The 144179-nt window shown below is 41.3% G+C and overlaps 1 protein-coding gene and 1 long non-coding RNA gene across 5 annotated transcripts in view; one reads left to right on the top strand and one right to left on the bottom strand.

The window, feature by feature from the left end:
- Window positions 1-44362: 44362 nt before the first annotated feature.
- SLC1A3 (solute carrier family 1 member 3) lies at window positions 44363-115847 on the top strand (the record flags this gene model as incomplete). 4 transcript variants are annotated; one of them, XM_082621735.1, is made up of 9 exons in its annotated part: window positions 44363-44543; window positions 63323-63460; window positions 100466-100670; window positions 103939-103981; window positions 106746-107038; window positions 109535-109768; window positions 110320-110514; window positions 113683-113817; window positions 115643-115847. In XM_082621735.1, 9 exons carry the CDS (start codon window positions 44363-44365, stop codon window positions 115845-115847), a joined length of 1629 nt encoding a protein of 542 aa, XP_082477861.1. The 4 variants fall into 4 exon arrangements, with proteins under 4 accessions (XP_082477861.1, XP_082477862.1, XP_082477863.1 ...); XM_082621736.1 differs by lacking the exon at window positions 63323-63460; XM_082621737.1 differs by lacking the exon at window positions 113683-113817.
- Window positions 115848-139203: 23356 nt separating this feature from the next.
- The window catches only part of LOC309805229, a 10807-nt gene continuing 5831 nt past the window's right edge, over window positions 139204-144179 (bottom strand). The window contains exon 2 of the long non-coding RNA XR_014294238.1: window positions 139204-139529. This is a non-coding gene — a long non-coding RNA (uncharacterized lncRNA). The remainder of the gene's footprint in view (window positions 139530-144179) is intronic.

The following is a 144179-nucleotide window of genomic DNA, read 5'->3' as shown; positions in this document are numbered from 1 at the left end:
TTTAGAAACCAATATATTTTCCAGACCCTTCACTGTCATGAATGCTCTCTTCGTGTTCTATTTACTAATTCCTATATGGTTGTATTTTGGCAGATATTACTTCTGTTGCTGCAACCACAGCAATTAGCTTTCATCGGCAGCCATGTTACAATTTGTTGGCTCATATGAAACTCAAACTAAAAAAAAAAAAAAAGTAAACCTAAGGGTATTCCACATAAACTGTTAGTAAGCCATGGTTTCTCCAATTCAGACTCAAATAGCTAGTTTTATGAAGGTACATTCAGAAATTTCCATCTCTCCCCATTTTATTTAATCATGTTAGTTTCAGTCCATAGCTCTCTTTCCTTTGAGATCTTTCTGATTATCCAAATTATTAGCTTTGAATTACCTGTCATTAAGAATAAGTTTGGATTCAAATAGTCCTAGGCTTAAATACAAGCTCTACAGTTTATTAACTGTGTGGACTTGGGCAACTTCAATCTATGTCTCACTTTTCTAACCTGTCAAATGGGATAACAAATATTTTGTAACACAGGATTCTTGGGATGATGAAATGACATAATAACTGGTATATCTTTCAATATCTTATTATAGAAATAAAACATTGTTATAAATATATTTATTAAAACAGCATACATTACATATTTTAATTATTTACCATGATAAAAATTATTACATAAAACTATTCACCAAGATAACATGAAATATTTATTATTTATTATAATGATTAATAAAATATTATTATGGAAAATGTTCCCCAGGATAAGAATGATCCTTGTGATAGTCCAACAGAGACTTCCTTCCAGGTAGGTATATGACAGCTTAACAGCTACAAGTTGACCTATTAACCAACTTTAAAACCCTACTGGTAAGAAATGAGATTACTACTTTGTTAAAACAGTCAGCACAAATTTGGGTTGACTTCTTATGCTCAGATGTTTCTTTTCTGATGCACTATTTTTTCGTGCCTTACTCCCATTTTATTCTCCAGTTCTTTGTGTATGTCTAAATCAGTGTGTCCACTGGGGAAAGTAACTTCCTGGGCAGAAAACATATACTCAATCCAACACCAAAAATAAGCATAGAGGGCTTCCCTGGTGGCGCAGTGGTTGAGAGTCGGCCTGCCGATGCAGGGGATACTGGTTCATGCCCCGGTCCGGGAAGATCCCACGTGCCACAGAGCAGCTGGGCCTGTGAGCCATGGCCGCTGGGCCTGTGCGTCCGGAGCCTGTGCTCCGCAACAGGAGAGGCCACAACAGTGAGAGGCCCGCGTATCGCAAAAAATAATAGTAATAATAAGCATAGAGCATAGCATCATGGACACGTGAGGGTTCAGGAAGCATTTGATATTTTGATCTTTCTGACAGCAGTTAACATTTATAGAATATCTTCTAAACACAGATATTTAATTACAACAACAATGAAAGCCAACACTGCAGAGCTCTTACCAGGTGCCAGGCAGTCTTCTCAGTGCTTCCCATGTATAAACCGATCTAAGAACAATCCTACAGTTGATACTACTATTATCCCATTTTACAAATGAGGAAACTGAGTCCCAGTGGCAGAGCCAGGTTACAAAACCAGAGAGTATGGTGCCAGAGTCCACATTTTGAACCTGTAGCTATGCTGCCTCTCTGCCGCCTACCCCAGTGACCTAACCAGGCATCCACACTACCCTGCAGGGAGCGGGCTGGGACGGAAATCTGCTACCGTGGAGAGCATGCACAGGAAGAACACTCCAAGATGACACGCCCCAAGATGCTGCAAATTTGTTTCTCTTCCTTTTAAAAAGGCGCCTATTTCAGCTCCACGCACAGAGTGGGGCTTCGCCACGCCGGGGTGGGTGGGTGGGTGGGGATAATATTCATTGCGCTGCTTTGTTTGCAGTATCCTCCTCCAGTCCTGGAGCCTCGCAAAGGTACCCGAGGATATAATCCTGACTTTTTCCTCTCTGAGCCCACTTTCTCACCTTCTGCGTTTTTTTTTTCAATGCACACTATACCCCTACACCCTCCTCTCTCCTCTCTGTCTGCGGGGACTTGGGGAGGCAGGGAGGAGGGCTGGCAGGGCGGGTCCCGCTGGATCTTGAGCATCCTGTTTGAACGCGAAACAAAGCGCAGCGCTTCTCAGGGCACTTCTCCCTCCTGCCCAGGCCGGACACTCAACCCAGCTGTCCGTTCACTAGTGTCCGGGCAACCCCTGCTTAGGTCATCTTTCCTCTGCCCTACTTTTCTTAAAGGCCTTTCATCACAGCTTTTCCCTTTAGAATAGAACGACGAGGGGCAGAGGTGGGACAGCGATGGCCGCTCCATGTCCTGTCTCCGTGGTGCTCGGTGGCCGGCCCTTCCTGAGCAGCCACCCATCCCCACCCCTGCCCTGACCTATCGACCTTTCCCTGCTGGCACTTGGGACAGTCAGACTGAGGTGTGGTCAGCTGCCCTGCCCTCCCTGCCCCCAGCTCCCCGTCCCCTTTGCTCCATTTCCGTTTCCTCTGAGTGCTTTCGCCACCACTACCGCTGCATCAGGCCCAGTTCCAGCAACTGCTGCTGCACGATGCCCTCTGCCAGAGAGCCACAGCTGCCAGGTGAATGCCAGAACCTTCTTGAAAAAGCCTACTGGAGACGTCCACTCTTTCAGATCCCAGCTCACATCCTCCTTCTTCCTGAACTATAGTAATGCTCTGGCATGTGCCAAATGCCTCCATACGCAGTACTTCATCTATACTCCTTCAGGGAAAAGTACCTTCACACCTTTAGGGTGTGTAAACTGGAGGAAGGGAGAAAGGGCTGTACTCCAGCTCTGCGTGCATTTATCTCCAAGTGAGTGTTCCTGGGGCTGTTTACTGATACGCACAGCTTTCAGGCAACCCATCCTAGACTCTGGAGCTGAACCTTCCCCTTCCAGGTCCAAACCCAGAGTTCTTTCCACCAAGCCAGAAAGAACACTTTCTCCAGATCTCTCAGGAGTTAAATCCCTCCCTTCCCAGCTCTCCCATAGAAGACTGCAGAAATCACTCCCACCTCCTACAGCCTCAGTTACTTCTAGGCTGCCCTTCCCCATCAGTGTCTGGGAGGATGAGGCCAACGTCTTGTTCATCCTTATGGTCAGCACCCTCTCTCCCATCTTGAAGTTCTCAACAATATTTGCTTTATGGAGATATTTTAAGACAGACAAGGGTCTCATGGAGAGACAGATTTCATTAATCCTCAGGATCAGTGGTTTGAGGAGAGCTAGCCTTGTCTCCTAGGTGACCTGCTTCTAATCTGTCCCACTCACCCAGCACCATAAAAAACTTAACAGGTATCTCCTTCTCCTGTCTTCCATGGGATTTAGTGATAGCCTCTATTATGGCACTTATCAGAGTGTATCAATATAATTTTTTCCTTGTTCTGTTTATCCACTAGACTGGGAGTTCTCAAGGACAGGGGACCATGTAATTCACCTCTGTGATAAATGACTGGTAGGTGCTGGAAAAATGCTTCTTGAATGAATGAATGAATTGGAGATTTCATGAACTAGAGTCTCCGCTTGAAATAGGAAGTGGGGTAGATTGATACTGGATATGAACTCGTCAGAGTCTTTGGTCTGTAGAATGCAAGCTTTGATGCGAAGCCCAACTCCTCATTTTACCTAAGGAGAAGTCCAGGAAAATGGAACAACTTGCCCAAACGCACAGTCAGCCATTTAGCTGGAATTAGACCTCAGGTCTTCCCAGTTCAGTGAGTCCCAACCCTTTGAGAATCTGAAACAAAAGGAGTGAAGACAGAAATCTCCCAAAGTGTCATCTTTTCTCCTTCAGCCTAAGCTCCCTTAGAAGCTGCTGTGCTTTCTCAAAGGCCTTGTATCAGAGACGGTCACAAGAGGTTATGAAGCATCTGGGCTGAGATGGACGAGGAAAACTCTCCCTCCACTGATGTTCTCCTTTCCCCCAGTGATTCCTTCCCCTTCCAGGAGTTTACCTTCTTATAAAGGTGGACAAAGTTATATCTTCAGGCATTTTTCATTACAAATTATTTATAACAGCAAAAATTTTACCCAATATAAATGTCCAAAATAGGGGAATAGTTAAATAAATTATGATACAGTTATACAATGCCAGCATATGCACTCATTGAAAAATCATATGTTGATGATATAATGATTTCATGCATAACTTGAAAAATATTCATATTACCAACAGTTAATGAGTGCTTACCACATGCCAGGCACTAGCTAAGAGTTTTTCATATATTATCTATTGAGTCCTGGCAGCAATCTTGTGAAGGAGGTACTGTTATTGATCTCCATTTTACAGATGAAGATACTGAGGTTTATAGAGGTTAAGTGACTCACCCAAGCTAACACAACAAGTAAAAGCAGAGCTAGAAGTTTCAGAAAAATGTTTTCATTATAACGCTATGTTTTAAAAAGCAGATGCACAACTTTATGGATTATTCCAACTACTTAACCTTTTTCTTAAAAGGAAATACCATCTAAGGTAGTTGTCCACAGCCAGTGGAAGCAGGCATAGCTTTTATTTCCTAAGGATGCTCAATATTTTTCAAGCGTTCCACAATGAATAACGATTTCTCTTATTTGTTTGTTTAGTTTATTTATTTAAAGATGCAATAAAAGCTCTCGTAGGGCTTCCCTGGTGGCGCAGTGGTTAAGAATCCACCTGCCAATGCAAGGGACACGGGTTCAAGTCCTGGTCCGGGAAGATCCACATGCCGCGGAGCAACTAAGCTCATGGGTCTCAACTACTGAAGCCTGTGCCTAGAGCCTGTGCTCCGCAACAAGAGAAGCCACCGTGATGAAAAGCCCACGCACCACAACGAAGAGTAGCCCCGGCTCACCGCAACTAGAGAGAGCCCGCACAGCAACGAAGACCCAACGCAGCCAAAAATAAAATAAATAAATTTATTTAAGAAAAAAAAAAAAGCTCTTGTAAAAGTATTGCTCCCAGGGAAATGGCAGCTACATCACCAGAATTTCCAAAGGAGGAAAAGAGAGGATACCTCAGAAAAAGCTCATGGGCAAATGAGAGGCTGAGCCATCCTGCTGCCTGCACCCCATTCCCAACTCCTCCAAGCCTCCTCCCCAAGATCTAGTTCAGGTCCTGCTTTCACCCATAAGAACTGTCCCAACTCAGGACCTGGAGTAGGGAGACAGGAGCTGCTTGCCTTGTAGTACCAACTACCCAAACTCCTACCTTGGCCATCGCCCAAAAACTTTCCCTCAGAAGGGAAGTCCCCTGCTCTGAGCTGTATTTTCCATTAGAAAGTAAAAACCCACCTCAGACTTCTTAACTCAGTGAAATCATCCAGTCCCTGTGCTCAGCATTTCATATGATAGCACAAGGGATATTATGGAGGAGGCCAGGAAGGCCAGAGGTGGACCCCAGAGTCCCTTGCCCATCTCCTTCTCTGGGTCAGCTCTGCCCAGTTTTCCAAGAATGATCTGGAGTTTGGGGAATGGCATAAAAAGGGCCAATTTGAAATGTACCTCTCTCTGACTTCCCCCAGTTTGCAGCTTGGACAGCCACACGGTTCTTTCTGAAGCACTAGAATTATGCTGCTCGCTTTCTTTCAGAACATGCACTTCTGCTGATGTCCACCCCTTGCAGGGACATGCTTGTGCACACCCAGACACACGGAGGTGCACTGGCAGAGCCACAGACACAATCACCAGCGCATATCCCCAGGGCAGGCCACTCCAGAGATACTCATAAAAGCCTGTACATGGAGGAAAGCAGGCAGATAGGCAAGCTTCTGAGAAGCATTGGTCCAAGTTGGCAGCTGGTGCTCCAGCCGTCAAGTGCACATTCCAGCCTGACATCAGAAGGAAGCAGGGCAAAGCTATGGGGCCACCTTCTCCTTCCTTTTAAAAATTTCAAAAAGTGTCCTACAGCCCTTCCATTTAGATTTCTTTAAACAAAACTTTATCACATAGCCAAACCAAGCCATAGGAAAGGCTGGAAACAGTCTATGTTCTAAGTGTCCAGTTCCCACCTAAAAATTATAGCTCCATTAATAAGAAGGGGAGAATAGATATTGGAAGGCAATCTGTAATCTGCCACCTAATTGTATTCAACTGAGGACTAAGAAAAATTTGACCTCCTATTTTAAAAGCCCCTAATCCAACACTTACCTCTCCTCCCACTCCCCGACCCCTACTCCTACCTTCAAAGCACCTACTGCGCATTTATCCATCAACTTTGGCACAATTTAGGAGAAGATGAAATTGCCTTAACTTCATTAAAGCTTAACACCATCTGGCTTCTTGTCAAATTTTACTTTTTAGCATATTTTGTGGCCACTGTGTAGCCTTTCTTATCCTTTCATAAAAGTGTTTGATATTATACTACACGTTATAGCCAAAACAAAAACAAAAACCCCATAATTATCAATCACCGCAACTAGAAAATAAGGCCTATGCAGCAGGACTGTGTTTGTGACAGGTAATGTTGTTTCCCATTCCCATCTATGACTTCAAATGCATAGCTGTGGACCACTGACCTGATAGCTCCTCTAAATCACTCTGCAGTCATCAGAAAACCTGAGTGTACTCCATTCCTTAGGGTATGCAGTGCTCGTGTACATGTGCTACCTGTGTATAAATGTGCCTAAGCTTACATGGTGCCCAGGTGGCCTCTGCTTCTGTGTATACTCAGGACTTGGTATGTGGTGTTCCCACTGAACCTGGTATTCTGGACCTGCCTAATTCTAAATGTATTATTACATAGGCTTTGTGTCTGCACACTTAACATTCCTCCACATAATTTGCCCACCTACATAGTATTCCTACCTAAAGAATATTTAGTTCTTGTTTTCTACTTAGGTTACGATGACCTCAGACAATCTGAATTGCAGCACTATTTACAATAGCCAGGACATGGAAACAACCTAAATGTCCATCGACAGATGAATGGATAAAGAAGATGTGGCATATATATACAATGGAATATTACTCAGCCATAAAAAGAAATGAAATTGGGTCATTTGTAGAGATGTGGGTGGACACAGAATCTGTCCTACAGAGTGAAGTAAGTCAGAAAGAGAAAAACAAATATTGTATATTAACGCATATATGTGGAATGTAGAAAAGTGGTACAGATGAACCTGTTTGCAGGGCAGGAATAGAAAGGCGGATGTACAGAACAGACATGTGGACACAGGGGGGAAAGGAGGGTGGGATGAACTGGGAGATTAGGTTTGGCATAAGTACACTACCAAGTGTAAAATACATAGCTAGTGGGAACCTGCTGTATAGCACAGGGAGCTCAGCCCAGTGCTCTGTGATGGCCTAGTTGGGTGGGATGGGGGGAGGGGAGGGAGGTCCAAGAGGGAGGGGATGTGTGTATGCGGATGGCTGATTCACTTCACTGTGCGACAGAAAGTAACACAATATGGTAAAGCAATTATACTCCAATAAAAAAATAATAATAATCTGAAAAATAAAGAATGAATTATAAAAGAAGAAATGCAGCAGTTCTAAGATGATTCCAGAGTTATACATTTATACCTAGGTGACATTTTTTATTTCCAATCTAACAAATTTTTCAGTCCATGACGATATTATATGCCACCATGAAAGGGAAGAAGTTCTGTGCTATCTTTGAATATCTAGGGCTGTTTATTTTCTCTGAGATCATTTAATCACCTAGAAACCTCAGAGTTATCTTCAACTCCTCTTTCCTATGCACATTTTACGACCTTGTTCAGGCTTTGTGTTCTACTTGGATTATTGCAGAATAAAGTGTCTAAAATGTCCAAAATGTCACTCTGCTCCAGTTTCATTCTCTTCTAATCCAACCCCCAGTAACACCACACAAGTCTGAATATGCCTTTGTCTCTATCAAATAACTTCCCATAGAATTTCTAGTTGACATAATAGAAGAAGCACAAGCCTAATTCTACCCCATCACATCAAAAGGAAATAATAGATAAATATTATTTAAACTATTTTTTAATGTGGTCATTCTACCACTGACAATGACAGATTAAGTAGTACCAGACCAGTGCTCAGGCCTCAAATAACCAAGAAAAGAAAACAATATGTGTGAAACAATTATTTTTTGATGTTGGACAATCAGCATTAGAGAACTGTAACCCCTGAGAGAAGAGAAACAAATGAAATGATTCTTATTATGACCCCATATTTCTCTCTCAAGATATTTGCCAGACTCCAGACCACAGAAGTAGAAAGTAAAGTAAGTACAGCACAGTTGTCTCACTGAGTGCAAGAGACATTAGATGAAGTTTAAGTGAGCTGAGGTGACTGAAATTTGCAGGGCAGAGAGGAGGGAAGCTATGCAGAGATGTAGCTTTAGGAACCTGCATAGATATCTCCTTGAGTCTTTGACTGGATATTGGTCTGTGCAGGCATAAGGTAATACAAAATGAGTCCAATCAAAGAAAAACAGAAACTCTACCAAATACTCTGGATATTTTTTTTCACTGAAGACCCCCATAGTTTTAAGGCCAAACTAACCCTAGAGTAAAATCTACTCCAGACTTACTTTAATAAAGCTTAAAAACAAGCCTCAAAATGATGAAGATAATTTGCCAGTAAATTAATTACATGACAGAACAAATCTATCCACTCTTCCGTTAAAGGAAGATGAAAAGATACATCCAGGATGAAATAGACCAACATTTTTTCAAGTTTAAAGGGTTAAAAAAAAATTCAACCTAGAATTCTATATTTAAAAAAAAACTTTCAAAAGTGAAGTTGAAATAAAGACATTTTCAGGCAAACAGAAGCTGAGAAAATTCATTGTCATTGTTAAAGAAGTGCTTCAGGCTAAAAGGCAATAGTTTCAGATGGGAATTTAAACCTCTGGAGATAAATATAAAAGATATTTATTTCTCATTTTTAAAGTCTTTTAAGTAATAATTGACTTTAAAAACAAACCCAAAAAAAGTGCTGTGAGATTTATAACATATGAAGAAGTAAAATCTATCACAATAATAGAACAAAGAAAGGGAAGGGGGAAAAGAAGTATATTGCTATAAAGTTTAAAATTCTATGGGAAGTAGCATAAAACCAACTTTTTACCTAACTCTCTTACACTTACACTTTCTTATTCCATCAAATTCTAAAGAACCCAATCTTTGTCCTCATTATGACTTTCAGTTCCTACTCTTCAATGCTACTAGAATCATTCCCTTACCTTCCAACTCAGCAGGACCCTGTGGCCACAACATAGAATCATAGATGCTACAGTGCTAAAGGTCAGCCATTATCCATTGCACCCTCACTTTATAGATAAAGAAAGAGAATTCAGACCTCCAGCTCCTTTCCCTTTAATGATGCTCTTACCATGATCCTTTTCTTCTATGACCAGTGCTCTGCTTGTCTTGCTAATTCCTGTGCTGTGCAAACGCCTCCATTTAATTTCTCCAACTTCATCTTTTTTTTTTTTTTTTTTTTGGTGGTGGTACATGGACCTCTCACTGTTGTCCAACTTCATCTTTTTATACTCACTGCTGCAGTTAATTGCTTAAGAAATCATTAATCGTATCAAGAGCTTCTATTGCTGTTTTCTGCATCTAATCTCAGCCAGGCTTTCAGTACTGGCCCACATTCTTTTTGTCCATCTCTATTTAGTTCCCTAGTAGAATTTATAATTTCAATTTTAGAAACTTACCTTCTTCCTTTTTTTTTGGCCACACCATGCAGCTTGTGGGGTCTTAGTTCACTGACCAGGAATCGAACCCAGGCCCTGGGTAGTAAGAGTGCAGAATCCTAACCACTGGACCGCCAGGGAATTCCCCTCAGATGCTTACCATTTAGTTTTCCTATGTCTGCATTTGTCTTCTTTCTTCCTGCAGTGGACATTGTAAGGTTTGGGGTTTCCCAACATTTGAATCACCCATACACCTACCTATATTTGGGGAATTTCCCATTGTGGGAGGCAGATTTCTAAAATAGCCTCCAAGATTGCTAGCCCCGGTGTACCTGCACCTTCTCCGTTATTCAGACACTACTGCTGTGAACTCCCAGTTATTCAAACATGATTTTCAGACGTAATCAAGTTCCCAGATCAACTGACCTTAAAATAGGGAGATTAGCCAAATGAGTCTGACCTAATCACAGTAGCCCTTTAAATCTGGGTCTGGTGGTCAGAGACAGAGAAAGTCAGAGAGATGTGAAGCATAAGAGAGGGATTCAATGAGGGAGAAACTCTCTGTTGCTGGCTTTGAAGATGGAGGGGCCACTTGACAAGGAATGTAGGCAGTCTCTAGCCTCTGAGAGTGGCCCCTGGACAGTCAGCAAGGAAACCACATTACATAGCCAGCATTATAACCACAAGGAACTGCACGTTCTACAACCACATGAGTTTGGAAGAGGACCCAGAGCTCTAACTGAGAATGCGGTCTGACCAACACCTTGATTTGAGTCTTGTAAGACCCTGAGCAGAGATCCCAAGATTTCTGACCTACATAACAATGAGCAAATGAGCTAAGGGTGTTGTTTTAAGCCACTAAATCTGTGGTAATTTGTTTCAAAGCAGAAAGAAACTACTACACCCTCCTTTTACCTTTGGGTAAAAGCAGAAATCAATCCCTTGCAGGATGAAGACATATGGTTTAGGATTACCTTTATTAAAAATAAGACAACAGGCCCAAAATGGAGTCACTTATGCTAAGCCCCATGTAACCAGACTAAGACTTAATTTTAATTATAGTCTCAGCTACCCCAGAAATGGAATCTTAAACCAGTCAATCAAGAATCATGATCTGCATTAGTAAGACAATCTGCCTCATAGACAACTGCCATCTCCTAAAGGAAAGTAACTTTGCAATAACCAACCTGCTTTTTTTGCTTCATACAACTTCCTTCTTCCTGCTCCCTTCTACCTATAAAGTCTTTCATTTTGTGCAACTCCTTGGAGCTCCTTTCTTCCTGCTAGATTGCATGCTGCCTGATTCAAATCCATTTTTGTTCCAATAATATCTTAAAATATTTAATATGCCTCAGTTTGTCTTTTAACCACTCTGGTATCAGAAGAGGGAATCAAAGGAGATCCCCCCATGAGGAGCCCCCAGGAACAAAGAGCAACCAGACATAGGTACCCATGGAACCCCTTGACCTTGCTGCTTTCTTGCAGCCCCTGGACGTGGTTGGCAAGTCCCTCTCAGGTCCTACCTCCCCAGCTTTTGAATTATGAATTTTCAGACTTTATTTAAGCTTTTTTTTTTTTTTTTTTTTTACTGACTGAGCCCAAAAGGTGACAGGAGTTCAACATAGAAACCTGTCTGGGTTGGACTAAGACTGACTTAGTAATGGGACTGCATTTAGGTTCAGACTGGGGTCCAGCCTAGAAACTGGACTGGGTCCAGTGTGAGGTCTCAGGTGAGTAAAATTTTGTTTTAAGGTTGAACAAGCAGGTTAAACTTACCATAGATAATCTTGAATTACATTGGCCAAAGTGGAGAACTTTTAATCTAGATAAGCTTAGCCATTCATGAGGTGCCCCTAGAGAGAAAGGGGTCTCAGCCAAACACTGACCACAAAGGGTAGAAGGAAAATTATTTTTCCTCCTCTATAGCTTCTGGTGACCAGGATGAGACCCACTGGGACAGCCCACTTGCTCCAGAACCTGCAGAGGGGGTAAACTAACAGAAGTCTTCAAAGGGGGAGAATTCTTACCCAAGTCAGCTCTCCCCTCTCCCAGATCTCTATCTGTGATGCCACGTCGAAAGAGAAAGTAAAATTTCACATTGTCCCTTCCTTTTAGATTGGCAGGCAAAAAAAAAAAAAAAAAAAAAAGTAAGAATTAGATCTTTAAATTGTGACTGGTGAATTTGCTTTCATGTACCCATTGGTTGTTGATGCTTTCCCAGAGACACTTACTGACTTCCTATTTGTATTGTTTTGTATCCTGAGAACTTGACTTGAAAACCTCAGGTTAGGGGTCTCAAAAATACGGCTGGACAGAAATGTGGGTTGCAATTCCTTTGGGGTTTTATGAACTGTTGCCAACTCTCAGGGGAGTTATCTGAGTCTCTTTTTTGATTATCTGGGAGTGGCTCTGTAAACAAGCAGGACCCCATGGGGTCTTCCCGGGACAGGCCTTCCCCCATATCCTACGCTTTAGCTCCTCTGAAGTACCTAGATAATAGTATATGATGCACATTTCCTGAGTTGTTTTGCAGATGTGAAACTCCCCCTCCCCAACAAATGGAAAATGCTAACTACTTGATGACCATAAGCACATGGCCCCAGGCCTCCTGGAGCCTAAGGACTAATAGTGTTAACCCCTGTGACACCACCCTGCTACCTCACCATCAGCCAATCAGAGAACTGTGCACAAGCTGATCACATACCCTGCGAGCCCCTGTCCCTCACCTGGCTTTTAAAAGTGCTTTGCCAAAACCCTCTGGGGAGTTCGGGGCTTTTAGGGCATAAGCCACCCATCTCCTTGCATGGCCTTGCAATAAACCTTTCTCTATTCCAAACTCCAACGTTTCAGTTTATTTGGCCTCACTGCGTCAGGCACATTGTTAACAATTTTGGCGAGCCAGCCAGGAGTCCATGCCAGTGGCAAGTCAACCCCAGCCTGGGGCAGCCCCTTGCCTGAGCTCCCAGCAGCTGCCGGAGTCCATTTCGCTCTGGGGATCTCGGAGGGACTGTCCCCATCAGGTGCTGGCCGTCCATGGCATGAGACTGTTTGGAGCCAATAAACACCTGGAGCTGTGGTCCACATATGGTGTTATTGGGTGAGTCGCTCCAGCTTGCGCAGCCTGGGAATTCCCTCCACTCCATATGGGCTGTTTCCCTTGTGGGAAGTGAGCCACTCTGTTTGCTTGAGGGTACGTCGCTCCAGTGTGTACAACTGGGAATAACTACCCCCCCTCAATTTGCGCTTTCCCTCTAAGGGAAATCTTGTTTGATTGGGGTACCCTGCTGGAGAGGGGAATTGTTGCTGGACTCTACCCGATTTGGGAACCGGTTCATTTTGAGAGCCAGGCCAATTTGTTTGGAGGCCTCCATTTGGGAGTAGAAGTGGAATTTTAGACTACACCTCCTCTGATTTTCTGCCTGTGTGACCATAGCTTAGTTGTTGTTTGTGTTTTTGTGTGTATCATTTTGGGGTGAGCCACTTATGGTCCATTCTTTTTTGGGAGCCAGAACCCTCTGGAGCCTCCATCTGGGAGGTGGAATTTCTGGGCTATGCCTCATCTGATTATTTGCTTTGGGGATTGTATGCGTATTAGTAGTTGCATTGGCCAATTGAGACGTCTTTGGTGAATAATGGGCCCCATGTGTGACAAATACAGGGTATTCTTCCCTATTGCACTGGTTTTGCCTGTGGCAGAGCATTGTTTGGTATTTTTTTCCTTTTTGGGACTAGGGAACTGTGACCCTGAAGGACCAATTTGAATTGCTGTTTGCTTGATATTTGATAATACCTGCTGTGAATAATTAAGTATGTATGATCAGAGTTCTGTTCCATCTTACTCAGTACTTTTGCAAAACTAAGAGATCTTTAGCTATGCTCCCTAAATTAAAGGAAATGCCTCAGTACTCCCTGAGATCTGGAGGGCAAAGGCCCTAATGGCTCGGCTGTTATATCAAAGTGGGTCTTTTGCAATTGCTTTTATATTGGGAGTATATGTGTATGTATGTGAATGAGTGTCTCAGTACCTGAGTCCAAATCCCTTTTTCTCTTCCTGGTTTTGCTGAAAAAGGGGCCTATGAATGTGAGCAGGTGATAAGTATTATTTATTGTATTTATTTATTACTGTCATTTGTTTATTTAAACTGCAGTGGATATTTGGGAACTAGAAAAAAGGAAGTTCCCTGAAAATAGCCTAAGATGGTTGGGTTTTGTATAAGTAGTTAGAGGAGGAATTCACATTTCTCTTCCTGTGCCTTTGAGATGTAAGTGATCTATCTGGCCTCTCTGGAGCTTATCTAATCAATCTGTGTTGCTTGGAACTGAAGAAAAAAAGGGATGCAGAAATAACATTTTTTAAAAACCTCAAAACTTCTGGGAATGCTCCCTCAGCCAAACTTTAATTCATAAGCTTCATAAGGGATATCAAGAGCAAATAGTAAAGGCTTAGTCATCTGAGCAAACAATTTTAACATATTCCAACTGTTCTTTGTAAGCTAGTAAGTTTATATTGTAATACCTGATTCATAACTGAGTTTTTTTTTAAGTGCAGCTATGAGATCTCTAGTACTGTTTGTTTATATGTCTGTGTACACATTATACATATGAGATATCTCTACCTCTGGAAAGTATTATCAAAATTGAATTTATAGGGACTTCCCTGGTGGTCCAGGGGTTAAGAATACACCTTCCAATGCAGGCAATGCAGGTTCTAAGATCTAACTAAGATGCCACATGCCACAGGGCAACTAAGCCTGTGCGCCACAACTAGAGACCCCACATGGAAAAACTAGAGAGAAGCCCACTCACTGTAATGAAAGATCCCATATGCCACAACTAAGAACTGATGCAGCCAAAGATAAATAAATAAATAAGTATTTTTTTTAAATTGACTTTATAAAGACCCCTGTTTAATTGACTTTAAGCATGTACTAATTAAATATAAAAGAAGCTAGACAAAATGAGTTTCAAGGGACTTCCCTGGTGGTCCATTGGCTAAGATTCCACACTCCCAATACAGAGGGTTCGATCCCTGGTCAGGGAACTAGATCCCACATGCCGCAGCTAAAGACCCCATGTGCCACAACCAAGACCCAGAGCAGCCAAATAAATAAATAAATAAATAAATAAATAAATAAATAAATAAATGTTAAAAAATGAGTTTTAAGTTCACGTGAAAGGGGAAATACTCTATTAAGTTAATACCTGGTATTAAGGTTAGTTTGTTTGTTGATCTAATTAACATAGATCTGTCTTTAGAGTCATCAGCGTTAAGTATAATACTTTCACTGCACCTAGGTTTAATAGAAGTTAAATGAAATCTTGTTATATCTGTTGAAAATTTGTCAGCAAGAAAAATAACTTGGTATGATGAAATTTTTATGAGTGAATTAAATGCAAATGAGATAAGAGCTTTTAGGTAAACTCTATAGGAATAATTACATTCTGAAAAATATCTAAAATAGTCTCTCCAGATTTTGGTAACTATTACTTACCTCTTGATTTTCACTAGAAATTGAGGTTTTTAAGAGTTGGGGATTCTAATTTAAATATGTAGTTAAACCTACTAAAAATAATAAAACATTTTACTATACAGTAGGAAAGTGGGATATACATTTTGAGTAAAAAAGGTGTTTTAGGGCTTCCCTGGTGGTGCAGTGGTTGAGAGTCCACCTGCCGATGCAGGGGACACGGGTTCGTGCCCTGGTCTGGGAAGATCCCACATGCCGCGGAGTGGCTGGGTCCGTGCGCCATGGCCGCTGAGCCTGCGCATCCGGAGCCTGTGCTCCGCAACGGGAGAGGCCACAGCAGTGAGAGGCCCGTGTACCACAAAAAAAAAAAAAGGCGTTTTATGCATGGTCAGGCTGAGATTAGATTAAACTTAATTGGGTAAATGAATTTTGTTGTTAAAAGTAGACAGGTGCAGGACTAGATCTGGTTCCTCTCTGCTAAGAGAACAAGTTTACTTAGAATGCTGCTCTTGATGACAGATTGTGTGAACTTCCTTGCCTTTCATTGATCTGTATTTGTTTTTAAATATTCACAGTGACCTATGATTCTATCTGACCAAATGTTTAAAAAAACACTTTTTGATAGTTTTGATGAACTTCCTGTCAAATTCTAATTAAAGTTCTTTTGACTTCAGCTAGCTTTGAGATGCTTCAGAGGGCCCCTGAGGCACCTCAGAATAATATATTAATATTAATTAATAATATATATATATATATATTAAACTGACTAGAATTAGTTGGTATGCTAAATTACACAGAAAGCATTGTCAAATGAGTGATTATACATTATGAATAAATATTATTAATATAGACATTCTAGAAATTATGCAAAATTTCTGAAATTTGTATACATCCTGGTATAATGTTATAATTTTGGTTGTTATTGTAAAATGTTGTATGTCACAACAACTTGGATAAGCTTCTTTGCCAAGAAGAATTGTAATCAGATCTTTAAGCTTGCCTTTTTAAGACCTTTATCATTCATAGACAGCTAAGCTGATGCTTTGCAAAATTGCCACATCTTCAAGAAGAGTCATAGAAAGGATGTTTTGATGAAAACAGATTTCTGATAACTTTTAAATCATACTGCTAAACTAGGTAAGATATTTTAAAAGTCTAATGGAAACTCTGATTCCATAAAACTGTTAGTAAAAAGGATTAAGTATATAGGACTGTGTAAACTGGTGAATATGGTTATAATTGTTTGGTTTTGCCTGAAATATTACTGGCTTTTAACCTGTGTTTTTCCAGATGTAAGGAAGTCTTTCCCCTTAAGTATAGTTATGACACAGTCAAAAAGTTAAATTTAATAGATAAGTATGGGAACTGGAACCAAAAGCCTAAGTCCAATTACAAGTTAGATAACAACAGGGCTAAGGGATTTCATCAGGTTCAAATAATTATAGATAAAGAAAGGAAGAGAATTATTCTATTTACTAAAGATTCTAAAGAATATTCCATGCCCAAGACTGGTCAATTCCATTCCACAATCACCCTTCATCACCCTGGTACAGCAGGAAGTAGCCAAGAGTGGTTGTTGCCCCTTTCCCCACAAGACTGTGGAATGGGCATTGACCATTGGGAATTGTAATAGGGAAGAACAAATCTGACTCCATATTACATCTGTTTCTTTTACTTTAACCTTTGTATTCTATTGCTCTTCTACAAGTTAATCACTAAAGGTGTGTTGCCTATAGCTTAAAGTACATGTAATGGCCCATCTCAGGAACCCTGCCCCCATGCTTGAATGTTAAACTAAAATACCTTTGTTCAGCTCACAAGGAACATCCTGACCCAACCCACCTGTGAATGGTTGCCAGAAAGAAGAAATTAACACATCCCCTCCTGAGTCTGGCCAAAACTAGGAGATATTTGCGACAACTTATAACCTATATTGTCTTTTTTTGTTGTTGTTTCTTGCATTAACAAATGTGTGACTGAGCCTCTGATAAAATGATAATATGTAGTTCCATATGAAATCAATTATTGTAATAATGTAATTCTAGATATGGGAAGAAGCAACAAGAGGGAATCTTTTCATGGACAGTAAGAGACTAATAAGATAGGTGGTCTGGAGATTTTTGTGCTGTTAATAAGGCCTAGTCCAGTGATAGCATATTGAGTGGCCTATCAATGAGATCTTCATCAGACCTGGGAATGAGCATTCCTAGCTCAAAATGGTCATGAAATGCCCCCCAAAACCATGGTCAAATTTATGACCATGAAGGGGCCCTGCTGGCTGAAAATTGGCATTTGCCATCTACCTATCCTCTGCAGCTGCTGACCTTCAACATCCCCTGAAAGGAGTTCAGGGTGGAGATCAGGAATGAGGCACTCTGTGCTCCGGGAAAAACGGGCAGAACAGGCCTTCATATAGTTAGATATTTTCCGAAGATTTTAGGAGCCCAAATTCTTGCATCTTCTCATATCTAGAAAAGCATTAAAATCACTAATGGTGACATCTGCTTTGGCCGTTGAGGAGAGAAATGCATTTGGAAGTAAAAATGGAGTAGCTGTGTCAGACTCAGACACCACCAACCATTCTCAAATCAGTGTCTGCCGGAATGTGGGTACCTCTGTCAAGTTTATGATTAACCTCCTTTCTGAACCTTTATTCCTTTTCTTGTTCAGAATTTGTTCTCCTCGAGATTGAGGAGTATCAAAGAAAAGGGGGCAAGTGTAACCCAGCAGGACCCCATGGGGCCTTCCTGGGACAGGCCTTCCCCCATATCCTCTGCTTTAGCTCCTCTGAAGTACCTAGATAATAGAATTTGATGCACATTTCCTGAGTTGTTTTGCAGATGTGAACACCCACCCCCAACAAATGGAAGATGTTAACTACTTGACCATGAGCACATGGCCCCAGGCTTCCTGGAGCCTAAGGGCTGATAATGTTAACTCCTGTGATACTGCCCTAATACCTCACCATCAGCCAATCAGAGAACTGTGCACAAGCTGATCACATACCCCGTGACCCCCCGTCCTTCACCTGGTTTTAAAAGTGCTTTGCCAAAACCCTTTGGGAAGTTCGGGGCTTTTAGGGCATGAGCCACCTGTCTCCTTGCATGACCTTGCAATAAACCTTTCTCTGTTCCAAACTCTGATGTTTCACTTTGTTTGGCCTCACTGTGTGTTGGGCACACGAACTTTCATTAACAGCTCTAGATCTTGGAAATGTAGTATCTTTTGCACCCTCTTCAGTAACTCCTCTGTATTCATGGAGTCATTTAATACAGCCAGGAATATTTGCTCTTTTTACCAGGTGAAACCTGACAAGATATTTGAAAGGATGTTTTTCTTTCTCTCTCTCTCTCTCTCTCTCTCTCTCGCTTTTTTTTTTTTTTTTTTTAATGATCTCTATGTTCAGAAGCTGGCCATGTTGGAAGCTGATATTGAGCGCCTGATAGGAACTTTTTCTGAGGCTTTCTCCCCTAAGGTAAAATCAAACTATGTACTCTGAGGGAAAGAAAAACTTTCTGAAGCCTTTGTGGAAGGATTTACTAAAACATTCCAAAAACACTAAATCTAGACACAGCTCTAAATTTGGAACATAGGAGTCTTTTGTTTTTCATCTTAGTTGAAGATCTTCTCCTTGATACAAAGAAGCAAATTGAAGATGACTAGTTGAATGGGTGGGGCAGCCTCCATATCATTCAGATTGCAACCCAATTCTTTAAGGAATTGAAAACAACAGCACTTATTTTACAAATTGAGTCTTTATAAGAACAGAAGTGTGACTCTAGAAACAATTCAAAGCCCATCTATCCTTTTTATCAATCCCCAAACCTCCCCTATTCATCTTAAAAGACTCGCAGATATTGTAAAAAATTTGAACTTAGGAAACAAAAGTCCCTCCTGGTGGAACTTGCATTCTTTCTCTGTGTCTTTTGATATGTAAGTATTCTACTGGTCTTCTCCAGGAACCAGGGTAATTCTTATCAGAAGGAGAAAAAAAGAGGAAAGGGTATTTTGCAAAGTAAGCCAATAAAAAACTAAAAATCTCTTTCACAGAAATTAGTAAAAAACAGATAATCTTAACTTATTCCATTTGCCAGAAACAGTTTAGATCTAATTGTTCTTTTTTAAACTAGTGAGTTTTGTATTATCATACCCATCTCATGCTTAAAATTTCAAAACAACAGCTATAAGATCTCTGAGTCTGTAAGTTTATGTATGTCTATGTATGTATTTATAGATGTGTGAAATTTTTCTACCAGGGGAAGGTATTGCCAAAATTAATTTGTAAAGAGCTCTATTTAATAGGCTTAAAGATAAGAAAGCATTTATATAAATCAAGTATACTCTCAGAAGTGTAGAAACTAATTCAAATGTTTTTCAAGTTCATGTGATCTAGGATAATCTTCAGTAAATAAAAGCAAGTTTAAGTTTGTTAGTTTAATTAAAACAGGCATGTTTTTAGAGTTATCAGCATTAAGTATAATACTTTTATTCTACCTAATCAAATGCAAGTTCTTGTGCCTGATGCACAGTGAGTCCAAACTAACCAAAATGTCAGAGTTTGGAGCTGAGAAAGGTTTATTGTAAGGCTAAGCAAGGAAAATGGGTGGCTCGTTCTCAAAAACCCCAAGCTCCTCCATGGTTCTGGGGGAGAAGTTTTTACAGGCAAAATTTGGGGTGAAGGCTGCAGGGTTTGTGACTTTCTTCTAATTATTTGGTGGTGTGGTAACAGGATGGTGCTCCAGGAATTTTGGGCTTAGCCTGAAGTTACCATCCTCAACCTGGGTGGGGTACCTTAGTTCTAGAAGAACTCAAAGGTATTGTTATGTATATCTATTGAGGAGGAACCTGGACCTTGCCCATCACTATAATTCTATTAATATTTTTTTCCTTTGGCTGAGCAGCTTGTGGGATTTTAGTTCCCCAACCTGGGATTGAACTCATACCCTTGGCAGTGAAAGCGCAGAGCCCTAACCACTGGACCGCCAGGGAATTTCCTGCAGTATTGTTTCTTGACTGCTCCTCCTTTGTTTCTGCATTCCCTTACTTCCCTGATTAACAACTGTTGAATCTGCTCTTTGGTATTCAGGAAGGTCTAGGAGGCGGAAGCCTTTTTCCTACAAATGAGAAATGGGGAACATGGAAAGGATTTGTGCCTGAGAGGCCCCCACAGGGTCCTGCTCTGTTTCATAAGTCTACTTGAAAATAGTTTCCAAAATCTTTTGGTAACTTGAAACCTTAAAGTTACAGTGAGATAAATTAAATGATGGGTATTCATTGACTATCTAGATCATTTCCAAAAAAGATAAAATACCGAAACATTAACTGCTGAACACAGGTTTACCCATGTCACCAAACTGAGACTTAATTATAGTCTCAGCTCTCCCAGAAGTGGAATCTTAAACCAGTCAACCAGGAATCACCTGATGTAGCACCAGTTGAGTAATCTGGCTCATAGACTCCTGTCATCCCCTAAAGGAAAGTAACTTTGCAATAACCAACCTGCTTTTTGCCTCATATAATTTCTTCCTACTGCCTTTTGCCTGTAAAAGTCTTTTGTTTTGTACAGCTAATTGAAGTTCCTTTCTATCTGCTAGATTGGATGCTGCCTGATTTGAATCAATTTTTGCTCAAATAAACTTTAAAATTTTTAAATAAGCTTCATTTTATTTTTAACACCTCTCAGATCCATTTGTGCCATACTCAAAAGCCAGTGGCCCAATAAAAAGGGATTGTGATGTTCTCACTCTCCCAGTTGTATTAGTGGCAGCTGCTAAAAAATTAAGTTCCCCGTGTAGAAGTTATGGCCACACAGGTGACTGGCTAGTAATAAACAGTAAGAACCAACATTCCCTCATCCTTACCCGGGATCATCTGTGGCACTGAAACATTAATTTTTCTCTTCATTTACTTGTTCAACAAACTTTCATTGACCACCCAATATGTGACTTTTTCCCTAAGCATGAACAATATAATGGTTTAAAAAAAGACAGGTCAGGTCCCTGTCCTCACAGAGTGTGATGGTCCAAAACATGTCCACAAATTCAACAGTCCTCCCATCAAGCCCTTAACATGAACTGGTCTTAGAAATTCACTTCTACTGAATTGAATGCAGAGACATGCCACTGTGTGACTCCGTCATTAGCAGAAATATTGTTCAGCTTCTCCTTAACTTTCTCTAGGATGTGTGTCCTTGGAACCCAGTCACCATGCTGTGAAGGACCCAGGCCACGTGGAGAGGTGACACTCACATGGAGGTGCTCTGGCCAATAGTCCCAGCTGAAGTCTCAGTGGATAGCCACCGTCAGCCATCAGACATGTGAGTTTTTGAGATGATTCCAACTCCAGCCCTTGTCTGGCTATAATTGATTGAGAGATCCTGAGTGATAATCACCTAGCTGAGCCCAGTCATCCTTGGGAACCATGAAGGACAATAATAATAAATAATTTTTTGTTTTATGCCACAAAGTTTGTGATGGTTTGTTATGCACCTACAAATGAGTTTATAGTCATATGCGTTAATGTCTAGAGCAGACATCAAACAATTATCCAAAAACATAAATTCAACTATAAGGGTACCACAAAGTTTGTTCCTTTCCTGGCTCACAAAACACTACCCCATCCTAGCTGTTATCTCCCTTCTTCCCAACTTCCCTGTCCTTGTTAATGGCATCATCATCCTGACTAAAACCAAGCATGAAAAATTTGAGTCATTCTTGACCCATTTTCCTCATACCCATGCTCAATCAGTTATGATATCCTGTTGATTCTATTTCCAAATGTGCCTCCCACCTGGCTCCATCTGACCAATCCCACCACCACCTTGGCCCAGTTCAGGCCCTCAAAATCTCATTGCTGGTTTATTGAAATGACTTCCCCAATTGGTCATTCACCTCTTTGCCTATTCACCCCTGTCAGATATATGTTCTTAAACTACATCCCCTATCTTCCCCTCCCCTGCTAAAAAAAAAACGCTGTACTATCTCTTCACTGCCTGAGAAGTACAGTCCAAATATCTCAGGCCCTTCATGGACTGCTGCTAACCTTTGCTCTGGCTTCGCTTCCCACAAGATGCTGCTATTACATGCTACACTCCAGATAATCTGAACTTCTCAATATGTTCTGATCATGCCCCCTCTTAAATACCTCCGAGCTCTCTCTCCCTCCATTGAAAATGTCTTTTTTTCTTACCCCATGTGTCCTGTGATCTTCTGAGGCTCCCACAGCATGATTGTCATTGGTCCTATGGCTAGGTAACAGTGATAGTTGTGGCTGAGATTGTTCGTGGCCAACCATTTTGCACAGCAGAAGCTATGAGTTTTCGCTGAGCAACGCTGCCAGCTAGACGCTACAATTCCCGCCTTTCTAATGTAGCTTGACACAGTCATATGACTAAGTTCTGGCACATGGGATGTAACCAGAAACAGAATGTGCCACTTCTAGGTTATTCCCTTAAAAGGAATAAGCATGTCCCCCCAACACCCACCTTGCTTTTTTCCTTTCTTGCTGGCGAGGATGTGATAAGGGCTGGAACAACCATCTTGGCCTTAGAGATGAAACTACATTTTGAAAATGGCAGAGATATTCTAGACCTCTTGGCTATGAACAGAGAAAATCAGTTTCTATTATGCTGTGCTACTGCATTTGGGGGTCTCCTGTTACAGTAGCTTAGTCCATATCCTATCTACTATGATAGCTAATCTTTATATTGAAAGTTTATCATGTAGCAGACACTGTGCATCACATCATTTAATCCTCACAATGATATCATGAGAAAAATAGTATTAGAGATGAGGAAACTGAAGCTCGGAAAGGGTTTGCAATGTGCCCAAGGCCACACGGCTAGTAGGTAATGGAGTTAGAACTCAAACCTACACCGGTTGCTTTCAGAAACTATACCTTTAATCGCTACTTATCCCTTTGCTCTGATTCACTGCCTTAAAGGCATAGACAGACCTCACCAAGGTTTGCCAAGTGTCCCCATGAGTACCTAGAAAAATGTTTCATATGTAGTAGACACTCGATAAATGTTTGTTGAATGAATGATCAATTGGTTTTAGGAAAACAGGCTTTTTTGGAAGTTCCTAACTACAATCATATGATACATTTAACTGTTTCTGGGGAGCCAGCAGCCCTGCATCCCTATTTTATATAGAACACTCTCCCAGTTGCTTAATACCAGACAATTTTCTCTCTGAAGAATACCATATAGTGGACATCCCTGGTGGCACAGTGGTTAAGAATCCGCCTGCCAATGCAGGGGACACGGGTTCGAGCCCTGCTCCGGGAAGATCCCACATGCCACGGAGCAACTAAGCCTGTGCGCCACAACTACTGAACCTGAGCTCTAGACCCCGAGAGCCACAACTACTGAGGCTGAGTGCCACAACTACTGAAGCCCGCATGCCTAGAGCCCTTGCTCTGCAACAAGAGAAGCCACTGCAATGAGAAGCCCGCACACTGCAAGGAAGAGTAGCTCCCACTCGCCGCAACTAGAGAAAGATCGTGCACAGCAACGAAGACCCAGTGCAGCAAAAAATTAATTAATTAATTAATTTAAAAAAAAAAAGAATACCATATAGTTCCACACTTTGGGTCCATGTCCTTATCTATCCTACACACAATCAACAGAGAGCCTATGGAAGTGTAGCAGGCAATTGGGGAAAGCATGCAGCCAGTTGTAGTCATCTGTATTTATTTACACAGCTGTTCTTCCCCTTGTTCAAGCAGAAGACTCTGGCCCAGAAATCAGAGACAGAAATAAAATTAGGGGCTTTTTGAAGACTGCTGTGCAGTATCCTGGATCCCGGGGTCTCAGCAGGGATGTGGGGTCCAGGGACGTTCAAAGTCTTCCTTTGTGCTGTGTTAAGGGTATAGTACAAAGTGAATAGTGCTCAGAGCTTGGGGCTGTGGAAGAGGTTATTATAAAGCACTGACATCCTGTTGTAAGGGCTGAATGTGTTCCCTTCTTCAGGGCTCTTATCTGGAGCCCTGCGATAGAAAAGGAATAGAAGAGAACGCCTGAACTGTTCTAAGGTTACTTTCAGCCCTCCCCTGGGAAGACTTTAAGCAATAAACACAAATCAAGAGGAAACTGAAGAATGATTTTCTGAAATAGGTCTTCAAACAACCAGGCTTTATTTTTTCAAGTGGAGGGACTAAAAGGAGAAATTAAAGTCAACTTTCTTTCTAATTAAGTTCCATGGACCTCCCAAAATACAGATGCCATGATGAACATTAACAACATGCTCTTCAGTGGAGTGTGCTTGAACTCAGTAGCACTAAGACAGAGAACGATGTTTAAAACTAAAAAAAAATAAAAACAAACCAAAAACTCACCAAACACAGAGAGAAACATCATAAAAACTTGTTGTAATCATGACTTGCATTAGCTGTTTAGCAGGTTATGCAATAAAGCTGAATTCTTTTTCATCAGCACATTCTTCTCTTTTGATTCCAATAATGATGTACATTTAAGATTATTCTTTCTCTTCCTATGGGGACCTACCATATTAACATATCTATTTAAAAGTAAACATTACTTTGTTTCAGAACATATGTTTGGGTATACTGTCCCTGCCCTGGAATTCCACAGAGTCATGTGTCTCAGTGGTGGGGTGCCGGCATTGGAGGGCTAAGATGGATCTACTACCCAGAGGAATATGTGGCTTAGGAAGACCTAAGTGATCATTGAAAAGGCATGTTTGATCCACCATGTTGGATCAGTTTTAGTGCAGCCAGATCCCAGGCGATAGGAGTAGAATGGATATAAGGTAGGTGATTCTAACTTCAACTTCAGAAAATCAGAGATGATCTGAGGGTATTTCTCCTTCAGTTTTAGGGTCCACAGCAATAATTCCATAGATAGCATCAAGGATATGAAAAACACACCTTGTAGAGGGAACTGGGCATGGAAGTTGACATCACTTCGGGATTAATTAATTTGAGATAAGAGTCAGACAGAAAGAAGCTATGTGGTAGATGCCAAGAAAGATAGATGATGCTATCCTGAAACTGAAAAAAATTGAACTCAATGTCAGAATTCCAAATGGAAGCAGTTCAAGGTTGGATTGAGGATTATTTGACTGTGAGACTGTATTAAATATTATTTGTAAACCATGTCAATGAAGAAAAAGATAATGGAGAAATTTATCTTTATGACTTCTGTCATGTTTACATTGGGCTGAGAGAAGATAACAATGTAATTAATGTAGGGGATTGTTGAGGGGATCTGTCGAAGGCCACGAAGGCTTTGCATAAGGAGTGAACTGAAGTAGAAGATGGAGGTTTCTGTGTCTCTTCTTAACATTTCTGTGTACTATGTATCTCACCTAAAAAAGTGGAATAATAATTTACTCCACCCAACATCAAATTGTTAGAAGGGAAGGGCTCAGTTTTCTTTCCTGCAGAGGATTTTTAAGGCCTCTTTTACACTTGTCACTCACTCCTCCTTCTCCTTCTCTAGCAAATTTGGGAAGAATAAAGTAGACTTTCTTGGCTTTATTCCTTCCTTTTTCTTGGAAGTGAGCAGGCCATAAGGATGATGGTTTCAAGAGCCTCACCTGGACAGCTCCCACCTCAAGAGGCCATCCCCAGACCAAGGTTGCCTGTGGCTCAGGAACATATCTGCCTAATCCTGAGATTCTATTTACAAGGCCATTTGGAAGTACACTTAGCTATCCAACTGAGCCGTGTCTCTAATAATGGTTATATTTGATTTCCCACATGCTTAATTCTTTACCTTTTTTCTCACTTTGTTTGTAACCTGGACAGAGGAAAAAAATGCTATATATTGGGCTCCCTGGGAAATCTGAACAAAATAATGAGATATTGCAATGTATAAGCTGATTCTAAAGTACATGTGGAAAAATAAGCAAGCAAGAATAGCTAAGACGGGCTTCCCTGGTAGCGCAGTGGTTAAGAATCTGCCTGCCAATGCAGGAGACACAGGTTCGAGTCCAGATCCAGGAAAATACCACATGCCACGGAGAAACTAAGCCTGTGTGCCACAACTACTGAAGACTGCGCACCTAGAGCCCGTGCTCCGCAACAAGAGAAGCCACCGCAATGACAAGCCCATGCACCACAACGAAAAGTAACCCCCTCTCGCCGCAACCAGAGAAAAGCCCGGGCGCAGCAACGAAGACCCAACACAGCCAAAAATAAATAAATAAAATAAAATAAAATAAATTTATTTTAAAAAAAGAAGAATAGCTAAGACAATTGTGAAAAGCAAAAGTAATGAAAGAACGTCTTTACAGTATAATGCTACAATAATTAAAACTGTGGTATTGGCACACTGAGTATGCAGACAGATCAATGGATCAGAGTAGAAAGGCAAGACATAGACATAAATATATGTGGAAATTTAGTAGTTATAAAGATGATATTTAATATCAATAGAGAAAAGAAAAAGTATTTAATAAATTGTGTTGGAGCTGTCATCTGGGAAAAAATTGAGTCCTTACTTTATGGCAACATAATTCCAAATAGATTAAATATTTAAATTAAAAAAATGAAATAGTATAAATTCAAGAAGAAATCACTGGAGTCTTTTTATAATCCTAAGTACCATGCAACTTCCCAGAAACCACAAAAGGAAAGATTGATCATTTCAATTACATAAAAATCAAAATTTATGTATAGCAAAACCCATCAAATATCAAAATAAATGACAAACTGGTCAAAATATTAGAAACTTAAATCACAGAAAAAAAGGCCAACATTTTCTAATATATACAATCTATACAGCAAGAAAAGGCTAACAACTCAATAGATAAACAGGCAAAGGATATGAAACAGAAATCGTTCTTAAAAATATGAAAAGACACCCAGTAACAGTCTTCAGAAGAAACATGTAAATAACTCTAAAATGACTTGTCATTTTTTGCCTATTAAATAGACAAAAAAAAAATACACCTGCATAGAACAATGCATGGAGGAACCAGCACTGTCAATACATTATCGTTGGGAGTATAAATTGATTCATCCTCTACCAAGAATAATTTGATCATATCGGTTACAAATGTATGCACTCTTTGACCCAGAAATTCCTCTTCTAGAATTGTATTCTACCAATATATTTGCATAAGTGCAAAATGACATACATAAGGTATTTATTAGAGCACTGTTTATAATAGCAAAAGATTGAAAATTAAATATCCATTATTGGGAAACTGGTTAAATAAACTATGATCAATCTCGTTAGAAAATAAGCTCTATGAGGGAAAAGATTTGTGTTTGTTTTGTTCACTGATACGTCAGAGCTTAGAAAAGTACTTCAGGGCTTCCCTGGTGGCACAGTGGTTAAGAATCCGCCTGCAGGGGACACGGGTTCGATCCCTGGTCTGAGACGATACCACATGCTGTGGAGCAACTGAGCCTGTGTGCCACAACTGCTGAGCCTGTGCTCTGGAGCCCGTGAACCACAACTACTGAAGCCCATGTGCCTAGAGCCCGTGCTCTGCAACAAGAGAAGCCACCTCAATGAGAAACCCACGCACTGCAACAAAGAGTAAGTCCCACTCGCCACAACTAGAGAAAGCTGGTGAGCAGCAATGAAGACACAACACAGCCAAAAATAAATAAATAAAATAAATAAATTTATTTTAAAAAAAGAAAAGTACTTCACACATAGTATGTTTTCAATACATATTTGTTGAGCATATCAACACAATAAAATTCTAAGTTGAAGTAAAAGAGAATGAAGAATATTTTTAAATACAGATATGGAATAATGTCCAAAATATATTGATAAGGAAAAACAATGCATATTATATATTATTGTGTGTGTACATGTATTTGCTTATATATGCATAAATATTTCTATTTTTGAAGAGTCAATCTTTTCCTCATTTCTCATATTTTTAGTACTTTTACTGAGGTATAATTGATATAAAATAATAAATATACACATAAGTAAATATCTCTGTAAGGATACAAAAGAAACTAATGATATTGATTGCCCCCCAGAGAGGGCAATGAACAATTGGGCCTGGGATTGGATATGGGTAATAAAAAAACTTTTTACAACCTAACACCTTGTGTCTCTCAATAAAGCTGCTAAAAATATATGGTAAGTGAAGAAAAGGTTGACTGTTCAATAAATGGTGTTGGAATAGTTGGCTACCATTTTAGGAGAACAAATTAAAAAGTTAGATTCTTACATCACAGAAGACATAAAAAGAAATTCCAATTAGATTAAAGTCCTAGACGAAAGACAAAATAAAAGCCCTATTAAAATGCTGGAAGAACACATTGAAGAGTACAGTACTTTTATAACTTTAGAGTGGGTAATGTCTTTTTAAGAAATACTCAAAACCAGAAGCCGTGAAGAAAAATGTAACAATAGCAGACTTCACTGCCTAAAATTTCAAACCTCAGATGAGAAAAGACACCATAAGTAATGATAATGTCATTAACCAAAGCCTCAAGATGTCCAGTAGAATATCATTACAGTGTCTTCAGGAGTGTTATGGTGCCAAGAAGTGGGAAGTACATGGCAAAAATTCAAGACACAAGTTGAGAGACACCTTTCTGCACCATTGTCCCCTTTGGCAATCTAATTAAGTCCCTTCTCACAATAAGATAAAAAACATGTAAGTATAAAGCAAAAGATTACAAAGGGAAACAATTATCTTGAAATACAGTTATATGTATATATGCTTCTTTACCAACACAATAAAAAAAATACAGTGTCAGGTCTAATAACTACTGCAGTTTGGAAGTACTGTTGAGATATCTGAAACAACTGTAAGGCAATATAATAACATCTATTCTTTCTATTGGTGACAAAGTCCAGATACTGCTAATATTAATATGGTTTGTTGCCTACACTTATAAGTGAAGGAATTGCTGAATTTCAATGAAAAGTTAATGAAAATAAAGTTGTAATATTTTTCACATCCAAGTTCACAGATGCCTGGGTTCTATCTGTAGAAGACCCTTTAGACAACTCCTCCAACACCAGGTTCAGAATTCCACGGAAAGATCTTGACACAACCTCAAAAAATAAAGAAGTGCAAAGTCCAATCAAGTGATGTGGCTCCCCTGTGGTTGATTAAAGACTCCAACCTCATCCTCTGGGAGTTGACTTATGTGACCCCCCCACTCTCTACCCTTCAAATTCATGACAGTGAGACTTAAAGAGCATCTCACAGCATGGCAGTCAGGAGTTGAGAAGCCATGCCCTGCTGTCTGCTGCTTCACATATCACACCCAGCCAAAATCTCTGGTCAATGTGCCACACTGATTAGCTGGGAAGGTACAGCTAGAAACATAATTTCAAAATATTCCTTTGGGTAAGCAACCCCCCAATCCTTTGGATAACATAATTATTTTCTAAGCAGGCAAGTATGTATAATCCTGGGGAGATTTAGAATTAAGTACAGAGGCCATGTAATTAACACCTAAGGTATTCTATGCTTGCATTAAATTTCAAAAGAGTCTCTGACTCTTTGATATTTTAAGTACCTGTAATGTTTAAAATAATGTGGCATATTAGACAACACTTCTGCTTTTTCCTTGCTTACCACGTGGTCTCCGTTCCAATTCCTCCATAGTTTTTCCATGTCTAGGAATTGGAGCGCCTCGGGCCCATTCCTTGATGATCAATTCTTGATTATATATCTCTAGCTACACTAACACCCTGTGGAGATGAAATCGTGTTGATAATATTAAACTGTGCCCTAGCTTTAAACACTGTCTAGAGGTTGATAACACCAAATCTAATCTCCAACCAGACCTCTCCCTTGAATTCCTTCTTTTATGTCTAACAGCCTATTCAACATCTCCACTTGATTATCTTTTGATTTCCCGCCCTGCCCACACCCCACACAAGTCTGTTCCCACTCTTCCCCAAATCAGTAAATGACAACCACAGTCTTCCAGTTTCTCAGGCCAAAAACCTTGGTGTCATCCTTGTTGAGCCAATACATGCTTATAAAAAATTTGGCTGACAACATGAGGCAGAATAATAGAGATTCCATTAGATATAATTTCAGCCTTTGTACTAGTGTTTGAGCATGTATGATATTAAGCAAAATAAACTGAACTCTTTAATTTTTAGTTATTCCATTCCGTTTCAGTTATCAACCTTCTGCTCTGTCTCTGTGCACACTTGTGCACTCTCTTGGCATGCCCTTGCAGCTGGAGCTTTTGTGTGGCAAGTCCCAACTATTCCAGCTTTCCGTCTCTCTTGAATGCCCTTGCCACCTGACCATCTCCATTTGGAGATGTGAGAGGATCCAAAAGCTCTTCACTCACCTACACCTAACCTGAACCTTAGGCTTTCGACCCCATTTCAGTTAAACTCTACTTACCTAGTTCCTCAAGCCTAAAACTTTAGTGCCATCCTTCACTACTCTTTCTTTCACACCCTTTGTCCAAATAGCATCAAATCCTGACCGTTCTTCTTTCAAAAAGCATCCTCTCATAGGACTACTGCTCATCATCTCTCTGGTTAGTCACCTTAATCCAAGCCACCATCATCTCTCCTTGGGGCTTTTCCAGTAGCCTCCTAACTAGTCTCTCGCTCCTACTAACCATTCTCCATGCAGCAGCCAGAGGTCACTTTTTTATTTTTGTTTGTTTGTTTGTTTTTTGGCCACGCTGAGGCAAGAGATAGATGGGCCCTCAGGGCAAATGGTTTGAGTTCGTTCCCTGTGGACCGATACTCCGAGATAGAAATAACAGGACAATTGAGAGAGGAGGCTGGGTCCTGCCCAGATAGAAGAGACCACATATTCCTCATTCTCGAAGGCAGGAGACATCCCCGAATACACATGCACAGAAAGGCTCCTTGGAGGTCAAAAGGGGAGTGATGCTAACTGATGCCAGCTAACGCTCACTACCCACAGGCCTCTTGGGTAGAATCCATCTTGGCTAAGAAGTGCACGCACACACATGGGAAAATCCTGAGATACACCAAATACGGACTTTAAACCAGGCAAATCAAAATGATTGGCCCAAGGAAACCTGGAAGAAATGCCCCATAAAAGTGATTCAAACTGCCACGAGGGTATGACTCTCTCTATGAGCCTGCCCGTATGTCTATCCACACGTACTGTACTTCTTTTTTTCCTAATAAACACTTTACTTGTTTCACTACTTTCTGTCTTTGTGGGAACTCTTTTTCTGCAAAGGCATAGGGCCAGGGCCTTGTCACTGACCACTGATCTAGTGGCTAGGATTCAGTGCTCTCACCCCTGAGACCCGACCTCAATCACTGACCGGGAACTGAAATCCTGCTTCAAGCCTCTGCAGGCCGAGGCCACCGGAGATCAATGCCACACGGCATGCAGGACCCAACCAGGGATCGAACCCTTGCCCCCTACAGTGGAAGCGCAGAGTCTTAACCACTGGACCTCCAGGGAAGTCTTAGAGTTCACTCTTTAAAAAGGCCACTTTACCCCTCTGCACTAAGCTAAGCCCTACAGTGGCTTCCTATCCCAGTCAGTGAGATCCAGAGCCCTTTGCTGAAGCCATGCACATTTCTTTGTTTAGGGTCTGTCTCCCCCACTAGAATATAAGCTCCAGGAGAGTCCAGACCTCCTCTCCTTTCTTTACCACTCTACCCACAGTGCCTTAAACAGTGTCGTGCATGGAGTAGCGACTCAGAAATTTGTTGCATGAAGTGTAAATAGACTTGGAGTGGGAGTTTGGGGTTAGCAGATGCAAACTAATACATAAAGAATGGATAAACAACAAGGTCCTATGGTACAGCACAGAGAACTGTATTCAATGTCCTGTGGTAAATCATAATGGAAAAGAATATAAAAAAGAATGTGTACATATGTATAAATGAATCACCTTGCTGTACAGCAGAAATTAACACAACATTGTAAATCAACTATATGTCCATTTTTTTTAAAAAAAGGGTAAAAATACACTGCTGACTGTGGAGCAAAGGTTGTGGGTGTGAAGAAGTGTAGAAGGGAAACACATTTTACTTTATAATTTTTACTCTTTTGTAAAGAAAAAACATTTTGAAGACCTAAATCCTCAAAAATTTTAGGGTGGGAAAAATTTATGTAAACATGTTAACAAATCTAAGCTCTCCATAAGCACTGAAGGGGCACTAGAATAAGACGGAGAAATCTTCAGGGCCCACGCTGGTAGAGCTGAGGAAGCTGAACATGTCACATCAACCTTAAGAGAAAGGTCAGAGAGGAGCCTTCCTCTAGTCCACACTGACTTCCTAATAAGAATCAGAATCCCAGCTGCACCGTAGCTTCTTCCTCCCCTTTTGAGGATTATTTGTGCCCTTGCCCACTCCCTTTTCTTGTTTGTTCTTTTCATTCTTCTTAACCCTGATCACACCAGTTTTAATTCATACAGTCAAATGTGCATTTTTAAATCTCCAGGCAGCTCTCAGCAACTCAAGACTAGCCTGAAGGATGGACCTTCTTCCATAAAGCCCCAGTATCAAATAAAGATTGCAATCTCATCCAGCAGACCCAAGAGAAGAGTTCTAAAAGGCCAGCAAGGAAGCAATGAATTCTCTGTGATAAGAAGTTGAGAAGACCAGACATGCCATGTGGGTAAAAGGAATGCCAGAGGCGTAGCTCCAGGATTGACATATATATATATATATATATACTGACTGTATTCCCAGAGCAAGATTTGCTCATATATATATATATATATATATATATATATATATATATATATATATATATATATATATATATATATATACTGACTGTATTCCCAGAGCAAGATTTGCTCGGTCCTGGCTCTGGTACTGAATTTGTAGTAAAAGACTAGTGCAAAGGGTAGTTAACCAGGGGTAAATTTGCCCTTTGGCAAATCCTCCTTTCCCTAATTCCACCCCACACATTTTAACCTGGAGACAAACCCTGGGCTGAAATTAGATTAGGACTACATTTTAATCACCAAACTGTTCCATAACAATAGGCCTCACCTGATGGCTCCAATTTCCTGGAAGAGTTTGAAAGCTGGACCGGTAGTTCTGAGTCACATTGGATTTTGTGGGAAAAAATGTAAGCAGAGGAAGGCTACCTTGCCAAGGATGTGAGTAGTGAGTTCTGTCTTAAAAATTACATTTGAAAAACTTAACAGACATCAAAAGAGGGATCCCAATAGATTATCTAATAAAATTATTCCTGGTGAAAGCTGCTTCTTCTAGTCTTTTCTGTCTGCCTCATAAATGTTAGCAATTATTATCATTTTGTGGATCTACTGCCTCCGAGACATACCTTCCCATAATGGAATTGAAGAAAACGAGGATTTTGACCGAGTGTGGATTTGAGGTGGGGCTGAGGAAGGGGTGTGGATGAGAAGGCATTTCGTTTCTGCTGATAAAGATCCTGGAGTATGAGAGAACGTGGGCCACCAGGGGATCACTCCTGTGGCATCTTTGTTACATTTGGATACCCTGTTCCTTTTGGTTCATGAAGATTGGGTAGTTCTCTGAAAGTTTTAGGGGCTGATTTTGTGGTGGTAGTTGTGATTGCTTATTTGGCCAGATTCTAGAGAAAAGACTTGAGCATTTTACACACTGTGTTAATACAAAGCTATTTTTGATTCTGAAAGTCGCACCCAAAGACTTTTCTTCAACCCAAGAAATGCTTGTCAAGAAAGCAAAGGTGGGGGAGGGATAAATTAAGAGTTTAGGATTAACAGATATACACTACCATATATAAAACATATAAACTACAAGGATTTACTGTATAGCACAGGGAACTATAGTCAATATCTTGTAATAACCTACAATGGAAAAGAATCCAAAAAAAGAATACACACACATACGTATGTGTAGCCAAATCAGTTTGCTCTGGACCTGAAACCAACACAATATTGTAAATCAGCTATACTTCAATTTAAAAAAGAAGAAGAAAGCAAGGTATCCAAGCTGTTTCTACCTTCTTACTCTCTACTTGTCTAAAACACGGTGTGCCCAACCTTTTCGGTCTTTTCTTTTGGCTGCGCCATGTTTTAATAGCCGCTCTTGAGTCCGTGCTGTGTCTTTGCTCCTGGGTTCTTCCACCTGGAAGACTCTCCCTAGCTATTCCTAAGTGTGCAAAAAACTTCACCCGCAGAGCTCCTTCTGAAATGCTGCTTCTTCCGTGCAACCCTCCCTTTTCCCTGCAAACTGTCTGTCTAGAGAGTTTTATTTTTCAATTTCATCAGGTCTTATTTGGTCATCTATCTCACTGTGCATATGTTTTCCCTACAGCACTGGAAGATCCTTGAGGACGGCAACCATTTTGCCCTTCTCTGGGTATCCCACCTTCCCTCCACTGCCTTCAAACCTAGTGGGAATTTGTGCAATTTGGAGGACAGTAGTTTCCTGGGGAGTGTTCGTTCACAGAGCAGAACTGTGTGGCACTCAAGTGCCTGAGTTTGAAAGCAAGCGGCCTGTGGTGGAATCTCAGTCCAGCCACTTAACCAGCTTGTGACCTTGGCTGGTTGCTAATCCTCTCAGGACCTCAATTCCTTCACTGGTAAAGTGGGAATGATGAAATTTAGTAACAATAGGTTTGCTGTGACAAGTAAAGAAGGCAAATGTAAAGCACTTGGCACAGTGCCTGGCACATAGAAAAGCTTAATAAATAGTAGCTGTTTTATTATTATTACTATGACCATTAGCATTAAACCTCTAGCAGAGACCAAAATATTCTCACCACATGTTAATCTATTTAAATAAATTGGGAGAGAATGGACTGGGTCTTGCCAGCTCTACCAAGTCCAAGAACGCCTCTATAAAGAGTAATCACTTTATAACGGCGCTGTCTTTCCAATAGAAAGACAATGCTAGTCACATATGTGATTTTAAGTTTTCTATTAACCACGTTAAAAGAAGCAAAAAAGAAACAGGTGAAACTGTCTTTAACATAGTTTTAATATATTTTACTTAAGCCAATATCTAAAATATTATCATTACAAGCATGTAATCAATATGAATAATTATTAATGGGATACTTAACACTTTTTTGGATCAAGTTTTCAAAATCCAATATATACTTCACACTTACAGCCCAACTCAATTTGCAGTAGCCGCATTCAAGCACTCCAGTACATGTGGCTAATGGCTACCATATTGGACAACAATAGCTTTATAACATTGGAGCTGAAAATATCTGTCTCATAAGTGAATCACGTTTTACCAGGCTTTCACTGTATGTTTGTCTGAAAATGATCAGGGCTGGGAGTGTGAACACCGGGTTCTGGTGCTGACTTTGACATTCACTTAGTTGACTTTGGGCAAACCATTAATTTGGCTTTGTTGCATTTCCTGCATCTATCCTGGAGCTTAACTAGGTCACAAGGACATAAAAATTATGACCCATTGCTCAGTCCAGTCCGTCTCATCACCACCCACCATTCCCTCCGCCCATCCCAGGCCTAAGACCTGAAAAACATACTCCCATACATCTTACCTGTGGTTGAATTTACTAAAACAAACCATGCCTCTATAAGATTTATTCACTGAAACATCACTAGCACTGTGGGGTCCTTAAAGTTTACTTTAAACCTTTTGTCTTTTCCTCTGAGGTTATTCCAGATTATGAGAACATTGTTCTCAGAACCTGAGTACTTCGAGTTACCTGACCCAGTCATTTCCATATCTTGCCCTGGGAACCCATTCAGGGTCCAGATGCTGGTGGTGGGGAGAAGGGAGGGGACACCAGAGGAAGTATAAATCTATTGGCTCTGGGCATCCCACCCGGACATTAGGCTTATCCCTGATGTGCTGTATTACCGTTTGTTTCATCATGAGATTTTATTTGAACAAAGGGTTTATCTAACGACAAAAATAATGCAATTTTGAAATGAGTTTGATGTCCTTTATTCAGTGAAAACAACCCATGGACTGGGGAAGCACAGTCCCTCACAAGCAGTGGAGCACCCGTCCCGAGGGATTTGGAGCCAGAGTGACTTTGTAGAGCTTTAGAAGAGGCCATGCTGAAATGGGGCATGATTGGCTAGAGCTCCTTATAAGGCTGGCAGGTCCTATTTTCTAGGGTAAGGTAAGCTAGCTAAAGCAGAGTGGGAGGACTGGAGTTAATGTGTTAGGTTTCCTTGACAGTGCAGGCTGTCTGAGGTTTCGATTTGTGACATCGGCCCATATACGAATTCACTTTATCAGGTTAAAAAAGTTTGAAACTTAGTTCTTGCCTCACCTTTTGTTTGGAGTTGGGGGAGTCTCCCAATATTTACCCAAGCTTCCACCACCAGACCCCAGCCTCAGTGTATTTTTCTCCAAGGCTATATTATCTCCCCTAGTTTCATCTGTTGATATTAAGAGATTTTGGTACTGGACTCATGCAACTCTGATAGAAACACCCATTTACAACTGAGGTCTAGCGACAGGAGTGAACTTGTCACCCCAAGTGACTTTCATTTCTTCAGGTGTGATCCTGTGTGAGGAGGCAGCAAGTTACGGAAGGACGCTTGGCTTTGCCACTTCTGTGACCCAGAGGTGAGCCGCCTCACGAGGCCAGAGCCATTCCTCTGCCCAGCCAAGGAAAATGGGATTGGTAGCATTCCGGAGGTTTCTTCCTTGGTCTTTCAATTTAGAATCAAGCTATAGATGTGGCATTAGCAGAAGATGGACTTTGATTCCAGAGTACAGCCCAAATCTTGAATGTACATTTTAAAGCATAAAATAACTTTATTCTGACCTTACCCCAAATTACTCTCACAGCATCCGATGACCAAAAATTATTTCAGCCTCTAAGATTGATTTGTGTGCAAGACCCAGACAGTTTGCACCATTCACCCTGTTTTCTCAACTCAAAGCTGCATTTTCTCTTGCTTAAAAAATTTGCATATTTTCTCAGTGCCTGTTTCTGACTCACAATAAACAATGCCCAGAGCTCCTGCCAAAAAAATGTCCAAATGCGAAATAGTTGCTATAACAGTCGTTTTTGTGATGGCAACTTTGAGCTGTGCGCTTTTAAATTATAATTACTTTTTTCCTTACAAAAGAGGTGTATCTGTCTTGATTGCTGTAATTATGATTCTATACCCGCAAACACTTATAAAAGATTCATGTCATCGCTGTGCTTCATAAAATCCGTGCCCTTCAGTAAGCTTCCTCCGGTGACTGTTTATATGTTTGTGTTTAATTTGTGGCAGGGGAATCTAATGAGAAGCCATTAATCACTGAGTGCATATAAAAATTTGTGACACTAACTAAATATACCGAAGTGGATGGGGCAAGCCTATTATTGGCATGACATGATTTAGAATCATAGACTGTTGAAAGAGAAAGCGACTTGAGCAAAATAACGTAGCCTAACCTCATTTTACAGATGACATTCAAATTTGGGAAAGGAGGAACTTGTGGTCTAGTGATTGAAAACACGATGGGGGCAGGAATGGGGAGACCTAAGTTCTAAACCTGGACCTAGTACTAAGGAATCCTGGCACAAGCTGACATGACTTCCTCATTCATCCTTGTTCTGGGACTTCCCTGGTGGTCCAGTCGTTGAGATTCCACGCCTCCACTTCAGGGGGGCACAGGTTCAATCCCTGGTCGGGAAACTAAGATCCCACATGCCGCACAGCCAAAAAAACAAAACAAAACACATCTTTGTTCTCAAGGATGATGGGTGGAATCCATGGATTGATGAGGGGGCCCCCTGAGGGAGAGAAGAGGGGGACACTGAAATAGCTTCTGACCGCCACCTCCCACCCATTGCATTAGAGCAGCTCCACTTGGATCTCTTTTATATTGTAATGATTGAAAAAGGAATCCATTAGTTTTTCTCCCCTTTTTTAAGTTTGATGTTTACTGATGTCCTTTCTCCAAGTTTTAGGATTGGAGATGGACTGATACAATTTCTCATATTTGTGGCTGTGATGTGTCCATTTATTCATGCAGCAACTCTTACTTAACCAAGCAACCTTCTGTACTGGTGACTGGGTATGCAGTAGTTATAAAACTAGGCTCTGCTCTCAAAGGGCCCACAGTCTAGAAAGAGGGAGTTACAGAACAGGGTGGTAATCACTCTGGAAACTTAAACCCAGGGAATCTTGGGAGCACATAGGAAGGGCAATCAACCCTGTCAGGGATTGGAGGAGGAGAGAGAACAGGAGAAGTTTAGGGTTGACTTTCCAGAAGAAATAACAGATGGTAGGCCTTCCTTTTAATGTTCTTTACTCTCTTTTCTCTTTGTCTTAATAAAAGCTACTGGAGACTTCTTTTGGAAAAAGATGAGAAACCAAAGTTCCATGAACTGTTAGGAACTGTTGTCACTCACTGACTGTAGTGCTGGACAAATTGCTCAATACCTTGGAACTCCATGTCAACATCTGGATACACAGGGCTAGGGATAATAGCATGTTCCTCAAAGCACTGTCACAAAGATCAAATTAGTGTGTGTAAAAATGTTTCTGAAAGTATAAAGTCCTATAAAAATGTTGACCATCATTATTGCTCACGCTGTGCCAAAACCTTTCATTCCCACTAACCTACCCAATCTTTCCCAGCTACACTAAGATTCTGGTCCTGCGGAGGTTTGGCTCGTTTTGAAGAACTGGAAAAAGAGCCATTTCACAATATGAGTCATAATTAATAGCAATAACACTTGTGAAATATTCATTAAAAAGCAGACCCTCTTTAGTTTTAGTATGAAGAAAATGTGTTACATTGCTTTAAACCGCCATTAATGTCCAACTCTTAGCTAACTTAGGATAAAATGGTTGGTAGAATTTCTCACCACCTGCAGATCTATTGAGGGGGGTCCTGTTAGTCTTCTTACCTATTATGTTGGGGTACCCTAGGCCTCTACCCTTTACTCAGACCACTTCTTAAACCCATTCAGAGGTCACATTAGAATGTGCTAGAGGAACACGCTGGGAAGTAAAACAAGTGAAGTGGGTGGGTCAGGTGACCCCGAGAGGAAGCACCTCTAGCAGAGGTGGTCTCAACTCAACGCCAGCCTATCCCTTGGGCCTCACTACCATGAGGTTGTCTGTACTCTTCAATAGAATCTTTTTTTTTTTACTGTGAGCATGAACCACCCCAGTTTGTTAAGTGCCCCTCTGCCCCTTTGGCTTCCTAACTAAAGTCTTGTTCCCTCAAAGGGTTTGCATCAACCTAAAACTGAAATCACTCCAGTGCTTAAATCCTGTGGCTCCCTCTTGCCTAGGAAGAGAATTCAAGGTTTTTTCATTTGCTGTTTTGGATCCTCTGTACGTACAAGGCTGAGCCAGGAACAGGTTCTCCAAGGAACTCTGAGTCCTCATAGGGAGACCTGGTAAATAGGCTCCAGCACAGAGTTCCCATAACGTTCTGTGGGGCCTCCCTACTGCCCACTGTGTAATAATTACAGATGTGTCTGTGGACCCCTAGAGAAAAGGGGCTGGTATTTGGAGCTCAGGACTTGCTCAAGGTTTGTTGAACAAGTGAGTACGATAAAGGTTAATTACAGTTCACCTCTATAGTTGGGTTTTTCAGGCTTCACATAGGTTTAAGATAAACCCAAATCATTAAAAGCCTAACCAGAATTCACCATCAATTTTTTGTTGTTTTGCTTTTTACATTCAAACCTAAGAAGGAAAAAATTTAAGACAAAATGAAGGACCAACTACCACAAGTACTACCTCTACTCCTGCTACCTCTAGTGCTTCCCCTGGGGTTAAATCAAGTCCCCTTCACTGTCTTAACATTCTACAATGTCCAAATTGTAGAAGGAAAATTGACATTCCTTATGGTGATCCTAAAATGTTAACTATTTGGACAAGGAAGGACAAAATCTCCCATGAAATTACAAATAAAAGTGGAAAATATTCAATAAAGGTTAAAAGGATTTCTAATCATATTCTTCCTCAAATTCCAGAATTCCCTTATCTTGACTGCTGAAATGTGATTGTTCTGTACTATGTTACAACACTTACTTGTTAATCATGATCCCTCATACTTGAAACTAATGGAGTTCAAGGATAGGTTGGATTTGGTTGTTTCCTGTTACGGTGACATCCCCCAACCCCCCTAAATGAATTTACCTACAGCATACTTTATAATAGCATGTTCAGAGAAAATTCTTGGAAAAATTTTTAACAGGAGCAGCATTTGCCACATCTTTTTTTTTTTTTTAAACTCTGGAATACCAAAATTAATGTGATTTCCTAGCTCTGTGTCTCCTACCCAGTGTAGCTTTAAATGAAATACATATAGAGACATATAGAGACATGTTCATAATTTCTTGCTGTTTCACTTATTTAATATTTCTAAGAAGGAAAAAATGTTTGAATGCTCAAGGGTCTTATTTATAAAATAGAGGAAAAGGAAGAAATATGTGTTGAGTAAACCCAAGTTGTCCTGAGGGCATTATTGCTATAGCTTTCCAAAAGAGAAAGTGGTACTTAAAAGAAGTAGCTCCCAATATTTCCCCCAGACTAAAACCTTGTAATTCAGATGAACTCTGAACTGAAACTCTTTGCATCTCATTTTCTCATTGGGTTTTTATTACAGCCAACAAAACTTTCAGTGGTGAATTATTTCCCTTCTCCGGGGTTCACCAGACTCCCATAATGTCTGTGCAAACTAAAATAATGAAATGGTTTTTAACCAAGCTTTGGGGATTAGAAAAAAGGAAAAAAGAAGGGGCACTAGGGCCTTCTCATCTCTATGCTAACCAAAGTGTGGTTTTTCTAGTGCTTTTTCTTGCCTATACAAAAAACAGAATTAAAAAATGAAAATACCACTTGGCTTGAAACTCCATTGAAAATCATATAAAGATTTCTCTTTTAAGTTCTCTTGAAATACAGGTCACTTCCACAAGAAATACGAACAAATTAGTCTTAAACCCATGGCTCAGAGAGGACTTAGTGTAGTAAATAAATGCTTTAAAATGTAGTCATGGCATTGAGAAATGACATCTGCTCCATGTACCTAGGCCAGAAGTGCGAACATAAAAATAAGTGATTTTGTTTTAACACAGAAGGTTGCAAAGTGTTTTGTTTAATACTCTTATATTATGTCATTCATTCATAGGAGTTGAATTTAATGTTTACTATGTATCCGGTATAAGACCCATTCTTGCCCTCAAAGAACTTACAATTTAGTTGAGAAGCCAAAATTTAACAGGATTTTTTTAATGAAAGGAGCAGTAGGAGACAGTGGAACTATGTGTTAAACTATGTGATATGGATGCTAAGTGACTTAGGAGATAAGAGGAAGAGAAAGATTGCTGAGGGGTGGGACTGGCAGAGGTAGATATTCTGAATAATCTCTTAAAAAGATGCAAGTTTAAAACTTGTTATAATTGCTGCTAATTTATAATTTTAGCATTTACATGATTCACCGTTGCTTTCCAACCGGGAGCTGTTCAAAAGAGTGTATACATGCAACAGTTGAAGCTTGGCAGGAGACATACCTTTAGAATCTCCCTGGATTTGCTAATATGGGAAAAAGACATACTTTCTTGTTGGAAAACAGACACAAGAATTAAGCAGATTTTGCATGGGGAATATGAGATTTACTAAACAGGAATACAGAACTCTGGCTGTAATTTTTGGTATGAGTTTTGTTTCTGTTAAACATTTTTCTTCATACTAAACAAGTTCTAAGTTTTGGAGTTGAGTCAGGCTCAAAAAAATTTTTTTTTAATTTTTAAAAATCGATTTCACAATCTATTTCCTTCTTAAGAAAGGTGGACTACAAGTGCAAGTTATATTCTCAAGGCATTGAGAATTTTCTAGTTCCTAAAAATGATGGGGCAGGAGGGGGTGTGGGGGACATTTAATTTAGCCTCCTTTAAAATTGAGGCATCTGTCTGCACAGCAACTTATCTTTTGAAATTACCAAACTTCAAGTGTGCATTTATACTCTTGGTCTTAAAATGCTTTTTACTTTAGTAGTTTAGCAAAGATCCTGGCATCTTTGGGCTTCTTACCTTTTTGAATCTTTGCAACACAGACGGTGAGCTAAACTAGATTTGCTATAATAGAGTTTAAACTGCTAAAATAGAGGCATGTCTCAGCTTGTGTTTTGAGTCAGTTTAGGCAAGGTTAGAGAATTAGAGTAAGTATTTTTTTTTTCTCTATACTTGATTGCGTTCCGGGTCTTCCCAAGAAATGTCAGTTATTTCCCCAATTCTAACATAACAGTTGTACAACCAGGCAAAAGAGCACACTCTCGTGTTTCCTTAAGGGGAGGAATCCTGCCATTATGTGAGATAATTAACTTTAGCCTCAGAAAAGTCTTCTTTGAAACGTTCTAATCAAGACTTCAAGCTTTCTGAGTGTTGTGTGCGCTTTATTCTTCAATTCTTCCTGGTCCCGGTTTTGCATTTCTAATGAAAGTGAACTGACAAAGCTGGAAAAGTGGTCTAAGGAGCAAAACAAAGCCAGCAAGCATGCTTCTGGTGCGCCAAGATTAATCAATATTCCAGAAACCTCGGGTTTCCCCCTTCCTTCCCTGTGGTGTTTTCATTTTTCCCCACTCCCCCTTTCCCGGGCACAGACTCCGCCCCTTTTCTTAAGTTGCCCCGATAGTAATTTGCAGTTTCAGAGCACATGCACGCCTTGCTCGCTGCGTTGTGTTGCTCCGCTCTACCTGCTGGGAATTCACCTTGTCATTGCCTGGGGTATCTTCCACCCGTTACAAAATCAGAAAAGGTAAGTCTGACGTCCTGTATTCCTGCTGGGCTACATTTCTCGTTCCATTTCTCTGCCAGTGTATTTTGTTTCCCGAGCGAGGAGTAGCGACAGTAAAAGCTAGCCATTTTGGTAGATAAAGTCCATGTTAGTAATTTAATGCATTGAGCGTGTGGTGTCTATTTACACCGTGTCCTCTCTCAATCTGGAGTTGAGTCGTTCAGGGTGGATTGGGGGCAGACTGTGGTTCGAGCTCTAGAAAAGAATCAAGGCTGAGCTGGTCTGTTTTAAAGTGACTGGTAAAGGGAATCAGAGATTAGTAGGAGAGAAAAAAATTTGGTCTCTCGCGTCTCCTCTTCTTTACTTCTCCCTAAACTTTAATCTGCTGTGAAGTCTTGAACGAGTTGTACGTCTTATTTTCACGGACCCCAGCCTGCAATTTTATTTAAAAGTCAAAACTGTTAAGACTAGTCTTTTTTTCCGCACTTGGATTTACCAAAAGCTTCCGAGGAGTCTCTTGCTTTCTAATTACTCCTCCACGGACGCACACACTGGCTTTTCGCGTTGCCAGATACACACGTCCACAGGCACGACTTGATTTTTTACTTGGATTTATCATGGGAAAGGTTACAGATTAGAAATCTTGTAAAACAGCAGGAGGAGTCCCTTGATCTTTCAAAACAGCTGATTTCCACCAAGGAGAGATTTACTTAGATATACTTGAATAACCTAGGAGCACTTTAAAGAAACTAGAAATCACACGCTGTAACGTTTGGAATGAAAATTGAATTAATCTCCTCATCTATTCTAGAAATCCTAAATTTTAAAATACTGAGAAGTGGGTGATAGTTTCCTCAGAAGACGCCAGCATGTTTGCCACAAAGGCAAATGCTACTTTGTACTTCTACTTGGGACCAAAATGAAGATGAATTATGATTTCAGATAATTTATAAATGTGCCCAGTGCACTTAGCTTATTTTATGAAAAAAAAAAAAAGTTACCACGTGAAAGGGTCAAATGTATTTCCCAGAGCCTGTGGGTACTTGTGTTCTTTTCATAAGCATATTTACTAGTTGATATTATCGTGGTCTTTTTCTTAATGCAGAAAATAGTTACTTTATTATATATAACAGCAACCTCTGACTGTGAAATCTCAGTATCTTAATTCATTTCATTGACCTGGTTATGCCTTTGCCATGTATACAACATGAGCCATTAAGTATAATTACTGAGCGTTTCCTGTGCGTTTAATTCAATTGGACATTTATTGAGGGCGAACATTGTGCAAAGTACGTGGCTAAGTTCTGGGGGATCGGGTGGGGGTAAGGGTGCTCAGTCACACCCAGCTCTGATGAGCCCTTTTATAGCTTCACTGGAGAGGGAAGGACAAATATTTTAAAATGTAACACAAGTACCTGCTCATATATTCTGGATTTATGCACATGTCTCACACGTGGTCCAGTAAAATATGCACATTCTAGCCTTGAGATCTGGCATTGCCACTCTCCAGCCCTTGATTCCTACTGAGATTATGCAGTTTGCCAACAGCTTCCCCTGGTGTCGGGCAGCCCTGATTTCTCACCCCTGGAGGCTGTCATTCTTGTCTCTTTCTCTCTCGTCTAGTTGTGTTCTTGAACACCAAAGAGGACTGGCTTTCTGGGGCTGATTCCGTGACATTGAAGTTCAAAGAAGAGACACTCTGCAGAAGTAAAACATGACTAAAAGCAATGGAGAAGAGGCCAGGATGGGAGGCAGGATGGAGAGACTCCAGCAAGGGGTCCGTAAACGCACACTCTTGGCCAAGAAGAAAGTGCAGAACATCACAAAGGAAGATGTTAAAAGTTACCTGTTTCGCAATGCTTTTGTGCTGCTTACTGTCACTGCAGTCATTGTGGGTAAGTCATTTGATAACAAGCAAAAAAAAACCAAAACAGCTAGATCTTGTTTCTTGGGGGCATCTGACTGCCTGGGAATATTATCAGATGAACTGATTGTAGGTATTCAAAAGGATAGCCCAGGCTTTCCTCTGAATTTGAAGATTCTTCTTTTCCTTTAAATGACAGTCTGTTGGCACATTTGGAACAACATGTGGGAAAACACGTGGGAATCTGAAAGAATCTCATTAGGCATTATGCAAATCAATTGATTGTGTGGAGAAGGGAAATAAATCAAATGTTTCTCCATCTCAAGTAAGGATAAAAGAGGATAATTTAATCTTAAGACCTGAGCAGTTAAGTAACAATAGAAACAAGCAAGTACTCTAGATTTGGCCAAAATGTGATCATTATGCAATGTCACTTTCACTTAAAACTAATGTACACTATTGGTATGCTCAGAATGAGACACAGGTCCCTAATAGTAATTATATTCTAACTGGTGCTGACTTGCAGCTGAATATCAACACAGACATAGAGGCCGAATCTTTTCTGTTTGTACACTGTCTTGTCCAGTGACTGGGAAAAGTAAATTAGGGGAAATGTAAATACAGACCCCGCATTCATTGCCTCTAAGGGTCTGCCATAAATAGCTAAACCTTTTTTGAAACATTTCAGTCTCTTACTAATTTAGCATTGTTGACAGCAATCTGTACAAATAAAACATTATTGTTTTGTTTGATTTATTGGTATCTGAAATTATAGTTCATTATAATTAGCAATTATATCTGCTACTTGTAGGTAGCGTTAATCTTCCTTTAAAATATAGCTGAAAAATCTACTTACTCGGAATTTTTGAACCAATATGGAAATCCTTAGGCTGGTAAACAGATAAGCCAATGTCATGTTGTAAAAACTGCTATAACTTAAATTTCTACTAATCTGCCACCAAAAAAAGGCTTTAATCTCTACCTTGGAGTTTGCCAAGATCACCATCAAATATAAGAGTTAATGACAATAAAAACTAAGAAAATTCTGTAGCATGTAAATATAATTATAACTTTATCTCCAAAAATAGGATTCTTAGGTTGCAGACAAATAGGAATATAGCAGAAGAGCAGTTTGTCACAAGACTTTAGATATATTCCATTTCAACATCTTTGGCTCCTTTTAGTAATTGTTGGTGATTAATGACTGTTCAATTAATTCCAGAGATGTTCAAAAAGAAAGTTTCCTGCTTGACTCAGAGAAGTAATGGCTTTCTTTAGGTCTCCAGGTTTGAATATCTTCCCGGAAGAAGTATTTCAGTGCTGTATCATTGTCTTGGAAGTTGATGTAAAATACAGTATTCTCATCTCAGTTTTTTTCTTTGAATTACAGTCGTTGTCAAGCCAAGTAATAGCTGTGTAATAATAATTATGAGCAATTATACAGCACTATTCCAGCTACTTTCTAGGTGTTTTGCTTATATTAGCTCACTTAATCCTTAAACAAGCTTATGAAGGCAGTGGGTAGGTATGATTATTCTGATCCTCATTTCATAGTTAAGGAGACTGAGCACGGAAAGATCAAGCAACTTGCCCAAAGTCACGCAGCTAGTAAATGCTAGAGGTGAAAGTCAAACTCAGGCTGTCTAGTGCCAGAGGCCATTCTCTTAACCACTCCGCCATCCCGCCTCAGTGCTCTCCTGACTAGCTGACATCTTGTGAGAGTTGCCAGGAAGAAAAATGCTGCCATGTCTTGGTAGAGGCCAGTTACCAAGCAATGCTACATGCATTCACATAGCTTTGTCATTTTGCTGTATGATTTACTCTGTTAAACTCAGCAGAAAACGTATAATTCTCCTACAAATGATTAAGCTGCATTCCTCTCATTCATTTAACAAATACCCATTTATTTTGCAACCCTATACGTATAATAATAGAGCTCAGTGATACTGAAGTATGTTTGGAAAAGATGCAGAAACATTGATTCAAAATGGTGTTCTAAACACAAGAGTTCCATTTCTGGGACAGAAATGTTTCACATAAAGAACACAGAAATGGAAAGTGATAAAACCTGAACATGGAAAGCAGATCAATGGAGAAGGAAGTTCTTAAGTGATAACAAAGAAATAACATCTCTGACAGAAGGAAGATAGTGGCAGGATTTAAGAGTCCATTTTCTCTATGAGTTCTGGGATCATTTCCTAGCCCAAAGAGGACTTTCCCTACGATTTGTGAGAACTGTGATGAGTTGGCTGAGCTGGGGTAGATAACTTGGCAGGATGCCCTCAGGGTTGGCTTTACTAATGGAAACTGAGGAGGTAAAAGTAACAAGAAGAAGGCACTAACAAAGAAACAAATAAAGAGGTCTCATTGACAGTCAGACCACTGAGTCTACACCAAAGACTTGGAATCGCAACTTAGTAGCAAACAGATCTAGGAGAGAAGGAAGAAGCCTTCAGCTATCTCTTGGTGCCTCTTCCACTGAGGGCCCAGTGAAAACAAAGCCTCATTTAGCTTGCCACTGGGTACCATGTCTACATCAACCCTAAAAGAAAGAGTAGGAAAAGGACATGTCTAGGACATCAACTCTCAAATTTATTTGCTGCAGCACAAGGAAAAACGGGAAAGATGCTAGGAAGGAAGAAGAAAATTGTTATTTTCTCCAAAGGTGAAATGACAAGAAAGAACTATAGCTATTACTTGGTTTGCTTTTTTAAATTTTATTTATATTTATTTATTTTAAATTTTATTTATTTATTTAGGCTGCATCGGGTCTTAGTTGTGGCATGCATGATCTTCGTTGTGGTGCATGGGCTTCTTTTTAGTTGTGGCGTGTGGGCTCTAGAGCATGCAGGCTTAGTTGCCCTGTGGCATGTGGGATCTTAGTTCCCCGACCAGGGATCAAACCCATGTCCCCTGCACTGAAAGGTGAAGTCTTAACCACTGGACCGCCAAGGAAGTCCCAATTACTTAGTTTTCAAATTCTTAGGTTTTGATCACTTTTACTAAAAAAGACTGGGAAAATCTATGTAGTGGGGTGAATTTTTTGTTCAGTCTGTTTTCTTTCATCTTTTTGAAATAAAATAAATGTGCATTTAGTGTGTGGAAATAGAAGCTAGAAATACAGGGGAGGTGTAGAGACATGTTGAATCCATATATTCAAAAAAAGTAGGGAATTGTAGATATTTCACTACCAATTCCTCTACAAACACAGGCATAGAAGCACATGTGCAATGTGATGTCATTTCTATGCAATGACGTTTCTAATGTCATTTCTAAGCCATGTCAAAGTCTGAAAGTGCCAGGCTGCAAAGCCCATGTAACGGGAGCAGGCTAGCAACTTGAAAGAAGGCAGTGGCAAGTGCTAAGTCCTTTTAAGATAGTTCATCATTAAAGCATTAGATGAAGTGTCTTCCAGGGCTATAGCAGACAGCTGTCTGACAAAAAACACACTGAGAAGAGTGGTCACTGTCTTTCTTCCTCCGGGAAGCACATCCTACTTCATACTGTGGTCAGTTGTGTCAGAGGGACCTCAGACATCTCCCTGAAAGAAAGAAAAATCCTTTGTCATGTTCAAGTCACAGAATGTCACTCATCTATTATCTGCTAAATAAATACTTTTTTTAAAAAGATTCAATGCTATTCAGCAATTTAACAAATATTGGATGTTGTGTATCTGGCTCTATGTTATACAACGTGGCATCTCTGCCCTCAGGTCGTTTAGTAGGAAAGATGGATAAAAAATGAGATGACAAAGGAATATATGGGGTTCAGAGGTAGTAATAGAGAAATGCGTCACATTTTTTGAAATGAGATCATCTTGTATATACAGTTCTATATCAGATATGGTGTCTTTCTGTGTTGGTACTTTAGATGTTCTACTTTCTTAGTAACAACCACATGTGGAACCATAGATGTGCCATGTGGCAACATTTTTAAAGTGTGGCTTTTGGTGAAGGATAGATCTGGATTCATATGCCGGCCGTACTTAATCGCCGTGTGATCCTAAAGAAGGTGTTTGCCTGTTCGGAGTCTCCGTTTCCTCACCTATCGTGACGTGTGTCACATATATTGTGGACACTTATGTGGTGCCAAGCTGTGTGGTGAGTGTTGTTAGTATGTCAGCTTTATTTAATCCTCACAACAAGCCAGGGAGGGAGGTATTTTTATTCTCATTTCATAGATGAGGAAACCGAAGCTCAGATACGTATCCCACAGTTGATGCATTTTGACCGGGATTCAAATCCACCATTTTGGCTCCAAGTTCATACTTTTACCCACCACAGTGTTCTGGATGCTAGGTCCCTCCTCTCAGGAAATGTTCATTCTTGTTTTATTACACCAATTAGCTAAGGATGTGCACTGACACATCAACAGGAGGGGTGGAAAGGAGAGATTGAATTGAGAATTCAGAACAAGGGTCACTCCTGATTCCTGGTGGCTGTTTGCATGTGAGTTGACAGAGAAGGTGGATTGCAGGTCGATGGTCTGATTTCTGGCTTGGGTGACCGAGTGGCGTTGGTACCATCAGTCATGGTGGAACACAGGAAGAAGACGGGGGAAGTAATAATGTCGGTTTCGGACATGTTGAGTTTGAGATGCGGGCTGCCGCTGCAGTGGAGATACAGTGCAAGAGGCTGACCATAAATAAAGATTTGGAAGGTAGCCTTACCATCTCCAGACTGAACGAAGACAGGCTCTGTCTTTGAAGGTAAACGAATAACCATCAATGCATCGGGTTATCCTACTGCATTAGCTACTCTGTAAGTGAGTCTATTCTGAGAGCAGTATGAACTCTAGGGCCCTTCTTTATAACTAGAAGCAATAATCTCCCAGAAATGCTGTAATGGTATTCTGAGCCTTGGACATGTAATACAATATCCAGCCGAGTCAGTTAGTTTAGCCAAACAGGTTCATTAATGCGGTGAACTATCGGCTGCTGCCTGGACCAAACTAGCCAAACTGCTTGAGTTAGTGGCCCCCATGCTGACACCTTTCAGCTTACTAAGAGAAGGCCATCTCCACCCAGGTTGAACAACAAGAATCCAAAGAATGGTGAACAGATTTCTGGGTTCAGATTTCCAGTTTCTTCAACACTTCCTGGAAAAGAGAAGAAGAGAAGGAGCTTCCAGAAGCTCGGGGGAGGATGACTCCTGAGGCAGGCCCTCCCCTGGTGTTACCAGAGCCCAGCTACTCACTGTCACTCACAGAGACTCCCTGGGCAGAGGGCTGGGCTGGAGGGTAAGCTAGGAATCAGTGGATTCATAATGCCCTGCTCTGGAGAAGTGACATAGGGGTAGGGTGTAAGGACTAGAGTCTGATTTTTTTTTCTTTTTCTCTGCTTCATTGTCTTCCCCAGGGAGCAGAACTAGAGAAAAATTGTTGGGGACAGCAATAGCAAATAGCTGACTTGAATTGGATCCCAGCCCTCCCCCCCACCTTCTCCAAAATCATTCCAGAGAGCTGCCTCCTGTCCTGGGGATAGAGTCCAGGGCTGAATAGGGGAGTAGGTCAGAGCCACGGATTCTGGAGTCAGAAGCTTGGGTTTATGTCCCATTTCTGGAACTGATCCTCTGTTTCTTCATGTGTAAAATGGAATAATTATAACACCTCTCTGCCAAGATTCTATCCCAGTTCTGCCACTTACGACCATGTAATCTTAAATAATTTCCTTAAATGCTTAGCAGGCAAAGTATCCAAAGAAACTGTCAACCCTTCGTCTTTGACTTCCATCTGTGCTAGGGCGTCAAGTGAAAATACACGCGGGTTTGATGACGCTGCTCGGCCAGAGGCCTGAGAGCCAAGGATGAGGGAGGACCGGGCGTGGGAAGGGGAGAAGATAGTCACCTGCTTTAGGTCTGGAAGTGTCTTCTATTTCCTTGGCTAGAGGAGGGAGCCAAGAGAGTCGTAGGAAGAGACTTAATAGTTGTAAAGGGCTTTGAGAGGCTGAGATGAAAGCCTCAGTGTAAGTGACACCGTCATTATCTGTCCCTTACCTACCTGGCCTCTTGAGCCAAGCAGAAAGTAATCCCCAGGCAGCTGTTATCACAACACAGACTGCTCAGTGGAGGGAGTGATGTCTCAGGAAAATGGGAAGTTGCTGAGAAAATGGTTTCAATAAATGTTGTAACATACTCAACAGTGCATTTTTGTTCGTACCACTCAGGACCCATCAGAGTTCACCACCTCCCTGGTTTCTCCTTTTCTCCAGCATTTTGGTGTCTACTGTTCATTAATTGTCGCCCCCATCAGAGTGGAGCCAAGCAAGATGAGGGGTTCTGGAAACTTGGAGAAAATGTTGCTGGTTTCTAACAGAGTTGGTAAAGGTTATTTTGAAGTAGAGGGTAGAGGGCTTAATGTTGTTCTAAGTTTGTCTCTGGATTTTATTTTGCTCTATTTTCTTCCTGTTAATTCAGATGATGAGAAAACTGAGCAGGCAATTTCAAATTTGTTTCTTTTTCAAGTAAGTAATCAATAAATATGTGTGTTCAGGACAATTACCTGCAGTAATAATACCTTCCATTGTTGCTGTGTTACAGTTTACAGAGTGCTTTCCCATTGCCCTCTATAGCAATGTAAGTCCATGGCCAGTTCATCCCCCCTTCTGATTAGTATCTGTGAATGTCTGGCACACAGCTGAGAAAGCGCTGAGAGTCTAAAGGTCCTGCTTACAGACACAGCTCTGCCGTCAGCTCCCTTTATGATTTAAGACAAATCTCTGGACCTCATATTTCCTCATCAGCAAAATACATTTGGACTTATGTCTGCCTCCAACTCCAAAATTCTATCATTTAAAGTCTAATTTGTCTTCCTCTAAAGCTGAAAATACGGAATAAGATACATGAGGGTTTTCTTTTCAGCCCATGATGCTGTACCATTGCAAGGACCTTATTCATGAACTCATGATCTCCCAACTCATTCTAGCCAGTCTCTCAAATCTATGAAGCAGCTGCCTTCTCTTGCTTTGAATTCTTGACTGTCAAGTTCTTGACTCTGGGTGTAGTGGCCAATGTTTCCTAAGCAATGTTTGAGGACACAACTGAGGCATACCTCTGCAGAGCCACTCCTGCCCTTCCATCTTCTGTATAAGTCAGGGGACGAAAATTGCAGGCCTTTGTTTTCGCTATAGAGTAAACAAGGTTGTGAAGAGCCTACGCTATTTGGAAGAGGCAACTGGAATTTAAGCACCATCTTTTCCAAGCTATACATTCCAGGTGTTAAGAGTTCTTGATATTTATGGAACGCTGGGGTGCCATCATTCACCAAGTATTTGATCTGACAGCTAGGTGAGCTGTATCACTGCTGTGAGATGTGGAAACACACAGAGCACTTCAGGGCACACAGTTTAGCCATTGTGCTCACCGAGGATAAAAAGTATGAGTTTTATGTCAAGCTTCAGGGCTATCAAAATGGCCCAGAGCTTATTCCCTAGACCAAGAATATTCCCATCACTAGACCCAATCAAAAATGCACTCAAGGGCTTCCCTGGTGGCACAGTGGTTAAGAATCCACCTGCCAATGCAGGGGACACGGGTTCGAGCCCTGGTCCGGGAAGATCCCACATGCCGTGGAACAACTAAGCCCATGAGCCACAACTACTGAGCCTGCGCTCTAGAGACAGCGAGCCACAACTACTGAGCCCATGTGCCACAACTACTGAAGCCCGCGTGCCTAGAGCCCGTGCTCTGCAACAAGAGAAGCCACCACAATGAGAAGCCCGCGCACCGCAACAAAGAGTAGCCCCCGCTCCCCGCAACTAGAGAAAAGCTGGTGCACAGCAACGAAGACCCAACGCAGCCAAAAAAAAAAAAAAAAAAAAAAAAAAAACAGCACTCAAGTGGTTTTGAAACCAAAAAGAGAAGAATAAAACCCCCAAGGCTAGATAAAGGAAGATATACCCTGGCTGAATTAAGTCAATGTCGGAGAAAGGCACTCCTTTTTTTCCTCTGTGTATCTTATCAAAGAGTTGAAGGTAAATTTAGGAGCAGCGAGTTGAAAGGTACACTTAAGTTTTGAATTTCAAGACCGAGTCCCTGTCTCCTGAGAGGACAAATTCATTCTTCTTGTCCCCAGAGAGATTTCTCCAGTTCTCCAGCAATGATTCCAGGTCACAAACTGCTGTTGCTTCTCAGAGAGAAAACAGTGGGCTATTAGTGAGAGACTTTCTATTCAAAATCTTGTAAGATGAAGCTCATTTGTCCCTAATGAGAGTAGAGATGGACAATTACTGCCCTTCTCACCCTGAAAAGATGGCCTCTTCTTTTAGACACATTGCATCACTGGAAATTCCATTTTTAAAGCAAGGAAGGCAAAACCCCAGGGATCCATGTGCTTGCTGCTATCTTCAGCGTGTTGATGAATGTGAAGGTAAAGGCATCAAGAAGGAAATTATGAGTCTTTGAAGAGACTGCCTATGACCCAAGTTGTTTTCTTTTTTTTTTTCCTTATTTATTTACTTTTGTCTTAGATTTGCTTTTTTAAGGCAAATAAAGTAGTCCTGTGCATAAAGCTGCGACTCAGTAAACTTGCCAGGGCTTTTTAAGTTCTAGCATCGGGATGCTCTACACAACATGACAGATGAGGAAAGAGCATACCTTTGCTGAGTGGTTTACAATGTGAGTTTTCAGCCCTGGTATACTTGTAACTCTGGCTAATTGGGTGAAGCAGCACATGAGCCTATAACGACTGAGTTCAAAGTTTTTTCAGATTCACTTCCTTGTCTCCAGAAAAAAAGCCTTTTGGTCAGAAAGTGATCCACTCAACTATAAAACTGAGCACACTAGTGTCCCCCCTCTCCATGACCCAAATTAAGGAAACTCATTGTTAAAGCAAATTAAAGCAGATTGAGGACCAACCAACCCAGACCCAGAGTGAGTTTTTAGAAAGATTCAGGCATTTAGCAGAAAAGATGTAAAACAGAATTCAGTCAGATTTTGTTTTTAATTGTGGGCCATTTTTGTGTGTGCATTTATTTTGTTATTTTACTTATGAAATAAATAAATCTACATTGCCCCAAATCAAAAAGAACAAAAATGAAATGAAATGAAAGTGTCACACGCACCCAGATCCCCCAGGGTCCAATTTGCTTTGTTATCAGTTTCTTCTGTGACTTTAGAGTTATTTTATCAGCATAAAAATAAGTTCATATTTATTTATTTTTTTGCCTTTTACAAGTTGTACCATAGTATATATAGCTCACTTCATACTTTGCTTTTTTCACTTTACAGTATCCATTGGATGTCATTCCTTACTAGCACATAAAGAACCACCTCATTCTCTTGAGGCTGCATTGTATGGGTGAATCATACTTTATTTAAGCAATTCCCCATTGACGGGACACTTAGGTTGTTTCCAACCCTTTGATATCATTTTTCAAATGGTATAATGAATAATCTGGGATAAAAGTTATTTCACCCTGGTAAAGTATATCTGTGGGATACATCCTTAAAAGTGAAATTGCTGAGACTAAGGGTATACCCATTTGTGATTTTGTATAGCTAATTTATAGCCCATAGAGGTTGTAGTCATTTATTCTTCCAAATTGTGAGATTTAAAAGAATTTGCCCCAATGGGGCTGCTGCCACAGGTAGAGATGAGTGGACTTTGAAGTTTGTGTGAGCTGGCAAGCATATGACAGACAAGCAAAGGCACAGGGAGAACTTGGAAATTTAAAAATATATTTCATTTCCAGTTTCTACTCACAGCTATATATATTAACCAGAAAGGAAGGCAACAGATTCTGGTGATTTCAGTTAACTATTTCTAAAGTAGATTTTTTTAAATGACAGTGGATTGGACATTTAAAGACCCGTAGGATTATTTATAAATTATATTACTATTTCACATAGTCTATGTTAGTGCAGTTTTAAGAAGAAAGCACCAGGCTTTTCAGAACTCCAAGGTTCTTCCGATTCAGTTGTCTCTCAGTGCTGCACGCCATGCAGATTTGAGTCTGCATCTGTACGCTGCCTGGTCATCAGTCACCCACGGCTGGTTATCTGGGCACCACTGGTGGAACAAGGCTGGAACAGGTATTTCCCACCTCCAGCAACAGGAAATACCAAAGGACAAAAGAATGAGCCAAGCCAGGGCCTCTGAAGGATGTGGGAACAGAGGAGTGGGGGAGGGTTAAAAGGTTGACTCAAACACAGAGTAGCTTCTCACCAGGAAATGCCTGGAAGTTTGGGCTGAAACAAAAGGCCAGGGACCAGCAGACCTCTTGGGCAGGTAAATTCTCCATTTTGCCCTTGGCTTCTTTATAAAAATGAGTTAATGGAACCTTACATCCAGCAGCTTCATCAGGCTGGCCTGAGACAGGCTTTTAACTTCTCCAAATTGGGCCACAATCTAGCCAGGTTCTGAAATAGAAACTTTTATTTGATCTCTCAAATAATTATTGAGTACCTGCCATAATAACCGTAATGGCCAAATTGATAAAGCATTTTATGACTTACTACAAGCTTTCGTATGCATTATCAAGGACTTTAGAATTCATTAGAAGAAACAAGATGAATGCATATAAAGCAGCTAAGATAATGCTCAGAATATGTAGCAGACAATATTAAAGTTCAAGAAGATCATAGATACTGCCTTTCTGATCTATTTCTCCCATTATTCAGATTAAGAAGCAGGCAGGGAGGGCAAAGAGATTATGTGACTTGAAGATATTAGCTGTGGAAATAGGCAGATCTAAGTTTGAAACCCCATTTTGCCAACATCAGTTACTGGCCATGTAATCCTGGACAGATGCTTATTTTTTCTAGGGCTCAGTTTCTTCATCTATAAGATGGTGATATTAAGTCCTGTAGGTTTGCTATGAAGATTCAGTCATTTAAGTGAAGTATCTACTAGCGTAATTTACTGGCAGCATCAGGCCCAGAACCCTCATCTCTGACTCCCAGACTATGATCTTTCTACAGCATCACACCTGCTGTCTTTCATACTCAAAAAATCCTGTCTAGTGAGAGAATTAGGAATCGAGAGCTATCACTCCTGGTTTGTGAATCTAGAAAACTAAGCATATGAGAAATCACAGTTCAGTCAAGAACCAGTTTCCCAAATCATGAGAGAAATCAGTTTGGAGTGCAGTAGGGAATCGGATTCACCGTGCAACTAAGCAATTCCTCTGCTTGGGAAACTGTTCAACAGCAGCTGGGGGCCAGGCCTAGAGACTGTGCAGGTCAGACAAAGCCCTAATCATCCTGTGCAGCTCACTTGTTGGCGTGGTGGAAACTGTGACCTTGCTTTTAGCCAATAGAATATGGCAAAGGCAATGGATGCCACTCCTGTGGTTTTATTACATCATACGTTAGAGTGTTGTAAACTTGAGGCAAAGTAGTGCTAGTTTTTTTGTTTGTGTGTTTGTTGTTTACTACAAAAATGAAGAGACCCTAGCTGGGAAAGAATAGTATTTTGTCACATAAGACCAGTGGTGCGCTATCAACAAAAATATTTGATACTATTCTATCTTGGAGCCATCTTGCATTCAAGCAGACAGCATAGTCACCTTTCTGGCTGAAGATCTACAGGCCAAGCTTTTTCCCGGTAGGAGTTTGACTGGGCTTTGACTGGTTTGCAATGTAAATGCTAGAAGAGCTAGTTAGCTCACCTTGGGTGGGCCTTTGGTATTTTTCTTACAGCTGGCCTCAGAATGTGAGATCTTCCTCTCAAGATCAATGCCACTATCACTTTTAGATTCTCTTTTGACATCTGAGCTCTTTGGGGGTCATCGTCTGTTTTCCTGGAGAATTTTGCACTGTGAATAATAATTCTAGAAGGCTTTGGTCTGCCAATCTGTTCATGACAGAGTCTGGAGATAGGGCAGGAATGTTAGTAAAACTTTACTATTTCAAACGCCATTCACCAAAAGTTAAGTGGGTGATTTGGTCTAAAGTTTACTTCAGATTGTGCTTCATTCTTTTACTCTTAAATATTTTCTGGCTTCTTAATATTTTCAATAATTTTTTCAGATTAGATATGAACCAAATTCTTAAAACAGTTCTTTAGCTTTATCTTGTGAATGTCTGGCCTTCAAAATGAACCAGGTATGTGTTCTTTCTGAGGCTCCAGGGTGCACATTGTGTCTTAGTTTAGAAAGTGAAGTGATATTTAATCTTCCAAAGAAGTATTTGTTGTATAGACTCCCCAGGGAGAAACAGTGAACCCCTGAAGGACTCTTTTCTTGAGCTTTCCACATTAGGGGAGAAAAAGTATTTTTAAAAAATGCATCTTTGTTTGTAGCATTCAACAAGGACAGTTAACTTTGATCGCCGTAAACATTTTTGTTAAGATATTTCCTAGATTCTAGAAATCATGTTAAAATACCAAAATAAGAATACTATGAGATTGTTGGCTGAGAATGAGCAATTTTGATATTGCTCGTGACGTCTATGTATTACATAATGTCACCAAGATGCCAACTTTGCAAAGTTTGCTTCAGATCTAACAAATCCTGTTAGGAAGTTCTTCCGGTTTTTATGGTTATTTTTGCAGAGTAATCAATAATAAAGGATCTGTTCTTTTGCACTAAAGATCTGGTAGCCATAAAAGTTTTTATTAGTTCTGGGAATATCAATCAATGTGCTTTAATAAGTGCCCACTAATGGAACTCAGCTCTGCAGAGGCAGTGAGTTGCTTTACTGGAGGGAAGCAGGCTTCCCTCCACCCCTCTCCTTCTAACTGGTCGTAAGGGCAGAGTGGAGAGAGCTCTGAGAAGTCTATGTATCAGGCTGTGAGAACTTGTTTTCAGGGAAGACGCTTTTCGTTGCTGGGCTCTGTAACCAGAAACCTGAATTGCTTACCCAGAAAAGCCATCTTTGCATATGCAGAGCATCTCCCCTTGACTTGATGCTGAGAGCTGGCTGACCTCAGCACACTGGCTTCACCTCTAACGCTGCCTGTCCCAGCAGAAAGCTGAAGAAAAAAATGGCTTTTGTTTATTCATGTAACAAATGAACTGAAAAAAAGCTAGATGTGGACTTCATTAAGTAAAATCACCAAAATCTTTCCTCGACTTAAGCTCTATATTTAGTTAACCTAATTCAAAAGAGAATGAAAATGTAGATAAAATGTTGTGTGCTAACTTAGGCTCTTTAAATTCATACCATGTCTACTGAAAGGCCATGAGTACAGCATCGTGGGTGAGGGTCTGGGCCCTGGAGCTGGCTATGAAGCCCACCTCAGCCACTCAGCTGCCCTTGAGAAGAGCTTGACCCCTCTCTACGCTGACTATGGCTCCGACCTATACAGGTTTGTGGTTTTGGCAGTTTACCTACTTTGTCAGTGACTGGTTCTCCATCTGTGAGATATGGGTAGTCCTAGTCCTGGCCTCCATGGCGTCTGTGCTTGTGAGAACTTGGCATCTTGCATGTGCTGAAGACGGTTAGCTGTTGTCATTCAGCATGAGAACCTGAAGCATGTTTTCATTTAATGTCTTTCCCACCTTTGTTACTGATGGTTTCCAAGGATTAAAATGTGTGTGCTGGAGGGAAAAGGCAGGCTACTTTAATTAATAAATTCTATATACATTTAGTTAAATCATTCCATGAAAAGGGACTTGGTGTAACCATTTTAAACAGTGACTTGATACTAATAACCCTATTGTGGGAGCCTCAAAAAGTAAGAGGACCTGTGGAAGGTTCCGAAGGTGCCTCTGGGACATCTCTGGCAGATCCAAGGTTAGTACTCTAGTGCTTCTACAATTTTGGGGGTTAGAGATGCTGAAGACCCAGAGGCCAGGTGCATTTGAGAACTGTCTTCAAGAAAGCTAGTAGAAAGAGCACTGGCTTTTGTTTGGAAGCCCCCGGGTCAACCACTTACTAGCTCTGTAACCTTGAGCAAGTTAACTAACTTCTGAGCATCAGCATATTCATCTTTAAAATAGATATGATAATACCTATCTCATAAAGTTGTGATGAGGATCACACCACCATTAACACATAGTAAGAACTCAATAAAAATAGCCCTTCCCCACATAATCTTTCCTAAGAGGAGAAATGGCTCACTTAATAAACCCAGAGACAGTAAATAGACCAAAGCACAGTCAGGGACAAAACTGATTCAAAGTGTATTGACAATGTGCTATCACTCTAAACAACTCCTCTCTTCAAAGCACTTGACTTAAAACTATCTCTTATAAATAAATGATGTCATCTTTCTGCAGTTCCTACTATAAAGAAGAGCTTTTAGAAAATGTGGTTTCCGTATTGGAGATGGTAAAGAAACAGAGACATTCTAGGGTAGATGCCAGGACTACACTTCCAAGCAAGACCAGCTTGACTGGAAGGAGGCAGATGAAAAATTTCACCACCTCTTGAGACTTTGCCTCCTTGACTGTCTTTCTGTTGCTCTGTTAGACATCTTTTTGGCATATTGGAGAGTTAAGAGACTTTGTCATTCATGTATTGCCCAGAATTCATTCACTGAGCTGGCTTGCTTTCTCCTCCTAACATCTAGATGAAAATTGGTTGCACGAAGTAAATGTGGGGTTTGATGGGGGAAGGGAAGAGGAGGTGCTAGGAGCACTTAGGGAGAGAAAGAGGCTGCATAGAGCTGGTGTACTTGTAGACAGGGGCATAGAGTCAATGTTGGCAAAGGCTGGACTCTGGGAAAAGGGATCAAATGCACCTAGTATTTAGAAAGAATAGTCCCTTCTTTCATCTACACTGGCTTGTCTCTTGCCCCTAGAACCTGTATCATTAGTAGAGCAGCTATTTTACCAATTTTTTCTGAATTATAATTTAAATGGGTATTTCTGGACTACCCACCCTTGAAAATATTGTTGTACATGAGTAAATACATTTCTAAAAATGTATTTAGAAAGGGTCTTGTAAAACCAAGCTTGTTCTTAAATTGTTATTTGAAGGATATCTAAAATTCCTACTAGCTTGGTATGGTCAAATTCCAGAAGACCAAAATGAGTTTCTTGGGCTTACTGTGCATATTTTTTGTTATAATTGAATGACAAACGTTTAAATGCATGTAAATAAAAGTCGCAAAACACAACCAATACCAGTGAAAATACATTTGATTGGAAGTAAACTTTATAATATTTATTTTATTACTTGCATACTTATAATAAGATAAAGCACAGATTTTAGTAACTTGACCTTTATATGAACAAGTAGTAAAGAACCAGATATAACCAGAGCTTTTTATAATTCCTATGTGCTGTTAATACTGTTATATTGAATAATGCACACTGAAAATTGAAATTAAATACCTTACTCCAAAGAGAGTTCCAGGGAGATTAAAGATTTAAGATTTTAAAACCAAGCAAACTATCGGAAAAGGAAAAGTGTATTAAAGATTTCTCAAACTTGGGAGGGTGAGGGAAATTAAAGTTTATAACTCTTGAAGAAATCACTTAATAAAAAAGATGTGTAGACATTATTTGTAGAACACCTGTATATTTTAAGTAATAGTATATGGCAAGCAAATTAGAAAAAAACTATAGCAAATATTATTTTAAACATAGGCAAAGGGTAATTATCTCTATTATATAAAGAATCTGGGCTTCCCTGGTGGCGCAGTGGTTGAGAGTCCGCCTGCCGATGCAGGGGACGCGGGTTCGTGCCCTGGTCCAGGAGGATCCCACGTGCCACGGAGCAGCTGGGCCCATGAGCCATGGCCGCTGGGCCTGCGCGTCCGGAGCCTGTGCTCCATAACGGGAGGGGCCACAGCAGTGAGAGGCCCGCATACCGCAAAAAAAAAACAAACAGAATCTATACCAAATATACACACACATACATAAACTCTTAAACTATCAGGATTTAGTAAATGACTGGTGAAAATACAATTAGGAGGAATGGTCAACATCATTAGATATTAAGTAAATTCAAAAGAAAACAAATATACAGACTATTTACTCATTCAAAAATTCTGCTTCTTTTAACAAGTTTTTATGATAATATTCCATTCCTAGAGGTATGGGAAATAAAGCCTTCTCATTCAGTAATGAGGTATTAAACTGCTGGGCCAATCCATTGGGAAAGCAATTTGATAGCATGAATTGAGGTAGTCATATGCTTTATTTTTTTTTCTTCCAGTTTTATTGAGGTGTAATTGACATACAACACTGTATAAGTTTAAGATGTACGGCATGGGAATTCCCTGGCATCCCAGTGGTTAGGACTCTGAGCTTTCACTGCTGAGGGCCCGGGTTCAATCCCTGGTCTGGGAACAAAGATCCCGCAAGTCTTGCAGCTTGGCCAAAAAAACCACCAAGCAACACACACACACACACACACACACAAAGATGTACTGCATAATGATTTGACTTGCATACATCATGAAATGACTATCACAAAAAGTTTAGTGAAAGTCCATCGACCAGGGATTGAACCCATGCCCCCTGCAGTGGAAACACGGAGTCCTAACCACTGGACCACCAGGGAATTCCCAACAACTTTCATATACAACGTACAGCAGTGTTAATTTGTCATGTTGTCCATTACATCCCTAGTACTTATCTGTCTTATAACTGGAAGTTTATACCTTTTGACTGCCTTATCCAATTCCTTTCCCCACACCCCCCCCTCTTGTAACCACAATTCTGATCTCTATGAGTTTGTTTGTTTGTTTTTGAAGTATAATTGACCTACAACACTATGCTAGCTCCTGGTGTACAATATAGTGATTCCACGTTTCTATACATTTCCAAATGATCTTCATGATAAGTCTAGTTACCATTTGTCATTCTACAAAGATATTACATAATTATTGACTATATTCCCCACACTGTACATTTCATACCGATGACTCATTTATTCTGTAACTGCAAGTTTATACCTCTTAATCTCCCCCACCTATTTCTCTCCTCCCCCCAGCTGGTAACCAGATTCTCTAATGCACTGGCTCCCTTTCCCTGAACTACACTAAACAAATATTCCTAGGTAAAAACCAGCCTTCATATATTCATAATGGTGTTTTTCATAAAAGTAAAAACTGCGAAACAACCAAGTCTTCAACAACAAAAATAGTAGTAAGGAAATTTTGATACAATCACTGGATCTGCTATCATGAGGCTGAAAAGTGATATTTATGGTGACTATATATGGAAAAATATAGTCTGTGTGATCTCCATGTATTTAACTCTGTAAGAGAACATTCTGGAAAGAAGCTCAGGGAAGCTCTAACAGTAGTTGTCTTTGCTCTACTGAAGAGACAGGAAGTATGAAAAGTAGTCAAGAATGTGAGATCTGAGTCCAAACTGCCTGGGTTTAAATCCCAGCTCTGCCACTTGAATGGACGGCTATTTGACTTTGATATGGAAGAGCTGTTGAAATCGGGCATGTTTTAACTTCACTATGATTAGATTTCACCATCAGTAAATTGGTGACAAATTAGTACCTATGCCCTGGGAGTTTTGTGAGGATTAAATATATTGATACTAATACAGGTAAAGCACTAACAACAATGCCTGACAAATAGAAAGAGCTCAGTCAAATAGCAAATAGCTATTTGCTATTTAAATGGTAGAACCAATAAAGGCAGGCTTTTACTTCCTCTTTTCTACATTTTCCAAAGCAACTTCTCTCTCCCGAACATATCACTGTTACATTGGGAAAAAGCAATAAATATTTTTCTGAAGGTCTTGGAAACAGGGTCAGCTGGATTTTCTAGTCATGTAGATTCAACTCGTAATTGGGATATCACGGTATGTAATCAAAGAATGGATACTTCATGTTGTTGGAATCCAAGAATTGAAATTGGAGTTGCAGTAACAATTGAAATGAACTTTGTGTTTCATTTCATAAGAAGTTAGGATGGTTCAGTTTCCTTAAAGGACTGCTTGCTTCTTCCTTTGGAAAAACTTGTGTCTACATAGTATTCTCTCTCCTCCCCCAACCTCTAGCCTCTAGACTACTCAGTACTTCTCTATAACTCACATGGTTTAGTAAAATTTTTGAAAATATTTACAATAATGGAATAAGCAAATTTGGGGGTGGAGGCAAAGAAAGTTTATTAGGGAAAGGGGAGAAGGAGTAAATTATTCAGTACATTTGTTAATTTCTGAACATTTCCAAAGGTACCAAGCATAATTTGATTTACCTATAGAGTTATCATTTAAATATTTTTTAAAGTTCCAGGAGCAGAATCAAATTAAGGGGAAAAGTGCTTTCTCTTTCCCTTATTATCCCCTAAGTTTTCAGGGAACTTTTGGAAAAAGTCTCTGCTAATTTTGTAGTCTTTCTTTTGCAACTAGCAAGTCTGTACAATATAGTTGCCAAGGCAAAATCGGGACCATGTAGACAGAAAGTGTGGTGTGTAGACAGGGAGATGATGAAAATGGATTAACAGTGTGAACAAGAGGAGTTTTTTTTTAATTGTAAAAATTAAAATGACACTACCCTTTATAAGTGGTTATGCCAGCAGTTCTAACATCTGTTGTTACAAAAGAACTTCATTATAATAAGCCTTTTTTTTTCCCCTATATTGCCCTGTGTGTGGATACGTGATTTGTTTCCTAGATATGCCCCAATCTTTATGACTGTGTCCTGGGCCATGTCAAAATTGGTTCCCCTTCATGCAAGTTAGACAAAGAAATTTTTCATTTGCTAAGACCAGGAACATTTTTTCTCTGAGTTCTACTCGAAGCCCTGAATTCAGCCAGACCCTTCCAGACTATGATAGAAAAGATAGGCACACCCCTTGCTCCAAAGCGGCACAAATATTTGCTGCTTAAGTAAATCGAGTCTCGTTAGACAGGAGTGATAATCAGCCAAAAGCTTGCTTATTTTTCTACGATTGTTACAGTTTCGAAAAAGACTCAACTTTTCTTCTTTGTTTTGTTTTGTTTTTTTTCTCCTGCAGGTACAATCCTTGGATTTACCCTCCGACCGTACAAAATGAGCTACCGGGAAGTCAAATACTTCTCCTTTCCCGGGGAACTTCTGATGAGGATGTTACAGATGCTGGTGTTACCACTAATCATCTCCAGTCTTGTCACAGGTACCCTATGCAGTTTTGTTTTGTTTTGTTTTGTTTTTTTCATGTGTGCTTATTGCAAAAGATCGCTTAGAAAAACAAACGCTTTAGGTTTCTGCTGGATGCATGCTCTGTTCTAGAAAATAAAAGTCCCTTCAAAATGATGGAAAGGAGGCTTTAGTAATGCATGAATGATTATAACTCTCGTATTTTACCAATCACAAGAGGAAACGGATTTGAACCGCCACGTAATCTGGTCTGCCTCACTACAAAAGAGGCGCACTGCTAAACACTACACAACCAGCCTTCTCTGCCCACAGCGATGTAGTTGACAACAGCGTACAACAGGTCTGTTTTCTCACCCTCTTATCCCACCCAGATAACATCTGGTTGGACAGCCTATTAGCTATTGATGCAAGAATGCTTGTTCTCAGAGCCACCACGACTTGAGCGGGAGCCTTCTTGGAAGCCTCATCAAGAGGTAATGCCCACAACACACTCACCAACTGTGCTGCCACCAACACTGTATCTTTTCCTGGTGAACCCGCATGATTTCGTTCCCTTCTCCATTGTCCCCCACCCCCGTTGCCTTTTACGCTGGTGGGAGAATGGGGAGGGGGTGGGAGATTTTCCCCATCCAGATATTTTGTCAGTTGACGCTTGGATTTTCAAGGCACGGACGCTTTGCAGGATAGGATTCTTATTTTCTATGAACGCGAAATAACGATTTATGCCTGCATGGGAAATGGTTGAAGAGTCACTGGTACCTGTGATTGGAGAATACAAACAGAACCAAGACGTTTTAGAAAAATGTTGCTGTACATTCCTCCTTGCCCGCTCTTCTCTTTCCCCACAGCACATCTCTGACTTGGAGAAGGAATGTCCATAGACACTGCCCCAGCAGGATGGTTTCTGAGTTTGTAGCTAAAACCCAGAACTCAGGTATTACTGGCCCTGTTTTCTCTTCTGTCCTTGGCTTACTGCTCACCCTTAGGCAGATCATTCTGTGGCTCCGAGCATCTTTCCCCCCCACAGGGAGTTCTCAAGGATATTTATAATCGCCTTTCAAGATCTCTGTGTAATAAGAACAACATAGAACAACTCAAAAGTCTTGGGGCAAGATTCTGACTGCTCTGTGCCTTGGAGGGCTGGCCATTACTTGGACAGAAACTATGTCAGTTTGTTTTTTTTTCAGCGCCTTGCAGATCTCTGCTGGCTTCTACTTGTTCAGGTCTTCAAACAAGTGATTGCATGTACATAAAGCTTCCATTGGAGGATGAATTGCCCATAAAACAATCAAGTAGACAGGATGATTTGGGGCACTTGTTTTTGAAACTGGCCTGGCCCATTGCTGACCAGAGGTAATCATAGCGGTCACGATTCTTATCACAGAAGCTAAATTCATGCTGACGTGAGGGCACATCCTCATTATCCATGTGCTGCCATTTTCCTGGGAAACAAGTTCTTGCAGAGGCACTTAGGGGACAGAACTCACATCCACTATTTTGTTTAATGGTACAGGGAATCCCTTCCCACCATCCCTACTGGCTGGAGTCTGAATTGAGTACCTGCAGTTTTCCTGGATGCAAACTGTGGTGTTTTGGGTTCCTTTATACTGTCTCTTCAAGGGTAAGAACAGTGTTTAGAGGTTTCTGCTTTCTGGTAATTGTGCTAAAAGTCCCATTGTGCTACCGTGGGTTTTATAAGAGGAAAGCCCTCGTTTGGTACAACTAGAGAAAATATTAGCTCCCTTTAGTAGCAATCCTAGTTAACAGTTATTTGAAGTGGAATTTCCTGGTATTTTCTAATACTTAATACATCAACTTTGTTGAAGGAATAAGAGCTTTCGTTGAGTAATTTTTCTGGGGAAAAAAAAACCCCACTATGATGCAATCCCTCTGCATGGTTAAAAAAGAAAGTGTGCGTAAACCTTGGAGACATTATCAACATTTATAATATTGGTGTTAAAGAGAAAGGAATTATAAGCTGCAAACAACCAGTATAAAATGAACTTTTAAAATGTAACCTAATTGCAAGTTGGGAATGCTGCCACTAGGGACCATTACAAGAGTGTCAGCTCTTTTCCAGGACTGTTAAGAGAAGGGGCTTAATTTAGCTTGCCAAAGATCTTTTTAAGGTGTTGGTCTCAAAGGAATAATTTCCAAGCTACATGGTAATTTAGATATTCACGATCAACTGGAATGAATGACAGATTCAATAAGAATTTCTTTCATGGTTTTAAGTACAAGGATTCTAAACCAAAGCAGGGTGTGACTCAGTGTGAATGAGGAGGTGGGGGGACTTCTGCAAAGTACACACACCCCAGAGGATCCCTGTGTGTGTTGGGAAACACTATTGGAGAATGTGCTGGGAGAGAACAAAGTCAGGGTCCACTATTTTAGAATGGAAAAGCAAACTCAGATGCCTCCAGTGGCCAAGTGGGCGATGTATATATATGAAGCTGCCCTTTCAGGCTCCTTTTTGTTTTCCTACTTAATAGAGTCATGGATACAGAGAAGTATTTCTCTCTGACAGGAGAGGTAACAGGGATGAGTGTGACGATAAATGGAAAGTGACCCGCTGCAGAAGAGCGTAGACAAAGGGAGGCAAGATTGTGACCTGAAAACTATCAGCTCCAGCCTATTGTTGCCATGTGTCAACAAGGGCCAAATCTTCCAATTTTTCAGAAGAATACAGAAATCCAAAAATTGAGAAGAACCTAGATTTTCAAACATTGACATAATTAACAGAACAAAAACAGAGCCAGCCAAACAAAGCACATCTGCAGGCTCAACCCAACCCTTGGGCTACCAATATTGGAACTCAGGTTTCAGTGTCAGTGCTATTAATTATAAGAAATGCACTGATAGATTTGTGCACCCATCAGGCTATCTCTGGGTTTCATATGTTGCCTCATTCCACTGTTAGCAGTTCCATATCGAAGCTTAACTCAACATGGAATCAGCTACTGAACACCACATTTATTGTCTACTAAACAAATAACTGTGGAAAACTTCTCCTCCACCTTCTGGGTATTACCACGTTGAGTCCTAGCATGTAGACCTTTTCTGTGCCCGACATGAACACAAGAACTCAGCACTCTTAAGTTCAAAAGTCCCAGGGTCTGTGCAGACAGAAGCTGAAATGCATGAAACCCTTATTGCATTACTTCCATTTGGCATTTTGTTTTAGAAGGTTCTGTACATTTAATCACATTTAAACTCTGAGACATTTAAGTTAGGTTTTCATTGTTGGAACATCCCTGTTGGTGAATTGTGGCACTAGATCCCCTGTAAGCCATGTTCTCCTTTTTCTGAATTTGAAATTTCAATCCTTCCAAACATCCCTGATGTGTATTAGCATTCTAGAAGCTGCCAGAGAGAAGCTGGAGAAAGCCTAATGGCTAGATTTGTACTCAAGTACCTATTTTTTTGAACAAGAAGAATACTTGTATGCCAGCATACTGCACAATAACATAGGGGGTTGGCACCAATTTCTATTGATTTGGTCAAGATAAGCAGCCAGACTAGATATTTCATGCCGGAATTATGAGTTGGCTCAGCTGACTTAACCCTGATTAAATTCACCAGATAATAATTAAACTCCATTTCAGGTTGCTCTGTGTAGACGTAACTATCACCTCCTCCTTACTTTGGAATTTTTTCAGAAAACTAGTGCTTTCTTCTTTTCTCATTCTAAGTGTGCATTCCTTCTCAATCACTTACCTCGAAAGGAATCTTCCGTGTCTCCAGTTTTCTGGAAGGGGGATGCATCCCTTTTGACAAACATCTTCCAGTTCTATAGACCAATGAATTCAGTGGAATGTGGGACTTAACTGTAGTTGAACCCAACAAGCTACACTCAGCAAAAGGCTCTCTTACCTGAGAAAATAAAAGTACAGACAATAAATGGCGTACCTCAAAGTATGGCCCTTAGTGTCAGAGAAATGACAGTTACAATAAAAATAATCTAAAATTTTGCCATTTCCTTTAACACAAGAGGGCAAAAAATGAGCTAGGCAATTCTTAGTATTTGGACATGTGAAAGGTTTGTGAAGTCCTTGCAAAAATGAAAGCCAAAATCACACAAGAAAAATTTAATATTTTAAACTCTTCATTGTCATGGCTCAGGGATATAGCTGAGGCCTTTGTGAAATACCCCAGGCATTTATGTACAAGAAAAGGGACTGTAGATTTCTTTCCTTTCTTCCCCCACACATACATTTCATTGAAGGAGGGGAAAAAAGTATCCATCTCGGATGGGGAGGAGTTTCTTTGGGCTTCCTTTTCATTCTCTGTAAATGAAGGTGTTAATGGTGCCTATGCCGTGGGTCTGTTGTTCTGAGGATTTATGCCTGGCACACAGTATGTGCTCAATTAATGGTAGCTATTGGCAGTCAGAGTAGCAACAGTGAGAGCTGTCCTGGTCCACACTGTATAAGTGAAAATTATAGAAGAAGAGAGCTTCAGTTCAGGGGCATGTAACTAAGCCTCCAGATTCTCACGTCTCATATGTCTGTGATCCTTACAGCTATCAGTTTCCTTTTAAAGGTAAATTAAAGAAACCATGAGTAATGGAGTAACAACACGGGAAAATTTCTTCTTCTCCACTGGAAGGGATTGGTTTTTGCCCTGCAGTGAGGGATGGGATGACCTTATCACAGCTGCATAATTCTAAATATTATCATTGGTTATACAACTGCCCAGTCTTTCCTGAGAAACTTAGCCTCAGTGTGTGGCACCCTGGAATACACAGGGCAGCAAATTCCACGTGCCGCTTACATGCCGAAAGCGGAGCCTTCCCAGCTAATCAAAACTTAGACAAACAGAGTCTGTCTCAACATTCGAACACACTTCATGGCAGCCTGGAAACAAGGCACCGAGAAAGCAGCTTCAGCCCAGCTCATTTGAAGCCAACCGTTGGCCCCGCTTTATTTTCTATCTCCAACTGTTTACAAACATGGGAAGGGAGGCTAAATAACATCCATCTAGAGGGAGAGGTTGTAAGATCTAATGGGAAGACCCATCTGAGGGCTAAAGAGATCACCTGGCTTTTTTGCATCCTATAGAAAGGAAATCTGGGAAAATAAATGTTTTTTATTTATTTTTAGTGGATTGGGGTTTTGGTAAAGCATAGACTCATTTATTTAAGTCTAGCCGTCCCAGAAAATGTCTACCTTTCTGTCGCAGACAATTTCATTGACTAAGCACTTGTTGAGCTTTTTTACATACCAGCCACTTTTCTAGGACCTGAGGGTCCCAAATGAGGAAGACAAGGCTCCTGACCTCAAGGAGTTCAGAGTCTGGTTGGGAGATAGACTCACGATTGCAGCGTCACGGGAACAGTGACCCAGGGAAGAAGAGCCCAGTGGAGGACAAAGTAGGGACTGAGTATCAGGCCATCCCTCTTCCTGAGTCTCCCGTTTTCAGGCTCCCCAGTCAGCAGCTGTTGTTGCTTTCCTCACACCTGGCTCACCATTAAACGCGGTAAGAGCCAGAGGGGGGTGCCCCGTGACATTCCCAGCAAAAGTAACCCCGGGGAACATAGCCTCACAGATGGGAAGTCAGAGGGAAGAGGCACCTGACAGGGTTTCAGCCACAGAAACTTTCCCTTTCAGAGCAGAGCCACTCAGCTTTCAGGAGGAGAGACAGGAGACTGAGGCTGTCTAAAGTGGAAGGCAGAGAGAGGTGATGCTGTGCATCCCAATTCCCAGAACGGGAATCCCCTCTCCAGCACCCCGGAAGGTGGCCATCAGCTGCCTCCTGAAAGTTTCATGCTTAGGTGGTCTGAACTTGAGTTGCACTTGTCTCCTGTGAGGTCCACCTAGTGATGCTAATTGTGCCCCATGGAGCACAGTTCTTCAGCCAGTTTCAGGAGGGCATCTGAGCACAGCCTAGAATTTCTCTCCCAGTTCTTCTCATGTGCCCAGTCCTTCTAGGCCCCTTACCAACTGGGTTGCCCTCTCCTGAATCCCATTGTTTCCCCAGAATTGAACCCAGAGCTCCAGGTGTCATGTGACTGGGTAGAGAGCGTCACCAGGAACCAATCCTCTGCTAATACCAGCTGGGGTTGGGTCAGCTGTCCTATCAGCTGCAACAAACCACTGGCTCAGAGGGGTTCAGCCTGTGGTAACCTAACCCCTCAGAACTGAATGTTTATGGAAAAACGTTTGTGGTAAAAATGGAACAGTTCTCGGATTGAAAGGTCTGAAGCCCCAGGCTCAAGGCTTGTGTGAGATTTGACTTTCCAGAAGGCTTGAGGTTCTATGAGTTGGGATTTTTTTTTTTTTTTTGGCCACACGGCTTGTGGGATCTTAGTTACCCAACAAGGGATTGAACCCAGGCCCTCAGCAGTGAAAGCACAGAGACTTAACCACTGGACTGCCAGGGAATTCCTGGGAATTTTTATCTGTGAATTTCAGCAGCTTCAAGGTAGCCTGTGGTTTTGATCGGTTCTGGTTTGTAAGACATTTTTGAAAGTTTGTTTAATAAAATTAACAAGAAAGAAAAATTTTAAACTTTTTTTAAAATTAAATTATTCTCTAAGAAAAATAAGATTTTTTTCTCCCTATATTACCAATTTGGTGATTTCTTTCAAACTACTGTGGAACTACAGGTCTGTGGGCTGTGTTGGAAAGAGATGCTTTTCTTCTGCTGATATGATAATGATTTTCAGTAGAGCAATGATGAATCCTGATGAATTCTGACTGGAGATTTGTGCTTAAGGACACACACAGACACCCAGTCTATTGACTTTGATTTGAATGGACTTCTGCTAGGAGAACTGCTCACCTTGGGAATGACTAGGAACCTGCATTCCATTACAAAAGACTTCTGTGTGTCCCATAAAGCCAAGTAAAAAGATGCTGGAGTTCCTACCAGCAGAAAGAGTTCTGTAGCCAGACAAGGCTTTCTGTGGCAATGCCATGAGTTGTATGTCTGCAGGGGACAGTACACCATCTTCCCTCTGTTCCATGTTTAGTGGGTATTTCAAGACAAGCAGAAAGAGGGCTTTGGGGTGACGGTATTCTCTGCTGAAGGATTGATCTGCTGGAACGATCCAGCCGATTTTGAGTCTGGGTAGAATCTAGGTTCTCAAGCCTTATGTTTGTGCAGATTTACTTCTCTAGGCAAGATAATCTTCTTTTTAGCTTCTTCATGGATATCTTTATAATAACCCCAGATCCCCAGGCTGGAGGCCAGCGTACTACCCATAATTGCACTTGTTTTGCTAACCCAGCAATATCTACATTATCAGTTAGTACTGCTTTCAAATGTCCATTTCCTGGACTCCCTCATATGGGGAAATAGGTTTTGCTGTCTTTCTATTTAATTTTTTAAACAATTACTTGAGTTTCCATCTGAGTTTTCCTCAGAGGGAAGAAACTTCCCCTAAATTACCAAGGGGGTTTCCTCTCACAGGGCACTGGATGAAGGGAGGCCAGTGTCTGAGCTCTGTGGTGCTGGGGACAAGTAAACAAGTCAGAAGAAGCTCCTGGCTAATCATTTAGAAAGAGTTCTGTAAGAAGATCATGATGGCAAGATGATTGTAGGCCTCCTAGATCCAGCCTGTTGAGAAGACATTTATATTACCAGGACCTGTCACACACACACACACACACACACACACACACACACACACACACACACACACAATCTTGTCTCATCTATAATACCCCCGGACGCTCTCCCCCACCTATACTCCTTCCCACCACTGGATTATTTTGAAGCAAATACGAGATACTTCATTATGTTTCTAAAGGCAAAGAACACATAAGACGGGAATAATATTTTAAGATGATTTTAACTTGTTTCATGTTTCTTTAATGTTCTACACACACCCCACACACATACACACCAAGAGCTGTCAGTCACTTAAAGAAAGTGTTGCCAACCAAGCTCTTTACTTTCTTTCTGTTTGTGGTATAAACTTCTCTACCAGTGCTTTACATTAATTACCAATGCTTCCAGAGAGCATGATGCATCTCTATCTAGTAGGAAATAATGCAATAAAATGTTGATGCTATGAAATTTGGGAACACAATTTTTCATTATAGCACAATATGAGTATGTGTATGTGCACACATAGCTTTGCATGTTTGTTTTTTCCAAAGTTCTTCTGACTCTGAAAAGTACTACAGTCTGACTGTTGCCTCTACTTTTTTTAATTTGCAGCTTTTCCAGAATTTCTTTCTGTACTTTAAGGTTTCTCAACTAGATCATGTCTCCTTAACCTGTAATTTGAATGCACTGTTCTCAAAGGAGTTTGTGCTAAGAGCTGAAGTTTCATTATTTTAAAACTAACTTTCCTAAAGAATGTTGCAAAATTTTCCTAAATTGATACGTACCATAAAATCCTTAATATCAGCATACCCTACCTACACAGTAAGTATTTATTTTTTTAAAAAGATGGAAACATTAGTAGCTTCTATACTGGAATCTTGCTGTATTTTAAAATTTTAGTATGAGAACAAAACTCTTAGTATGAGAACAAAACTATAAGCATATTTCCATGAATAGTATAAGCTATTAAATCTAAGCATGATTGACAATTTCAAAATTCCTAATATCACTTAGACATTATATTTCATAATTTTTAGCACCTTTTTTTTGCCAGTATTCACATGAGTAGAGGCAAGAAACACTTATGAAAAATTTATAGGGAAAAATTTTAAAATTGAAAGAATTCGATCTATTGACTTTATTCATTTTTTCCCCTCTGAGTTGGACACGTGGCATCATTATTTGATTTTAGCAGAAAACAGATATTCTATGGAAAGATGGCTAATGTCAGTATATAATTTCCCATTAAATAAATACCTGAACACTAACTTAACACCTACCAAGTAAGGTCAAGGGCCTGAAAAGTGCTGTCTAAATCACATAAGCATGTTTGGATATATAGCAGAGTGTGTATCAGACTTTCAACTGCTAGAGACACCCTTGTTGCCAGACTTTGCCCTCTACCACTAACTTCCCCTTGTTCCTTGTTCCTTGGAATGATAGAAATCTATTTTACAATAGAAAGAGAGGGGCTTTTATTTATATGAAGTCCCTAAAATTATTTCTTGGTATTGGTAGACTTAGGTTTATCTTATTTTCAAGATGGTTTTTATTTTTTTAACAGTTTTATTGAAATATAATTCACGTGCATACAGTTTACCCATATTAAGTGTATCATTCAATGGCTTTTAATGTATTCACAGAGTCGTGCATCCATCATCACAATAAATTTTAGAACATTACTACTAACCCCCCAAAAACCCCACACTTCCTAGCCATCACCCCCAAATTACCCCATTCCTCTAGCCCTAGGCAAACATCAGTCTTCTTCCTTTCTTTATAGATCTGTCTATTCTGGACATTTCATATAAATGGAATCATACAATACATGGTCCTTTGTTACTGGTCTCTTTCAAGGTTCATGTTTTCAAGGTTCATCCCTGTTGTGGCATGTGTTAGTATTTCATTCCCTTTTATGGCCAAATAGTATTTCATTGTTTGGCCATCCCATATTTTATTTATCCATTCATCTGTTGGTGGACTTGGGGGATATTTTACATTGCAGGCAGGGCGCTCTTATGAATAATGCTGCTGTGGACTTTCATGGGCCTATGTTTTCATTTCTCTTGGGTATATACCTTGGAGTGGAATTTCTAGGTCATACAGTAACTCTACTTAACCTTTTGAACAACTGCCAGACTGTTTTGGAATTGCACTTGTAATTGTAATTTACATCCCCACCGGCAGCATATAACGGTTCTAATTTTTCCACATTCTCACCAACACTTATCATGTCTTTTTTTTTCCTTTGCTTTTACATGTAAAAGGTGTATGTTTTAGCTAAAATTTTCGAAGTCATAAGATATGTAGTCTGGGTATTACAACTGTGCATTTTATGTTTCAAAAAAGATAAAATTCAAATGTTACATCTTTGGTTATACTAAAATAATTGTTGAAATCCTTTGAACTGTATGTAGACTCATCAATTATAACTTTTTGTTATGTTAGAATATAATGTGTTACTTTCTTCAGCTATAGTGAATAAAAATCAGCTTAATTAAAAAATAAGACAGGTGACACAACAATGTGAATATACTTAACACCACTGAACTGTACCTTTAAAAATGGTTAAGTTGGTAAATTTTATGTTATATGATCTTTAACACAATTAGACATTTTCAAATATAAGGTAGATGTGATATTTTAATGTCAGTTCTTTTGAAAGGGGCATTCTAAATGCTTGTTTGCTTATTAATCTAACCTACCATAGCTAGAGTTTTTACACATAGCTTTCAAAGGACATCATACACTGGTTAAATCAGATAGCTTTCTCCCTGTGCCAGGAATTCACTTTTGGAAATGTATAGTATAGATGCTTGAGGTATCCAGAATGTTAAGTCTTGAGGGCAGTGATCAGATAATCTCTCCAAATCAAGACATTCCTCAGAGGCCCCTGTGGTTTCCCTGAGGAGGTAGTTGGGGGTCAGGGTAGGGGTGTGGGAAGAGACAGACCGAAGCAAGAGGACCTCTGGATTACATACTCGAGTTTCCTCCAAGGAATGTGGATGCTAAGACTGGAGTGCTGGTACAAATCTCACTGGTATGAAGTGGGCTTTATGAGCTGCTTCAGTGGCCTGGTACATCTTAATTTACAGAATGTCCCCCGTTGCTGAAAGTTCTGTTCAGATCTTTTACAATACTACTGAATTATATATTCTTTTTTTTTTTTTTTGTGGTACGCGGGCCTCTCACTGTTGTGGCCTCTCCCGTTGCGGACCACAGGCTCCGGATGCGCAGGCTCAGCGGCCATGGCTCACGGGCCCAGCCGCTCTGCGGCATGTGGGATCTTCCCACACCGGGGCACGAACCCGTGTCCCCTGCATCGGCAGGCGGACTCTCAACCACTGCGCCACCAGGGAAGCCCTATATATTCATTATAATTCTCTGCATTATGAGCTATAATTCCAGGTCAGTTATTTTCAACTCAGAAGGAAAGGGTTTGCTTCCTTAGGTGTCTGCACCTAGATAATTCCAGAAGAGCCCCTAAAGTTCCATTCTTTTAGAACCCTCCACTTTTTAAAGCACTTGTAAGACCTCCAATCCAAATTTTGGACTGTGTCTTTGTAGAATGGCTTCTACTGCCTTTTGACCATCAGTAAGCCAAAGCGAAGCTTGCCAACTGACCATTCTCAGTAATTTGGGGGTTGTTTCATTCAGCTTCCATCTCATTTCTTGAATTGCCAGCTGTGACTTGTACCTCTGCTCGGTGAGCTAGTTTATTGTGGTACTGATTATTGCTCATTTGTATGCCTGAAGAGGACTATAGCACAAGCAACCTCTTGCATTGATGGTGATAGCCTCTTACAAATGTATAAGTAATGTACAGGCTAATTATAAATCATTCATTTGTGTTTATTCAAGAAAATCCCAAAGACCCTTTGGTGTAAGCAAAATGTAAGCCACTGACCACTCTTTAAAGAAACAAAACTATATCACTAAGGGAAAACTAAAGGTAGTTGGGTCTTTTGAAGTTGATGTCATGCCGGGCAGCATTGGTGATGCTGCCAGAGACAGGGTGGATTATTGGTCTGACCAAGGGAAGTCTGGAACTTTAAAGGACACTGATAGACTATTACAAGCACTATTCTTGATAACAAGGGCTGGCTTTTTTTCACTAACAGTTGGTTTCCTCTGTTTATGCTGCTGTTTCACATTATCCTTCCTCTGTTGAAATCCACACAAGGGGCATGAGCTTAAAACCCTCAAAAAATAAACAAAATATCCCAAGCTTTTTGTAAGTCTAAATATTAGACATTGTTCAGTCATGTCTGCCCCCTCCATCATTGGACAAACCACACTGGTGGTATGTGGGTCGGCTTTATCCTCCAGCCCTGTGATCTGCTGTCAGTGGCTCTGGGCCAGTGTCCTCTCCAAGTGCAAGCTGCATGAAGGCAGACAGCGTGTCTCCGTTCTGATTAAGCTTTGCAGCCAAGCTCCCCCAAAGGCGCCACATTGGCACGGTGTTGTGCAACTGTGTGTACACGTTGACAATGACAATTTAACCTCCCGGCTGGGAAATGGGATTTTGATATTAGTAGGAAAACAATTTGTGGTCTCATATTTGTGGTCTCTTAAAGGAGAAAATTCTAAGTGGTTCCCAAGTCTTGGAAAACTTTCTATTTCAGTATTTCAAGAGTCCTCCCAAATAATGCTCAGAGGGGTATTTTTGAGAAAAAAAAAAAAAGATTTCTTGAAGCTTTGTAAACACAAAAGTTCCTGCCTCGGTGGAGTACAAATAGTACTATATGAAGGAAGCAGAGGCGTGGGCAGGAATTTAAAAGTACATTACATCCACCCGTGTTTATTGTGCTACAGTATTGGGAGGTAAGGGTCAGAGGTAGAATTGGTCCCTTGGGATGCTTCTTGTTGAAATCATTTCTGTTCACAGCCCTGGTGTTACTAGCCAAAATGCATCTATTTTAATAAAATATAGGTTCCATATGACACCATATCATTATAAAATACATATTTGTGAGAGTTGCAATGGAATTAGACTCTGCCCACCTCGTACACACAGGCGGTGCAGAGAAAGTTGCATGATTCTGCATAACTAAGTTTTAGGTTTTCATTAATTACCCTATTGGAAATACGTAGTTCTTCTTTTGTAGTTTCAGGTAAGAATCTGATCTGACCATTTTCCGCTTAAAATACTTTCTGAGTCCTGTGGTACTCAACTAACACTCACTGGTAACCGATTTCTATTCTCAGCCACATGCCACTCATAATGCAACTTATTACAAGGACTTGAATGAAATAATTTAATTATTTTCAATATACAAAAGGCAAAATTAGCTGCCATGAATTTCTCTGGAGCAAAGCATACTCCATCCTCCAAATAAGTGTTCATTTTTGACATTCAATCAAGATACACTCAAATTCAAATATATCTTTTGTTGAGTAGAGTATTTCCTTTGGCATTCAAAATGGTTCCAAACTTTGCTCAGAAAAGAGAAAGAGAAAGAAAGAGAAAGAGCAGATGTAATAAGGAAATTTAATTAATTTTACTTGGCACATTCCTGCCAATCTACTCATTGATTTACTTACACCAAAGAGTACATATAAAAGTTAAGACAGAATCCATGATTCTTTCATGGAAAGAGATTTTTGTCAACACTAGAAAAAGTCAGATTTTGGTGAAATTCTGACTGCAAGGCTGTTTCCTTAAATATCCAGACTCTGATCATCCATTTTATTTTATTTTTACAACTGAAATCATTTTTTGAGAAAAGGTAGCCATTCCAACAATTATTATTCTTTAAAAGAGATCAGTTTCTTTTATCGAAATTTATCAGAGTAACTTCATGGCTTTTTTATTCCTTGTTTTTAATTTATCCCAACCCTTATGTGGAGAAGGCTAAAATGGGCTCTGGGTGCTGTGAGTTTGTAGTGAGCATTCTCTGCATTTCTATGTGATCGCTTAGAATTTTCTTTTAATTAAAGCATTAATCAGCATTAAACTTACCATTTGGCTCTTTTTCTTTTTTTTTTTTCTCCTTTTTTTTTGAGGATCAACCACATAAGTGTGCAAGAAATTGTATTTTATTCTGCCAAATACCTTTCCATTATTAAATTTTTTAAAATGATTGCACTGTCTGAACATCAAAAGGAAATCTTTAAGGTTTTTATGTTCGATTATTTTATCTACAGCCAGGACTGTGCCACTCTGAACAACAAACTTAGGTTTCAAAATTCTAACTTGGGAACTTCTCAAGGAAATTTGAGATTTGTGTCAATAAACCTTTTCTTACTGATGACTAATATAAGTTGGAACACAGTTCTAAATTCAATCTACCATTTTTGCCCCCATAGTTTATCAGCTCTTTGGACAACCTCCAAATGCAGTCTGTACCACACTTCATGCTGTCTCCTCTGTGTAGATTGAGAGTTTGGCTCTTACAACCTTCGATTGCCCTTGGAAGGTATTTATGGCTTTGATGGGCTTTGTTCACAATCACAGTGTTCTTGTAGATAAAACCCCTTGGCTTTCTTGTGACACTGAGCTACTGATCCCAACTTCCCACATGTACAGTCAAAATCCACTTTCAAAAAGTGCAGCCTCACCAGGAGAGAGGCTTAGAAAGGACTTCTAAAGCATGAGCAGACCCCCTGTGTGACTGGTCTTTAGAGATAGTGAATCGCTCTGTTTTTCTTTCTAACCACAGACCTTGTGAAAAGACTCAGTGGAGAAAAGAGCAGGATTTGATCTCTCTTGACTCCAACTTCATTAATGACCTATGGTTCAAGAGTTGCTAAGATTTCAATAAAAGAAAAAAATAGGAAAACAAAAACTGTTTTAAGAAAACACCACAGATACACTTTTTGTGTGCTACATATCAGTATAATGAGCAGTCCTAATAGTACAGTACAGTTATTATATTCCTTATGTATGTTGAATTATGAGAGTCACAGTCCATCCTAGCTGAATACATTTATCTGATTGCCTCAGGGGTAAAAGGTTCTCTCAGGATTTCGTTTTCTCTATCATGAAGAATGGACAGTTGGTTTAAATTCCTATTTTTAGGCTTCCCAAACTAAAAACACAATCCTAACTTCTGTTGGTTGACAGGATCACGAGAGAAAAGTGGCATAAACAACAAGGCTCTGGCCTTTCTGCAGCTTGTCTGTTAAAAAGAAAGGTATTCCTATGTCTTTCAGGAACTTCATTCCAACAGATTTGTTCTAGAACAATTCCTGACTGTGTTGAAAGATCAAGGTAGACTTCACTTTGAGAAAATACCCAAAAGAGAAGTCCAGATCAACAGTTCTCAACATTTTTCCAGCCCCGACTTACTTGAGAGAGAAACATCACTCTTCCTAGTGATTAATAGTAACTAATTTAATCTCTCGTTTTTGTTTTTACTGGTATGGGGAGGAGCAGGAGGAGCCTTGTGTTGTTTAAAATGGCTCTAGGACTTCCCTGGTGGCGCAGTGGTTGAGAGTCCGCCTGCCGATGCAGGGGACGCGGGTTTGTGCCCCGGTCTGGGAAGATCCCACATGCTGCGGAGTGGCTGGGCCCGTGAGCCATGGCCGCTGAGCCTGCGCGTCCGGAGCCTGTGCTCCTTGAAGGGAGAGACCACCACAGTGAGAGGCCCGCGTACCGCAAAAAAAAAAAAAGGGCTCTAAACTCATTTTTCCCCACTCCCCAACCCTTGAGGGAGATGTGCCTTCTCTATTGAGAATAAGTGTGTGTTTTCCAAAAATAATAACTTATGAAATGACTCACCATGGATTATTTTACTATATTTAAAATCTGACTCAAGCTTTTAGGAACACTGATTTCACTTTCAGTTCACTTTCAGGATTAAATTGCTAGGCAGATGTGAAAGTAGAGTTTGGAAATGTCCGTCTACCTTACCGCTTTTATCTGGAGTATCCAACTCTTAGGAAGCAGGTGGGGAAAGTAGATTCACTGTTGGGGAAACTTGTCCACTGTTTCTACCCCGACCTCTAGCTCTGGGATGAAAGTGAAAATCATCTTTCCTGGATACAGGCTAGGGACTTTCTATAGTCTGAGGGAAAGTGTGGTTTCTGTAGGAGTCATTTATGTCTAAAAAGAGAAAAATTATTTTCCCTAAACATAACCATAATGTCCATTATCATTTGTTTAAAAATTAACAATGACCTCTTAATATCATCCAATTGGTTTCAAAACTCCCCATTTCTTTTCTCCCTCTCTTTTTACAGTGTGTCGGTTTGAATCAAGCCACGTTCATAAATTGTATTTGTTTTGCACATCCCTTAAATCTTGTAATCTATAGGTTCTTTCTCTGTCTCTCTGTCTCTGTCTCTATTTCTCTGTCTCTATGTCTCTCTTTCCCATCCTTTTCTTTTGCAGTTTATTGAAGAGACCAGATTGTTTGTCACGTAAAATTAGTTTTTCACGTTCTGGATTTTGCTAATTACATCTCCCTAGTGTTGCTTAACATCTTCCTCTGTCCCTCAGACCATGGTTTTTTAGTCAAGAGAGTCACAGATAGATACAAGCAGTAGAAGTCTGTATTGGAAAGAGGCCTTGAAGAGCCTTAGGATCCACAGCTTTCAGGAGCTGGTAAAACTCAGCTGGCCAAAGGCTCCTGAGTTAGGCCAGCTTTGACAATGTGATTGCTACTTCTTTAGATTCAAAAATTCTTCTTTTGTTTCAAGATGGGAGAGAGCTATTGGATGTGTTCCCAGGTGTATGCAAACTAGAATTATCTGCACAATAAACTTAAAGACACAGTAAAGCCATCATCATTCTGAGCCTGCTTCCCCGCCTGAAAAGGACCCACTTGGTCCCTTTCAAGTTACTAAGATTTTACAGAGCTGGTTCATTATTATGAAGATGGTGAGTGCATGTAGAATAAATGTATTCCTGGTGAAAGGACATAAACCTGGAGGAGAATTCAGCTATTTTAGATTTAGAAACAGTAGGAAACTATTGAAAATTTGTTGTTGTTTTTCAATCAAAGGAAATGTAGAAAGGAGGGGCTAAATCAGAAACTTCGACCCTTCTCCCACTCCTCCCCACCCCCAGGCTTGTTGATTCTTACCTCCTTAACTCTGACTTCTGACTGTGGCCACCCCTCCACCAAGTCCAGACCACACCGTCTCAAACCTAATCTGCAGTCTCAACACCATCGCTAGTCTCCCCGCCTTCCCCCCACTCCCCATGGGGACTTGCCATTTTCTGACCAGCTTTTTTACATGAAGACTGTATGATCTTGCTAAAATTCCCCACTTTGCTTTTTTTTTTTTTTTTTTTTTTTTTTTTGCGATACGCGGGCCTCTCACTGTTGTGGCCTCTCCCGCTGCGGAGTACAGGCGCCGGATGCGCAGGCTCAGCGGCCATGGCTCACGGGCCCAGCCGCTCCACGGCATGTGGGAGCTTCCCAGACCGGGGCACGAACCCGTGTCCCCTGCAACGGCAGACGGACTCTCAACCACTGCGCCACCAGGGAAGCCCCCCACTTTGCTTTTGAAATAAAGGTCAGAACTCTGAGCATGGCTCCTGCTTGTCTCTTTCCATCTCATTTCTCACTGTCTTCCCCCCACATCTGCCTTGACTCTTTACCTGAAACCCCTCCTTTCCCTTCCGTTCTTACTTTAATGTCACTTCCTCCAGGAAACCTTCCTACCCGTGCTGTGTCACCAGGTGGCCCCATTGTCATTTTCCACCTCCTCCAGCCAAGTGTACATTTCAGGAAAGTGAGGGACCATTTTGTTTGGCACTTCATCCCTGGGGGCTGTCAACAATCATTTTTTGAGATTCCCAGAGAGTCTTCAGTTATTTTAGAAAAAGTCATGAAAGTCTCCTTTTGGATGTAAAAAAGTGTTATACCCTGCATACCATTTTTCAGAGAGGTTAATACAAGAGGGAAGAAGCATCAAAGTTCCAAGGTGACCCAGCTCCTCCTGAAACTATTCTGCTGTGTCCTTGAGTAGCATCACACCAGAACAGCCAACATTTGGACTCCTGACTTAGAGAAATATTGCACCCTACTGCCAATTTATGCAGTTGGCGTGTTTGTTTTCTTTTTTTTTTTTAACAGGCAAAGAGAGCTTTAACATGCTTTTTCTGGAAAGATTCACTGATTCAATCTTTCGGTTAATATTTGGTGGAGTGCCTTCTAAAGCCGTGGCGTGCAATTCTGCCCTAGGACATGAGAGTGTGTGCCGTTTAAAACAGTGAGCATTACATGGGAGTTTCTGATTGCCAGCTAGTTTGCTTCCCTGATAGGCATTTCCGGATGTGAGGAAAGATTTATTTTGGCATCCCCAGCTCCAACTGGTATGCGCGCACATCTACAGACAAACACACACACACACACACACACACACACACACACACACCATACCTTCTCCCTCGGTGCTTAAGATCATCTGTCTTCAACGTTTGGAAATTGAATTTACACTACAGCAGAATAGCTGGCTCTCAGTAATTTTCAAGGGGAGAAAGGGCATCTTTCCTTCCCCAGGAACTGAGTACAACAGCTTAAAAATAGAACAATGTGTTTTGGGTGTTTTTCTTTTCATCCTTTGCATCAATAGCAGGTGTACAGTTACAGACACAAAGAGCTAGATTCACGTCTTCTGCGTGCCTGTGGAGGATTCCCAGAGTTATCCAGGGAGCAAGAACTGGCCTAAAATGTTTAGTAAAATGAAAGTAACCCAATACAGCTGTGTGTTACTAATGCTGCCGTATCACATGACTATTATTCTCCTCCCATAGTGACTCTAGGAGGTAAATGCCCAGTGGAAGAAAATTTCACCAAGAACAATTTTTAGGTACCAGTAAACCATATAAAGTCAAAACCTTGAAAAGTCAGATTAGAACAACTGACTCGGCTACTGTAAAATTGCAGGCTTTGAAATGGTTAGGGAGAGGGTGCTGAAAATTGAAATGCTTCCACTGGAGAGCATAGTTACAGCTTCACAAACCAAATGTGAGATGTGAGATTAATTTGCCAGTTTGCTTTTTAATGCATTTTCTAAGATGTACTTCCTAAGTTGTTTTATGATGTCTTAGGGGCATTGACCTCACATGTGCTCTGTGACTGAACTCCTCGTCCATTTTGCAGCATGTCTGTGGTCAGTAATGGCATTACCTAATGAACAAGTTCACACATAAATTTACAGCGTGGAAGCGGCATCCCCCGCTAGCACACTTCTCGGCAGCAACATGCAATTCTTTCACGTCTTCCCCGAGGAAATGGTTTATAATAGATTTGAACAGATGCTAGGTGGTTGGCAGCATGGGGAGGGGTACTAGTTTTCAAATTTTGGGTTATTTCATGTCTCCGAATTAGAATTTCAACAGCCTGTATGCCTTCGATGTGCTCCAGCGTTCACAGAAATACCTAACCTGACTCCGCACTTAGCCCTCATGTGCTCTCTTAACCTATTTTATTAGCTCTGACGACATCACTGCTAAATCCTTGGCTGTCAGAGTCCAATCTGGTAAACATGCACAGGCAGATCTGATTTGGCACTAAAATTGCTCCTTCTTTCTAAATGTGCTTTTCCAGTTGTCCTGACAGCAAAGTCAAGCGTTGCCAGGACCCCTTCTTACAGGTTATCACAGTTCCCCAGCCCCCCTTCCACAGGGCTCCTCTTTTCTTCTGCCAGAACGTGGCTCCCCCAGCACTGCTCTGCCTGCCAGCCTGTGAGCATGAAGACCAGCCCTGGGTTGTAGCTCTGTCTGTAGCTCTGGGCCTGGCATACAATGAGTGCTCAATAAATTTCTTTCAAATGAGCCAAGGATGGTTCGCCAAGAAAAAAGCAAAATGTTCCTGTTTCCTTCTTAATTGGCTTCAATGTCAGAATCTTCCTCGGAAGCGGTTCCTATGCCCCTCCAGGAGCGTAAAGAAAACTTTGTGCAGACAGAAAACCCTCAGTGCATTGGATAAGCCAGTGGAAATGTTCTCATGCTTCCAAACACTCGGTGGAGGATTAAGGAGCATGCTTGTGTATCCTGTGTGCTGATTCCCAGTGAATGGTTATTCTGTTCACCTTCTTTACACGTTTATCTCCCTACTTGAAATATTTTACGTCTCTCCTCATCTGGAAGTTATTCCACAAGCCCTCATGAGTCATTTTCATGTGCTGTGGCCTCAGCAAGACTGTCGATACACTTCTCAGGGAGCACGGGCTCTACGACTTGTTTTTTTTTCCTTGTCAAACCTCGTCTAACTCTGTGCTTTCACTGGATACTCGGTAAATAGGTCCTGACAGCATCTACCATACGTTTTTCTGCTTTATTCCCTTCCGTGTCCCACTGCTTTTGTGCTCTGAGTCATGCACTGTGGCTACTGTCTAGGTGAGGTTTTTAATTCATTCGGTATTGAGCTCCTCCAGGCAGCTGTGTTAGGTGCTGGAGAAGGAAGTGACAGAGCTGTTAAACAGGGACTCCGGGCTCTGGATGTCCTTGCTCTGTGGAGAGATGAGATGTTTAATTCTGAAAACTTGAAGAGGGCCCAACTGAGCCGTGCAGAGTATAGGATCCAAGAAGAGGAGGTTCCCTCCGGCTGCATGTATCCGAGGTAATCCCTGTTGGGTTCTTAAGAACACAAACTTTGGAACTCTCAGACTAGTTTTCATACCAGACTAGTTTTTCAGCACTGTTTAGCTAAGGGGGAAGTCTTTGCTTTGGCACTCAAGGCTTACCAATGGAGTGGAAATAACAGTAGTGATAGTAATAGAAATATTTGTTGTCCATGCCACGTGGGGGGACCCTGAGGTGAGCTCAGCTGAGATCGTGGCTGTGAGGGTGCTCTGTGTGAATTGCAGGCACGGGACTAATGTCAGTGATTACAGCCACTTTTGGCTTCTGCTTTGATACCGTAAACATCAAGTTGTTCAAAGGCCCTTTGGCCTCCTTGCTGGAGAGTATTCGGTGAAAGGCCCTTCCTTGCTTGTGCATCTTGCGTCTGCCCAGAGAGGATTGTTTCCTCAGCCTTGGCGCGGGTCTCATCAGTGACCATGCCTGGCCTGTCACTAATTGGAAGCCAGTTTCAGAGATCGTGTTGTGTGTTACTCCACCTCCTTTCAGCTGATTTGCTACTTCCTAAGACATGCTCACTGCAGCTTGTCAATGTTTCTGAGCAAGGAAACTGCTTGTAGATGACCCTGAGTAAACAATTCAAGTCACTTTACTTTCTACCTTAGAATAAAAGTCCCATTTGCCAAAAAAGCTCATGGCCTTCCAGGATTGGGAAAACGTTATTTGTTGTAAACTTAACCGGTTTCAGATTGGTGTGCTAACACAAAGCTTTAAAGTACTCTGCAAGGTTCATGGTGAAGCTTTTGTTTTGCCCTAGCCTCACCGCTAACTAGTGCTGTCACTTTGTACATTACTGAGCCTCTTGGTTCCTTGGACTCACTTTCCTTCGCCGTGACCTAGCCCCAGTTTTAAGCATTTAAGTTTGGCTTTTTGATAACAGACTTGGTTTCCAAGGGTGTTTGTAGATTCTCCCGTGGGATTATGTTCTCTACAATCAAGTTTCCATAGCATTAAGATGTATGCAGATTAGAGACAGTGCTACATGGTTTACTTAGTCTGGGACAGAGCCTGGCACATGGTAATTCCTCAAAGATCGGCTAAATAATGTGTGATTTACATCTGAAGCTGAAAATATATGAGAACACTGGTATTGCCATTCAGATCGTGTTTACCCTCTTCTACCTTAAAATGGTGAAGTGATGATCTTCACTGCAGATTTATTCTTTGATTGGTCAGTGACTTTTAAAACTTCACCTGCATATTAATTGCTAGCAGTTACTGAGTATAAAAGACATGCTGGGCATTGAACACACATACTTGTTATTCCTTCTGCAAGATCATTATTATTATCCCCATTTTCAGATGAGGAAACTTCCCAAGGTGTCCCTGGCAGCAAGTGGCCAAACCTGTGTTCAAACTCAGATCTATTTGTCACAAAAGCCCCCTCTCTGTAGTGTCATGCTGTGTGGCCACTAGATTTGTACTGGATCGATTTATAATGCTAAAGTGCATTTGTTGCCTTAATTTTACTGCCTATGATAAAGTCTTTTCTCCACATGAGCTAAATATTCTCCACAATTCTCCCATACTTGTGCACTTAACTTTTTATGTCACGTGTGGTTGATCATTTGATTATTTGGTGAGAGTACGACTTGTCTACTCAATGAAAGAACTCCTTGAGAATAGGAACTACTGTTTGGACATTTGCATCTCAGCCCTAGTTACAGTGACGAGTTATAGTAGATATTACATAAGTAACTCATTGATTTGTGGATTGAGTAGAGTTGCTTAGTTATTCCTACCTGCTGAATTTGCAGGCTTTGTCACTCATCATTCATTCAACAAAATATCTATAGGGTCCCTACTGTGATAGCCATTGGACATATAGCAATAAATACAGACCATCAGGTATGTTTAGAACCGAAGGTCTACAACCTGGAAAACCACAAACTGATATGTTACTAGTGGAAGGAGTAAAAGTAAAGATGAATTAAAGGCATACACTTAAATAATGGACTTTTAATGATCAATATAACACATTCAGAATTGTTTGCCAATGAGTTATCCAGTGAACTTTCCTGAAGCCTAAAATAATTATTATGCTATTTCTTTCTCATATGAATAACTTACTTTTTTTGTTTTATTTTTAAATTTTATTTATTTTTGGCTGCGTTGGGTATTCGTTGCTACACTAGGGCTTTCTCTCTAGTTGTGGCGAGTGGGCATTACTCTTCGTTGCGGTGTGCAGGTTTCTCATTGTGGTGGCTTCTTTTGTTGCAGATCACGGGCTCTAGGTGCATGGGCTTCAGTAGTTGCAGCACTCGGGCTCAGCAGTTTCAGCACATGGGCTCAGTAGTTGTGGCGCGTGGGCTCAGTTGCTCCACAGCATGTGGGATCCTCCTGGACCAGAGCTCGAACCCATGTCCCCTGCACTGGCATGCAGACTCTTAACCACTATACCACCAGGGAAGTCCTGAAAAACTTATGTTTGTATTAATCCTTGACGTATTTACGTATCTACCCAATGACATTATAGTCCCGTTTAATAGAGAAAAATATTTATCAGTGTATAATTTTCTAGATTGATACTACTGGTTCTTTTAGGAAAAGAGAGTTATTTCCTAAAGTTACAAAGTCAGGCTTACTGTATTCTCACAAAACATCTTGTGACAGTTCCCTGTACTACAAGGAATCTTTTTATGTTTTAAAAATACTCCCTTCCTATAATAACATTTGGCTGTGGAATTCCTCATACAATTTATTTTGGTTATTCTGAAATTTTAGAGTCTTCTATAATACCTCTGACAATAAAATAGAACCTAATGAAACGGTGGTGTGGACTTGAAACTGACTGAACATTTAGATCTAAAGAGTGTTTAAGGCTCCACGGCAACCTGGAAAGATACCTGGTAAAGTACCCTAGTGCACTTATTAAAAAAACCCTGTCCTGTTCCTTTTTTTTTTTCTTTTTTATCAACAACTTAAAGACCTAGAAGGCACCTACACTGTGTTTTGAGATGATATAAGCCCCCAAAGAATGGCTTCAACCACATATGCCTCTGAGCACGAGTCAAAATGACTTCAGTGGGCTGCAGTGCTGCATGGAAACCAACAAAATGAAGTTGAGCAGAGGATAAATGCACATTTCTGCTTTTAGATTCAAAAGATTCAATCACAGGGTGGAGAGTGACTGAGCTTGGCAGCCATTAATGTGACTAAAAGCTTGATGTGAACCAACAGTAGGATGTGGTGGCTAAAAATGAGTGAATATAGTCGTGTGCTTCCCCGGTAGAATTATGAATAGTTCACTGTATTCTGCAGTGGTCCCAGTGCCTTGGGAGTATTTGCTTAGTGCCGAGCACATTCGGGAGAACCTTTGACAAAGCAGCATATCTACTAAAAGGGTGTTGAATCCAATCCAAGACAAATTTACTGGACATCTATCTGGGGCAGGTGATGTGCTAACCGGTGCGAAGAATAAAGATGTGAAGAGACATTACCAGTCTCTAGCCTCAAGGAGTTGAAACTATTAATGGAGAGCCCAACAGGTACAGACATGACTGTAAAACAAAGCCAGCTCTGAAGCCAAGAAGCACAAAAAGAGTGCTCTGGGAATTCAGGAGCTGGACCGGCGGGAGGATTTCCACAGGAAATGAGGACAAGAGCAGAAGAAGCCTTAAAAGCAAAGATGCAGAGACAGGAAAACTCAAGTCGTGTCTAGGGAATACTGAGTAGTCTAGGTTGCCCAGAATACGGTAGAATCGGCCCTCGTAGGAAATGAAGCTGAGAAAAGAAGGTTTGGATCAGAGCATGAGGGCCCCGACTGGTAGGCAGTGGGAAGGATTACAGGTTGATGAACCTCTGAAAACAGTGATACATGAGGATCAGTTGGAGAAATGATGTGTATTTAGTCTGGAGAAAAGAAGACCGAGGTCTCTCTGATAAATGTGGACCGGACTTGCTCTGTGTTCCTCCAGAAGCAAAAATGTATCTCAGGGGCAACATAAAGAACCAGATTTCAGTTCTTTTTAAGCACCGTTTTTTAAAAATCAAAGCTGCCCAACAATGAAGGGTTAGCCTAGGAGGTGGTGAGTGCCATCATGGATGGGGTCAGAGGAAGTTTGATAACTGCCACTCTGAAAGGTATGGGGTGGAGGGAATACTGCAGCTTCACCAAGAGACCTGGGAGTTCCAGGAATTACCCGAAGGCCTTTGCAGTGTGCAGTTACCCATGGCTGAGGTTTCTTTTTTTCTCTTTGATTTAGGATATCTGTTAGTATTTCAACTTCTGAATAAAGCTGGCATGTTAGGACTCTCCAGTTCAACAAGGTATCGGACTAATTCTAGTGCAGGCTGCCCACTGTTTTGACAGTAGCCACTCATCATCACCGCTTTACTTTTCAGCATATGCACCAAGACTTTTTTACTATGATATAAGGCATCCTTTCAAATATGAATTTAACAGATTTTTGTCAGAATTCCCCATTAGACGAATCAAATGCAAATCAACAGTTGATACAAGTCCAGTGCAAAGAAGACTTTATTTTGCAAAGAATCTCCAGGGCAGTTCTGGGGGTAGAAAGATTTGAGTTGAAATGCCAACAATAGCCGCTTACTAGCTGTGTGATCTGTGCACGCGTGGTGTCACCTCCCCGTTTCCTAATCTGTAAATGGTTATTGACCACTGTTAAGTCCCAACCACGCAAGTCATTGAGAGGATTAAATCAGATAAAGCACTTAGCATGTGCCTAGAAATATAAGGTCTAATTTTACTTACTGAGATCTCACATTTTACAGTAGTGTTCCAAGGAGTCTTTCAGACCTAAAATATTTTTTAAAAACAAACAAAAAAAAAATGACCATCATCATGGCTAAGATATGTGCCAGATGTTGTTCTAAGGCATCACATGCTGAATTTATTTAATTCTCAGAACAATCCTATGAAGTAAATCTATTATTATCCCTCATTTACTGAGACACAGAGAGGTTGCATATCTTGACCAGTCACAAGCTAATAAGTAAGGGAGCCAGGATTCAAATCAAGCAAACGCTTCAGTTTATTACAATCATTTCCTTCCACTATATGCCAACAAATTTCACTATGTTCCTCCCAATTCCATCTCAAATCATTCTGCTGGATAATTTTATGCATTTCATTTGTTCAGGGCTGTTTCATAATAATATATTTTTAAGTCTTACTTCTTACTAAATACATGAGGGCCTTAATGATCATGTCTTTGGCCAGAGCATTGAGAAGGTCCTTAATGAAATGTGAGTGAACACATAAGTGAGAAATTTTTAATTATGAAAGCAATTAGTATAGCCACTTCCAAAAGGAGTAAGTTACCCTTAATATAACTTCACTTCCTTACTGCCACTTTCCATTATTTGTGATGGGGCAGTCATAGTCATTTGAATTAGTCATTTGAAATCAGTGTTTTGTACCTGCTTTTCTTTACCTTATTTATAAATCTTTTATCCCATATTCCTTGTTAAAGACAATGTCCCCAGTTCATATTCTGTCTCTCTCTCCCTCCCCCTCTCTCTTTGCCATTCTGTGTTTCCAAATTTTACTCCAATGTGCCCATCCACTAGTTGTGTTTTTTTCCAAGCACTGGTGACTGTATCGTTACCCACCCTCTCCCTAAATTCCAAGTAAAAGAATAATATTACCACTCCAACACATGCACCATCTGTCTCAAAATCAACCAAATGTCATTTCCACATCTTTTCTTTGACATCCTCCAGCTCCTTGAAGTCTACTCAGGATAAGCGAAATTCGATGTAAGGGGCTGCCTGTAGTTTTCTTTGGAGAATATTTTGGAATTCCTAAATACCCCATGGGAAAAAATATCAAAATATGAAACTGATGCTGCAAAACTAACTCCTTTGTGTAGAAGGAAAAAAGCTGTAAAGTGTTGCAGCACTTCTAGTGGAATATATCAGGAATAATTCAATTCCGTTGTCGCCCTTGGCCCTGGGGGCAAAAATGCAGCTTTTCCTGCTCCAAGGAGGGAATGTTCTCTGACTTATGTAAGGCAGAGATGAGGGAAGCCAACCAATTCTAGAGTTTACAGTCTTTTTCATTCTGTGAAGTGACACTGCTTTATTGTTAGGGTCAGGTAGTTAGGGGCATTATCTCCCACTCCCTGGGTGCAACTATTCCTTTATAGATTAGATAAGAACAATTGATGAACTTTTAAATGCTGAGAAAACTAATTAGAACTGAAAGGAGGTGTGTTGGCCATAGCCCAAGAAATATGCTGACTGAGATAAAAGCACCTTCTGAACTGTTTCCCCATCCCATACTTCTCTGCTTTAAGTCTCCCTTTCTTCTCTTTTCTCTCTCCCCTTTTTTTTTTTTTTTTTTTTTTTTTTTTTTTTTTTTTTTTTTTCTTTTTGCGGTAGGCGGGCCTCTCACTGTTGTGGCCTCTCCCGTTGCGGAGCACAGGCTCCGGACGCGCAGGCCCAGCGGCCATGGCTCACGGGCCCAGCCGCTCCGCGGCATATGGGATCCTCCCAGACCGGGGCACGAACCCGCATCCCCTGCATCGGCAGGCGGACTCTCAACCACTGCGCCACCAGGGAGGCCCTCTCTCCCCTTTTTTATCTGTCATTCCTCAACTCTCTTATCTCCACTAGCTTCCTCTTCTCAACCCCAACTCTATGCCCAAAGACTTAATTTTGTACACTCTCTTAACTGGTCAAAACATGGACTTGAATTTTTTTTTTTTCACTCACACACACTGTATATTATTTTTACAAGAGATAAATAGACTGACACCGAGCATTGTAAATGGATGACCACAACAAAAGCAACAATGATTGGAATTACCAAACACGAAACACACTCACACTATGTGGACTTGAATTTTTAAAAATTTATTCTTTTATCTAGTATATAAGATTCTATATTCTGGATTTAATTCAGAAAATAGCTGAGGTGAACATGTTTTACTCTCAACTATTTCTTTCTTTCTTTTTTTAATTTAAGAAATATACCTTTTAAAAATATCTTAATTTCAGTTTCAGGCAACAGAACTTGACCTCAGTTCATTTCAGAGTTTTCAGGTTGGGTTATGGTTCCAGAATCTTTTGATGGCAAGGATTTGGAGGGGTGGGGTGGACCTTGGGTCACACAGTTTGTATGACACTTTTGGCCCCAGGAATCTCTGCTGCTTCCCAGCCTCCTCAAGGCCTGGAGTCACGCTCCTGCTTCAACTGTTCTGGGAATCTGGGCCAGATGGATTTGGGTTTTAATGTCCATATGTCGCTTTCAGTTTCTATGAGGCTTTCAATTCTTTTTTTTCCTGTGAGGGACAGGCCTTCCATGGGAAGAAAGAGCACCCCTTGAGTCTGACATGTTCTGCAGTCAACTCGTGATGCCCTTTGATTAACTTGGGACAAGTCTGGCCCAGTGGTAGAACTCAGTCCCATTCAGCATCCTGCCAGCTAGAAATGTGCTTTTTTTTTTAAACATCTTTATTGGAGTATAATTGCATTACAATGGTGTGTTAGTTTTTGCTGTATAACAAAGTAAATCAGCCATATGCATACATATATCCCCATATCCCCTCCCTCTTGCGTCTCCCTCCCACCCTCCCTATCCCACCCCTCTAGGGTTGATCTCCCTGTGCTATGCGGCTGCTTCTCACTAGCTATTTTAGAAAATGTGCTGTTTTGATCACCACCTTCTTAAGAAAGTTGCACGAGGCCCAGAACATAAAGGTCTTTTCCGTGGCGAGTTAAACAACCCCAAGTAAAGAGGGCTGTTACGGAAATTGTGAACAACTCATCCGGTGGTTGGTTGTAAATCGTGATTCTTTTGCAAAGGCAGAGGGGGCTGGAGCTCTGGCCCTCAAAGAACTTCCTCTCATTAAACCAGAGCAATTTGCTGTTCTCTGCGTGCTCTTTCTGTTGTGAGTGAAATCACCTACTTTCCCCATTCACATCAGTGCTGCTGGCGGGGGCTGGTTGAAGGTCCACTGCCTGTGGGTGTGACTTTCCACATCACAGTGGTCTCTTTTCGAAGCCAGGCTTCACAGGTATAACAAAGAGTCGTCTAATCGGCCCTTGCCCTAACCACCCAACCCACACTTTTTCTTTTAGCTGCTATTTTCTGTGGTCCTGGGCTTCTAAGTCTTGGCGAGAAGACAGTCATTCCTTTGTGCTCAGCTGCTACACAATGAGGTAACCAAAGAAAGGGTCTCGGTCTGAGGCTGTCAGCTGTTACTAATCACTACTCCCCAGCTCATCGTGGGTCCCACTCGCCTCTCCCTCTTGCTCTGCTTAGCGCACATAAAGAAGATGAACGACTCCCTGGTTCCTCTTCAAAAAAAGCATATTGTGTGGCACATTCCAATACCGTGAGCGAAGGATGGGCTAGTGTGTGGGGTGAACGGTCACCTCTCTGTGGGGCTCGCGCCAGCAGCGACGGGCTGGGAGACGTGAAACTCAGAGCTGGCCCTTCTGAGAGTTTCCTGAGACCTTGCTGAGGGGGTGGGGGTGGGGTCTGTGTGGTAGGTTCCCGCGTTACTGGAACCATTCATGGCAGGGCTGTGTCAGGCTGTGATGAGGCTATTGGATGGTTAAGGCCAGTGTAAAGAAGAGCAAAGCTTGACCACTCAGAGGGCTTCACCAGCTGGTACCCTGGAGAAGCAGTCCCCCTCACTGCCCACCCCCCGCCAAAGGTTAAGGGGAAGGACCCAGAAGCTCTTGGACATGAGAGGTAGCAGCCGTTGAAGCTGGGCCTCTGCTTCCCCTCACTGCTTCCTTCTGTGAAAGTTCATTTTCAAGGATGTCTATGGCCCGGGAAAAGGGATCGTTTGCTCAGTCCTACCAGACTGAGAATAAAAGGTGATTTATGATAGGACTTTTTCTGCCAATGATACTAGTGTCTGCTCTGCTAGTTTTTCTATTTAACTCTTTTGAAAGAGAAAGTTTCCCTTTTACCTTTCCACACTGCGTTCTACTAATGCACACTAGAGCTCAAAAAAAGACTGGTTGACGAGTTGTAAGGGTCAAGTTAAAAAATCAGCTTGCCTGACAAATGCCATCACAAGTGGTAAATTTGTAAGGAAGCTTCCTTGTCATTCTCATGCAATATAACTTCATAAAACTAAGTGGTGTTATAGGTGAATGAAATGTCAAGTTCTGTGAGACTGAACAGCCATAACGGGAAGGAAAATTTGGCCAGGGTGAAAACCCATGTGAGAATACTTGTGATTTAATTGACTGTGAATTCCACAAAATCATTCTCAGCTTTTTGTGGAGATGGTTTAACTCTCTTCACTAAGAATCACTGATTGAAGTAAAAGAATCACGGATTAAAGTAAAAGAATTTTCTTTGCTCAATATTCCATGAAACAAACCTTTTCTAAAACGTTTTCCCTTGTTACAATATCTGTAGAATTTTTGTTCAAATGAGTTGACCAGATTCCAGAAATCAGCACCGTCCTCTCCTTGGTCTCTGCTAGCGAGATGGGATGAGGTCTTGGGTATGGTGGGTGGGCAGCCCGAAGGCATCAGAAGCAAGGTGAGAGGCAGGGAAGCCCACAGCTCGTGGCTCCTTGTTAAAGCCTCTACTATTAACTGAAAAGGGGTAGATACCAGTGTTTGCAAACCTTTTATTTCTTTTTTTTTTTTTACCAGAACCTACAAAGAGGATACAAATGTATTTTACACTGTGACCTGGCTACACTCGGACATACACACACAGAGCTGAAAAAAGTTTCACAAAACAATACCTTTACCCCATGTATGCACTCTCTTGTTTTCTATCCTCTTTCATTAATGGATAAAAATACTAGCCATGACCCACTTAAGCACGTGTTAGACCCCACCCCCTCTTCCATTCCCTTCTCTGCATGGAGGTGTGCCAGCCTCCTGCCCCTCCTGCCCTGCTCTGATGACCTCCCAGCTCTGGAGATAAAGCTCCAGGTGATACCGGGTCACTCCCCACAAGGTCTGTCTCTCCTTCTTCAAGATAGAAGGAACCTCACTATTTTGGATTAATTGGCAGGAAGAGCAATCAAAATTGGTGAGTCCAGGCTTCCCTGGTGGTGCAGTGGTTGAGAGTCCGCCTACCAATGCGGGGGACACGGGTTCGTGTCCCGGTCCGGGAGGATCCCACATGCCGCGGAGCGGCTGGGCCCATGAGCCATGGCCGCTGAGCCTGTGCGTCCGGAGCCTGTGCTCTGCAACGGGAGAGGCCACAGCAGTGAGAGGCCTGCATACCGACAAAAATAATAATAATAATAATAATAATAATTGGTGAGTCCGCATTTCAGAGTGCTTTAAAACAAGAGCAACTTTAGTGCTCGTCATTTGAACAGGAGCCTAATCTAAATGCCTTTTTAAAAAATGTGTGGCCTCCTTCGGGCATAACAGCCGCAGTGGTGGTAAGAATGACTATTCAACAAACATTTATTGGGCGCCTTCCTGTGCAGACACTGTTTTGGGCAAGGAGGCTACATCAATGAATAAGACATATGGTTCTGCTCTCTTAGCACTAAAATTCTAGTAGAGGGAGTCATATAATAATCATAACTAACATTTATCAAGGGTGTATTTTGTACAGATTCTTTATGTAAGTTTTCCCTACACTTGCAATGTAGGTATTATTATCTTCTTGTCTAGGTGAAATGGAGGCTCAGAGAGGTCAAATAACACTTAGAGAGTAGCTTATTATTTATCTGATTAATTAATAATAATAACAGCTAACATTTCTTGAATGCTTACTATGTGCCAAGCACTATGCTAAGTGCTTTCTGTACAGAAGTCCCTTTAATGCCATGAAAACCCTGTGAGAGAGCTTTCCTTATTCCCATTCTATAGATGAGGAAACTGAGGCTTACAGAGGTCACATGGTACCAGAGCTAGAAGTGGAATCCAGGTATTCTAACTTCAGGCCCAGAACTCTTAATCACTGTGCCACCATTTTTAAAGAAGAATGTGCTTCTATGGGGCTTCCCTGGTGGCTCAGTGGTTGAGAATCTGCCTGCTAATTCAGGGGACACGGGTTCGAGCCCTAGTCTGGGAAGATCCCACATGCCGCGGAGCAACTAGGCCCGTGAGCCACAACTACTGAGCCTGCACGTCTGGAGCCTGTGCTCCGCAACAAGAGAGGCCGCGATAGTGAGAGGCCCGTGCACCGCGATGAAGAGTGGCCCCTGCTTGCCGCAACTGGAGAAAGCCCTTGCACAGAAACTAAGACCCAACACAGCCAAAAATAAATAAATTAATTAATTAATTAAGGAGCCAGATTTTAAAAAAAAGAAGAATGTGCTTCTAAAAATGCCTGAGGTTGGCCTCAAGTAGTTTGAAATACTGTCTCTTCGATGAAATTCTGAGGCTATAACCAGCGTATTCATTGTGATGCAAAATTATGATGGTTTGTTTTTAAGAATTCTTTTTTTTTGGTGTTTTTTTAAAATTTATGTATTTAATTTATTTTATATTTGGGGTGCATTGGGTTTTCGTTGCTGCGCCTGGGCTTTCTCTAGTTGCGGTGAGCGGGGGCTATTCTTCGTTGTGGTGCACAGGCTTCTCATTGTGGTGGCCTCTCGTTGCGGAGCATGGGCTCTAGGCACACGGGCTTCAATAGTTGCAGCACACGGGCTCTAGAGCACAGGCTCAGTAGTTGTGGTGCACGGGATTAGTTGCTCCGTGGCATATGGGATCTTCCTGGACCAGGGCTCAAACTCATGTCCGCTGCATTGGCAGGCAGATTCTTAACCACTGCACCACCAGGGAAGCCCCTTATGACACAGTTTCTAACCTTACTTTTAAAGATTTGCCTTCTGTTCCAGAACCCCTAGAATCATAGAACTTTTTTTTTCCAATCTAGTCTATAAAGACGCCAGAAGACAATATTTCAGTGAAAAAAAACCTTCACATAGTTTTAGACAGAGATTTAAAGTGATTTGTTTCACACTCACTCCCTCCCCCTCACCGCCTTTCCTCGGAGCTTTGTGGCTCTCCTGTTCACTGTCCATTGCTGAAGGTTCCAGTGTGCCCTTGCTCCAGCAATGGGCAGCTGCTTTAGGACACAAGAGCTCATTTTTCAGTCTGTAAATATGAAGTATATTGTATTTCTAGAGCTTAACTTGCTTATTAAAAAATCATTACCTTTTATTCAAATGAATACGGTACATACTAGAGCTCATCCTTGATTTCCTTGTAAGTTTGCCCATCTTGAAATTCTAGGAGGGTTGAGAACAGGCGGCTTTCATTAGATGAGTGTTTGAGAAGCCCATGGTGGAGAAGGAGTATATGTAAAATAAAATAACTGAAACAGAACAATATTCTTGAATCAGCAGTTGCCATCCCCCCTTTTCCATCCTTTCTGGGCTGATCCAGTGGCCCTAGAAGAACAATGAAACACCACGAGGACGAGTAGAGAGACAATTCATAACAGACTGCTTCTTCTTTATATTTCACATTTCAAACCAGAAATAGGAGTTATTGGGGGAATAGACTGAGACACATTAATGTATAAGACAGATTTTTAGCTGATGGGAGAATAAAATCCATGCAAATAATAGAGCCTTGGGAACTTGACATTATTTATGTTACCCTTTAATACTTGACTGAATACATATTTCATTTATCTGAGAAGTCATACCAATATTATACCAGAAGAAATCTAATTTACAATAGACTTAGAGAGTTCCATACACATCTTTAGGAAACATTCCCTCCCCACCCCACCCCAAAAATGTGAATTTGGTGCATATCTGTTGTGCTGAACTGATTACCTAAAGACTGTCTTCATAAACAAAGAGGTAAATGCATATTGACCCATTTGTATCAAGAAACTCTCTTCTCTTCCTTTCCTCTCTCTTCAGAGTGACTGCTGCCTAAAATACCCAGGTATTTTGAAGAAAAGTCTAAGTCTTTTACATTCTAGGAAATGTCTTGTTCAATCTTTCTTAGATGCCATACTCATTGGTAAACATATAATAGGTTTGCAGGAATGAATGATTGATTAGTTTCTTGATGACCAGTTATTGACAGGTTGATTTTTAGAAAAGAAAATAAGACCCATGTGCCCACAGTCAGCAAATATCCATGACCCTCCACCCTCCATTAGAACATGCTCTGGGCTGTTTTTCTGGGAATAGAGAGGAATTTGAACTGATTGATCAGCTCTCTGGCTAGTCCTTCTGGTGACCAGTGTTACTCCTTCCCCTCAAGGTGGGGAATGTCAGAGTTTTTCCACAGTTACCTCCCTTCGTGAAATTTTCTTCCAGTCAGGTGGCTCATTTCAATATTGAACTCAAAAGCAAGAAAGTTAGCACGGATAACAAGCAAATGAAATGTGGGTGACTCCTAGCTTGTCCATTAGAATTGAGGTATAGTGGAAAGGGTACTCCCTTGAGATAATGGGTAAAAATCCTGCCACTGCTGTTTGCTAGCTGTGCAACACTGGGCAAGTTACTTAACATCTCTGGCCTCGTCTCTTTATCTTTAAAATGGTGTCAACAATATCTACAACATACAGTTGTCACGAAATTAGATGCATATGCGCCATTGATCAGAGGGCGAATTTGGTGAGTTAGTGAACCAGCACAAAAGTTAACTGAATATTTACAAAACATATAAACTTACAAACATGTCATTGTAATTGGAAGAACTCTCAGAATTTGTAGCAATCGACAATATAGTATTTCTCTGAGTTTCAAGAGGATCTCAATTCTGATGACTGATTGTTTTCATAATAAAGATGTCAGGACGTCTTTTTTTTTTAATTTTTTTTTTATTTTTATTTATTTATTTTTTTATTAGTTTCTGCTTTATAACAAAGTGAATCAGTCATAGGACGTCTTGAATGGGGCTGGTTTAGCCAAGCCCAGATCAAATGAAGCAAAAGGGACCAGTCAAGATCATTATCTTTACTACTTGCTCTGGAATGTGTTTCTCAAATACGTATTTAGATGAACACATAGTTGTCATAACATACTCCCTCAAGTACCTAGGGACCTCTTTCCCCCTCACCACAGTGCCCTTTTCTTCCATATATTTTAAAGTGACAAGGCTCAATGCAAACTTTTCCCTTCTCAAACATTTAGGGCACTTCCTACCAGAGTTCCCTTTTCTACAAAGTGATTTAGTACTTTGCCCTTGTGCCCAGACGCGTGTCATCTCTAGTGTAGAGCTTTATCTGGAATTTCAGGAGGCTGGGGAAAGAAGATGGTCACAGAGTCTGGGTAAGAGACAGGAAGAATGACAGCTTGCTTATGTGGGGCTTCGCCCTCCAGAGCTCTTCCTCCATTTTCTTGACTCCACCAGCATCAAGGCTATCCTCTTTCAGGCCCAGTGTTATGACCGACTGTCCACATCCATCCTGCCGTTGCCCTGATGACAGTGTGTGGCTTTGCTTCTAGTGGCCCCTTTAGTTTTACAAGCCTGCCTCAGAGAAAAGGGGAGTGGTTAGAATTGGAAGGAGGAGAGGGGATGCTGGGGTACCCTGAGCAGAAGTGGGCAGGCAGCCCCGCTGTGGGACACCAGACCCCTTTTAGGGGAAGGACCTACATGGAGAATCGGTTAATGAAGATACTCCCACACATTCCTTCTTCCGCTGAAACAATCTGGAGCTGCTGCTTTATTCTCTTTCAGAGGAACAAGGTCAATATGCAGAGGTGGGTGAGGCCTCTCATTTGACTGTTGATTCTCCTTCTGGGCTCATTGCTAAAAAATGCCTCAATGTTTGTCTTCATCTATTTCAGAATTAGAGCATATGGAGAAAATACTTTCTTATTGGTTTTCATTTTCTTAAAAAAAAAAAAACACCTATAAACTTTGTTTCCTAGAGCCGATGGCCCTGTAGCTGTGGATTCTGGTATAATTTTCCCCATCCCTCCCCCATGGTGGGAGGGAGGGAGATTTAAGCCTCCTCCTTTGTCTGCCACGTTGGTTTCCAGTGCTCTGCCTTGACCACTTAGCACTCTCTCTGAATAGCTATAGGTCGGGAATAGTGGGCAGGAGCAGCAGAGAAGAGTTGGCGAGAGAACGGAACAGCACCACAGAATAGAAGGCGAGAGGGAAAGAAAGCATCTCGGAGGAAGAAAATACTGCCGCCTGGTACCCCTAGCAGAGATATCCGGCCTTTTGTGCCCACACCACTCGCCCACCGAAGAATTGCAGGCTTCAGTGGTGACAAGCTCAGGCAATGGTGGGAAAGAGAGTGGGCCCCTTCTGGGAGAAATGATTTCAAGCACAGGAAAGCCAAGATGTTTTGAGATATGATGGAGACCTGAGAATGAACCTGGGGGGATGGGACCACTTGGACTGAGAACAGATTAGCCCATTTTTAATGATGGTGAAGTGTTGAAGTGGCGCCTCCCCCATAAGTGGGTATTAATCCTGGGTTTCAAGAAACCCAGGGCAAGGATAAAAGAAGCTAAGTTCATGCATTAAAGTCAAAATTGTCCTCCTTGTTTGTGGGAACTGTAGTTGGTTTTCTCAGGGGGATAAAGTACGTTAAATTCAGTTACACAAGATCTGGGTTCAAGTTCCCCCTTCACTTTACTTGGTGTTAACTAAGACCTTAGAAAGTTACTTATTTGTTTTTTAATCTGCCTTATAAATTGTTAAAAATAAGAACGTAGCAGGTACTAAGTGCTTATTATGAAAATTATGAATGATATGATTCAAATACTCATGAAATTATAAGTTGAAGGTCATGGCTTCAGTTCCCACAGAGCTCATTACCATTGTATCAAGATTTTGGGGCAAACCCAGTGAGGTATCTGGCAATCATGGACACTATTTTTTTCAATACTTTACCTTACTCTAAATATCAATACATTGGTATGAACAGGGTCACTACCTACATGTTGAACCACTATTAGAATCTGATACTGATCATTGAAATACAATATAAACTTTTAATACGTTTATAGAATCATGATTTTAAATAGTAAAGAAAATAGTTTGACTAACTATAATTGGATGATGCTATAATTGGATTTTAGTGTTTTAGCGGGTTTGGGGAGGAGAAAGAAGGAAGAGAAGTGAGGAAATGGTTAATGAAACAGAAGAGCCCATATTATTATTAAGATGACTTAATCTCTTGAGAGTTTTGGGTCATTTCCAATTTTTTTCCATCCCAAGAGGTATGGGATGTGTTCCATTGGCTAGAGCAGTTAGGGAAACCTTCAAAGTCATACCTCCTCTCTCACAGGGGATAATGCCTTGCCTGAGGTAGATTTTGAAGATGTCCTAAAAATGAGGGAAAGAATGTTTCACATGAGATAAGATACTCCAGGCCTATGGGACAAGGTGGAGGAAGGCAGAGTGCACAAATGAGAGGAACCCCAACAAAATGATTCTTTTTAAAAAATTGTGATGAGATGAGATAAAATGAAACAACAGAGAAGCTATTCGACAACTTTGGCCTACTTTAAATGTAAATTGAAGATAAGTCAGTAGGTGATTAGAATAATAGCTGAAATTTTACATAAATATATCCAAAAAAAAAGACTCCCAAGTACACACATAAAATAATAATTCTTATAAAACAACTTAATGGCAGTTAATCTGTGTGAGTCTGCACAGTGCTCAAAACTTGAGATATGCTTAGATTATTCTGCCGGAAATCTTTTAAGGTATCTCTTCACACACTCACACACACACTACTCACTAATTAACACTCATAGCTTCCCCAACTAGTAGCAACCTAGGAAAGAATTTGATTGCCCCTTCAAACCATCAGAGAGCCACATGATATCAATTCTTGGGGCAGAAAATAGGTGATGACGTGTTTGCTGACACAGCTGATGCCTAGCCATTCCATGGCTTTTTCCCTTCACCTTTTGTTGATGGCCTGATTAAATTTGGTGCCAAGTTCTCATAACATGTATAAAATCCCATTGCTGGGTGGGAGAGGGTAGGGGAGTGGTGAAGGAAATGCTCTTCCCGTGACCTTCCACTGGAAAATTCCCTGAACTGATTTGCTGAAAATCTCCTTCTGTTTGCCTTCCCCAGGAATGGCGGCCCTAGATAGGAAGGCGTCAGGGAAGATGGGGATGCGAGCTGTAGTCTATTACATGACTACGACCATCATTGCCGTGGTGATTGGCATAATCATTGTCATCATCATCCATCCTGGGAAGGGCACAAAGGAAAACATGCACAGAGAAGGCAAAATTGTACAAGTGACAGCTGCAGACGCCTTCCTGGACTTGATCAGGTACGTCCTTGCAAGCCCATCCTTTTGGGTATATTTTGACCACCCAACCCCTCTTCTTGGGGGAGCTGATCAAACCCTAGAAGAGGTATCTGACTGAACCAGTCCCACTGGGCTTGAAATGAAGGTCACATCTTTACCTCTTTCTAACAGAAATTGAAGTAAGTGTCCGTTTTCTGATCTCATGTGAAAGAGGTGAGAAGAGCAAGGAGAAGATAAGGATTTAAGAGCCCTGCTTTTAGGATTCAGAATCTGAGCACTCAGTCATCCTCTCAACTGTGCAGCTCGCCTTGCAATATTAATAGTTCTTTTGTGTGTGTGATTTTTTTACTGAAGTATATTGCTGTACAATTACATATGTTACAGGTGTACAATAGAGTGATTCACAAATTTTACAGGTTATCCTCCACTTATAGTTATTGTAAAATATTCTCTTTATCCCCTGCATTGTACAATATATCCTTGTGGCTTATTTTATACCTAATAGTTTGTACCTCTTACTCCCCTACCCCTGTGTTGCCCCCTCCTTCCCTCTCCCCACTGGTAACCACTAGTTTGTTCTCTATATCTGTGAGTCTGCTTCTTTTTTTGTTATAATCACTAATTAGTTGTATTTTTTAGATTCCACATATAAGTGATAATCATATAGTATTTGTCTCTCTCTGTCTGATTTATCTCACTTAGCATAATGTCTTTCAATAATTCTTGACCTACTTTTCTCAAGTCTTGCTCTTTAAGGCTACTTTTTTTTTTTTTTTCAAGTATAGCCTGTTCATTGGACTCTTTTAATTTGGAACTTGTGATCTGTATCATCATCCATTGTACACGACAATTTATTTCCAAAAGTGACTTTAGAGATCATCTGATCATACCTGTCCCAAGGTTTTCCTTTTGTACTATTTATGAAGAAAGGATTTGGCAGATCAATAATAAAAGACTAAAGGTTGGCTTCTTTACCATTGTTTTATACACAAACCGTACACTGATTACAAATTAGCTTATCTAATACTTGAAACAGACTTGAGGATAGAATATGTTGGACACAGAACTGAGAAGTAAGCCCAAGTTTGAGCCTGGCACCTCCCTGCCTGCTCTCTCTCCACACTTGCCTTTGCATCGGTCAGTTGCTGGCAGGAAGCGTATTGCAAGCCCAAAAGGATCACTGAACAGGGTTTGAAAAGGTGGGCAGGGTAAAGGGAACCTACAAGTGATGGTGAGACACTGGAGGGCTAACAGCAATAGGAAGCTGTTTTGTTACCACCTGTGGCTCTGAGGAAGAGAAGGGAGCCATTACTGGAAGTCAGAACGGGCTGTGTCCTGAGGGAAAGGGCCCTCAGGATAGGGGCTACAGCTCTAATTTGGAGGGAGGAAGCTGTTGCCCAACCTGCCAGAGAGAGAGCCGGAAGAATATATACATCCACTTCTCTCCTCCCACTGCCCTGTGATCTGCCAGCGCCTCACACTGGACAAACCCAACAGGAAGCCAGAAGGTGAGGGGTCAGCCTCCCAGGCACAGAGCACGATGGAGAGTGGATGGCGAAAGGCAAATGGAAGATATCCCAGCATGGACCTCTCAATGCCCCACCTGCTTAGCATTCCTCCAGCAAGTAGCCCACCCAGGCTGTCCTCCCCAAACCTAGCCCTTTTCTCCCTTCTCTACAACATACTTGCAGAGTGACTGGCTTACCAATCCTAGATGCCTACTCTAAAGGATTCTCCCCACTACCTGAGAGAACCTCCTCCTAGGGACTTGAGTTCACGTGCCATCTCAAGGAATGGGTCTGTGGCCGGTAGATTCAAGAGTGATTTGGGCAACAAAGGGTCTCTTCAGCCGCACCTATCAATTCTGACCATGAGTGACTTTGTATCATCTGTATGTAAGCACAAGGCAGCCCCACGGTGCCTCCCTGAAAGCCCTTTTCAGGGAGTTAATTGCAATTATCCAAAGGTAACAAGCCACTCTGTATTATTTCATACCAAGCTGGCACCCAATGATAAAGATTTTATTTAATTCGTATAATTAATTAAGGCTTTTCACCATTTTTTTTCAGGAACTTTACCCTCAGGGAGTTTGGATTAGGGGTATTTTATTATATTTTCTTTCTGTATAATTTCTACTCCTTATTTAAAGAATTGGGATCTTGTCATTCTCTGTCTGGTGTGTTTCTGCCCCTCCTTGCCCCAGTGACAAATGTAAGACTAACCTGTCCCCACCCAGACACCTGGTTCGAGCAATTTATCTTGGAATCTCCTAAACTCACTTTTCTCTCAGGGTTTGTAGAAACAGACCCATAGAGCATAGATGGGAAGGACAAAGAAACAGGATGGTCTAGGCCAGAGATCCCCAACTTTTTGGCACCAGGGACCAGTTTTGTGGAAGACAATTTTTCCACGGACGGGGGCTGGGGAGTGGGGATGGTCAGACGGTAATGCGAGCAATGGGGAGCAGCAGGTGAAGCTTTGCTGGCTGGCCCACTGCTCACCACCTGCTCCACAGCCCGGTGGCTGGGGACCCCTGGTCTAGGCAGTAGGAAGAAACCAGAGTTTATAACCTTAAAATCTGATTGGTGACATATACCTGCTGGAATCTCAGACTCTCCAGCTGCCTGGGTCATGTCTCCTTCTCCCGCAGTCTTTAGTCTTGGAGCCCTAGTGATAGTTTAATCCAATCTCCTCTTTAACAGGTGAGTCAGCTGAGACCTACATGGGTGCCATGAATTAGCCAAGGTCATACAGCTGGCTAGAGATTCCCCAGCATGACTGTTGCCTCTTCTTCCCCACCATGAACACAAACACTGCACTGAGCAGTAACAAACCCTGCCACATGGGCCTCAAGTTCAAATTCTGTGGGCCATCTCCCTGTTGGTCACCAAAGAGCCTCAGAAGCTCTAGCAATTCAGAGTCAATATCTCATCCCCCAGAGGGGCTTTGGGAGGACTCTGTGGAGAACAGTCTAACCACGACATTTGATTCGGAACACTTGGTCCTTCTCGCTTGGGTTTTTCCTAGGAGCAGGGTTTGATGTTGGAATAAAAAATCCCAGACAAAAGGACAGATGAGTTGAATTTGGGACTTCCTTGAAAAATATGAACTACATGGGCCACACTGAGGGATGACCTATGTCCCATTTCATAAGATCCACCAAAATCTTTCTCTTTTTCCATTTGCTGCTTATTTCAGTGCAATCTTTACCTTAGACACAATGAAAAAGTATTTAAGGAACTAATTTATTATTTAGGAATTTTTCAAGTGACCATTATTTTCTTTGCAGGAATATGTTCCCTCCAAATCTGGTGGAAGCTTGCTTTAAACAGGTAAACACAGCCACTAATTCTCCTTTAAAATTCCTCTTTGGTATACCAAACAGAGTAGGGTTCTCTTTTTAATTTAATTTAATTTTTTCCCATTTCTCTGTAGTAAGAAACACTTCTCTTGCCAAGCGGATGGAAAGCACTAGAGTTTTCTGGGGGAATTGGGAGAGGGGGGGCGGTGGTCTTCCCTGTACTGAAGGCTTTATTAGTTGCCAGACACTGTATGTCTTGCATACAAATGACTCATTAAGTCTCTGTTAATTATTAAGAAGGCTAATCAGGAGACTCTCTCTCCTCTCCCCCGCAGCCCATAAACAAAAGCTCACCAAGCAAGCAAACTCCAGTATAAGATATATTTACAGTTTGCTTTAAAGATTAGGGAGATTATTCAAGTTTCTGGGTTTGATTTTAAAAATCAATGGGTTGTTTTTTTAAAAGTCTACTAAGGGCCTTAGAGATTCTAAAGGAAGAACCACATCAGAAAGCACTGCCACCATCATGTATTGAATGTCCCCTCTGTACCAAGCACTAATGTTATATTTACTCTTCACATAAATATGATGGGTATCATTGCCTTCATTTCATTGATGAGAAAACTTATCTATGATAAGTCAGAGAGGTTATGTAGTAGGTGTGAGATTTCACAAGTAGTAAATGGCAGACCTGAATTCAAATTCATTGTGTTGATTTCAAATTCCATCCTCTTTCTGCTTCTGCATTCTGTTCTGCTTCCTGGGAAGGGGTATCCAGGCTGATGAGACACCTAGCAGGAAGCCATAGTGAAATCCAGTTCCCTTTAGCCCCAAATCCAAACAACTCTTGGCTCTCTGTGTTGAAGACACAAATACATTTTACTATTAGGGGATAAAATTAGTAAAGTTCATTCTAACATCACCTGAACAAAAAAGCTTTGTTGCCCAAGATATTAAAAGGGAAACAATTAGACATTCTAGTTGTTAAATAATAGCTCCCAAACATTTCTCCAGATGGTGTCACTTCACCCTTGTTATAATTCCCTAACCCTTGTGCTTGGGATCTATAAAACAAACAAAATCAAACTTCGAACTCATGGAGGACCAAGTTTTATACTCTTTGCTTTTTTCCCTTTTTAAAATTTGTATTGACCATTTTTAATAGGTAATGCATGTGCGCACTGCAAAATTCAAACAGAATTCCTTCTGTATTAAAAAAAAAAAAACCCACGAGGGCAAAATCTAGCTCTCTTTATTCAAAACAACTGTAATCATAAATAATAAACCCCTTTTAACCCAACCAGCCAACCCCAGCACCATGGAGCTGACTATTCCAGTTAGTCAGCTGGCACTGGTTGACATCAAAAATGCTGATTTCTAGCAATGCTGGGAAAAGTGCTGAGTCATGAAGATTTATTGTATTTGGTTTTGGATTGCATTTACAGGATTTTGAAAGGGAAGCAAATGTATCATCCCAGATCTATTTGTCTTAGATCAGAATGCAAATGAGGTTGCAATTTCTGTGTAGGCTGCAAACTGTGTCTAAGGGGAAAGAGTTGGAGGCGTAGGAAAGGCTAATTGGGATTGAAAAGTCACCCTAGACAATCCATAAAATGCATAAGCACCCCAGTAGAATAGAGATTTGAGAGCTGACTGACAGAAAGGTGTCAGTTTCTTTGTTAAAATTACAAGCAGTGCCACTGATTGCTTAGGGAATATGTCTACAGTATTGACAGCTGGCCATGTCCTTGTTTGGGAATAGTGCTTTCCCACTGGACAAAAAAGTCTCCTATTTACTCTTGGTAGAGAAATGGCCCAGCACTTCATGTACAGCTGTGCTTTCTTCACCTAGACTCTAGATCCAGTCAACATCCATAGATTATTACTCTCTCCAGTGCTTTACTCCCGTCAATGTGAAGGCCAGAAATTCTGCTCTCGTTAAACTCATAGAGAGATGGGCTTAATTGTTTCAAATGGCCACAGTAATACACTCAGCATTTTCTGTCTGGGGCATCTATGCAGAAGCTATGGGGAAAAGACCATCTCTTGAATAAGAGGAGACTCTTCTATAGACTTGAGAACTGGGTTGTCAACCTCAACTATTATTCACGCAAGTATTCTTAAGAACTAATACTATCAGGAATACTTTGAAGAATGCTGTTTGGGGAATTTTAAATTGTTTAATATTCACCGAAGTCTCCAACTAAGTCTAGTCCCTGAAGGGCTTTGTTATTGAGCACCACTAGCCAACATTAGTATAGTGCTTTAAAATGTACCAGATGTTCTCATATATTCTGTTTAATTTGACCATTACAACAACACTGTGAGGTAGACCAGCACAGTTATCCCTGTTTCACAGCTGTGGAACATGAGCAAGGGGGTGTTAGGTGATTTGTCCATGATCCCCTAACATGAACCCATAGAGGGTAAAGGGATTATTGTGAATATTTGAATTTATAGTCATTTTATTAGGGTTTCAGAAAAAAGCAGAAGCACACGTATCTGCTTACTCCATCTTCAACCTCTTTCCTATTATGGTTTGTTGTGTATTTGAGTGTGTGTGTGTGTTTGTCTGTGCCGAGGAAGTAGTAGAGGTTTGTCTCAGATTAGATAGATGATAAGTAAATAGATAGAAGATAAATAGATAGATAGACAGACAGGGTAGATAGATATTTTGTATAATGCTTTTCTCTGAATTTGGGGTAATGTATATCATTATAGAAAATCCGAGCAAAAAGTACAAAAGAAGAAAGCAAAAATTACCTTTAATCCCTGTTGTGCCTTTTCTTTTTAAGTTTAAAACCAACTATGAGAAGAGAAGCTTTAAAGTGCCCATCCAGTCCAATGAAACACTTGTGGGTGCCGTGATAAATAATGTGTCAGAGGCCATGGAGACTCTGACGAGGATCACAGAGGAGTTAGTCCCAGTGCCAGGGTCTGTGAATGGGGTCAATGCCCTGGGACTAGTTGTCTTCTCCATGTGCTTCGGATTTGTGATTGGAAACATGAAGGAGCAGGGCCAGGCCCTGAGAGAGTTCTTTGATTCTCTTAACGAAGCCATCATGAGATTGGTAGCGGTGATAATGTGGTATGTATTTCCATTTGCTATGTATGTTATCTAGAAGATGCTTATTGCCATCAACTTGTGTTCTGTACTGAGGAAGATGCCACCAGGCAGGATGGCCAATTGCAATGATCTCATTCGGGTAAGCACAAGAAAATCAGTAACTTTCTGGGCTGGTAGTGGCCTTGAACATATCTGCAAGCCTGTCTGCATAAGTTTGCTTCCTTGTTTTTGAAAGGTGTCAACTCTCTTACTCCAGCACTGATGGGATACCATTCCTCATGCCTCCATTTGATAACTAATTAGTTATTCATTCTCCTATTGATTGTCTCCTATTTATTGATTGTCTCCTGTATACTAAGCATTTAATGCCAGGTACTATGGATATAGCAATGAAGAAGACAGACAAGGATGTCTGGATCTTTCATTCTCTTTTTTAAAAATCTTTTCCATTACAGTTTATGACAAGATATTGAATATAGTTCCCTGTGCTATACAGTAGGACCTTGTGTGGACCTTACATTCTTCAACAAACAAACAAATCATCCATGTGCTTTAGTCACAAGTGCTATGGAAAAATAAAATAATAAAATAAAACATGAGGTTTTCTTTCACGTAATATGATGTGATGTGATAAAAAGTGACTGGGGCAGAGACTTAAAATTTGCCTTGGATGGGATGGAAAGGTGTCTGAGGAGGTGGGTGATCAGCTAGCCATACAAAGTACTGAGAGAAGAGCATTCCCAGGAGAGGGAAAAGCCCCTAGACCATCAGAAAAACCGAGCTCTCCTCTCCTCCATTTCAGTCCTAAGAAAGAAGTGTAAATGGCCACTCTGTGTCAAGCCTGAAGGACTCATGGGAAGTATTATAGAAGGACAAGCCACAATTTATAACACAACTTCCTTCAAAGAAAGTTGAGAGCAGGAGACAAAGGAAAAGAATAAATCCACAGAGGAACATTGACCTTGGAAAGTAAACTCTCCCCAGCAGGGAGAGAACCCTGTGATTGGTTTAAGCCTCCTGTGAGGGTTGCTTTCCCTTTTTCCTTTGTTTTAAATCCAGACTCCCTCTTGGCACCTGAGGCAGGAAAACATCCATTTCTAAGAAAAGCCCTCACCATCCTGATTAAAAATATTCTTTGTCTTTATTGCCCCCAAAGCCCAGAGAAATCCATTTTTCAGGAGTTTGTTCAAGATGGATATGAACTTGGGAGCACAAAGATGATCAGAATGTCATCTCCCCAGGAGTCCCCACTGAAATGCTGGGGCCCTCCTTGGAAATCTTGGCAGAGCTGAAAGTGGACATTTATCTTCATATTATTAAAATGCCTCCACCTTTCACCTCTTTTATGAAAGACGCCTATTCAAGGCTGCTGAATGAACCTCACATGTAGCTTTTCTAGCTGTACATTTGCCTGCACATTCAACATTGAGTTATTACATTTCTGAAAACAGGTACTCTTATAATTTCCTGGCCTGTATTTTTAAAGGACTTTTAAAAGAACCATTGTATTTTTCAATATGAAATAAGTCCTCCACAGTTCCCAGCAGACCCTTCTCCTGAAGGGTGATCAGCTTCTCTGTTTTGGGTAATGTGAGTTGGGTTGTAGTTTATAGCACACATCGGACAAAGAGAGTGGGGCCTTGATTCAGTGTGTACAAGACATTTCATGTCTCCGTTGTTCATTCTCTCGAGTCTACAGGCGAAAGATCACAAATGGCAGTAGCAGCCTGTGGGTAATAATTACTTAACTAGAACACCCATAACCTGATGGTGGTGGCACAAACATGCATGTTATTAAATTTGATAGCTCTGAATTTATTTTATGATTGCCTTCTACTTACGGCAAATGGTGCTAGTTTTTCATTTGCATTGTAACATACAATTTCCTCTTAGAGTACATTTACTTAAATAAAAAAAGATTAATACTAAGTAATATTGTAAGTAGTGTGTAATATGGGAAAAACTAATAAAAGTTGTCCTTGATTAAGAGAGCTGTCTGCAAATCTAAAACACTGAAATGCCACCGTGTGCATCTTGCTTTAGCTTGGGAGTCAGGCTCCGATGTGGGAAATGCTCCCAGAAGTCTGGATATTGGTTCGGTGGATTCTGACTGTTCAGAGTACTTAGCAAGGGAGCAGGAGACAGCAGGATGGGGCGGGGGGGGGCATCTGAGGACCCCCAAAGTGACCCAGGTGTGGTGAAATGACAGTTATTTAGGAAAAAAAGAGGTGAGTTGCAAAACCTCTGAACCTACCTTTTTTTCCTGGTTTAGGAGAAAAAAAGAATTGTGACCTAGAGAAATTCTGAGAGGAAAGCCTAATTATGCACTAGTTATATTTAAATTTATATTTTAAAAAAGAAAAGAAAGAAGTTCACAGTTTCTGCAAGTCCTCATAGTATTCTGCGCAGAAAAGTTTGGAAGTCAACTCTCTGACTTTTTCTTATCACTTGGTAATTTCTGTGGAATAGCTTGTTGGAAATCAGACTTCCAACTGTGCGTGTGTTGCTTCTACATAGGTACGCCCCTCTGGGCATCCTCTTCCTGATTGCAGGGAAAATTGTTGAGATGGAAGACATGGGAGTCATTGGCGGGCAGCTTGCCATGTACACAGTGACAGTCATCGTGGGCTTACTCATCCATGCGGTCATTGTCCTTCCCCTCCTCTACTTCTTGGTAACACGGAAAAACCCCTGGGTTTTCATCGGCGGGTTGCTGCAAGCACTCATCACGGCTCTGGGAACCTCCTCCAGGTACGCATATATTCGTGGCTTATTTCTATCAGAAAATGTATCTCAAACTTTACTTTGAACCAGAACCTTCAGACTGAGGGGCGGGGGTGTGTTTTTCCAGGTTTTAAATGTCCAGACATAGGAATTGGCTTTTTTACTCCAGTGCTAGTCAGACCTAGTTGGGATTCAAAGACTAGCTGGCTATATACCCTTTCAGGGGACAAAATGGAAATCAGCTATCCTTTCCTGCCCGTTCTCATCTTCCTCATCCAGTTGCCATTTGCCTAAGGGAGAGATGGCCGAGCATTGGCACAGGCTCTTGTTGGGGGGTGGGGAGTAATCACAAGTGATGCATCACAGAGGAACCCAGAAGCAGGGGAGCTGCCAAATGACCCAGTGAGGGAACCCTCTGTCCCTAGCCCTGTTCCCCTATTCATACTAGTGCTGACTTAGTTCCCTTTCACTTAGGATATGGGAAAGGAAGGAACTCTCTGTCCAAAATACCAAAACGGACAGGCACAGTCTGAACGGTCAGGATGGTCAGCTGACATGTCCTGTTTTACTGTGCTCAGCTCTGCCACCCTACCCATCACCTTCAAGTGCCTGGAAGAGAACAATGGCGTGGACAAACGTGTCACCAGATTCGTGCTCCCAGTAGGGGCCACCATTAACATGGATGGGACTGCCCTCTATGAGGCTTTGGCTGCCATTTTCATTGCTCAAGTTAACAACTTCGACCTGAACTTTGGACAGATTATTACAATCAGGTACAAGGAACATTCTATACGACCTTTTCTTAAGAACGACTTTAAGTGATGAGCCGGTGATCAGGGCTTGAGTGAAGAAACTGGGAGAGGGGACCCTTCATAGGAATAGTGTTATTTTTGATATTTAGAGATTTTTATTTTCTTTAACTACAGATGTGCATATTTATTAATAATGAATTTCTAATAATACAGAAATGTATAAAGTAAAAAGTGAAACTTGTCTGCCACCATGACTCCTCATCTTTCTATAGGTGACCAGGGTTACTGTTTGGTGTACAAAGACCTTTTCCAATGCACAGACATACCATACACACTTTTTTTTAAATTGATGGAATCATACCATACATACTGCTTGCCACTTGACTGATTTACTCATCCGTATACCATCTATAAACATATCCAGCTCTTTCTTTTTAAAATCTGTAGAATACATAGTATGGATATTTCTCTTTTTAAAAAATGTTAAACTTCAATAAAAGGCATTGAAATTTTACCTTTTATTATTTATTAGCTTTTATTGAAAAAATTAGAAAATAAAAATACATTTGAAAAACAGAATTAACATTTTCTCTTGGGTTAATTTTTAGGCAGTATATATGACAGAGCACACTGACAAATAGGTTGAGAATTTTCCTTTTGTGGACTATTTTTTAATTTTTTTTTTTTTTTTTTTTTTTTGCGGTACACGGGCCTCTCACTGTTGTGGCCTCTCCCGTTGCGGAGCACAGGCTCCAGACGCGCAGGCTCAGTGGCCATGGCTCACGGACCTAGCCACTCCGCGGCATGTGGGATCTTCCCGGACCGGGGCACGAACCCGTGTCCCCTGCATTGGCAGGCGGACCCTCAACCACTGCGCCACCAGGGAAGCCCTATTTTTTAACTATTATTTGAGCTGTCTAGTGAAAGGTAATTTTCCCTCTCCTACCTTCCGCTAATCTCTTAGTTTCCTTCTCCAGAGGCAACTACTGTTGCCTGCTAGTTTCTTTTGTATCCTTCTGGAGACAGTCCAGGCATATCCAGGTGCACATGTGAATATCGTCCCTTCTTTTTGCTTAATGAAAGTCATTGTGCACAACAGACCAATGAGTATAATGGAGACAAAATCTCACAATCCAGATCAGACCCTACTCTTTAGTGTGTGTGTGTGTGTGTGTGTGTGTGTGTGTTTTAATTATTATTAACAATTTAATTTGGAAATCAAAATAAATCTGTTTTTTCACATTTTTATTATAAATTGTCTTACACTGTCTTATACATAGGAAAGTTGAAAGAATATTACAACACACATCTTCTACCTAGAACCAACAATTGTTAACATTTTGCCATTTTTGCTTCTTTCCCACCTCCACCCCGCCTTCATGACACTTCATTGTACATAGTTCAGCATGCATCACCTAAGAATAAAGATAGTTTCCTACATAACCACAATAGTAAGATTCTTAAAAACACTTCTGGAATATCCATCCTATATTCACATTTCCCCAGTTGTTTCAAAATATCTTGTATAGCTTTTTCCCCAGACTAAGATCAAATCCAGGTTTATGGCTTGTATTTGGTTTTTGTGTCACTTTAGTCTTTTTAAATCTCTTTCAATTCCCTCACATTTGTGTGTGTATGTCTATATATGTTTATTTAGAAATAATTTATGTCAGACTCTGTATATATATTTTGTACTATTGGGAAGTGATAATAGTTGTAGAATGCATTGGGATAAAAAAGATGGGGCTGATCATGGCCAGAGGTGACGGACCTGGAGGTTCTGGGAGCCCTAGGCCCAGTCTAGCTAAACTGGGGCTGGGAGCTCAATATCTCAGTTCACTATAACCTATTCTCGGGCATACCTTGACATACTGGTTGAAAAGCCCTGAGTTATGAAAAAGTTTCAGTTGCGTGTGTCAGAGTTAAAAATAATAATAATTACAGTGACTTCAACAAGATAGAACTGTACTTCTCTCTCATGTGGAGCAGCTCCGCTCCACAAAGCCCTCCAGGCTGGTAGGTGTTCTACAGTGTAAGGGACCAAAACTTGTGGTTCTATCATCCCCGGGGTATCACCCTCATCCAGGTGGTCCAGGATGGCTCAACATCACCTCCAAATTTTAGCCAGTGGGAGGAGGAGGAATGGCACAACCTGCAATTTGCTTGATCACTTTCACCTATATGTCTTATTGGCCAGAACTTAGTTTAAGCTCCAAGGGAGGCTGGGAAATATAGTTTCAATGTGGGCGGCCATACACCAGCTAAACATTCTAGTACTATACAAGGGGAACAATGCGGGGGAACCATGAAGTCTCTTCCACAGACTTATTACTTTATGAATACCACTTTATATCTAGGTAATACTTTATTATTCAAAAAACATTTTCACATTCTCACATAAGCCTATCAAATAGATATTTAACAAACTGAGTCCCAGACGGGTTATGTGCCTTACAAATGAGGTTCATACTGCCTCCATAAAAAGTATTACTAGGGCTTCCCTGGTGGCGCAGTGGTTGAGAGTCTGCCTGCCGATGCAAGGGACACGGGTTTGTGCCCCAGTCTGGGAAGATCCCACATGCTGCGGAGCAGCTGGGCCTGTGAGCCATGGCCGCTGAGCCTGCGCGTCTGGAGCCTGTGCTCCACAACAGTGAGAGGCCCGCGTACCGCAAAAAATATATATATATATTGCTAATGCTAGAGAACCTTGTTCATAAATCATTTTGTTTTTGAATTAATAAATTTTCTGACCACAGTAACCATACAAGTTCAGTATCTTTACAATCCTCTGCTTGGATAGGGGAATTATTAGAAACAAATTGTAACTGTACAGTATTTTATACCTTACAAAATACTTCCAGGTACGTGAAAACGTATATAGGCACAAGTTTCCTCATTTAGAAACAGCTGTAAGAACAGGACCAACTTCCTAAGGGTTGTTGTGAGAAACAAATGAGGTAAGCCATGCTTAACAAATCAGGAGGCACATAATAGGCATTTGATAAATATTAGTTAATATGATTATTATCTCAATGGGTTTTATACCATCTCACTTACAGTTTTCTAAAGCACATCTTCTTATGTTAACTTGGCAAGTCAGACATCTCCCCTGTGCATGTTTTACAGGGTCTGCTCTCTATCTGGGCAGATTTAAACAAATGTTTTCTGTTTGGGGACTTCTTCTAACAGTATCACAGCCACGGCTGCCAGTATCGGGGCAGCTGGGATTCCTCAGGCGGGCCTGGTCACCATGGTCATCGTGCTGACATCTGTGGGCCTGCCCACCGACGACATCACGCTCATCATCGCAGTGGACTGGTTCCTGTGAGTACGCTCGGACTACATTCGGCTTGCTGTCGTGGGGCTCTCCTCTGTCATCCTAGGGCACCAGGCAGCCTGGTGCCCCTGCCAAAGGGCTCCATGAAGAGGGGAGGCTTGGCCTGTAATTAAATTGTCCTCCCTGCCTGATCCCTGCCGTTATCTGGCCACCAAGCCCCAGGCGCCACGCACACTCTCCCTTATCAGCCTGCGGGGCACATCTGGCTGCTACTCTTCTCACTCTATAAAACCATTCGGGGATTGGGAAATCCGTTGTCTACAAAGCCAACATAAATCAGCAAAGCCATTTCTGAATTGCACAACACATCCCCATGGTGGCTGGGACCGAAGAGCGGGCCTCCCAGGCTGGCACAGGCTTTCTTCTTGTGCTTCCCATTCCAATGGCGTAATACAGTGCAGATGTTCCCATCTGACCCCAACAGCGAGTGGGGCAGCTGTGCAGACAGTGGGAAGAGAGCTGGCGTCATTAAGTGGAATTGATTTTTGGCTCTGGGGAAAGTTTCAAGAAAAGCACCCTCAGACCCTAACCTCTAGGGCCCACCCCTCTGCCCTTTTCCCCTCACCCTTCCAGCTAACATTCTCTGCCTCTTTTCTTTTCCTTCCATTTACAATTGCTCCCCAGGATGCCCAAGGCGACAGCCTAGAAGGACACAGTAGGTGTTGGAGTCTACATAGACTCCATGAGGTAGATCTAATGACCACAAAAAGCTCAGTGTTCTCAAGGCAAAATAAGTGGGAGGGAGATAATTAATTGAGAGCATGAGTTCCACGGTCACTTGGATCTGGGTTTGTGTCCTGCCCCTGTGTGACACCGGCCAGGTTACCCAGCCACCCTACTTTCCTTCTCTGCAGAATGAAGATAATAATGTTGTCTACCTCCCGGTGGTGCTGTGAGGATTAAATGCATTGATACATGGAAAGTATTCAGCTCACTGTCTGGCCCACAGTCACTACTTGACTCATATGAAGACTTTTATAGTATAAAGCTGTGGTTCTCAAACTTTTTAGTCTCACAACCCCTTTACACTTAAAAATTGACGACCCCCAAAGCTTTTATCTGTGTGGGTCATATCTATCAATATTTATCATGTTAGAAAAACTTAGGCATTTTTTAAATGTTAAATTCATTTAAAGGTTACAATAATCCATTCATTACATGTTAACATATATAACATTTTTATGGAAAAATATTTTCCAAACCAAAAATTTAGGGAAAAGAATGATACCATTTTACATTTTTGCAAATCTCCTTAATGTCTAGCTTAATACAAGACTAACTGCTTCTGCATTCAGTCTGTCGTGTTATCTTTGGGGTTGTGTTGTTTGTTCGAAAAACTCCACTAGACAGACATTCATGAGAAGATGAGAGGGAAAAGGGCAAATAACATCTTAGCATTATTATGAAAATTGGCTTTGCCTCAGGGGCACCCAGTGGTCTCTAGATCACACTTCTGAGACCTTCTGGTAAAAGGAAAGTGAGTGGTAGGAAAGAGAACCAAAGAAAAATTTTAAATAAAAGGAGAAAGGGGAGGGTCATTCCTACTGTTGGTACTCTAATTTGTAACTGAAAATTAATACTAATATATATCCTTAGTTATAAGTTATATAAGTTATTAATTATAAGGATATATATGAGTAACTACGATTTTGAATGTTATGTGTCTGTTATGGAATGACGCAGTGGGTGGCTACACCAAGCAGAATTTTAAGAGATGCCCCCAGTGACTGAGCCAGCTGCTTCAAAACATGAGCTGAAATCCCGTGATGTTCACAGGAGCCTCGCTCTTCCTTCCACCCCTCCCTTCCCCAGGGACCGTCTTCGTACCACCACCAACGTGCTGGGAGACTCCCTGGGAGCCGGCATTGTTGAACACTTGTCACGACATGAACTGAAGAACCGGGACGTCGAAATGGGTAACTCAGTGATTGAAGAGAATGAAATGAAGAAACCATATCAGCTGATTGCCCAGGAAAGCGAAATTGAGAAATCCATTGATAGTGAGACCAAGATGTAGACTAACACAAAGAAATGCTTCCTTGAGCACCAGGTGTTTGAAAACCATTATACAATGTTTCCATCTCACTTCAACTCATTTTCTCCAGTCAGCCCTTTACCTCCCTTTTCCTCTCTGCCCTGATAGGATTGGGAAGTATTCATCCAAAAACAAGGGGGGATTTTGCAGTGGCCAAAATGTATAGTTTTCATCCCATGTTTGAAAATTTTAAGTCATTTCATGTTAGTCTTATCTAATAAGGTACTGAGATCACAAATAGTCTTGATCAGATCTTACAAGTTTATGTGGCACGCAATCCTGTAAATGTGATAGTTCTTACAAATTAAAGAGTCAAAACAAATACTAGGCTAAAAACATGGTTTTAAATCAACTTTCAGAATTTAAAAATCCTTCAGAATTCAATTCAGTTTTAGTATCAAAGCAAAACAACTTGATCAGCAGTGGGTTATCGGTTGGACATTACAAGGATTTTTTTTTCCTTTCTCTTATGATTTGTGTCCTTATTTTATTAGTAGCAGGACAATACAAATACACACCCAGCACAGCTGTGAGGAGGCGCAGAAAGTGAAATTTCCATGTGGCCATGGGCAAGTTACATCTCATCTCTAGACTTCAGTGTTCCCATCTGTAAAATGAGCGAGTTCCTTAGATGCCTTTATGGTCGATTCTCACCCAAACATCCTGTGGCACCATAAAAGAGCCTGCCCTCCATTTCCCCAAAGAACATCCTGTAGCAAGTATCATTCCATGGAGCATGGGACTTTCAGAATAGACATTTATTGGGAATGAACATTTCTAAGTGGGGGCAGGATGGCTGTGTGGTTTACCAGGTCCTGTGTCCAAAATGTCAGTTACACAAGTCACCTGGCTGGAGGCCCTTCCAGGAGTGGAATTGTTCACGAAACTCTGCTTAGTTCTTCCCAACAGGGGAAGTATTCCCTTCTTTCCTGCTCTTCACAAACTAAAGGGACTACTCTGGGAAGGATATTTCCCACCACTCCTCAACTGACCATAGACTTCTAGAAAATAAAACGTAAGACTAGCAACTTGGCAAGGGTGCTCACGGTCTTACTATGGAACACTAAAGATCGCCAGGAAAGAACGGAGCATGGTTGACATTATAAAGAGAGGATTTTAAAACACCAAGATTATAAGTCATCTTTAAGGAAGGTTTTTTTTAAAAGGAGAGTTTCTTTTTTTTTTTTTAACCTGAAACACTTTTTCTTTTCAGTTCAAAAATCATTCCTTAAAGAAGTCCGCAGATCAAAATATAAGGTCACTTCTTATATGTTTTAAAGAAGTCAAATGAATGAACTCTCTCTCCACTAGAGGTCCATGAACCGGGAGGGTGGTCTCTTATTTGAAAAGGTTTTTGACTATCATCAGAAGTTCTCAGAATGAGAAAAACAAGATATTTCTTTGTGTTGGAACTCCATTCACCAAATCATTTAAAACCTTCAGCTGAAGTGGGGTTTGGTTTGGTTTGGTTTGCGTCCCTGAGAGAAACCGTAGAAGATGAATCAGTATGAAGTCATGTCAGTGTGGTTCCAAGACAAAAGAAAAAAAAAAAAAAAAAACACTAGGGGTATTAGTTTCAGGCAAGGCAGCTACCAGGTTTAGAGGAGATTATTTTTTTACCCTCTAAGGAATATCCAGTCATTATGTGAAGTGGGAGCTGTCAGACAATACCAGCTGTGTTTGAGTTTCTGACTGAAAATGGTGAGGAATGGACTTAATTATGCTAACAGATTGAAAATCTAGACATACATCCTCTGATATACAATTAGAGATATTTTTATATAGATCGCGAGCATTACGTACATGTGTACAAAAGTTAACATTAGGCTGTGGTGGAGTAACCATTTAATGTCAAGGCTCTATTTGGGAAATACACTACAAAAGTTAATGTACATGGCTGTCATGACACCAATAGAGTAAAAATTAATCACGTCAAATTAACTCTGTTACACAATGTGATCTTTTTTATACTAACCATCTCTTAGGGAAAGCAGGTCCTCTGTGATGACCCTCTTGCCAGCCCATCACAGGCTCTGCATATCACATGCACCCAGTGTGGACTGAGAAGCATTGTAGATGTATTTTCAATAAAGAAAAAAAAAATTAGTTTTACATTATACTTTTGCATGTTGTTATTATTCTTCTCCCTGAAGGAAAATAAACATTTCATTCATGGAAGTATTGCAATGAGTTCAGGACAATGCTGGGAAGGATGCCATGCAGATTTTTTTTTTTTTTTTTTTTTTTTTTTTTAGATTTTACTAGGTAAAATTTTGGAAGGCCCAGCTGGGGAAGCCAACCACAGGAAAATAAATAAGGACACACTCTCCCTGCCCAACTCCTAGAACTGGAAACAGGAGGAGGTGAGGGAAGCACTTTGCTGTAACAGCATGCATTTACTTGTTCACCTCAGATTCAGATTTCTCCAATAAATTGAATCATTTCCATGTTGGGATTAATTAGAAAAGTGTAATGCCACCATTGATTCTTCCAAAAAAAGTAATTTCCTGTCTGACCTTCAAATTAGGTAGGTAGATTTATCTGTGATTACTGCTGCCATTTGTGAAAAGAGCTGAATAAGGTCTCAAGGAATATTTCAGAAACAGCCAATGTGCTAGTGAACTGTTCTATTCATAAAGCATGAGCTACGACAACTGCTTTTTTTTTTTTTTTCTGTCATGCTTTTTAACAGAGGACTGGAAGGCAATATCATGGAATGCCCAGACCGAAGTTGTGTCTAGAGATATTTTAATCTGACCCTCTACTAGCAGGTGACAGCCATCTAGAGGAGGGGCTCTTAAGTATGATCCACAAACCCCTAGATCATCCATGTGAAGACTTAAGTGAGTTCTAATAGCCCTTGAAAGTGTGGGGAGAGTTTTGTGCATTTGCCTTTTTCTGGGGGAGAAATCCTTAATTTCCATCAATCTCTCTAAAGGATCTTTTGACCAAAACATTTACCAATCACTGTTTGATTAATCTAACTTTTTACAAGGCATCTATGGTATTGGAATGGCTGATTGGGGACATGCTCACAGCCTGAGGGCATCAAACCAGTTCTCACCATCCTGAGAGAATCCCGATCTATGGGACTTTCTGGATACAGAAGCAATCAGGGAGGTGCCACCAAAAAATGAGTCCACCCCTAGGAAGTGCTTCTTCCTGCAATCACAAGTTTCCTTCCAGTCGCAGCCGAAGCTGCATTTTGCCTCCACCCAACCCTGCCCACAGTCACGCCTGCGAAGCTGGTCATCAGCCTGTGGAAGATCTGGTGATGCCATTAGGGCTGAGGGACGTGGCAGCCCTGTTAGGGTGTGACTAAGGTGATGGGGAAGCCCGCAGAGATCCCTCTGTGTAGTAGGTCATAGATCTGTTCACAAATGGAACTTTGGAAAATTTTCAGATTAACGCGCTTTTTTTTTTTTAACGTTTCTGATGAGTAAATACACTAACAATTTTTTTAAAATCCTACACTGTGAGAAGTTGGGGGTCTGTGTGCTTTCCATATTTATCCCTTCAGCAGCACTGTCTCACCCCAAGCAAGATTCCCTTTCCTGGTAAAATCCTTTTTTTTTTTTTTTTTTTTGGTAAGCCTTTATTCATATACAGAGTGTTGAAAATAGAGGTTCTGGTGCCGTTAATTGCGTGTGCCTGAAGGAAGGGCTCATTTCCCGCTGGAAGGGGCGGGGGGAGGGGGAGGGGAGCACACGCCCTCCTTCCGGGTGGCCCGCCGGGCACTTGACCTGAGGCTGCTGTCAGTCATCCGGCCTCCGCGGCGGCGCGCTGCCCGTTCTCCCGCTCGGGTGGTCCCAGAACTGGGGCAACAATGACCAGCTCTGTGTGGCCTGTTCCGGGGGCCAGAGCAGTTGGGAGGTGTCATGCCATGCCGAAAGCAGGCTCCGAATGAATAAGCCATCAGAAAAAGCAGGAAAGGAAGAGCGGAGGAAGCCGATGGGCCGAGTTCTAAGAGGGACAGTGAGAGATGAGAAATCCCCGGGGTAAATGAGGCAGGGTCTGGGGGAGCGATACCCACAATAGCCACCGGGGGGCGCCCGGAACTCTCCGCAGGAAGGAACTGAACTTCCTCTTAGAGAACTCGCTTGGATGAGCTCAGTATGAAATTCCAAGGTCGGCCGTGCAGAGGGAAGATCAGTATGCGAAAGCCATCAGGGCGTTTAAAATTCTTCCCCGCCCCATTTCTCCTTTCCCTCTGGTCATCCTGCTTCTCCAGTCCTCTCTCCCAGGAGCCCCTTCCTTTCTGGGTATTCTCTGTTTCCTCTCCCCTGTGCCCTGCATCTCTCCCCTCCTACCTCCTTTTTTGATGCCATCCTGTTCTAGATAATTATCTTTCCATTCCCATCACTTATGTTTCCCAAGCACAGAACAGGCTCTCCGTAAGTGGCTCGGTGACATTTTTTTAGCTGGTCTTCCCTCATCATGCCCACAAAACTGGTGGTGTCTCGGCCTTCAATTTGGAAACAGTCTCATTTCACCGCACATACACGAACAAGGAGGATTGTTAGATAAAATGCAAGACACCAGTTAAATATGAATAGTAACAAATAATGTTTTAGTGTATGTTCCAAAATACTCTATTTTTTTGGTTAATTTGGCAACCCTACGTACAAGCAAAATGAAGAATTCAAGACAATTTATGTTTGCTTCGATGAAGAGAATATTATAGGTGAAAGAGTTTGTGTGATTATTAAAAATAATCATCCTAATTTTTAATTCCTCTTTGTAGACAAAAACATGCTTTAAAAGGCAGTCCAGCTCTGGGACTCTTCTTACTATTTATTTGTTTGGGGGACGTTATCACTCACTATGTGCTTGTAAATCTTGTTGCTGCATTTAAAAAGCCTGATCAATCACCTTTAAGACTTCACAGAACGATCTTAAATAGATTAAACAATGTTTCAGTTATCCATGCTTGAAATATTTTAAGACTCACATCTGTTTTTCTTTTCTTCTTTTTTTTCCCCTTTCCTTCTCTCTCTCCTTCCTCCTGTTCTCCCCTCCCCACCCCCAACTCCAAACATAAAATATTTTCTGTAATCCGTTACAGGACTGAACATTTTGGCATTCACATATTGTTTTCCAATGTGAACATATTTTTTTCATTTGGGGTGCTCTTCCTAGAAACGCACCCATATTCTTTTCATATTGTGCTACTCAAAGACCATCATTTTCCAGTCATTGTAAAGTTCGGAAGGAGGCATTTTTCAAAGTCTTTTGAGGGAACTCTAGCCTCCGTGAATGGGCATCATTCCCACAAAAGCCCCTTCTTTCAGCTAAGGCTGAAGGATATAAAAAAGCGGGGCCCAATCGGTACTGCAGAAGGAGCACAAAATATGCCCCTTAAAATAATAAACTCTTTCCCAATAATCACATACGTGCAGCCAGGTTAAAGACAGCAGTGTGTCTCACAGAAGACGGGTGTCAGATGACAACTTTTGGATTTCCTTTCCAAGTCTGTAGGTCCAGGGGATCATTAAAGAAAAAAAAAAAAAAAAAGTTGAAGGCAGCCAGCCGGGAACTTGAAGACATAGCAGGAGAAAATAAAGACCATCCAAGGGTCATCTCAGCCCCAAAAGGAAATGATGATCCGTCTGCCCGGAGGAGAACTTAGCATTCAAATTCTGTCAGCCACACAAGTCTGAAAACTGTCACCAAATCATGGCCTTGGCACTACAGGGCCTCAGTGAGGTATTGTTTCATGTAAGCTGATGATGAGCCGTTAACCAAAGAAGCAGAATGTCTACATGTGTGTTAGAAAACTAATACAGCGGACTTCCCTGGTGGTGCAGTGGTTAAGAATCCGCCTGCCAATGCACGGGACATGGGTTCGAGCCCTGCTCCGGGAAGATCCCACACGCCGCAGAGCAACTGGGCCCGTGCACCACAACAACTGAAGCCCGCACGCCTGGAGCCCGTGCTCTGCAACGAGGGAGGCCACTGCGGTGGGAGGCCCGCACACCGCAACAAAGAGTGGCCCCTGCTCGCCACAACTAGAGAAAGCCCATGCTCAGCAATGAAGACCCAACATAGCCAAAAATAAAATAAAAAATAAAAAATAAAACAGAAATAATGCAGGAGAGAAAAAAAAAAAGAAAAAGAAAACTAATACAGCTAGACTAAAAGCACCTTCATGCTTCCTAAAACTTAAAGGCCTTCAGCTTCAGAGTGGTGGTTGAATCCAAACCTATTAACCCTAAATTCTTGAGCAGTTTCATCAAGGTCCCTGGACTGTCTTGGTTAACTCTGGAACATAATCTATTGGATTTGTGGTGATGGTAGTTACCTGGATGAGGAAATGTGAGTTCAAGTCCCTGACTTGCTTTTAACCGACTGTGGTACCTTGACCTAATCCTTCTGTCTCCCTGTATGTCCTCATCTGCACATGTGAAAGTTGGCTGAAACCTGAAGTCTCCAAACCAGTTTTCGTATCAGGTTTCCATATATTGGAGGAGGTTGAATGGGGCTCTGTGGTCAACTAAGCTTGGCACGTGATGGATCAGACTTCAACTCCCTCATCATCAACAGGTATAATAAGACCATGAGGTGTAATGAGAATTAAATAAATGATAATATAAAATTCTCAGCACAGCTCCTGGCACTTAGGAAGATTCTTAAGATGTTTAGAACAAAACCGTCTCAATGAGAAAAGCAGAGGCCTAGGGATGATGCTGGAGGAGGGGAGAGTGGTTCCCAGCTCCATCTGGGCCCACCAGAGCAGGAAGGAACTCACCGAGGAGGCCACAGACCAACCTCTCCTCCGAGGGAGGCTTTGCGGGGTCAATCACCCCTAGAAACGGGCATCCTGAGAAACTGCCAGGCCGGAGGGGCCCAGGCCTCTGCGCGCGCCCGGGGTACAGGCAACCACTGCCAGTCTCCTCCCGGCCTTTGTCAGGCCCGGCTCTCCAGCGTTGCGTGGTGGTTTTGTCAAGGGCACAATTCAACACTCTGAGGGGACCACCCAGCTTTCTCCCGGTCTCCCAGAGAACAAAACCACCACTCTGTGTGCCAACGGCCTCCCCTTCTGCCAGGCCCCCTCCTGCCATCTCCTCCCTGCCAAGGGGAAATGGAGAGGCAGTCAGGCCCACACTCTGTGGGAACCCAGGGGCCGGTGTGCTAATGAGCTGTCCCCAGCTCCGAGCCAAACTCTCTGTACCTGGGATGCTGCTTCCACCCTGTGGCAAAGGTCTTTCTCTAGGCTCCGGATGGCCACTCCAGGCAATGCGGAAACGCCAGGCATTTACTGCAAACTCATTTCTGATGGACTCAAGCAAAGGCTATAGAGACAGAAAATAGCTCAGAAGTCTGAAAGAAAAAGGAACTTGAAGTATGGTACATCTCCAGAAGTGATTCTCAAAGTGTGGTCCCCGGACCGCCGCTATCAGTATCCCCTGGGAACTTATTAGAAATGCCAATTCTCAGATCCAACCCTTGACCTATAGAATCAGAAACTCAGAGGGTAGAGCCCAGCAGTCTGTTTTAACAAGTCCTCCAGGTGGTTGTGAAGTACACCAGAGTCTGAGAACCACTGGTCTAGAGTCTAAAAAGAAATGGACTTTTGGAATTGACAGACTAGGGTCCTCATCTTGGCCTCGCCTATTAGCTGTGTGACTTTGGGCCATTTACTTAACCTCGCCATGCCTCTATTGACCCATCCCTAACACAATAATAATCTTTCTTATTTTCTAGGATTTTTTTGAGGATTAGATCAGAAACTAAGGTAAAGTCACTGGCATATGTATATGCTTGATTAATGGTGCTTATTTGAGATGTTATCATAATGGAGTCATAAACTTGTCTACACTACCATTAGGATAAGCAGAGTAGATCATCTATTTATTGCACAGACATTTATAGAGTGCCTACTATGTGCCAGGCACAGTAATGGGCAATTTAGGTATAGCAATGTACAGACTATTCTAGTAAATACTTTCTAATAAATGTGTAGTTATAAGGGCACCATGGACGGAATAGTGTCCCCTCCAAAATTCATACGTTGAAGCCCTAACCTCCAATGTAATTATATTTGGAGATAGGGCTTTTAGGAGGTAATTAAGGCTAAATAAGGTCATAAGGATAGGGACCTAATTTGACAGGATTGGTGGCCTTCTCTCTGTGCACACACACACACACACACACACACAGACACACACACACATACAAGGAAAGGCCATGTGAGCACACAGCAAGAAGGCTGCCTTCTTCAAGCCAGGAGAAGAGCCCTCACCAGAACCCTACCATGCTGACACCCTGATCTTGGACTTCCAGCCTCCAGGCTATGAAAAAATAAAATCTCTGTTGTTTAAGCCACCCAGTCTGTGGTATTTTGTTATGTGGTGTTTTGTTAAAGTGTAGGCTCACATTGTAAGCATTATTATGAGGAATAATAAAGCCAGATAAGAGCCTGGAGAGGGGTTGGAGCACTATTCAAATAGGCTGGTCAGGGAAGTCTTCCTGATGAGGCTCTGTGTGAGGAGATACCTAAGTGGAATGAAGGATCAAGCCTGCGGCTTCAAAGGGAAGAAAGAACCAGTGCAACACCCCCCCAGCCCATCCCCCACGCCACACCACCCCTCACCAGGTGCAATTATGAGCTGTGTGGGAGCAAGAGCCAGGAGGCCAAGGTGGCTGGAAAAAGACAAAGGGGTCAGAGAGGAGTCAAAGGAGTGCCGGCCTGGGGGGGGGGTCTTGCTGACCATGTGGAGGATTGTGGATTTTAGTCTAGGTGTGAGGGGATGCCACTGGGGGTTGAGAGGCAGGGGACCCTCTATTTTATCTCTAACTTCTCTGTTCATCCTCCGGGTTGGCAATCCCAGTCTTTGCCCATCTAAATAGTCTCCTTTGGGTAACTCAGCATCTTAGTGCCATTCCCTAGACTTTCTGCTCCCTCCCCTCTTCTCCACATTCTTTTCTTCTTTTTTTTTATTTAATTAGTTACTTATTTTGGCTGTGCTGGGTCTTCGTTGCAGCACACGGGCTTTTTGTTGCGGCATGCGGGATCTTTAGTGGCGGCACGTGGACCTCTTAGTTGCAACATGTGCACTCTTAGTTGCAGCCTGCGGACTCAGTTGCCACATGTGGCCTTCTCCGTTGCAGCATGCGGGATCTTTTAGTTGCGGTATGTGAACTCTTAGTTGCAGCATGCATGCAGGATCTAGTTCCCCAACCAGGGATTGAACCCGGGCCCCCTGCATTGGGAGCACAGAGTCTTACCCACTGGACCACCAGGAAAGTCCCCTTCTCCACATTCTTCATCCAGCCCTGGAACTCACTCGCACCGAGGCAGGGTCCCTGTTTAGACCTGCTGGCTCTCAGCCTGATATCCACACTGTACAGGAAATGAGAGAGGTCTCAGATGAGCAAACCGCACCCTCTGCTGGCACAGGGCAGCCCAGCACAGTAAACGGAGTGGGGGGTGGGGGGAGTCGGAGGTCTCTGCCCACGGGGTTCTCCTCGGCCTACGTAATGCCTGCCTCTTGAAGAAAATAGTTCTCTCCTGGCCTCCCTTCTTTTTCCAGCCACCCCCATGACTGGAAGGGATGGGATTCTGCCACCCACCGCTCTTCCTGCATGTCTCGCAACAAAAACCCTATGGGCTGGTTCACGGGGACTGGGTTTTGATAAGCTAAGGAAGGACATGAGGGAATTGAGAAAATCTCCTCTCTTCACAATACCTGCTCTCAAGTCTATTGCCTTGAAATAAGATCTTGTTGTGAGAATCAGAACCTGAATACTATTGATTTCTTTCTACTGTAATTATCCTAATTTCTTGAGGCAGATGAGTGCCCTTGGCTGGGCTCGGCAGAAAGTATATTCAGAAAAGCAAAAGAGAAAAATCATGCCAACTTTTCCCGCCAAAATATTATGTAATTATTATAATACTAGTCATGATTATAGAAAGATGAGGCCTAGTGGCAGGGAAATTTCACTGAGGTTCTTTCATTCAAGGGATTTTTCCAGTGCAGGGTCACGCCTGAACCAAGCCCAGCCATTTTTCTCAGGTAAGAGCCCTCTTGAAGTGGAAAGGAGGCTTGAAGTAAAAATAATGGCCATGCTTTCCCAATCCACGCCCCAAAAGGCCAAGGAAAGCCTTGACATAGGAAAGGGGTCAGCATTTTCTATTCATTTCCTGCCCTAATGGGAATCAGAGACCAGAATGTCTATAACACTCTCGGGAGCCCTTGTTGCACAAAATCAAGAAGTCTCTCTCAGCAGAATGGAAAAAACTCCCTCATCCACATGTCTCAAACTCTCAAACTCCAAGCAGATGCTTCCCTGTTCCCACCTTGTCCCAGCTATGCGCTTCTGAGACAGGCGTCACCCCAGAGTTGTTAAGCCTAGCATGGGCCCTGCAGTCAGGAGCCCCTAGTTCAAGTCAGACACCTCCACTTACTCACTTGTATCCTGGGACGCCAATGTCACTTCTCTAAACCTAACGTTTCCTCCTCTGGTGAAGTATCACTGGGCTCATGGGGTTTTCTGGGGATTTAATTAAGCAATGCTTAGCTCATGCCCAGCACATACACGTGCCACGGCTGAAATACAGCTGAAAATCAGTGGCCAGTCCAGCCACACCAGATATTTGCTGCTGTGTCCTTTCTGATTGGTCAGCATCCATGCTTCAGCAATTGTAATGTATGTTCACTATCACCTCCAGCTATTGTTATCATTAATGTTATTCTTCTTGTTTTCACACTGTGTGTCCCTGGTGGCTTTATCTGGAGAGAGAGAGAGAGATCTTACCACAGGATGGCAGCAGATAATCTTCAAAGTCCTTCCCAGCTCGAAAGTTTCATGAGTTTATGAAAATTATCTATAGCTGGAATTGACTAAGGCCAAAGAGGACTGAATTGTAACACAAGCCAGTTGCCGGGGCACAAAGAGCATCCTTCTCTGCTCCTTCCCATCCAGGCGGGAATCTTCAGGCATTGTTTAGAGAGTCTGGGGCTGTTCTGAGGTTCAGAGGACTTGTCCACCTCCCTGCTTCCCCTCTCTTTACCCCTCTATTCTCCCTTGATTGCGTGTAATCACTCTCTCTTTCTCATTCTCTCTCTCCCTGGCCCTCAGACCAAGGACTCAGCTTGCTAGTTTTTCATTTCTATTCCCCCTAAGGCATTATCTTTTGCATCACCACTCCCCTGGCTCTGTGCTCTGAAGCATGCCCCACTAACCGGATCCAGGATCCTGGAACACTCAGTTCCAACCTGGACACCGCAATACAGGCGGGGAATACAGACCTCGGAGTCCTGGGTCTATCAACCCATCAACCATCAACACATATTTTACTTATTTATTTGTTTTTATTGAAGCATAATTGATGTACAATATTATATGTTACAGGTGTACAATATAGTGATTCACAATTTTTACAGGTTATACCACATTTGTATTTCTTATAAAATCATGGCTATATTCCGCATGTTGTACCATATATCCTTGCAGCTTATTTTATGCATAATAGTTTGTACCTCTTAATCCCCTACCCCTATCTTGCCCCTCCCCCCTTCCCTCTCCCCACTGGGAACCACTAGTTTGTTCTCTGTATCTGTGAGTCTGCTTTTTTTTTTTACATTCACTAGTTTGTTGTATCCTTTAGATTCCACATATAAGTGATATTATACAGTATATGTCCTTCTCTGTCTGACTTATTTCACTTAGCATAATAGCAAAATTTCATTCTTTTTATGGATGAGTAGTATTCCGTGTGTGTGTGTGTGTGTGTGTGTGTGTATACACTACATCTTCTTTATCCATTCATCTGCTGATGGACACTTAAGTTGCTTCCATATCTTGGCTACTGTAAATAATGCTGCTATGGACATTGGGGTGCATGTGTCTTTTTGAACTAGTATTTTTGTTTTTTCAGATATATGCCCAGGAGTGGAATTGCTGGGTCATATGGTAGTTCTATTTTAAGTTTTTTGAGAAACCTCCATACTGTTTTCCACAGCGCTGCACCAATTTACATTCCCACCAGCAGTGTACGAGGTCAACACGTGTTTATTATGAACCCCAACTCTGGCATTAGAGGGGTGAGTTTGAATCCTCACTCTGCTGTTTGCTAACTGTGTGACCTTGGGGAAGCTTTACACCCTCTCTGAGCCTCAGTCCCCTCACCTGTAAAATGGAGATATAACAACATCTACCTTGCTGGGTAGCTGTGAGGGTAGGTGCTCATGCACACGAAGAGCAGGTGATCGCAAAACAAGAGGCTTTATTGTCATAAAACAGGTTCAAATAATTTATAATCCAATGGAGAGGAGAGATAAAAATACATCATGAGAAAACACTGCCGGGCTTCCCTGGTGGCGCAGTGGTTGAGAGTCCACCTGCCAATGCAGGGGACACGGGTTCGTGCCCTGGTCCGGGAGGATCCCACATGCTGCGGAGCGGCTGGGCCCGTGAGCCATGGCCGCTGAGCCTGCGCGTCCGGAGCCTGTGCTCCGCAACGGGAGAGGCCACAACAGTGAGAGGCCCGCGTACCGCAAAAAAAAAAGAAAAAACAGGAAACACTGCCAATGGTGCTATGGATTCTTACACCAGGGGTTCAGAAGAGCTGAAGTGCTAGGAAACCAGTCTCTTCCTCAGGTGACATAACTTGCAGGCTTTCACAGACTGAAAAAATCTATACAGGCAGTTTCATTATGAAACAAGTCATAGTGCACTTGTGATCAGTACTTATTACCTGGAAAATTAAGAAGTCTTCTTAGCTCCCCCTCAGCATGTCACAGGGCTCCTTGGCTAGAATTCTCCAGATAGAAAGTCTGACCCACAGTCCCATGCTCAGTCATAAATCTGCATTAATATCAGCACTATTTTGAGCACCTACTATTTATCAGTCAATCACAGATCCTAACAGGGAAAAATCATTAAATGAGTAATAATATTTGTGTGATAAGTTCTAAGAGAGGGTCAGACAGGGGAATTGCAGGGAAGCATCACTGTAAACAGGGCATGTCGTCCTCTCCACAAAACTTTAAGACACATTATTCCAGCTCTCTAACTGAGCATGATTATGCCTGAACTATAGGCACAGGATTATTCTATTCCTTTTTTTTTTTGGCTGCACCACGTTGCTTGCAGGATCTCAGTTCCCGGACCAGGGATTGAACCCAAGCCACAGCAGTGAAAGCACCGAGTCCTAACCATTAGGCCACAAGGGAACTCCCGGATTATTCCATTCTTAAGGATTTCCAGGAACTGGTTTTAGGATCTAACCTCCCTTCCACTTTAGAATGCCCTGGTTTATTTAAATTGTAATTTCTCTAACCACATATAATATAAAACCCTTCAAGTACAGAAGGGCAAGGCATATGTTGAAAACCTGTTATATATCAGGCACCTCACAACAGTCCTGTGAGGAGGCATTATTATATCCATTTTACATACAAAAAAGTAGAGGTTCAGGGGATAAGTAACTTACTCAAGGCAAGGTTGCAATTTGAGTCCAGATCCATACCCAAAGCATGGGTTTCCCCCCTAGACTACCCTAACCCTGGAATTTAATTCTGACAAAGCACTGCAAACCCAGGACCTCATCTAAAACATACTATGGCATAATCTCCTAGGTCAGTGTTTTTCAAACTGTGGGTCATCAGTTTGGTGGGTCCCAATCAGCATTTTTTAATGAAAGAATAGAAGAGAAAATATCAGAGTGCCCCACATGTAGTAAAATATTGTTTGGGGAAATTTTTATTTTAATTATATAAGTATGTGTATAGGTTTGCATCATGAGTAAATTACATTTCATGGTTTAAAAGGTTAAAGCTACAGTTCCAAGCTTTTTCTGATCAATAACCAGTCACCAGTCAATAACTTTTTCACCTTGTGAATTTAAGGGTTTGAGTGCCTTTTGGTTTCCACAACTGCCTACCCTCAAGGAAAGTTCATCTTCTAAGTACAAATAGTTCGGGAACTCCCTGGCAGTCCAGTGGTTAGGACTCCGTGCTGCCACTGCAGGGGAAACCCGCATGCCAAGCGCAGCACCGCCAAAAAAAGAAAAAAGTACAAATAGTTCCTTAGGATGTGATGATTTGGACTTTTATCTTAAAGACCCAAGTGTTCTACCACCATATATTTTCCAAATTCAGTTCTGGGCTCTGCTAAAATATATGACACAGTCCTCCAAAATCATTCCACTCTCCGGACTTGAGGAGGGGCTCCACGACCAGGTTAAACTTCTCTTAGACAGCCGCATCCTCCAGTGCTGCTTCCCAAATGAAGACATAAGTACACTCTTGACACTTAGCTCTGGAAACAGAACCAAGGGGAGGAATGCCTTGTTAGCACTGACATCTGGTGGTCGTCAAGAGGCAGGCAACCCAGTATCTCGGCCATTTGGAATTCATCAGGTATATATATAAATATATATAAATTTACATATATAGGTATATATAGTGTTTACTCAGTGCCAGAGACCAGAGCAGGAACCAGGTACCAAGCCTGACTGCAGCCGAATTGATTCCTTGTGTCCCCACACCCGTCTTGACTTGCCTCCCTTCTCCCTGCAGCTAGATGCAGCAAGGTGGAGGGAAAGGACAGGGACTTCCAACATACCAGGGCCATGGGATCCTGGGTAAACTACTTAAACTCTGGAAGACTCAGGTGCAAAATCAGGATAAGAAAACTACAACCTACACTGGGCACGGGGGTATCTTATTTTATTTAAGCCTCAAAAATATCTCCTTTGATGTTAAGTTCCGGATACTTACTAAGCATTCAAAAATACTGGTTTTCTTCCCCCTCTGTCATTTTAGGTAAGGCACTCACTAGTTGTCTTTCAAAGTCTAGAGTCCTACTTCTTTCCCATCATGGCTTGCTTGCCTTAATTAAAATAATAACATAGATTTCTGGAGAGCTTACTATGTGCCATGAGTTTTCTAAGAGAAATCTAAGAGATTTACGTGGTTAAAATCAAGTCACTTTAGCCCTCTGAAATAGAAACTATTATCACCCCCCATTTAATACTTTGTCTCATCTAATCTCTATTAAAACCCTATAAGATAGTTTTTTCATTATCCCCATTCTACAGGTGAGAAAGCTGAGGTTAAATAACTTGCCTGAGGTCACAAAGCTAACAAACGCTACAGTTGGAATTCCAACTAACTTTGATTCTAGAGACTTAGGTCTTTCTTAACGGTTCTTCTCCTTTAGACGACTTTCAAGTGGTTTCAGTCTCCCAAACGAGCCTGTGATCTCGAAGGCAAAGCAGTTTGCCCACAGAAGACGCTCCCTCACCAGGTGGTATATTTAACATGAGACCAATTTAGCAACTTTTTAAAAATTGAGGACTTCATGACACTTTTGATATACAAGGCCCTCCTGGGATGTTGTGCAAAAAAAAAAAAAAAAAAAAGAAAAGGCAGGAATCACTGGGGCCAACACATGGGGACTGCAATCAGCTAACCCAATCTTTGGGTGACTGTTTTCTTTTTGTTAATAAGCTGTATTAGTTTCCTATTGCTGCTACAACAAATTATTACAAACTTACTAGCTTAAAACAACACAAATTTATTCTCTTGTAGTTTTTATTCTCCTACAGTTCTGGAGGTCAGAAGTCTCAAATCAAGATGTTGGCCTGGCTGCATTCCTTCTGGGAGTTTTGGAGAGAATCTATTTCCTTGCCTTTTACAGTTTCTAGATGCTGTCCACATTCCTTGGCTGATGGCCCCTTCCTTGCATCACTCCAACCTCTCACATCTCCTACTACTAACTTTAATCCTTCCTCTCATAAGGACCCTTGTGATTATATCGGGTCCACCAGATAATGCAGCATAATTTCCCCATCTCAAGATTGTTAGCAAAGTCCATTTTACCATGTCTGGTAACATCTTTACAGGTTCCAGGGACTGGGCATGGACATCGTTGGGTGACCACACTTCAGCCTACCACACAAGCCCAGGTCAGGTTTCCTCCCACGAGGAGTTTTGCGTGTTAGGGCCCTGCTTCTCTAACAAGGCAGTACTTGGAAGCTCTACAAGGCCTGGGCTCCACATGCATGAAGTGAACCTTTGCTCTCAACAGTAAAGCAGCATGGTGTGGTGCTTTAGAGCCAAAGGATAGCAGGATTTCTGAGCTCTCGTTTCCTTTTATCAGGTAGATCACAGACCATTCACTGCACTTGACTAAGATTCAGTTTCCTTGTCTGTGAAATGGAAATGACACCTGCTCTCAGGGTTGATGTGAAGATTGAAGACAGCTCTGGAAAGGACCTGGTGCTTAGTAGGCTCTCTTGAGACCCTCTTGGGAGACAGTGAACTTGAGCTGTCCAGCAATAGCATTGTCGTGATGAGTCTGCTCATGACAGAGATGAAGGGTGAAGAGGGAGGAGGAATCTAGAAAGAAGAAAATGTTGGTCATGTTGCCAGTGCAAGGAGCAGGTCTGTATCCAGAGCAAAAGGCTAGCTTCAGGAGATGCCTTATGTGCTTTGAAGATGGTGCTGAGATTTTGAGACTTGAAAGCTATGTTGAATATTCAACACTGATACCCAGTTAAATTGGGAAAACAAACACCTTGCCTAAAACAATTAGCATTGACAATACACATATAAGCAGAACATTCAATTGTAAATGTGTTCATTTTCGTCTTCCCTGCCACACGTATTAGGTAATAGCGACAAGAAAAGTAGGTGGAAGATGATTCCAAGTAATTTCAGGGCATTATTACAAAGTGAGGCTGGTGAGATTTTTGTCTTTTTGACAAATTGAAGGAAGCCAGCAGAGCAAATCTTGTTTAAGGAGTGCATTTTCACTTAGCTATCCTCTAAGTGGAGATGCATTACCCCTAGAAAGAAAAATTAAAGTTCTTCAACTGCCAAAGATAAAATGACAAATTTGCCTCCCAGCAATACATTCTAGACAGCCACTAGAGTTCCAGGAAAAGAAAACAAGAAAATTAAATTTGACAGAAACGGAGAAGCAGGAGAAAGAGGAAATTTTTTTTTCCAGTTAGCATCTCAGTGCCTTTGAAGGGATTTTAGGACCATTCAGTAACAGACCACTTAGATGTCTCCCCCCTTTTACCCTATATACATGAATGTTATTTTAATGGAGCCGCCACTCTATAGACAATAGGTAGTATCTACACATTTAGTCTACAGATTGACTGCATGATGATTTGTTCAAGACAACCTGAGAACAAACATGAGCAACTACCTGTCTGGAAATGAATTATACAGCCTTCATTTCTGTATTTCCAGAATACCCTTCCACAGAATTCTTGCAGAAGCCTGTTCTCCAATCTGAGCTTTGGACTGAGGAGCTTGATTCTTCCATGTTTGAAGAGCTGTGCTATTTAATGTGGTGGTGGTTATTTAAATTAATTTAAATAAAATAAGTCAATTATTTAAATTAATTGGTCAATTTTATTTAAAATGAAATGAAATGTAAAATTCAGTTCTTCAGTTACACTAACTGCATTCCAGGCGCTCAGTGGTCCATGTGGCTAGTGGCTGCCATGTTGGACAACACAGATACTGGACATGGCCATCATGGAAGAAGATCTTATTTATTGAGTTATGTCTGAGCTCAGGACACTGCAGGTGGATAGTGAAGGATGGGAACTGGGAGAGGTGGTACATGAGGACTACAGTCAGGGAAAAGGAATTGAAGTAGATGTTTATGGGCAACCAGAGGGAGATTCAAGTCAAAAAATAATCGCTGATTGCCTACTCTGTGAGCACCAAAGCTGAGAGAAACAGAGATGAATAAATGAGATGTAGTTCCTGTCCTCAGGATATTCAGGGTAGGACAAAAACAGCAAATACACATCACAAAACTACTCTTATACAAGTTATAATGCCAAAGGGACATATCATGAGAGAGCTATGGGCATGCTCAGACAGGTATTAATGTAAATTAAAGATGAGAATAATCGAGTGGCTGAAGGATGGAAGAAACAGGAGACCACAGGGTAGGAGAGGATGCCAGAGGGAGATTATAGGGATTGGAGAGAAATGTCAGAGTAGAATTGCTAACAAACACAAGCCCAATATGGAGCCAGACTAGCAGAGGGTATAGATTCCCAACATCACCAAACACCATTTTTTATTAGTCTCCCACTACTATGTTTTGAAAGATGTTTATCATTATTACCTGAAATGATAGAACACGCATGTGCTTTGGAGTCAGAAGGACTTGGACTTGAACCCCAGCTCTACCACTTACCAGCTGTGTGACTATAAACAATTTACCTAACCTTAAGCAACTTACCTAACTTCTCTGAGCCTCTGTCTTCTTCCTCATCTACAGAACTGTGGATTATAACTGCTATTTCTAAGTATTTTCATGAGGATTAAATGAAATAGTGTAAGTGAAAGTGCTTAACAGAGCACCTGGCACATGGTAGATACTCAACAGGGGTTAGGTTTCCCTTCCCTTTCCCGAAGACAACGGCTAAGCCGACAGGCTTTAGAGGCAGACTGCTTGGTTCAATTCCTGATTCTGCCTCTTACTGGCTGTGTGTTATCGGGCACATGGCATTCTGAGAGAGGCCTTCCCAAGTGACAGGTGAGTGTGGACACGTGACAGCTTAAGTCTGAGTATACCACTTTTTTAGCAGAAACGGGAACTATTGGCAAAATCCCTTGGTAGGACTCCATTCACACTTCTGATGTTAAAGGATAAACACTTGCTAGTTAACATCACAGTAACAATTTGAGAATGGAGGTAACCAATACTGAAGTGACCACTCAGGACAATTAGTGAGTGAAAAGAGTTAAGCAGGGTTATATTTTGTTTACATTTGTATGGTCAGCTCTGTTTTAATGCACATCAGCAGTGACACCTCATAACATTTCCTATGGGTTTACACTTTTAGAACCTAATCACATACATGTTGGGCTTGTGGTGTTATCTCTTCCATAACGGATCATCTGTTTCCTTTACCTTTATGTTATCTCCCAAGCCAATACGTAATGTTCTTGAAAGGAGGAGCCAAGTATATGTTTTTTACATCTCACATGGTACCTAGCACAGTCCTGCACTTGTTGCAGAAGGAAGGGAGAGGAGGAAGAAGGAAGAAGGGAGGAGCTTGTGTTTGTGTTAGAAATCTGAAATAAACATATATTTGATGATAAAATGGCCATACTGGGTAAGACTCACACGGTTCATTACAGCCTAATGGAAGACTCCTGTCCTTCTTCGCGCCAATCTCAAATAATCCAGACTGTATTCTACAAATACACTAGAAAACCTTTAAGGCTCTGCAGCCATTACTTGTTCTAAATTATTTTAAGAGATATATTAAATTCTTTTGCTTACATTTATGTTTTTAAAAATAGAACATGAATTCATTCCCTTGTAAAAGACTTGAATGACAGGGAAACGTACAGAGTAAACCACTGAAGTTGCCTTCACCTCCTTATCTCACTCCCCACCCCCACTGACAGCACAAATAACTGTTTGTGTGTTTCTCTGAAGCAATTTATATTTTATGCCTGTACCATGTTTTGGGTTGCTGGATTCCTTCTAGATAAAAGATTTCATGATTTTATAATTAGGAAGGGGCCATTAGATATATTCATTCATCTAATAAATAATTACTGGGGATCTACTCTGGGCTAGGGGAATATAGAGGTGGATTAAACATACAGTACTGCCTTCTCTTGCTATTAACATCGGGATTCCAAGAACTCTGTTTTGAAAGGGCATTTGGGAGGGGGCCCTGGGAATGAAGCTAGATGTCAGGAAGTTGGAGGGTAGATGGGAAGGAGGACTGAAAGCTGTACTGCTGTGGTTTTGTGAAATTTAGCTGCGAAAGAAATGTTGTGATGAGGTAATAGCTTACAGAAGTAGTGGGGGCAAAAGGAAAGATTCGTTTCAACCTGGGAAGAAGCTGTAAATTCATGTAAGAAGTATTTTGGAACACCTACCATGGCCAGGCACTGGGCTTACCTTCCATAGGAGTATGTGTCACCCGTGTCCACTCAATAAGCATGCAATGAGCTCCTTCACATTTGGCTGGACACTGTGGGTGTATAAGTGTGTGTAAAATAACCACTGCCCATTTACGAGCACCACTACCACATTTGAAGCAAAAGTGCAGAGAAGAGTTGATTCATGGGGCCAGTTCTAGGAAAATGCTAGGAGGACGACTATGTGACCAAGTAGGGAGATTTATTTTGGATCAGTGGGAGGACATCTTTTCTTCTCATTGGAGGGAATGGGCAGTTAGTATAAATTTCTATAGAATAATTTGGAAAAATCTATCACAAGCCTTTAAAATGTCCATGCCCTTGGGAATTCCCTGGTGGTCCAGTAGTTAGGACTCTGTGCTCTCACTGCTGAGGACCCAGGTTCAGGGAATCCCTGGTCAGGGAACTAGAATCCCACAAGCTGCTCAACACACCCCCCAAAAAAACAAGTCCATACCCTTTGACCCACTAATTCCTCTTCTAGAAGTCTTCTCTAAGGAAATCATCAGTACGTGGTAAAAAATGAGAAGCATAGTGGTAGTTATAGAATATGGACTCTCAGTTCAAATCCTGGCCACTCCACTAACTAATTACATTACCTTGAGCAAATTCCTTAACTTTACTCTCTTCAATTTAAAATAGGGATAACAGTATTTATCTATAAGATCATTGTGAGGCTTAAGTGAACTGATATGTCAAACATTTGAAACTTGGTAAGCACAAAAATATAAAGATTTATCATTAAAGCAAAAGAAAATGGAGATATCAAAAATCTCTAGCAATAGTACGTGGTTTATATAAGCAGAGGACAGCCAGGCAACGTGTGTCAGAAACTGCTAGTTGACCCTCAATATCTGTCTTCTCCTTCTAAAGTAGAAGAAACCCTGGATTTTAGTTGGGCATATAATCACCTAGAATAAATACTATGATTCCCATCCTTCCTTGAAACTTGTTATGGCCATATGACTAGATCTGGCCAATGGAATATGAGCAGAAGTGATGGGCATACTTTCTGGGTTGTGTCCTTAAAGATGAGAGGCATGCTTCCCCACCTTTTTTCCTCCCCTTTTTGATTTTCACATAAACATGGTGGTGAGACATCTTGGACCATGCAGACAAGGACTACACCTCGGGATGGCAGAGCAATTCAATAAAAGAGTCTGAGCCTCTGACAACTTCACAGGGCTTCACACCAGCTCAGAATGCGACAACTGAGACATACATTTCTACCTTGTTTAAGCCACTATTGTTCCATGTCTCTTTCACAACAGCCAAACCTACTTCCTATTAGCAGAAGGAAATAGTATGCAACTATTTAAAATGATGCTTTAAGAAGCAGTTTGAGAAAAAAAAACAAATGTCATGAAGAACCTAGGGGTAAAACAGGAATAAAGACACAGACTTACTTGAGAATGGATTTGTGGATATGGGGAGGAGGAGGGGTAAGCTGTGACAAAGTGAGAGAGAGGCATGGACATATATACACTACCAAACGTAAGGTAGGTAGATAGTGGGAAGCAGCCGCATAGCACAGGGAGATCAGCTCAGTGCTTTGTGACCGCCTGGAGGGGTGGGATAGGGAAGGTGGGAGGGAGGGAGACGCAAGAGGGAAGGGATATGGGAACAGATGTATATGTATGACTGATTCACTTTGTTATAAATCAGAAACTAATAAAAAAATAAAAAATAAAAATAAAAAAAGATTTAAAAAAATAAGCAGTTTGAATGTCACGAAAGAATGTTTATCATATATTAGGTGGAAAAAAACTGGATATTAAATTATATATATATATATGACTGATATGATCTCATCAATTTTTTAAAAAAATTCATGGTTAAAATCACTGGAAGGAACTATGCCAAAATAGAATTATGTTTGGATATTTTTCTTCTACTTCTCTATACTCTCCCAAATTTTCTGCACTGTACATCCAATATGTTGATAATCAAGAGAAGATACAATATAAAATTCTAGCCATCTATATTTCAAGACAAAGTTGCCCCAGTTGACAGGAATACCCCTTCTCCTTCTGCACTCATGGGTCATTTTGTTCCTGCCCTGGTTAGATTGTAAGCAAGTACTGTGTCTTGTATAATTCTGTGTTGCACAAAATTTCACCTCTAGTAGACACTAAATAAGTATTTCATGGATAAAACATCACGATTAGAAAGGCAGAGATGTTTATACAGCTAACAGAGAAAGGCACAGATGTTTATACAGCTACATACAGCTAACTTAAAGCAATAACTTGGCTGCTTTATTTATACACTCCCTGTATTACAAGCAAATTAGTCACAATTCCTTGCATATAGTTTATCTTCCAATATTATACTTAAGAACAATACAAAATTTACTATAACTGCATTTGAGTTTTACATGTATTTTTAAATATGTATCACCACCCTATTAAGCATATATTATTATCACCATTTTACAGATTTCAAAACTGAAGCTCAGATAGGTTATTTGTCCCAGATCACAGAACTAGGAAGTGACAGGGCTAAGAGTGTAACCTTGATCCTCCTGACTTTACAACATTATCCTGCCCAAAATATTTATATTTGTATATATTATCCTACCTAAGACACATGCACACACACACATACTATTTTAATCCTCACAGTAATCTACATAAGTATTTTTAGTGTGCTAATAATATATTTCCTTTTTTATTAACTAGTTTTTAATTGAAAAAGAAATACATGCCCCAGTCTAATCATGACAAAAACGTCAGACAAATTCCAATTAAGAGACATTCTACTGACTAGTAGCCAGTACTGACCAGTACTCTTGAAAGGTCATCAAAAACAAGTCTGAGAAACTGTTTCAGCCAAGATGAGCCCAAGGAGACATGACAATTAAATGTAATGTGGTGTTCTGTGTGGCATCTTGGAACAGAAAAAGGACAGTAGGTAAAAACTAAGGAAATTTGAGTAAAGTATGGAGTTTACTTAATAATAATGTATCAATATGGATTCACTGTGACAAATTGTGAAAAATGAAATGTACTAATGTAAGATGCTAATCATAGGGGAAACTGGGTTTAGGTATATGGGAACTCTCTGTATGATATTGGCAATTTTTCTGTAAGTCTAAAACTATCCTAAAATTAAAAGTTTATTTTTTTAAAAAGAAATAAATGCATTTGAAAAAATTCAAATAGAATCAGAGTATATAAAATGAACAGTAAGTCTGCCTCTTACTTTAGACACTTACTCTCTTGGTTCCCCTTCCAAGAAGCAAACATTGCTGCCAATTTCTTGTGTCTCCTTCTCTACAAGCACATACAGGTATGGACATATTTTTCAGTAGAGAGACCTATGTTCATGACTTAAGAATCTAACTCCCTAGGTTCAAGTTAAGTGTATCAGTTTCCTACGTATGACAGGTGTAACAAATTACCACAAGCTTGAGGGCTTATAACAATGAGATTTATTTTCTCACAGTTCTGGAGGTGAGATAGCCAAATCAGCATCACTGAGTCAATATCAAGGGGTCAGCAGAGGCTCTAGAGGAGATTCTCTTCCTTGCCTCTTCTAGCTTCTGCTGGCTGTCAGCATTCCTTGGCTTGTGACCACACCCCTCCAATCTCTGCCTCCGTGGTCACATTGCCTTCTCTTCTTCCTTATATGTCGTCTCCCTTTATTTCCCTCTTAAAAGGATTACACTGTGATTATGTAGGGCCCATTGTATAATTCAGGATAATTCCTCCATTTCAAGTTTCTTAACTCACACCTGCAAAGAATTTTTTGAAATACGGAAACAGTTACATGTTCCAGGGACTAGGACATGATATCTTTGAGAGCTATTATTCAGCCCACTACAGTTATTTATTTATTTATTTATTTATTTTTATTTTTTGCGGTACGCGGACCTCTCACTGTTGTGGCCTCTCCCGTGGCGGAGCACAGGCTCCGGACGCGCAGGCTCAGCGGCCATGGCTCAAGGGCCCAGCCGCTCCGCGGCATGTGGGATCTTCCCGGACAGGGGCACGAACCCGTGTCCCCTACATCGGCAGGCAGACTCTCAACCACTGCACCACCAGGGAAGCCCCGAAGTAATTTATTTTTTTAATTGAAGTTTTCACTCACAAATTAATGACAAGTACAAGAACAAAACTGCTGTCTACACCTATTCATGTTAATAAAACTGACATTCTGTTGACTCTCTAACATAACTCATCACTTTCCTTCTAAGTGACATAATTGTATTCCCTTAGGTCATCCTAAAAGATGTGGAATGGTCTCAGGTAATATGCAGCTGGTCATTTAAATTCAGTGCCTCAAGATATTGTTTTTAATTTTCCTTTCTGTCTTCCCTTTATCAAGGGTAACTTAACTCCCAGTGCTACCAGCCCCTTCTATCCTGTTGCATCAGTTTTCAACTGTGGTTTTCTAGCCTCACTGTCAGAGCAATATGGTGAAAGATCTTCAGCATTTGATGCAAGACTGTGCTCCCTTGCTGTCCTCATGCCCCAACAAGTTGGCTCTGTGCCCCTGTGTGAGAACAGGGCTACCTGACTGGGGAACATTTGGCGGTCCCTGAAGTCGCAAAGATTCTGACTTTAAAAGAAATCTGTAGGGCTTTACCTGTGAAGCAGAGGAACTCTGGAAAACTCTGTACTCTGTTGGGATCACCAGGACAGTGAGGAAGGTAGGAAGGTGGTATACGGTCCAGGAGGAGGAAAAAACAGAAACAAAAATCTCAGCCTCTACTGACCTACCATCCTCTCCAGACTCATTTGCTCCAATCCAAAAGGTCAGACCCTCCAGAAACAGCCTGGAGCATCTTGCCTGCAAAATATACAGCACAGAGACCTGGTACTTTGTGTTCTCATATGATGAAGCGTTGAAAATAATGGTTCATACTGAGCCTGTCAGGAGAGGTTGAGTTCAAAACTTAGCACTTTCCTACATCTTAGGCTCTTAATCATCTGTACCAGTATTGTTTTATTTTATTTTATTTTTTTTTACTGCAGGGAAGGAAGCAGTTAAATTTCAATATGAAACAACAGCTCCCAGTACTCTCATCTACCACCAGTAATTCCTGCTCAGAGAAAGGATTAAAAAATATGTAAAGCCTAACCCCAATTCCCTATAGCCCGCCTGCTAGTTCCTTTCTGTAGCCAGCATCATATTTACCAATATATTTTAAACCAAACATGAAAATGTCAAGAATACCAATAACTTTGTTATTTGGAGTGCTGACAAAGGATATAATGGAGCTATTAGGCACCATGTCTGTCCGGGCTCATTACACAAATATGCCCATCCTCTGGGAGGACTGCGGTAATGTATCTAGGGCGCTTCGCACAGCGCCTGACAAGGGGTAAAGGCTTGATAAACAGCAGCTCTCGCTACTATTAGCACCACAGTGGGGCCCGCATGGAAACTGCATCCAGTGTCAGGCGAAGGGAGGAGAAGTGAGGAGGAAGGTGCAGTAAGAGGTGGGGAGGGAGAGAAAGGGGAGAGACCAGGAGAGACCAAGAGTCAGACAGACAAGTTTTCCAAGTTTTCCTCGGGATAGCTTCTACCCTAGGTGCACCATCCAAAACGACCTTTTCCTAAATTTGATTATTAGATGCTGCCAATTGAGCCAAAATTTTATGCTTTTTATTTATGAAAAACATTTTCCCAAGATTGAAAATTCAGTGAGCTATATTTAGGTGGTTTTTGTTTTTGTTGAGGGTGGAGGGTGGTTTGTGTGTTTGTTTCACAAAAATGAAAAACCCAGGTGATCATTTTTCATACCTACTCAGTCCCGAGATTAAATCCTGGTGGGTTATCGTTTCATTGATCATTGTCTATCTGGAATATCTGGAAAAAGTGCCTGATTGGGTAAAGCTCCCCTTTTCTGACCCAGGCAACCAAGACCTCCTTGATCCACATAGTTGAATAGGCGACATTGGCATCATCCCCTCTGCGCTTTCAATGTAGAGACATAAAATACACGGCTGACACCATCCCCAGTCTCTCGATGGGGACAGGGACATCAGTGTTACTATTCTGTATACTAATTTGTGTTCTGTATTAGTCCGTGGAGGATTTGAAGAGCTTTTCACCAAAACCCGTACAATAACATTGTGATGTAATAAAAGTTAGAATAAAGAATCAGTAGCAGAGACAATATAAATAAAAATAGAAAGTCGAGACTGAGGAAAGCCCATGACAGCTTATATAGGGCCTATAATTGTGCCTCAAATTTAGCTTGAGAGAGAAGTTTCCAGGCAGCCAGAGCAGCAACATAGGAGCCGGGGCCCATGAGGCCAACCTCAGGCCCAGAGAGGAGGGAATGTCAGGGGCCGCTGGAATTACAAAGAGAATTGCAGGCAAGGGTGAGGCTGATGGGCCTGCCAGTCTGGACGGGGGGCAACCAGTGAGCCAGAGATGCCCAACTTTGTTTACATTTTTGCAACCTCACTCCACGCCCATTCCTATTTAGTGTGGCCCCAGGGAAGCACAGATTATGAGTTTTCAGTCAAGGACCCAGTGTGCAGATAATTCAAGATGCTGGTTAAAAGTGGATCCAGGGCTTCTCTTGTGGCGCAGTGGTTGAGAGTCCGCCTGCCGATGCAGGGGACACGGGTTTGTGTCCCGGTCCGGGAGGATCCCACATGCCACGGAGTGGCTGGGCCCGTGAGCCATGGCCACTGAGCCTGCACGTCCGGAGCCTGTGCTCCACAACGGGAGAGGTCACAACAGTGAGAGGCCCAATTAGCTAAAAAAAACATAAAATAAAAATAAATAAATAAAATAAAATACTGAATGCTGAACTTCCCTGGTGGCGCCCTGGATAAGAAGCCACCTGCCAAGACAGGGGACACGGGTGCGAGCCCTGGTCTGGGAAGATCCCACATGCTGCGGAACAACTAAGCCCGTGAGCCACAACTACTGAGCCTGCACTCTAGAGCCCACGAGCCACAACTACTGAAGCCTGCGCACCGCAATGAAGAGTAAACCCTGCTCGCCACAACCAGAGAAAGCCCGCGCGCAGCAACGAAGACCCAACGCAGCCAAAAATAAATAACATTAAACCTTAAAAAAAAAAAAAAAAACACTGAATGCTGGGTCCCACACATAGAGATTTCTGATTTAATTACTCTGGGGACAGTTCATAAACCAGGAATTTTTCAAACTCCCCAGATAATTCTAATGTGCTGAGTTTAAGAATTGCTGTCGTAGAGGGTGTGATAGATTTCTCTCCAGAATAGAAGCATAACAAGCAGTAGTAGAGAAGCTACACCTGAACCTTGCTTGCTCCTCATGTAAACTATTGGCACAGGACAGTGGGCTCCTAAGCCCCTATATTGATCAGGGTTTACTTGCAAAGAACAGAATCCATTGTAGCTGGTTTAAGCAGGAAAAATACTTATTACAAGCTTACTGTAAAAGCTTACTGAATCATTGGGAAAGCGGAAGAAAGAGCTTCCATGACAAGCTTTCAAGAACAAAAAGTCTCAGTGCAGAAATGGGTCACCAAAGGAGCTTCCGCCTCTTCTGTGGTCAGGAAGAAGCTGGCTCCAGAATTGTGGCAGGAAGCTGCTACAATGAGGAACCTGCCACATCAGGAAGTTGCACCATCCCTGCTCTGATACACACCAGCAGGGAGGCCTCATGCTCTGCCTTTTAGTACTCAAACCAACTGAGTTCCTAGACACTGGTATCTATGTTAATGCTGCCTCAGGGGGAAAAAAATCCCTCCATGCCTTAACTTATTAGAAAAAAAAGCAAGTACAGCAAAAATACAGCCTCCATTCCACTCTGCCTTCCAAATCTTGCACAAATGTATTTGATTGGCCCAGCCTAACAAATTCCAAAACCTTAGCTGCAAGAGAGTCCAGGTAAAAGAAAAAAACAGAAACTTCTTTTTTTTTAGCTTTCTAACTTCTGCAGATTGGGAAAGTTCACAGAAGAAAACTTGAATGGATATTGAGCACCAATACACCATAAATGCCATAGAAACTTCCTCTGGCTATTCAACATTCATACTTACCTTCTCTCCATATTTAAACTTCCAAACAATAACATAATTGTCCCTATACCAAAAAATCCAAAAAACAAAAAACAAATGTACTCACCTCCCCTCAAAAGGGAACACCCAAATTTCCATAAGTCTCTGTATCTATCTTTGGGTGATATTTATTCCTTCTCTAGTTCAGTAACAATTCCATCATGATATTCCATGCTATATAAATTAACTTGTAAAATTAACCACCATCAGTAGACCATTTATAAAGTTTTGAGAAAAATGGAAAGGGAAGAGGGAAAATGGTTAATGTATATAAAAGCACATAACGGAACAAGGAAGAATTCATTTGTGGTCATGATAGTTCCAGAGGCAGCTGGAAGTCTACAGTTGGTATTTACAACTTATTTCCTCCACAGC

This window comes from Mesoplodon mirus (assembly GCF_964341445.2).
Source record: "Mesoplodon mirus genome assembly, chromosome: 5".
NCBI classification, from domain to species: Eukaryota; Metazoa; Chordata; class Mammalia; order Artiodactyla; family Ziphiidae; genus Mesoplodon; species Mesoplodon mirus.
This window is presented reverse-complemented; position numbering and strand designations above follow the sequence as displayed.